Source organism: Eptesicus fuscus, chromosome 1 (genome assembly GCF_027574615.1).
Source record: "Eptesicus fuscus isolate TK198812 chromosome 1, DD_ASM_mEF_20220401, whole genome shotgun sequence".
NCBI classification, from domain to species: domain Eukaryota; kingdom Metazoa; phylum Chordata; class Mammalia; order Chiroptera; family Vespertilionidae; genus Eptesicus; species Eptesicus fuscus.
In genome coordinates this window covers 69,817,968-69,941,866 of record NC_072473.1, presented here as the reverse complement: position 1 = coordinate 69,941,866, position 123,899 = coordinate 69,817,968, and the positions used below count along the sequence as shown (strand labels likewise).

Sequence of the window (123,899 nt, the reverse complement as noted above, 5' to 3'; positions counted from 1 at the left end):
GATATAAACAAGAACTCATTGTTAGGTCAGAGGGATTTTGGCTAACTGGTTAGAGGGGAGTTCAGGAAGTGGTAGGAAAAAAAATTGAATAAACAGGATAGGACAAGATTGTAGGGCCCTTGAAATCAAAATAAGTGTTCACTCTAAGCACATGTGTTAGAAAATAGTGAATCTATTAAGTATGTGTGTGTGTGTGTGTGTGTGTGTGTGTGTGAGAGAGAGAGAGAGAGAGAGAGAGAGAGAGAGAGAGAGAGAGAGAGATTGAGAGAGGGAAGAAATAAATTTTATGAGGGTTGTTTTCTTTCTAAAAAACAAACAAAGAAAAACACCTTTCACTGGCTTCATCTTGGCAAAGAGCACAGTCAAACTCCTTAGCAGAGCATACCAAATCCTTCACAAGCAAACCCTACCTATGTCCTCAGATTAGTTTTTTTTTATTTTTTATTTTTTTTATTTTTTAAATTACTTTATTGATTAAGGTATCACATATTTGTCCTCAACCCCCTCCCCCCGTTCCCTTCCCAATCCCCCCCCCCACGCAAGCCCCCCTCCCCCTGTTGTCTGTGATCATTGGTTAGGCTCATATGCAAGCACACAAGTCCTTTGGTTGATCTATCTCCCTTCCCCACCCTCCCCTACTTTCCCTCTGAGGTCTGACAGTCTGATCAATGCTGTTCTTGTTCTTCAGTCTATGTTGTTAATCTTTTCCCCTAGATGAGTGAGCTCATGTGATACTAGGAATACACTTATAGGAACTGAAAATGAGACAAGCAATAAAGGTTATGCTGAGAGGCAAATGAATCAGTCTGTAGTGAGTTTCTTTCTGGGCCAACAGTTCTTTTGAGTCCCGGTTTCTATGTCCAACAGTTGTTAATGTGTTCATAACAGCAATGATATTTCAGTTCTGGATGGTGGACAAATGGTAGTATTGCAGGTCTGACCCTCTCTGGTTTGGTCCTGGGCAATCTGCAGTGACGCATATCTGCTGACTGCTAGTATGGCAAGGCATCGTCAGCGTCTTCCATCTCTGGACTGTTTCTCTTCTGACTTCATGGCTGGAGCACTCCTGTCAATTCCTCTCTATTGCAGGAATCCACATGTCTCGGAGTTGTTTTCTGAAAATATACAAACATATTCTCGACCAAAAGTTAATAAAGGAATATTTTCTATGAATTTGATTTGCGATCCTTTTTCATTTTTTTGCCCAAATGATTTTCCTTTGGCTTGTTTTGACACCAAGTATGTTTTACCTGGGTGACTTGCCGTTAGCATTACAAATGAAAGTTAATTTTCTAAAGTAAAAATTTTCTAGATGTAATTTATTTGCAGGATATTTTTCCTTACATGATATTCTTCTACTATCCCCCCTTTTTTGGTTTAAATATTGGGAGGCTTTTGGAAATTTTATGCTGTAATCTTGATAGCTTTTAAATATTACTTTTTTGCACTAAAATGTGACTGCTTTAGGTTCATTATATGTTATGCAATTTTACCATGAGATGAACTACCAATAAAAATTTTAGTTAACACTTTAGTAACAGCTTTTTTGTCCAGTACAATTGATTTTTCTAGAGTATTTGCTTATTTTGATTGGCCAATTTAAATAAGTCTGAAAACTTGACTACTATCTTACTGTCAAATTTAATATTCTAACAACCATCTTGTTTTACCCTGTAATTATTAGTGGAGAGGATTATTTGCCTTCTTGAGTAGGCCCTGAGCATTCCTGGTGCTAGGCTGGATTTAGATATCCTAGACCCCAGTTCCCTGGATCATGGGTGCAAGACATCTCCATCAAGTCTTGTTGCGGTGAGAGGGCATCTGCTGTCGGCCAAGTCTCTGTTGCCTGGGTCCCGATTTGAGCTGGGCATCTGAAGCTGAGCAGCCATGGGGGCAGGAGATCTCCTTCAGCAGGGGTGAGGGTTCAGGCCCCTGAAAACTTGGGGGGGTGAAGGTCTGTGCCCCACCTCTGTTGACCCCCAAGTTCTCTCCTGATGGCCCCTGTGCGACTGTGCCTGTCTTAGGTTGTCCCTTCCCTGAGGAATCTTACCCGTCTCTGGCTAACCAGTTAGTTTTATTTATTTTTATTTTTTTTAAAAATATATATAATAAAAAACCCAAAAGATTCCATCAAAAAACTAATAGACTTAATAAATGAATTCGGCAATGTAGCGGGATACAAAATTAACGCCAAGAAATCTATGGCTCTTCTATACACCAATAATGAACTTACAGAAAGAGAGACTAAAAAAGCAATCCCATTTACCATCGCACCAAAAAAATTAAGATACCTAGGAATAAACTTAACTAAGGAGGTAAAAGACCTATACGCAGAAAACTACAGGACACTGAAAAAAGAGATAGAGGAAGACGTAAACAGATGGAAGAACATACCATGTTCCTGGATTGGTAGAATCAACATCATTAAAATGTCCATACTACCCAAAGCAATCTACAGATTCAATGCACTCCCCATCAAAATACCAACAGCATATTTCACAGACCTAGAAAGAACTCTCCAAAAATTCATCTGGAATAAAAAAAGACCCCGACTAGCCTCAGCAATCCTCAGAAAGAAGAATAAAGTAGGTGGGATCTCAATACCAGATTTCAAGCTGTATTACAAAGCCACTGTTCTCAAAACAGCCTGGTACTGGCACAAGAACAGACATATTGATCAATGGAACAGAATAGAGAACCCAGATATCGACCCAAACCACTATGCTCAATTAATATTTGACAAAGGAGGCATGAACATACAATGGAGTCAAGACAGTCTCTTCAATAAATGGTGTTGGGAAAACTGGACAGATACATGCAAAAAAATGAAACTAGATCACCAACTTACACCATACACAAAAATAAACTCAAAATGGATACAGGACTTAAACATAAGACGGGAAACCATAAAAATACTAGAGGAATCCACAGGCAACAAAATCTCAGACATATGCCACAAGAACTTCTTCACTGACACTGCCCCTAGGGCAATGGAAGCTAAAGAGAAAATTAACAAATGGGACTACATCAAAATAAAAAGCTTTTTTACAGCAAAAGAAACCATCAACAAAACAACAAGAAAGCCCACTGCATGGGAAAACATATTTGCAAATGCTATCACTGATAAAGGTTTAATCTCCAACATCTACAGGCAGCTTATGCAACTCAATAAGAGGAAGATAAATGATCCAATAAAAAAATGGGCAACAGACCTAAACAGAATATTTTCAAAAGAAGACAGAAGAAAGGCCAAGAGACACATGAAAACATGTTCAAAGTCACTTATTATCCGAGAGATGCAAATCAGAACAACAATGAGGTACCATCTCACACCTGTCAGAATGGCTATCATCAACAAATCAACAAACAACAAGTGTTGGCGAGGATGCGGAGAAAAAGGAACCCTCGTGCACTGCTGGTGGGAATGCAGACTGGTGCAGCCACTGTGGAGAACAGTATGGAGCTTCCTCAAAAAACTGAAAATGGAACTCCCATTTGACCCAGTAATCCCACTCCTGGGAATATATCCAAAGAAACTAGAAACACCAATCAGAAAGGATATATGCACCACTATGTTCATAGCAGCACAATTTACAATAGCTAAGATTTGGAAACAGCCTAGGTGCCCATCAGCAGATGACTGGATCGGAAAACTGTGGTACATCTACACAATGGAATACTATGCTGCCATAAAAAAGAAGGAATTCTCATCATTTGCAGCAACCTGGATGGAATTGGAGAACATTATGCTAAGTGAAATAAGCCAGTCAATGAAAGAAAAATACCACATGATCTCACTCATTTAGGGATAGTAAAGAACATTATAAAGTGGTGAACAAAAAGATAGATACAGAGACAGTAAAGCATCAAACAGACTTTCAAAGTACAGGGGGAAAGTTTGGGAAAGGTGGGGGAGTTATGAAATCAAACGAAGGACTTGTATGCATGCATATAAGCATAAACAATGGACGCAAAACTCTGGGGGGGAGGGCATGTGTGGGTGTGGGGTGGGGGGGTAATAGTAAGATATGTACACATATAATACCTCAATAAAAATATTTTAAAAAAAATAAAAAAATAAAAAATAAAAAATATATATATATTTTTTTTAAACTCTTTTTTTTAATATATACTTTATTGATTTTTTACAGAGAGGAAGGGAGAGGAATAGAGAGCTAGAAACATCGATGAGAGAGAAACATCGACCAGCTGCCTCTTGCACACCCCCTATCAGGGATGTGCCCGCAGCCAATGTACATGCCCTTGACCGGAATCGAACCTGGGACCCTTCAGTCCGCAGACCGATGCTCTATCCATTGAGCCAAACCGGTTTCGGCTAAAATATATTTTATTGATTTTTCACAGAGAGGAAGGAAGAGGGATAGAGAGCTAGAAACATCGATGAGAGAGAGACATTGACCAGCTGCCTCCTGCACACCCCCCACCAGGGGATGTGCCCGCAACCAATGTACATGCCCTTGACCGGAATCGAACCTGGGACCTTCCAGTCCGCAGACCGACACTCCATCCACTGAGCCAAACTGGCTTCGGCCTCAGATTAGTTTTAAACATTTACCCCATGACTTGTCATTCTAGACACACTGAACTTCTTGCTCCTCCTTTCACACCTTAGTGCCTTTATACAGCCACATTTACTTTACCTTGTATTCTTTTCCCTCCTTTCCTGGTTTGTGGAAGTCATATCCCTCTGTGCTGCTCAGAAGTTGCCCTCAGCCCACCTCAGCCAGAGATGGTTTACTTCACCTTCCTTTTTATAACATCACATTGTGTATGTCTCAGTTATAGGATTTATACTTATTGTTTATCTATGACAATACTTGTTCCTTACTATACTAGTCTGTTCATCTCAGCTATACTCTGTTGCCTATTAGATTGTGAGTATTTAGTCTTCATTTCCCCAGCACCAAATACAGAGCCTAGCATACACTAGCATGAGGATGCTGCATAAGTCCTCACATCCCACTTAGAGCTGGAGAGAAAAGACAGAGGGCTGGCAGAGAGAGTTTAAAGAAGAAAGTGAAGGGGGGAGAATATGGAAATCATAGGGAGAACAAAGTAAGGGGATAAATGAGAGAAGAGGGACAGCATTCTGTGAAGCATCCTACCTTATAATAGAGAAACATGCAAATTGACCGCATCTCCGCTATGCCCATGATTGGGCCTGCGAGAGGCTGGGGGCGGGACTCCCATTGAGAAGACCAAGATGGCGGCGCCCAATCCTCTTGGTTCCGGGGGTCCCAGGGGCGATTGCCACAGGGGGGGCGTGGTCGGGCCCAGCCAGCTGTGCCCCAGGGGTCCCCGGGGGGCGATCGCCACCCTGGGGGCGCGTGGCCGGGCCCAGCCAGCCACTCCCAGGGGTTCCCGGGGAGATCGCCACCCTGGGGGGAGGGGGCGTGGCAGGACTCGCCCAGCCGCTCCCAGGGTCCCTGGAAACATTGCAGGCATGTGGTTGCTGAGACCCAGACCAGGCCTCTGGTCACAGATTCATAGCTTTGCGGAGACCTAGGGCAGGGATCTGCCTCATCTGCAGAGAGACAGAGGTTCTGCAGTGCCCCCAAGACGTGGGTGGGCCCAGCCAGGGATCAAGGGGCATGGAAGGACTCCTGGCAGAGGGGCAAGGACCCTCACCCCTGAGGCGGGGGTTGAGGAGTGGAGCCACCTCAGTGAAGGGGTGCTGCACTGCAGGGTACTGGACTGACTGACATGATTCAGAGAAGCTCCCAATGCTAATGGGCCTCGCTCAGGCAGCCTTCACACTTCAGAGGCAGTGACTACTGCTCCTGTCTTGACCCAAAAGCAAGCTCGCTACACCCTGCCCCATAGCAGAGCATGCCTAGGCAGTGAGTGGGAAGCCATCTGCTTCGGAGAAGGGGGCCAGTAAAGAATGGGGGAGAGGAAAGAATGTGGAGCATCCGCAATGAAGAGGTGCTTGAGAAAGAGGCTGGGAAGCCTGACTGGAAGGTTTGTTCTGTTTGCTGGGCCGCTGCCCCTTAGGAAGCGCAAAGAGCATGGCTCTGAGGGCTTCCTGTGTGCTGAGTCAAGTTCCACAGCCAACTGGAAGTGGCCCCAGTTTCCTGGTCTGTAAAATGGATGAAGCGTGTCCCAGTGCCTTCACTGAGCTTTGATGGCCAATTGAGATACTATATAAAGAAAATGAGGGAAGAAGTGAGAAAGAAAAGGAAGGACAAGAAACACAAAAGAAAGACTGAAAGGAACCTGTAAACCCATTGTCACTTAAATAGGGAATATAGTCAGTAGTGTTGTAATGATGGTATGATGCCAGGTGGGTACTAGAAATATCGGGGAACACTTTGTAAAGTATATGATTATCTAACCACTATTCTGTAACTAATATAAAACCTGAAACCAATACAAAATAATGTTGAATGTAAAGAAATGAAAATTGGAGTGAAATTTTTATAAATTTCAAAGTTTAAATAAAAGCTGTAAAGGAAGGAAGGGGAGAATAAAAGTGTTTTTCATTTTGCCACTTCATTAAAAAGACAGTTGTCTTTATATGGTGCTTTTATACTTTTCTAAGTCATTATCTCATTTTGATTTCCAAGCAACTTAAAGACAAGATAAGTATTCCCTCCACTATTCAAAGAAAGGAAATCTTGGTGTCTGGTCCTAATGATTCAATCGTCAAGCCCTTATTGTAAAGCAGGGTTAGTAAAATTTTCTGTGCAGGGTCATATCTATACTAATAAAAGCCTTGGGGGTGATCAGGCCAGCAGGAGAGGGTATTTGGGGGCAATCAGGCCTGCAGAGGAGCAGTTAGGGGGCAATCAGGCCAGCAAGGAAGCAGTTAGGGGGCAATCAGGCAGGTAGGTGAGCAGTTAGGAGCCAGCGGTCCCTGATTGTGAGAGGGATGTCCAACTGCAGGATTAGGCCCGATTCCTGTGGACATCCTGCAGTTGGACATCCCCCGAAGGTCCCATATTAGAGAGGGTGCAAGCTGGGCTGAGGGACACCCTCCCCAGTGCATGAATTTCGTGCATCGGGTCTCTAGTAATATATATAAAGAGCTTACCCAAAACAGGCAGGGTTAATTAAAAAAACACACAACCACAACATTTCTTCAGCACCTACTCTGTGTGGATAATACTGTTAGACACTTTAAGGATATAAAGTTAAATTAAACATCTGTCCATATGATTTGGTTGGGAAGATAAGACAAAGACAAAGAAAATAACAACACTGAAAAATATAAATTTCTTAAAGTTCAGTATCATTTTCAACTTAAAGATTTTTAATATGAAGCCCCTCAGAGTTAATAAGATAATGGTTTTTTTTAAAATATTTTTATTGATTTTAGAGAGGAAGGGAGATGGAGAAAGAGATAGAAACATTAATGATGAGAGAGAATCATTGATCAGCTGCCTCTTACACAGCCCCCACTGGGGATCAAGACCACAACACAGGCATGTGCCCAGACTGGGAATAGAGCCATGACCTCTTGGTTTGTAGGTCATCAGTTAACCACTGAGCAACACCAGCCAGGCAAGGAATTGTTTTAAGAAAAATTAGATTTAGAAACTGACTTGCCTAGCTGAGATCTCAGCAAAGCTTAATAGGCTAGACTAGAAACAACTTTCTTAGAAAAGGGACTAATGAAAATTGACCTGAAATTGTGAATTTCATTACTATTTAGAGTATTTCTCATTTCTATGTGTCCCAAGTTGTATATTATGAGCTTTTTTGAAGAAGGCAAGATCATGACTGAAAAAGGAGGAAAGGATTCATGGAGAATCTGAAAGGAGTGAATGGAAAAACAATGAATGTAAAATAGACACAGAAAAGAATTTCATAGAAGGAATAATGAGAATATGTAAGAGACAGTAGAAATAAAAGATATTCCTATTTCGGAAACTAATTTTTAAAACTGTACATATGAATTATTTATTTAAATGATGATGTTTGAATTATGTGTTTAAATGATATATATCTGGTGGAAGTAATGTAAAATGAGGTTTTAATAAGTAGGAGATGCTTTAAAATTTTATGATAGGCACTTAGACAAAGGTAATTGAAGGGATTCTAGAAAAGGTATTAGAAAATCAAAATGATAAAGCTCATTATGTAAATAAGAGATAAGCTGTATTCTTTTTTACTGGTTCCTAAGACAGAGTGTAGTTATGTCCCAAGACATTATGCAGCAGTTCAACTTAATTTTTCTGTTTAATGACAGTGTGATACTGGGATGGCTTAGACATTTAATTTTTAAAATTTAATTTGATTAATCAAACCTTGAGTCACAGACCAGCTCTGAACAGTGAGCTCAACAGGGATTGGCTGAGCACCAAATGAGCTCATCAATTGAGCATTGTGTCCTAGGGTGTTGGGGAGAGTATAAAAGGGGGGGCGCACAAGCCTGCCACATTAGCTCTTCAAGTAGTTTCTGAGCATGTAGGCAGCAGGACATATGATAGGTAAGTAGAGAAGAAAACAAGTACCAGGTACTGCAGTAACTAAGTGTCTGAGTTAATGTGAGTGGTCAGACTGGGTACTGATGTTAGAGAAAGGTATGTGTGTGGGGTGATGAGGGGGTGAGAGGAGATGTAGGAGTAGTGGGAGATGGGAGGTGGGGGAAGAGGGGGTGGGGTTGGGGGTGAGGAGAGGTGGGAAGTGGAGAGGAGGTGCAGTGGTGGGGGAATGGGGATTTGTATTGGGGGTGGAGGGAGGATGATCTCTGAGTTGAGGTTGAGTTTAGCCTTAAGTACTTAAGTAGGGGGCAGAAATTTTGAGTAAGGTTGGAGGGTGGAAAGGGAATAGGGAACGTCTCGTTTATTGGGGAGATAATCATAATGTGTCTATTTAACATTGGAAAAGCAGTAGTAAATAAGTTGATATAATGTTTGCTGGGGGAAGCATAGTTTAAATGCCAAAGAAAAAAAAGTAAAACTAATCTCCAAGTTTATAGGAAGTTAATAAGGAAGGTACAAAGATTCCTACTAAATATTTAATGTAAAACAAATAGCAACAACAGTTAAGGAAATATTCTCCTTGTTTCCCACACTTTCAGTACCAAACATGTTTTTTTTTTTTTTTTTTTTTGTAATTAGAGGGAGAAACTAAGAGATTGAACCAGAAAAAGTACTGAACTCTCTCCATGCCACTCTGGAAACAAAAGGGGTAACTTTTTAGGTGTTTGGGCTACTGGAGTTAAGGCAAAAATAAAACTCAACAAAAAACTCCAAATACAAGGCAAAAAAACCTCCAAATACAAGGCAAAAAATCATTGGAGAAATGATTGAGGTTCTTATATTTCAAGGACTCCAAAGAGCCCTTGTTCGTGGCTAAATGTCTGAGTAGAGCAGTCTTGGGTAGGGTTATTCCCAGCCAAGACAGCTGTTTGTACAATGGCAGCCATGTCTCATTACAGAGCGAGTCCTGTTTCTGATGGAAATAGAAGTTGGCAGGGCTTAGTTCTAAGCAAGGTACTTAGCCTCTCTGAACTTGTTCATCTGTAAATTGCTGCCAGTAGTAGTCTTGACATCACAATAATGGCTTTTATGATATATACATCATGTGACACGTGTTGAGTGCTTAGCAACTGTGGTTGGCACATAGCCAATGGTCAATGTTACAGTCTTCATTAATACTTTAAAAGAATAAATTTATCTTCTGACCTAGAGAATTACTTCTTATATTGCCTTAGATGTGATTAGATTCCTCTTTTATCTGGGTTTGGACTCAAACCCATACCTAAATTTGAACTAAACTGAACTGAGTTTGGTGGCATGGTGGGGCTGGGGGTGTAGCAGGGTGGGAGACAGAGGAGCAAGGTGTTGTGGCCACAAGAATATTAAATTCCACGTCAGCCTCTGGTTTAATTTGGCACTGACTGCTATTCAAACAAAGCAGCGTTGTGAGTGTCAGAGGAAGGGAGAGGAGAAAAATCAACACATTTTTGGAAATAAGATGTGGCTTTTGCTTTGACTATTTTGTTTTTTCTTCAGCCACAAAAATATTTCTTTGCTCTGGGGCTCACAACAAAAATCTCTTCCAGGACACTGTACAAACCTAAATTTCAGAGGAAACTTCCATTTAAGATGACAAGGAATTAGCAGGACTTCCCTTGATACTTGTTTAATAGGAGAACCTCTCAGAGAGTATTATCTAGCCTCAGAAGAAATCTTTATATACACTTAGAGTCCCCCTTACACCTTATTTCCTATAGCTATGGTACATGTGTCACTTGAAAAGTTGATATATGCTATGTTTCCTGGTGAGCTTGCCTCAGTGCTAATAGGATTGTAGATGTATCATTTACCCATTCTCTGCATGTATTTATGTGTTAGGCTTTTGTAATTTTAGGATAAAATTCTAGTGTAAAGCTTGGCAGTACAGTAATTCATTCTCCAATAGTTGCTCTCTTGGGCCTCAGACATCTGGCATGATACTAAAAGGACCTGGTCCTAGGTCAATATTCGAAGCACAGGGAAGCTCTGTGTGACCAAATCAATGGAACTTTCCTGTTTTCTGTTTTTGTGGTGTATGTTTAAAGCAAAGTTTCAAGTAAAAAGGTTTGGGCATTCATCTCTCTCACTTTTTGCCATAGCAATGGACTTTTTGCCATAGCAATACTACTAAGTGCCCATTTATGATGTTAAGCTTGTGTCAGTGATGATGTAATAGGTTGGCTAGGCAACTATGGTCCTCTAGAAATAACACCCACTCACTACCAGGCATCCTCAAACTGCGGCCTGCGGGCCACATGCGGGTGTTTTTGCCATTTTGTTTTTTTACTTCAAAATAAGATATGTGCAGTGTGCATAGGAATTTGTTCATAGTTTTTTTGTTTTTTTTTTTTAACTATAGTCTGGCTCTCCAACGGTCTGAGGGACGGTGAACTGGCCCCCTGTTTAAAAAGTTTGAGGACCCTGAGACTATCAGCCTCTGCCTTCAAAGAGTTTACACTTTAGTTGAGGAACCAGACCTTACTTCATGCTCCGTGTTGTAACAATATAGACCCACCTGTTCACGATACATAACATGGGGGCATGGAGCTACTTACACATATGATTTAAAATGAAAAATAACGCTAGCACAGTACATTTTGGTTTTGCTATTAGCTCTGTGACCTTAAATTTCAGCCTCTTTATGATCAGCTGGTTCTTAATCTGAAAACCCAGGGGTTGGAATATAGAGTGCCTTTTAGTTTTAACATTTAAAAGGGGATCACGTTTACCTGGCATTCTCTGTAGCACCTTCTCGTTTTAAAAGTTTTCCCTAATGGCTGAACTTACGCTTCAGCATTAATTACTTTTAAACACATTCCCCTCAACTTTCCAATTACCTAGAGAGTGAGAAGAGGACAATCTAAAATGTATTATCAATCTGTCATACCTAACTTCGAATTCTTTCAACAAGTGATTATTCCCACAATCCTTTCATTTTTATGCCCTCTCCCCACCACATAAAACAATGCTCAAAAATTGAAAAGCACAAAACAAGTGAGAAACAAAGCAGCCTAATCCATCCACTCAAGTAAATCGCACTTTTCCCTTCAGTTTTTGCCTCAAAACGTGTGACTGTATGTATCGCTTCGCAGCCCGCTTTCTCCCTGGAAATACATTTCTTGTGGGTATTTTGCCATGTAATGAAAATGTTCTTAGGTCACTTTCAACTTTTTATTCCTTTCCTTCTTCTAGGGCACTAAGGGCCGACGAGGCCGAATCTCGGCGCGGGCGCTGCTGATGACAGAAGCATGAAGTTACTAAGGACGGTGAAGAGGCGGGGCGGAGGGGGGGTGGGCACGGAGGAAGATTTTTAGTGAAAAAACGGAAGCCAGGTCCACTGAAAGATCTAAAACTTCCCAACACTAGAACCTTTGTATATAGTTTTCAGTAACCTTCGGCAGGGGGCGCTCGGAAATTGTCGCACTTTCCGGGCAACCTTCAGGACTTCACCCTCTAGAAAATTGAACAGTGTTTCCGGCTCTTCTCAGTTGTGGACGCTCGTAAGTGTTCGGCAGTTTCCGGGGAGACTCGGGGACGCCGCTTCTCGCTTTCTCTGCGCTGATCCGCAGTTCGGCGGGCAGGGTCCTGGGCTAGTCATGGCGTCCCCGTCTCGGAGGCTGCAGACTAAACCAGTCATTACTTGTTTCAAGAGCGTCCTCCTGATCTACACTTTCATATTCTGGGTGAGACACGGAGGCGCCCGGGGACGGGAGGGGACCCTGGGCTTGGGTTGGGGGTGTGACCCTGAGCGGAGGGAGCTCAGATCCGGGATTCCCAGGGGGGCACGCGGTAGACAGATTTGGGCAGAGGTTACTGTTGGGACTCAGGCGCTGGCGACGAGTTCCTGGGGCTTGAGCTCGTGCATCTCGCCCTCGCCTGGGTCGTGGTGCAGGATGGCGGCGGTCGGTAGGCTGAAGCCTGGAACCCAGACGTGCCTAGCATTCGAATTCGATGCGGGGTGGGGTGGGGGGCGGCGAGGAAGGGAGTCTACGCTTCAGGGTATGCAGAGGGTGTCCCCGGACCTTTAGAGAAGCAGGGCTGGGCCGGCCACTCTGAGGGCTTTTGCTTGCATAATAGTCTCTTTCTTTTCACTGCTTCATAAGAGGGGAGTATTTCACAGGTAAGTATGGTAATGGCCCCATTCCCGCCAGTCTGTCCTTGGATTTGCTTTTGTGTACCATCCCTTTGTACTCATCTCTGATGTTGGGGGAAGGGGAAGTTTCTGGAATTCATAAAAATACCCCGCCGCCCCTCCAGGAAGGTTTTATTAAGCAGGAGTAAGACAGTTAAGAAACTTTTGATCCCTAGGGCAAGTATGCCCTGGGTTTGTGTTTACACAAAAAAACAGATGAAGTTTAAGGATTTTATTAAGAGGCCTTCTCTAACTGCCCCCTTGGCTTCACCCTGGCTACCTGGGCTACCTAAATGATCCAGCTGTGAGTTTATAAAGGCCTGTCCTTTTGAGCAGATCCCCTTTTTACCCCCCTTTGGACCCCTCCCCCTCCTTGTCTACCACATCCCAGCCACAGCTCTCTGGCCCGGGACTGCTAAATAATTGTCAGACCTATTGTTTCTTAAATACCTAGTGGTTTGTGGTTTGAATATACTTGTATCACTTTTAAGTCTATTCAAATCAGTGTATAACTTTCTATTCTCTGATTTCCCACATAGATCACTGGTGTTATCCTTCTTGCTGTTGGCATTTGGGGCAAGGTGAGCCTGGAGAATTATTTCTCCCTTTTAAATGAGAAGGCCACCAATGTTCCCTTTGTGCTCATCGGCACTGGCACTGTCATCATTCTTTTGGGCACCTTTGGCTGTTTTGCTACCTGCAGAGCTTCTGCGTGGATGCTAAAACTGGTGAGTCCTTATTTTCCTTAGACGTGATTCTTGGTTTCTGAAAAGTCTTACACGTATGTTCGTAGGCTTTGCTTTTTGGAACTGGCAATGGCCTTTTAAGATTTCTCTTGTTCCTTATGAAAACTTACCAAGTAATAGTTCAGCTGTCAGTTACCACTTTTGTTGTGCTTTCCCTGTCCTTTTCAATAAAAAACACGCTGATTGAACAGACCATTTTTTCCCTTGATTCCCTTTGCAGCTGTGATGTATCTAATTTATGTTGACTTAGACTTTTTTTTTTATCCTGCAGTATGCAATGTTTCTGACTCTCATTTTTTTGGTTGAACTGGTCGCTGCCATTGTTGGATTTGTTTTCAGACATGAGGTAAGCCAGAGTTTGGGAGATAAAAATGGATTCATTTAAGTCACAGAGTTAAAGACAACTTTTACTAGTTTAAAAATCACTTACAGTTGTGTTTTAAAGCCTTATTTTTGCAACCCATAGCCAAAAATAATGGCCTTCTTGTAAAAATTCTAGTCTACTTTTAATATAAAAGAAAATTTAGAAAATGGTGAAGACTAACAATCACCAGAACAAAATTAAAGGTGCCCATAATTACATGTATTTCTAGTAATTTTTCTGTGTATAAGTACCTATTAAAATGGAGATGGTACAGTTTATAACTTTGATAGGAAACTATTTAAAACACAAAATTGATACCATCTCCATTTATGCCACACAGAAAAGACTGGATATACTTAATGCACATCATGAAAACCTTAATATTGAATTAGGAATCAGCATTCCACTCACTTAAGCCTGGGGTTACGAAATGATTCATTGAGTAGTGAAGGCTCATCAATGAGAGTGTTTTTTTACAATGTGGTAGTGTGGCCTCCCAAAGTAAAGTAACTTAAACATTCCATAGGCATCAAATTTATACTATTAAAACTGGGTAAAGATTGGGGTGGGGGAAATATAGCAGTACAGAGCTGCCACTTGAATAAATACATGTTCCCATAGCACTTTGAACTTGTAGTGGTTATCTTTTATTGTAATGTTTTGCTTAGTAGTCCCCTCAACTAAACTATATCCCTTGGAGGACAGGATTGGTCCATAGAAGTTAATTACCATGCATATTGCTGCTGTCAGATGTAGGAATTTCTTATTTGACTTTGTTTATTGGCCTTGTGTTTCTTTGCTATAGATTAAAAACAGCTTTAAGAAGAATTATGAGAAAGCTTTAAAGCAGTATAATGCTACGGGAGATTATAGAAGCAATGCAGTAGACAAGATTCAAAGTACGGTAAGTGATAATTAGAGGTGGCTTCTCAAGAGGGGAACACATTCCCTATCCCCTGAGAGAAGAGGATAGGGTCCTAGCTACAAGATGTTGTCCACTTGTCCTATGCTCTCATTATAATCTTAGATCAGTAGAGAATGAAGATATGTCCCTGAAAAGAAGAGTGTGACAGTACTAAGGGACATATCTCCATTTTCTCCTAATCATTCTCCTCACATGTGCAACACTTCAGTCCCCACTGGCATCATGGCCCAAGTCCTGTTAGCACCAACAATAGCAGGAAAGTAAGGCCAGTCCAAAAATGTTAGAAACAGTTGGTGTTTGAAACAAGTGTTCATCTTTTGAATTATAATGCCAATTAAGAACAGCCACACAAAAAAATCATTACATATAATAAATGTTGTTTTTTAAAAATTATCTTTATTGTTGAAAGTATTACCAATGTCCCCTATTTTCCCAATTGACCGTCCTCCATCCTGCACCTGCCTCCGTCCCAGTGTTGTTTAGAATACAAATTATAATCTAAGATGATAGGTTAAATGTTTGACTACAAAGTTGTAATGTGAAGTATCAATGTTTTTGTTGGGATTTTTCAGTTACATTGTTGTGGTGCCACAAACTTTAGAGATTGGAATGTTACTAATTATTACATAGAAAAAGGATTTCCCAAGAGCTGCTGTAAAGTTGAAGATTGTTCTCCTCAGAGGGATGCCGATAAAGTAAACAATGAAGTAAGGAGCCTTTTAAAATTTTTTTGAAGATATTAACTGAATACAGAGTTGCCTCACTTTTTAGTTTTTAATCACAATACACATAATCTGAAATAGGGCGGGTATTATTCTCATTGAATAAATGAGGAAATTGAAACACAGAAAATGTGTGACTTAAGTTCATACAACTAGCAAGAAACACTTTTTAAATGTATAATCCAAAAGGTGGAACTTCTGTTCCTCAAAGTTCTACCAAAAACACCGTGCTTGAAAGGAGACAGTGTTTGTTACATGAAAGATTAAACTTTAATAAAATGGCAAAAGGCAAGGGTATCCAAAGCTCATCTTTCTGCCAAGATGTATGATCAAAATATTATTGCTTGTGCTGACTTAATAGTTTTTTTTTTCTCTCCCATTAGGGTTGTTTTATAAAGGTGATGACCATTATAGAATCAGAAATGGGAGTTGTTGCTGGAATTTCCTTTGGAGTTGCTTGCTTCCAGGTAAATCCATGTATTTAGGAACTGTTTCATCACTCTTATAGGTGTCAGCCAGACGATTTCCACTTTGAAGGCTTCAACTTTTCGCTTCAGGGCCCTGGATAGTGTGGGCATTTTCAGAGAAGTTACATTTTCACAAAACTCTTAGTTGCTCATCACAGTATATGAAGCATATGTAGTAAATCATTTGTGATTGGGTTTTTATTTAGCTTATTTGGAAGGGAATATTTTGCCTTTTTCATTCCAATTTTTTGATGTCTTAGCTCTAACGTTTTTCCATAAACTTCTTTAAGTTTTTATTACTATTTACCTGTTCTTTTTACATGGCCAGTCATGCCTTGAAACTACAAAAAGCAAGGCTTAAAATTAACTTCTAGCAGTGTATATCTTTGGAAAGCAGTTAACTGTAGAAAGACCTGGTGCCCTCTTAGTTATGGCAACTTTCCAGCATCCCAGTTCATTAAACAAAATATGAGATAGACCGGAACCTTGCTTTGCTATGCAGTCAGTCAAGATTCTAAAACATTATTAGAATCTATTTTTTCCTGAGCTGCAACTCACTGATGAGTTGCATGTAAGTCCAAGACAATTAAAATTTAGATCATACAAACCCACATTCAATATGTGCCTATTATTTTGGGTGGGTACTATGCTATGGATTCAAGTTGTATTTCTGGAGCTTTACTATGTCTCACTGTAGCATGAAAAGTCTATATTGTGGCTCTAAACAACTTATTTAGGGGGTGTTTTTCCTATTAAACATTGTGGAGATAAGACTAAAAGCATTTTGATCTATGTAATTGATGAAGTCTAATCTTAATATATTTCTAAAGTAGTAGGCATAGCTATATCTGAATCTGCTTTGTCTAATAAAATATCCACTAGCTACATTTTAAAGGTTCTATTTCTTAAATAAAATTTAAATTTTGTTTCTTCAGTTACTCTACCCCTATTTGAAATGTTGAAAAGCCACAGGTGGTCAGTGGTGATCGTATTGGACAGGGGAGGTATTGGTATTACACAACATTGCCAGCACTGCAGCACTGCTCTAGACTCTCCAGGAAAATCTCTGTCCTCACAGATGGAAATTTTACTAGATGAGATTCTTATTCTAAGCCATACCCTTTTTGTTCTGATAACAGAGGAAGAGGAAGAAACATTTCCCCAAAGTTATGACATTTAGAATTTTCCTTGGGTGATTTTTGTCAGTTACAGTTGTGAAATTCCAGGTCACAGTAGTAGTAGAACTTCACTTATATTCTTTGAATGTGACCTAGATGCTGAGTAGTATCAAACATAACTATCTAGAAAAACTTCAGGAAGGAAATCATTAGTGAATTAGAAGTGAAGGAGACTCTACCTACACCCTGAGGTCTTTAAGCTCTTTGGTGTGTATGTTTAATTTTGCTTGTATTTTATTTCCAGCTGATTGGAATCTTTCTCTCCTACTGCCTCTCTCGCGCTATAACAAACAACCAGTATGAGATAGTGTAACCAACATTACATATGCTTACTCCTTTCCAACTTTAAGGTACGTTCATTTTGGTCCTCCGCTATATCAGTGTTGGTATTTGCTTCAGCCTGTGCATGTGATGGAAGGAGTAAGTTTGCCAAAAAGGTATTGTCCAGTAGTGCCTTCAAATCTTATTGGTACTATGTTAGCCCCACACAGACAGCTCAGGTCTCTAAATTCAGGGCATGACCAAAAAGGACAGAAGGGCTTCTTTTGGTTTACCTACACATGTCCAGCCTAAAGATCCTGAGCGATGGTCCCTTTTCTAACAAATTTGAACCTACAGTGAAGAGCAGGGATGGGGAACCTTGTTTCTGCCAAGGGCCATTTGTATGTTTATAACATCATTCGCTTAATATAATTCACTTAATATAAATTTATGTTGCTATGATAAAAGGTCCTAAATTTATTGAATTTCGAGTCCTGCTTGTGGTTGCCTTGGCAGGGCCAGACCAAGTGATTTTGCAGGCCTTATATGGCCCTCATCCCTGGTGAAGAGAAATTAGGTTCCCTGGGAAGTACACTCTGCTCTTGACCAATAGTGGCATTTCCCCTAGGCTTTGGCCTAGTTCTTATGATCACAGTCATCTGGTGGACTTATTATTAGAGACATAAACTCATCTGGACTAACCAGGAACTAGATTTGGGGGAAATGTGTATTTCAATAACTTCAGTATTTGAATGGTAAAATGTAAGGACTGTTGCTAGCTGACTTAATCCTTAGAGCACTCTTCACATTTTTTCTTTGAAAAAATATAATTTATTAAAGAACTATCAAAAATAGGTGTATATATGGTATAAAATAAGACCATATACTCCATAATGGCAGAGGTGGTGCTTTAGTGCTGTTACTCGGGCACTTTGAAAAGTGATTAGGGCATAGTGGGAACACATGAAGGTCTTCATTAGAAGAGTAGATTAGAATGTGTGCAAGTGAATACAGCTATTGGTATTTGGGATACAAGTAATTTTTTTTCTTTCATTTTAGGATATTTACATTACCCTCTGTGAGCTACTAGATTGCCTGGTTTGGAAAACTGCCCCATGTTACCCATTGACCGAAAAGCTACACCAATAGTCTGATTCAATCTAGACATTTGTTCAATATCGTATAAGTCCACCTTTTGTCCCATTCATAATGTAATATCATTGAAACTTTATCTGAAACACTGGAAGAGCTAGTAAATTGTAAATGAAACAATGTTTGCTTGTTCCTCTTGATTATTATTTTTCTCAATGTAGGGCCTTTGAAAGGCACTGTGGATTTTCTGTTTTGATGTACTGTTATAAAATGGGAATTTGACCCCTTTGAACTGGCCCCTTCCCAGCCAAGGTTATGTGATTTGATTGCATAATTTGTATCAAGAAGTTAAAATGTTTTGATTAGTCTCTCTCTGTTCTGATTGGCAGAGTGTTGCATTGTGTAGTTTAATTCTAGCCAGGAGTTGGATGGCACCCATCAGAGTTGCCAGATGGTGGTAACGGTCTCTGACCTAAGGTACCCAAGACTAAAGGGCACTACCATTTCTGTGGCACATCAGATAGCAGCACACTTATACTTTACATTTCTTTGCCTCCAAGTTAAGGTGTTATATTTCCTCCATCACTTGAATCTAATTAAATGTGTCAGGATTAGTGTGTTTTCCTGAGAAATTTAAAGCAACTCATCTTCATTAGCTTTTGCTGGCATTTCCTTACCAGATTGGTATGATTTAATTATCAATATCATGGACAACTTTAATAATCTTAGTTTTGATTTATGCCTTTCATAAATATGACTTTTACACAAGAACTATTGTTTTCCTCTAAAATCGTGTTTAAATTCACTTTTAGAAACTACTGAATGGTTATTTTCTACTGAGAGCGCTAAGCCCCATATTTCTATTTGCAGTACAGTTTTAGATATGAAATGTAGAACTGAGCTATTGACTATGAGTTTTTATTTTTATTTTTGTTTATTCATTTGTTGCTTTCAGTTTTATATCCCACATATGAGTGAGATCATATGGTTCTTGTTCTGTCTGACTTATTTTGCTTAGTATGATATTCTACTTGAAACCTATGTAATCTTATTAACCAATGTCACCCCAATAAATTTAATAAAAATAATAAAACTGCATGTAAAACATTAATGTCTCTGTTTACAGAAACTTATTCCCTGTGAAAAGATTACTTTCCTTGTCATGAAATAGCAAATTCTTAGCATTTTCCCAGAGATCATACTTTTTAAATTATATAGCTTGCATTAAGAGGTTGGATATTTCACTTAGCATAATAATCTCCAGATCCATCCATGCGATTCTAAAGGGTAAGAGCTCTTTTTTATAGCTGCATAGTATTCCACTGTATAAATGTACCACAGCTTTTTTATCTACTCATCTATTGATGAACACTTGGGCTATTTCCAAATCTTAGCTGTTGTAAATAATGCTGATATGACTATAGGAGTGCATATATTCTTTCTGATTAGTGTTTCGAGATTCTTACTATGCTAAGCCAAATAAACCAGTTAGAGAAAGACAAATATCACATGATCTAACTTATATGTGGAATCTAATGAACAAAATAAACTGACAAACAAAATAGGTCCAGGTATGGATGCAGGGGACAGAATGGCATATCTCAGTGGGGAGGAAGATGGAGGAGATGGGAAGAGATTAACCAAAGAACATATGTGCATAACCAATGGACACAGACAATAGTGTGGGGAATGCCTGGGGTGGGTCAGGGGCTGGATGAAGGGGGAGATAGTGTGGGGGGGAATGAGGGCATCTGTAATACTGTTAATAAAGAAAAAAGTTAAATATAGAGCATTAACCAGTACCTTCAGGGTAATAAAGAAATCATTAAAACAAGTGTAAATGGGAGAAGTCATTCTTTGGTTTTAGGTTTCTTTGTACATCTATTAGTAGAACCTAGCTAATTGCCACACATCCACACAGTCCTTGAATTTGATAGTTGTGGGGGAGTCAATCACAGTTATGAAGTGGACAAAAACTACTAGTTAAATAAGATTAATAATAACTTTCAAGTACATGTTTTAAAATGCTTTGAGTTACTACAGGAAGAGGATATTGTCCATTAAAACATTTGACAGGGTAAAAGTGATAAAACAGTTGAAAACTAGTTACTCTCCAAATGCAGTAAATTAGATTTTTTTGGCTATTGGAATTGTGGACACTGAGAAAGAAGATCCTTACTGATAAGAGCCTGTAGTCAGGGTCAAATTTAAAAGCAAAGCCTAGAAGCTGTTTCTAAATAGGCCTCTCACACAAATGCACAAACCGTAATTCAGGGAGAAGCTTACATTGAACTGCCTGCCTCCCACACTGACATATGAGCCAACCCTTATAAAAGAGTTTCCAGAATTGTATTTCAACTCCAATCAGAGTTACACAGCTATATTCCCATCAACATCTTGATCGACCAACCGGAGTGGCTCTATTATCAATCAGAACAGTGCCTTCTAGATCAAATTGCAAGGATTTGAAGTCTTCATTTGCATGGGGACAGAGCAATAAGGGACCAGGGACAGGGTCTTCTGTCTATATGTTGGCTCCCCTCTGACTCAGGGCACACTTTTTCCTGTCCACCAAAGACAAGACCGCATTTCCCCAACGCAAGTTGAAACACTGAATACATCACACTAGAGCAGAGAGGAGCAGACCTGCACGGAACAGAATGGAGCAGACCAGCACAAAGCTTAATGGAATAGAGCAGGCAGAGCAGAGCAGATCTGTCTACTGGAGAGGAGTCTCAGTTAAAGGCCACCTTATCCCAGGGCTGCCTTGTCCCAAGCCCGCCTCACAGTCATGTTGTTCCACAGCTGTGCTGCTTCATAAATGAGTGCAACACTATTGAGCTGTTCCAAAGCTGTGCTGTTATGACAGTTGTGCTGTATCACAATTGAGCTATTTGCATTGAATAAAGTTTCCTCCTTCACTGCAATCTAATTTGGGAATTCCTATTGGTATTGAATTGGTGCCAAGGACCATTGGTTGACAGAACTAATGAAGCTAAAGAAGAAAATATTTAAAGGATAATCAGCAACTTTTTAATAGGTATTTTTCACTAGGATAGCCTAGAAAAACCCTTTAAAATATTTTTATTGATGTCAGAGAGGAAGGGAGAGAGAGAGAGAGAGAGAGAGAGAGATAGAAACATCCATGATGAGAGAGAATCATGGATCGGCTGCCTCCTGCATGCCCCCTACTGGGGATCGAGCCCACAACCCGGGCATGTGCCCTTGACCAGAATTGAACCCAGGACCCTTCAGTCCACAGGCTGACACTCTGTCCACTGCCCCAAACCAGCCAGGACTGAAGTCTTCTTTAAGTCATTTTTTTAAAGTTAAAAATTTTTCTCAGGGTTCTGGTCAAGATGGCGGTGTAGATAAACACAGTACTTGCCTCCTCCCACAACCGTATCAAAAGTAAAACTAAACTACAGAACAACCATCATTCAGAACCACCTAAAATCATGCTGAATGGAAATCCTGCAACTAGGGAATTAAAGAAGAAAGCACATTGAGACTAGTAGGAGAGGTGGAAAATCGAGGTGGAGTTGCAGAACCGGCTGGTCCCACACCCACGTGTGATGGTTTAAAATTGGGGGGGGGGGTATATCTTGGCTGTGAAGGTCTCCCCTGAGGAGCAAGTGGTGCCAGCCCCACACCAGGCCCCACAGCCCAGGGTTCCAGTGCTAAGAAGAAAACTCCCCATATCTTTGGGCTGTAAAATCCAGCAGGGATTGTGGCTGAGTGACTTGGAGGCTACTGGAGATAGTTCCTCTTAAAAGGCCCATGTATGAACTTACTAGGACTCACTCCCTCTGAACTCCATGGCTGGGACAGCAGCTTTAAAGGAACTAGGGACATTTAGGGAGGAATTAACTTGTCTAGAATCAGGTGAGAGCTGGAGGAGCAGTTTTCTTCCAGACAGAAGTGCTAGCAGAGGCTATTGTTCCTATGCTGAGCCCACCCCCAAGAGCCGACAGGCAATCATCATAGTTGAATCTCCATCAACTGGGCTCACAGTTTTTGCCCTGAACTGGTAATTCCCTGAGATCCCGCCCCTCCCTGCTTACAGGCTCATTCAAGACATTTCCAGTGGCTTTTCCATACAACTGGCCTCTCTTGCCTCATGCTTTGGACTTTCCTCAAATTTCTCAAAGAAGTAGCAGCTGGCCTCAGCATGCCCTGTACCTCTCATTAAGTGTCCCCAGGCCTGGCACTAGCAGCTGCCTTCCCACTTTGGTTCACAGCTTGGCCTCTTCTGGGCAATTCCAAGCCCAACACAAGTAGCAGCCATCTTCAGATTGCTTTGTAGTTCATGCTGGTTGGCCCCAGGCAGGGCAGAGGGAGTGGCTGGCTTTGCACCTCTCAGGATGCCCCAAAGCCAATGGACTTGGTGGTCAGCTTTAACCCAACAGATCACAATCCTACCACTTCCACAAGTGACCAACTCAGAGGGTGTACTCAATACCAAAGCTCCACTGAAGCATTTCCTGCTCCATAGGATTGGCTCCTGCACTGCAGCTCTTCCCCGTAGTCACAGCCAATCCTCACAACTGATTGGCCTGGGTTCAATCCTTCCCAGTGACACCAACATCAATCAAGGCTCAACTATAATAGAAGAGTGCACACAGCCCACACAGGGGTGCACCTGGAGTGCCCAGGTCAGGTGACTGGGGAGGCTGAGCCACTGGGCCCTACAGGACACCTATTACACAAGGCCACTCTACCAAGTCAGGGAGACATAGCAGATCTACATAGTACATAGAAACAAATACAGGGAAGCAGCCAAAATGCAGAGACAAAGAAATATGTCACAATGAGAGAACAGAAGAAATCTCCAGAAAAAGAACTAAATGAAATAGAAGCAAGAAAACTACCAAATACAGAGTTCAAAAACAATGGTTGTAAGGATGCTTAAGGAACTTACTGAATACTTCAAGGAACTTGGTGAGAACATCAACAACATAAAAAAAGGACCGGTCAGAAAAGAAGGTCACACTAATTGAAATAAAGAATAATTCACAGGGAATCAACAGTAGAGTAGAGGATGCTGAGAATCAAATTAAGAATTTGGAATATAAGGTAGCAAAAAAACACCCAATCATAACAGCAAAAAGATGGGTTTGAGATTTTTTGCGATGATCACTTAATAGGTTTTATAATGTCTAATCACTGGGCTATACACCTGAAACTAATATAATATTGTATGTAAACTGTAATTTAAAAATTAAAAAATGATTTTAAAAAGTTTTCCCTCATTATTAAAAAGGAAAAGCCCAGAAAATATGAAAAGCAGAAAGAAAAAACCACCACACATCACCCTTAAGGTGGGTTGATGTATTTTTTTTTAAGGTGGGTTTATTTTACTGTCTAGTTACTGAAGTCCCTTATGGCCAATGTGTGCATGTGCATACTGGTCTATAAAATTCACCTCCACCTTTAACATGCCAAAGGTATCCTGTGGGTTGTCTCACTTCCAGGCACCAGGTTGCTTCCTGCAAGGCAGCTCTGAACTTCTCTTTGAAAAGAAGAGATCCATGGGTATATTTTCTGAAAGTGTGGAAAGCTTAGCAGCTTTGACCTATTCCTGTAGGAGGTTGGGTGTATGTTGCAGGTATCAAAGATTTATGGAAATAAATACCTAATACAAGGTATAAATGTCATTTTTGTTTTTCCCCAGTGTTCACACAGGATTCTTTGAGACATGTGTTTAACCTCCTGCCAGAATCCAAGTTGGTACTTTGCCAGTGATGCAGCTAACCCAACCGATTAAATTATGAGAAGTGAAATAATATATGCATTTTTTTATGAAAATGAGGAAACTTTGGTTTCTTTGGACTACTCTGTGTAGGCTTTTGTTTGTACTTATAGATAAAACTCCAACACAGTATAAATATCATCTCTGCTTTTCCTCAGCATACACAAGATACATTGAAGTTTGATTTTTAAGTTTGCTGCCCTTTGAGGTTGACATTTTGCCTGTGATGTGGCAAACACAAAATTTTTTAATTCAAAAAGGAAAACAAAAGGCTGATATTTCAGAAAAGAATACATAAAGTGAAACAGTTACAGGAAAATGAGACTTTAATTATTTTTAATCCTCACCGTAGGATATGCATATTGATGAGAGAGAGAGAGAGAGAGAGAGAGAGAGAGAGAGAGAGAGAGAGAGAGAGGTGAGAGAGAACATTGATTGCTTGCCTTCTGTACGGGGATGGGACGGACAATGCTCCAAGCAACCTAAGCCACACTGGCCAGGATGAGACTTTAATATTTAAGTCATTGGTCTACAACTTCACTCGGATTCCTTGTGAGAGAGAAGCCATTATAACTTCATTATGGCTTTTCTATTAGGTATCTCTATCCCATGGAACTTAGTAGAGTTAGGCACTTGTGAAAGCACAGCAAATGTTAATTAGATAAATGAATGACTGAGTGAATCTAATTATAATGGCTCTTTAATGTTCTGTGTGAAATAAATTGTTGATTTAAATATCTCATTCCATGTAAACCACCCTTATATAGTAGAAACCATCTGCCCAGTTAGAAACCACATAACCTTGAAAACCACTGCAAACTTCCTCCTGGACAAATCACTTTTTGCTGCTTCTCTTTTCTGAACTCGCTACATTTGATGTCACTGGAGATTCTTGTTTTGAACTTGTAATATCCTGTTTTTCCTCCCTTTTACAGCACATTCCGGTTTACTTTGCTGTTTTAATTTCCTCCTGCTTTTCCAGAGTGGATACCCCCAAAGGTTTGCATTTGGTTTTTTGCTCTTAAACTATGCTAACTTTGGAGGAATTAAATGCAGATCATCATCAGGCCTAACCCCTTGCTTTCTAGTTGGACAGTTTAGTTGAGTGTTGGTCATAGCGACTTTCTTTTATTCTTCCCTCTCCCCCATCACACCCAAAAGCTTATTTGAACACTTAAAAATTAAAACTCCTCTTATAACATTAGTCCATGGACATTAGGTATTCATTCGATCTTGATTGAACCGGCTCCTTCACTAAGAATATCACAGTTTATGGGAATTAGGGGAAATGGGTCCGTTGCTTTAAGGTTCATTATCATTGGCTCTGCCACATGCATACATCAGGCAAACATGAATTCTTTGGGTAAGATTGTCCTACTTGACCTGGTGGTGCTCTCATTATCCCATCTTCAACGTTTTTATTTTTTAAAAATGTAGTGACTTGTAAAGACTCTTTGCTCTTCCAACAAGTTTCTCCCCATGTTTTCTGGTTAAAAATAAGCCTACTAGCAACATTCTCAAAGCAAATCAAGCTGGCATGATGCTGGCCTGGATATAGACAATTCATAAATGGGTGTATACAGCACCTAAGGAGGTGATACAACTACTCAGAGTCATCTCTGAAAAGGTGGAGTAGCTACATTAATATGCACAGTTAGGGCAACACATGTGGGGTACACTATGAGAGATTTGAGAGATGAGGGCATACATACATTGTCATTCTGTTATGAACTTTAGCAAGGAAAATGGCATATAAGAGAAGGTAGACCCTTTGCACAGAGTCTCTTTGTTCTACTCAGGTTTTTGGCACCAGAGGGGAAGTAAGAGAACTAATGTTTATTGAGCACTTACCAATTGTCGACATTGTGTAAGGTGCTTCAATGAACTACCCTGTGCTGGGAGGTAGCACTGTTCTCATTTCTCAGAACACCCCTCCCCTCCCAAAAAAAGCTGAAGATCAGATCAAATAATTTTCCTGAGGTTTCACAGCTAGTAAGTGGAAAATCTGGGGTTTGAACTTAAATTTGTCTGACTCTAAAGCCCATGCTTCATTTATTGGATTTTGCTGCATCTTAATAGCAAAAAGGAGATTATGTGACACTAGTCCATAGCCAGAGAACAGAAGTAAGAAACAAAAGATTCTCCTCCAAATAGCTTTTAATCAGTCTCTATTGCATATGAAATCTTTAAAAAGAAAACCTTCATGAAAAAGAATATCCCATTTTCTCACAATATGCTTTTGTAGGGTGTTAACATACAAGTACATATTTAAAATAAACATATTGTTACTCCTTTCCCCCACAACATTTTTGAACCCAAGAAAGGATTACAAAGAGTTAATTATAATCTAAACATTACCCCTCTGCCCCATTTTCTTTTAAGCATCTTGTCATAAAGTCAAATGCTTCCTAAAGTTTATAAACTAATATTTCCTATGTTAATAAAAATACTCCACATCACTTAGCTGCTTTCAGAATGCATTCACTTGTGAATACTTTTAAATATTAAGTGGAAAAAGACACTCCCCAATATAAACCTCTGCTGTAGACTTACATGTATGCTGGAGGCAGAATCACTCTAACCCTGTAGGTACAAATCCAACCTTGTGCTTTAGTTAAATGGGGTTGTTTTCACATATTCACATTCACACATATAATCTACCCCAGCAGGATAGCAGAAATTTGCAAGGCGGCAGGGCCCCCATGATGCCCCAGGGCACCTAAGGAACTCAGAGCTGCACACCAAAGCAGCTCAGTGTAGCCTTGAATCCAGTCCAATCACAGCCTGGGTTAACCAGAGGAACAAGCAATATAGGCCTTTCTTTCATCAAGTCTTTCTTAGCCACACCCACACCCTTGGTCTCAGCTCCAACCTGGGGCTCTGAAGTTGGCAGAACAAAATACAACAGAAAACATGTCATGGTGATTATTTGAGAACTTGACTTAAAGATATACCTCAATGAATTTAGAAAATATCAAAAAGTTTAGGGAAAATTAAAAATCTGACAAATTAAAGATAATGAATTTTTAAATTTAAAAATAGATGTTGCTTATATACAAAATTAATACATGAATTATGATATTTAAACAAAATTAGAGTTCAAAGTGGTTTGTTTCCCTCTCCTGCCCACCCTCATTCCCACTTTCTAGAGGGAATTGCTGACAAAGCTTCCTTGTGATTTCTTCTACATTTTGTCACATCCTATCTAATAAAAGAGTAATATGCAAATTGACTATCACTCTAACACACAAGATGGCTGCCCCCATGTGGTCAAAGATGGCTGCCCCCATGTGAACACAAGATGGCTGCCACAAGATGGCCAGCAGGAGACAGCAGTTGGAAGGGACCAGGCCTGCAAGGGAGGACAGTTGGGGGCAATCAAGCCTGCAGGGGAGGGCAGTTAGGGGTGACCAGGCTGGCAGAGGAGGGAAGTTGGGGGAAACCGGGCCTGCAGGGAAGGGAAGTTAGGAGGGACCCAGGCCTGCAGGGGAGAGCACTTGGGGGGGACCCAGGCCTGTAGGGGAGAGCAGTTGGGGGGGACAAGGCCTGCAGGGGATGGCAGTTAGGGGTGACCAGGCCTGCAGGGGAGGGCAGTTAGGGGTGACCAGGCTGGCAGGGAGTGGTTAGGGGGTGATCAGGCTGGCAGGCAGAAGCGGTTAGGGGCAATCAGGAAGGCAGGCAGGCAAGCAGTGGGAGCCAGCAGTCCTGCATTGTGAGAGGGATGTCCGACTGCCCGTTTAGGCCCGATCCTACTGGGCAGTCGGACATCCCTCGAGGGGTCCCAGATTGGATAGGGTGCAGGCTGGGCTGAGGGACACAACCCCCTGTGCACGAATTTCATACACTGGGCCTCTAGTACAAGTATATCTGTATATTCTTTTTTTATACGTGGTTAAAATTACAGATTGTGGAGACAGACTAACTGGGTTTAGATCTAATCTCAATACTGTATGTGTGCTCTTCGCCAAGTTACCTAATCTCTCTGTGCCTCAGTTTTCTAATTTATGAAAGATGGATAAATAATATTACCTATTTCATAGGGTTGTTATGAGTATTGAATAAGTTTCTACATGCTAAACACTCAACACAGTGTATGGTATATTCTAAAGCTATATAAATGTTAGCTACAATTTTAAAAGTATATTTATTAAAATACATTTTATGTATGATAAAATTAATCCACTTCAAGTGTACAAATCAATGATTTAATCTATTGTAGAACATTTTTTAATATAGTCAATCCCTGTTCCTACCCCTAACTCTAGGCAACCGTTAATTTACTTTCTGTTTCCATAGTTTTGCCTTTTCTAGACATTTCATATAAATGGAATCATACAATGTCTGGTCTCTTGTATCTGGTGCTTTACACTTCACAAAATGTTTTTGAGATTCATCCATGATGTAGCATGGGTCTGTAGTTTATTCCTTTTTATTGCTAAATAGTATTCCATTGTATGGATATGCCATATTTGTCTATCAATTTTCCAGTTGGTGGAGATTTCCAATTTTTGGCTATTATGAATAATGGTGCTGTAAATATCTCCATGCAACTCTTTGTGTGGGCATATGTTTTCATTTCTCTTGAATAGATAGGTACCTAAGAGGGGAATTACTGGGTTGTATGGTAGTTTGATTTTTTATTTATATTTTCTTTAACTTCCCTCAGTACGGTTTTCTAATTATTAGTGTACGGGTCTTATGCTTCCTTTGTTAAAGTTATTTCTAAGTATTTTGTTGATGATATTGTAAATGAAATTGCATTCCTAATTTGGTTTTTGGATTGTTTGTTGCCTGTGTACAGAGATGCAATTAATATTCAATATTAACCTTGCATTCTGTGTCCTTGCTGTACTTCTAATTTTTGTGTGCACTCCTTAAAATTGTCATTTGCAAATAGATATAGTTGCAGTTGTACCTTTCCAGTCTGGATATCTTTTATTTATTTTATTTGCCTAATTTACCTGGCTAGAACATCCAGTAGAATGTTGAATAAAAGTGATGAGAAGAGATGTTCATGTCTTGTTCCTGATCTTAGGGGAAAGCTTTCAGTCTTTTACAATTAAGTATTATGTTAGCTATGGGTTTTTGTAACTGCCCTTTTTCAGGTCAAGGCAATTCCCTTTTATTCTTAGTTAGTTAAATGTTTTTATTATTCAATGGTGTTGCATATTGTCAAATGCTTTTTCTGAGGCTATAGAGGTGATCATGTGGTTTTTAAACTTTTTAAAAACTGAAATGATATCTTACATTGATTGATTTTCATATGTTGAACCAACCTTACATTACAAGATAAATCCCACTTGGTTATGGTGTATAAACCTTTCCAATTATTGCTGGATTTGGTTCCCTGGTATTTTGTTGAGACTTTTTGTGCTGATATTCATAAGCACAAAAAGTCTGTAGTATTGTTGTGATGTCTTTGTCTGATTTAGGTAATACTGGCTTCATAGACTTAGTTATGAGGTATTTCCTCCTATGATTTTTAAAAAAATATATATTTTTACTGATTTCAGAGAGAAAAGGAGAGGGAGAAAGAGATAGAAACATCAATGATGAGAGAGAATCATTGATTGGCTGCCTCTCCCACACCCCCCACTGGGGTTGAGCCTGCAACCCGGGCATGTGCCCTTGACCAGAATTGAACCTGGGACCCTTCAGTCCACAGGCAGACACTCTACCAATGAGCCAAACCAGCTAGGGCCTCCTATGAGTTTTTGAAGGATTGGTATTAATTCTTCCTCAAATATTTTATAGAATTAACCACTGAAGCCATATAAACCTGGGTTTTTCTTTGTGGAAAGTTTATGTAATGTTGTTTTTTAAAAATATTTTTATTTATTTCAGAGAAGAAGGGTGAGAGAGATAGAAACATCAATGAAGATAGAGAATCATTGATCGGCTGCCTCCTGCATGTCCCCCACTGGGGATTGAGCCCCCAACCTGAGCATGTGCCCTTGTCCAGAATTGAACCTGGGACATTTCAGTCTGCAGGTTGACACTCTATCCACTGAGCAAAACTGGCTAAGGCAGTTTATGTAATGTCTTGTGGCCCAGCATAAATTCTAAAAAATATTCCATGTGCATTTGAAAAAAAAAATTATACTTCTGTGAGGTATGGTGTTGTATAGATTTCCATTAGGCTGATTTGGTTGTTATTACTATTCATATCTTCTAATCCTTGTTGATCTTTTGCCTAGCTTTTCTACCTATTATTGAATGTGGGATATGTAAATTATCCAACTATTGTTGTTATATTACCTGTTTTTCCTTCAATTATATCAGCTTTAGTTTCTTTTATTTTGAGGGATCTTTTATTAGGCACATATATGTTAAAGATTGTTATCTTTTCCTGTTGAATTGACCCTTTTGTTATTATAAAATGTAATTTTATTTCAATAACAATTTTTTTAAAGGCTACTTTGTCTGCTATTACTATAGCTATTCCAGTCTTCTTTAGGTTAAGTTTATGTATCTTTTTGCACCATTTATGTTTAGCCTATTTGGGTCTTTGAATATAAGGTCTGTCTGTTATAGACGGTATATAGATGAATCATGTTTATTTTTATCCATTCTGTCAACCTCTGTCTTTTAATTGGAAAGTTTATTCCATTTACACTTAATTTCTGATAAGGACTAATTTGTCATTTTTCTATTTGTTTTCTGTATGGCATACCTTTTCATACCTCTGCTCTGCCATTGCTTCCTTCTTTTGTGATAAATAATATTTTGTAGTGTGCCATTTATATTACTTTGTTGTTTCTTTTACTATATATATTTCAAGTTAGTTTTTAGTAGTAGCCCTGGGGATTACAATTATCATTTTAAAACAATTTAGTTCAGATTAATACTAACTTAATTTTAATACTGTACAGAATCCTTGCTCTAATATAGATCCACTTTCTCTCCATATTTTTAGCTATTATTGTCATAGAAATTATTTCTTTATACATTTTTAGTCCACTTACACAGTTTTATAATTATTTCTTTATGCAATTGTATTTTAAGGTAGGAGATGACAAAAGTTAAAAGAAACTACATTTATACTATCTTTTACATTTACCTACATAGCTAGCTTTATTTGTGCTCTTTATTTCTTTGTGTAGATTTGAGTTGCTGTCTAGTCCTTTCATTTCAGACTGAGGAACTCTCACTTTCATTGATATTCTCTATTTGGTGAGGCATAATTATTATACTTTTTCTTTAATTCTTTAGACATTGTTTTAGTATTTCTTTTTTAAAAATTTGTCTTTATTGGTTTTAGAGAGAGGAAGGGAGATGGAGAGTGAGAGAAACATCCATAAGAGAAGAACATCAATTGGCTGCCTATTGAGGATGGACCCTGCAACCTGGGCATGTGTCCTGACTGGGGAATAGAACCAACAACCTCCTGGAGCATGGGACAACACTCAACCAATTGAGCCACACCATGTCAGGACCCTTTAGTATTTCTTATGTCAGGTCTGTTAGTAAAAAAATATTTTCAGTTTTTTGTTTTCTTCACCTGAAAGTGTCTTGATTTTTCCTTCATTTTTGAAGAATAGTTTTGTTAAATATAGAGTTCTTGGTTGATGATATTTTTTTCCCCAATACTTTAAATAAGGAATACCTCTGCATTCTGGCTTTTATGGTTTCTTATGAGAAGTCCACTGTTAATGTTATTTGGGATCCCTTGTACATGACGAATTGCTTTCCTCTTACTGCTTTCAAAAATCTCTTTTTGAAAGTGGTCAGAGCATCAGCCTGCACACCAAAGGGTAGTGGGTAGTGGGTCAAATTCCCAGTCAAGGGCATGTACCTGGGTTGCAGGTTCCATCCCCGACCCCAGTCAGGGCACTACAGGAAGCAACCAATTGATGTGTCTCTCTCAAATCAGTCTCTCTCTCTCTCTCTCTCTCTCTCTCTCTCTCTCTCTCTCTCTCCTTTTCCTCCCTTCCACTCTCTCTAAAATTCAATGGAAAAAATATCCTCGGGTGAGGATTAACAAAAAAAAAAATCTTTTTGTCTTTATCTTTCAATAATTTGACTATGACGTGTGTCTGCTGGGGTTTATATTACTTGAGGTTTGTTGAGCTTTTTAGATGTGTAAAGTTTTTCATAAAATTTGGTGAATTTTAGGCCATTATTTCTTCAAATATTCTTTCTGCCCCCTTCTTAACTCACCCTCTCCTTCTGGAACTCCCATCATGTGTATACATATTGGTATGTTTGATAGTGCCCCACAGGTCTGTGAGGGTCTGTCTCCATTCTTTTTACTTTGTTACTTACTGATTTATCTTAATTGACTTATTTTTGGATTTTCTGATTATTTCTCCTCTCAGTTCAAATCTGCTGTTGAATCTTTCGACTGAATTTTTTATTTCAATTATTGCACTTTTCAAATAAAGAATTTCTACTTGGATCTTTTAAAAACACCTCTTTTCATTGATATTCTATATTTGGTGAGGCATAATTGTACTTTTTCTTTAATTTTTTAGACATGGTTTTCCTTTTTTCCTTAGTTCTTTGAACATATTTATCAAAGCTCCTTATTTGTCTTGTAAGTCCAATGTCTGATATTCCTGAGGGGCAGTTTCTATTGACTGCCCCCCCCCCCATGTATATGAGCCATCTTTTTCTATTTCTCTATGAGTATTTTGTGGACAACTGGACATTTTAAATAATATAATATGGCAACTTTGTAATACATCCTTCCCTTCCCCAGAGTTTGTTGTTGTTGATATTTCAGTAGTTAGGTTTTCCCCCCTGTTCTATTATTTAGTGACTTTTCTGTTGATATTTCAGTAGTTAGGTTTTCCCCCTGTTCTATTATTTAGTGACTTTTTCAGTAGTTAGGTTTTCCCCCCTGTTCTATTATTTAGTGACTTTTCTACTCTCTAAGCTGAGTAGATTTATTTGGTCATACACTACAGGCAATACAACAGAATTAGATTATATACAATGACTTTCAGATATTTCTTTAAATGCCTTGAATCAACAACTCTATCCTTTGCCCAGGAGGGCAGCATAGGGGTGGGACTTTGTGCTGTTTAGGGCATGCCTTCAACACTTAGGCAGACAACTTACAACTCAGCCTTAGTCTTCACTTCTGGCTTGCATAGAGCCTTAAGGTCAACTACAGATGAGTGCCTGGTGTCCTCTCAGATCTTTCTTGGGCATGCACACACATGCAGCAGCCTACATCCTTAGATATATCAGAGCTCTTTAAAACTATGTATATCTAATTCCCTAGGTTTTTCTTTTAAGTTTTTGGCTATGTTCTTGATTGCTCAACTGGTAGAGGCACCTCAGGCAATTTTGATGTTAAACAATTGCCGCTGATTGCTTTCAAGGATTGCTCTGAAGATAGGGCTTTTTATGTGGAGCAAGCTCTGAGTCATGTCAAATATGAAAAACAGGACTTTCCAGGTAGCTATGGGACAGGCTAAATAGTGACAATATTCTGAAGATAATTAATTTTTTTTTCAATTATAGTTGACATGCAATATTATATTAATTTCAGGTGTACAATATAGTGATTAGACATTTATACTAGTATAACTTGCAAAGTGATCACCCTGATAAATCTAGTATCAATCTGACACCATACATACTTATTATAATATTATTGACTATATTTTCTATGCTATACTTTACATCCCCACAACATTTTTAACTGTCAATTTGTACTTGTTAATCCTTTCATCTTTTTCACAGGATTTTTTTTGTTTTGTTTTTTGTTTGTTGTTTTTTTTTTTTTTTTTTTTTGAGCAAACCCAGTCTCTTCCAAACCCTTTATATAGACCATAGTTTTCTGTTACTTTATGAGTTTGCTCCCTCTGGTGGCTGTGATGCTGTTGCTGTTGTTACTGTTTTCTTTACAACTACCTTGGTTGTGAGTCTACTTTTTTCCAAGGCTTCTGTAGTACCTAGGAGAGGGACCTGGAAGTAAACCAAATTAAAAATACCATAAAGTGTTATTAGAAAGATTAAACAGTTTTTCTTGATTAAATGCTCTCCAGATTGCTTCAGGCCTTTGGTTAACTTCCAGATAGCTGAAAAAAGCTTATTTTTATAATTTTTCCAGCATTTTTGTTGCTTTTATGAAAGAGCGGGTTTACAGAAATCCTCACTCTGCCATTCCAGAAGTCCTACCTGGTTAGCTATTATATTATTATGCAAACGGATTCTTAGCTTACTTTTTTCTCTCATTTAACAATAACTCTTGGAGATATTTTTATATAAAGTCATCAGATCTTCTGTACTGTTTCAGAGTAGGGATTTGATATAATTTATTTAACCAGGCCCTATGGCTGGACCACTTAGCTTTTTTTCAGCACAATCAATGCAATACATATCCTTTTGAATATATATTCAAGTATATATCTTTAGGTTAAATTCCCAACTGTGAAATAGTAAAAAAGTGTGTGCAGTTCTAATTTTGTTTGATATTGCCAAATTGCCCTCAAAATAGCTGCACTAATTGCATGCTTTCTACTACTACATCTAAATGCCTTTCTTCATATATACCTGACAATACTGAGAAGCTTCTTGATTTTTGGCAGTTCAGTAGTTCAGAAAATGGAGCCTCAAACCATTAATTCACTTATTTATTTTTTAACTTGGTTATAATACTATAAATATGATAAAGCAGCTTAGTATAAGGCCAACTATGCTACTTCACACACACACAATTTCAAAGGTCCATTGGAGCTAAGCAAGAGGAGAAAAGTAGTTGTAGATGTAGGAGCATCACAGAGCATGCCTTATTGCTAAAGTGGTTTTTCTGATGGTTGGCAAAAGCAGTTTGGGGATAAAGCCATCATTCAAAACCTGCTATTGGTATTGTTTCATGGATTTGGATGACTTCACGCTATTAAGAGTCATGGGGATTGTTAGGAAAAATGGAGTCCTAAACCCTGGAATTTGGCATGATGCCTCAGGATAGTGAGTGAAGCTCCTTCTCATAAATTTCTCTGTGGTCCTGGTAAGCACTGACTAGAATTTATAGTTGCTCACAAATATTTTTGCTAGCTACTAGTGACCTATTTCTATCACAATTGCAACTAGAAAGGATTGCACATGCTTTGGGCTCACAAATTGCTTGTAGAGGGCATGAGAAGACTATTATTATGTTCAGGCTGCTTTAAAAGTCATCAACAAAATAAGAAGATAGCACACTGCATGGGAGAACATATTTGCCAATGTTATATATGATAAGGGTTTAATCTCCAACATTTACAGGGAACTCATACAACTTAACAAAAGGGAAATAAACTATCCAATCAAAAAATGGGCAAAGGACCTAAATAGATACTTCTCAAAAGTGGACATACAGAAGGCCAAGAGGCATATGAAAAAATGCTCAAAGTCACTAAACACCTGAGAGATACAAATAAAAATGACAATGAGGTATCACCTCACACCTGTCAGAATGGCTACATCAACAAATCAACAAAGACAAGTGCTGGTGAGAATGTGGAGAAAGGGGAACCTTGTAGACTGCTGGTGGGAATGCAAACTGGTGCAGCCACTGTGGAGAACAGTATGGAGTTTCCTCAAAAAAAAAAAAAATTAAAAATGGGACTCCCGTTTGACCCAGTGATTCCACTTTTTGGAATATATTCCAAGAAACTAGAAATACCAACCAGAAAGGATATATTCACCCATATGTTCAGATCAGCGCAATTTGCAATAGCTAAGATTTGGAAACAGCCTCAGTGCCCATCAGCAGATGAGTGTATTAAAAAACTATGGTACATCTATACAACGGAGTACTATGCAGCTGTAAAAAAGAAAAAACTCTTACCATTTGCAACAGCATGGATGGACCTGGAGAACATAATGCTAAGTGAAATAAGCCAGTCAGAGAAAGATAAGTATCACAAGATCTCACTCATTTGTGGAATATAATGAGCAACATAAACTGATGAACAAAAATAGATCCAGAGACACAGAAGCACCCAACAGACTGTCAAACTTCAGAGGGAAGGCGGGGGAGGGTGGGCAGAGGAGGGTAGAGATCAAAGAACTGGTATGCATATAAGCATAACCAATGGACACAGACAATGGGGGTTGGTTAAGGCCTGGTCTGGGAGGCGGGGGCAGAGGGCAGGGTGGGAGAGGTCAATGGGGGATATAGGGGATATATGTAATACTTTCAACAATAAAGAATTAAAAGAAAAGAAGTCTTTTATGAGACTGGCATAGAGAAGTATGGATAAAAAAGAGGCCACATACTAAACCTGGCAAGCTCAGGGGAGGCCTGCATAGGAGATCAAATGTAGAACTACATGGGATGATCTGAACATTAAAATTCCTAATTAAAAGTGGCTAATGGTGGGTAGTCATATCCTAGGCTGTGGCTTCCTTGACAAAGCTCAATCTTTATCTTAGGTGAGCTTGTCTATTGAATTTTTGCACTTAAGATAACAAAGTGTCAGAGTAACCTCCTTTTCCAGACTCCTCAGGGCACACATACCACACTAGAGCCCAAGACTACAGAACCCCTCATTGTTATCTTATTCCCCAAATACCATATCTATGTGCTAATGTTAATTATTAACTATCTGGTACCTGCCAATGTAAAAGAAGTATGTCTCTCCATTTGACCTTTTTATCCAGTCTCAGAGATTTCCCTGCTTTGCTTTCTCCCACCACTTAATTTACCACCAATGTATTTCATATGACCCTCCTTACATCTCCTTTGATTCTAATGTATAAAACAGGGTGCAAAACTCCCATTCTCTGGAGCATTTTCTCAATTCATTGAGATTTTTTTTTCTTTATTGATTAAGGTATTACATATGTGACCTTATGCCCCCATTGCCCCCCCCATTCCCCAGCTCATGCCCTCACCCCCCTTTCCCCGTTGTCTGTGTCCATTGGTTATGCTTATATGCATGCATACAAGTCCTTTGGTTGATTTCTCCTCCTTACCTCCACCCTCCCCTACCTTCCTTCTGAGGTTTGATGGTCTGATTGATGCTTCTCTGTCTCTGGATCTGTTTTTGTTCATCAGTTTATGTTGTTCATTATATTCCATAAATGAGTGAGATCATGTGATGTTTATGTTTCTCCAACTGACTTATTTCGCTTAGCATAATGCTCTCCAGGTCCATCCATGCTGTTGCAAATGGTAGGAGTTCCTTCCTTTTTATAGCAGCATAGTATTCCACTGTGTAGATGTAGCACAGTTTTTTAATCCACTCATCTGCTACTGGGCACTTAGGCTGTTTCCAAATCCTAGCTATTGTAATTGTGCTGCTATGAACATACAGGTGCTATATCCTTTCTGGTTGGTATTTCTAGTTTCTTGGGATATATTCCTAGAAGTTGGATCACTGGGTCAAATGGGAGTTTCATTTTTAGTTTCTTGAGGAAACTCCATACTGTTTTCCACAGTGGCTGCATCAGACTGTGTTCCCACCAGCAGTGAAGGAGGGTTCCTTTTTCTCCGCATCCTCGCCAGCACTTGTCATTTGTTGATTTGTTGATGATAGCCATTCTGACAGGTGTGAGGTGGTACCTCATTGTCGTTTTAATTTGCATCTCTCGGATAGTTAGTGACTTTGAGCATGTTTTCATATGTCTCTTGGCCTTCTCTATGTCCTCTTTCTAAAAGTATCTATTTGGGTCCGTTGATGGTTTCTTTTGCTGTGCAGAAGCTTTTTATTTTGATGTAGTCCCATTGTTTATTTTCTCTTTAGTTTCCATTGCCCTGGGAGCTGTATTGGTGAAGATATTGCTTCGGCATATGTCTGAGATTTTGCTGCCTGGGGATTTCTCTAAGATTTTTATTGTTTCCTGTCTTACATTTAAGTCTTTTATCCATTTTGAGTTTATTTTTGTGTATGGTGTAAGTTGGTGGTCTAGCTTCATTTTTTGCATGTATCTGTCCAATTTTCCCACCACCATGTATTGAAGAGACTGTCTTGATTCTATTGTAAGCTCTTGCCTCCTTTGTAAAATATTAATTGAGCATGGTGGTTTGGGTCTATTTCTGGGTTCTTTCCTGGCAATTGTCATCAGTTTGGCTCAAAAAAACTCATAAAATTTTTCTACAGAGGAGAGGTGGTTATTTCTAACATCAACAGAAAGAAATAGTTAATGTTTAAAGTGAGGTTAAAAAAGATGAGGAGAGCCGGAGCTGGTTTGGCTCAGTGGATAGAGCGTCGGTCTGCGGACTGGAAGGTCCCGGGTTCGATTCTGGTCGGGGGCATGTACATTGGTTGCGGGCACATCCCCCGGTGGGGGGTGTGCAGGAGGCAGCTGGTCGATGTCTCTCTCTCTCTCTCTCTCATCGATGTTTCTAGCTCTCTATCCCTCTCCCTTCCTCTCTGTGAAAAATCAATAAAATATATTAAAAAAAAAAAAAAAAAGATGAGGAGCCCTGGAGAGGTGGCTAAGTTGGTTGGCGCATCATCGCATGCACCAAAAAAGATGTCGGGTTGGATTCCGGATCAGGGCACATAACTAGGTTATGGGTTCATCCCGGGTGGGGACACATATGGGAGGCAACCGATGGACATTTCTCTCTCACATGGATGGTTCTCTCTTGTTCTCTCTCCTTTCCTCTCTCTAAAAAAATTAATGAAAACATATCTACAGATGAACATTTAAAAGACAATGAGGAAAAAATCTGAGGTCTGCAATTGAAAACCTAATATACCTGAATGCCAGGTAAAGTTCAGAGAGAGAGAGAGAGAGATTTATTATGACTAGTATAAAGAAAACATCTCCCTTGTTTAGGCTGATGTCTTCAATTATGTTAGTTGTCTTTGGGGCACTATCGTGGTTTCCAGAAGCCATGACAAATTTGCTTAATACACAGTTTGTTCTTTTATATCCTCCATGCATGGCCATTCCTAGGCTATGGATATTGTGCTACTTGAGGGACTGAGTGAAGAGCATGCAGAAATGAGAGGTGGAGGGGAAGATGAGCAGGTCTTACTAAGCTGCCACCACCAACTCTGTGGTGACATTGGGAAATTTGCTTAATGTCTCAGTTTTCAAATCTCTTAATTGAGGCAATGAATTAGCAAGGAACACGGAAAGCATTATAAAAGCATTATAGTGGGTATTACAGTGATCACATACTATTCAGATGAACTGAACTTGATCAAGTAAGCCTCTGATAAAGGGCTATACTTTAAATCTTTTTTTCTTCTCACAGTAATTTTGTACTTTTGGGCCTTAGTGAGTAAAGTAAAAATCATATAATCACATAGAAAAAAAAGCTTGTACTTTCCCTTTTAAATGTAGACTCTTAGTATAACATAATGGTTAAGTGCATGGGTTTTGGAGCCAGACCACGTGCCTTCATATCCTGGCTCTGTCACTTACAGGGTATGTGACCTTGGGCAATGTCTCAGTTTTTTCATTTGTAAGATAATATTATTAGTTCCTATGTCACCCATAGGATTAATAAGATTAAATTAGTTAATAAAAAAAAGCACTTCGTACTGGGCAAATAAAAAGCACTCAGTTAATGTTAGCTAGTTTGTTAGTATTAATAATTAAAGATGCTCTCATGCCCTGGCTCAGTTGGTTGAGTGTCCTCCCATGTACCGAAAGGTCACTGGTTAGATTCCCGATCAGGGCACATGCCCAGGTTGTGGGTTTGATCTCTGGTTGCGATGTATGCAGGAGGCAACCGATAAATGTTTCTCTCTCATATTGATGTTTATTTCTCTCTCTACTTCTCCTTTCTTTTCTCTCTCAAATCAATAAAAATTTATATATTTAAAAATTTTTCTCTTTTGTCTAAGCTAAGGTGACCAGATTTTAACATTGGTAAAGCGGGACACCATTGACTGGTGTGTGTGTGGGGGGGTTCTTGATTAAAAATTTGGTCTATATGGAGCAACAAAAATTTTCATAGAATGCAAAAATAGTATTGTAATATATATTTTTTAAATTTCAACATAAGTACAATTTACAAATATAATAAACTAGCAGCCCATTTGCATGAAGATTCGTGCAATAGACCTTCATTCACCTGGCTGCCTGCACCAGTTTTCTGCCGGCACCAGGGACCCAGGCCTTGGCTGTGGCCACCGCCTTCTGCCTTCTTTCAGGGTCGGGGCTTGGCCCCGGGCGGCGGCCTTGGCTCTGTTGCACCCCAGCCTCCCTGCTATGGATTGTAGGAGCCAACCCCCCGTGGTTGCCTGCGATCCGTGCAGGCTCCCCGCTGGTGCCCAAGGCCCGGAAAACCTCTGACCCAGGCTTTCACGGCCTTGGGCTGGGCCGCACCCAGCGTCCCTGCTAGGGATCGTAGGAGCCGACCCCCTGGTCGTTGCCTGCGATCCGTGCAGGCTCCCTGCTGGTGCCCAAGGCCGGGAAAGCCTCTGCCCCACCCCAACGTCCCTGCAACGGTTTCCTGGTGGGCGTGGTTAGTGGGCGTGGCTTGTGGGTGTAGCAAAGGTATGGTCAATTTGCATATTACTCTATTACTAGGTAGGATAAAAAATTATGTATAGTATTATTTTATTCTTTGGCATATTTCTCATTTGAGTGAATTTTTTTTAGTAAATTGCTGTCGTTGTTTAAAAGGTCATGAATTTGCCGTAACATAAGTCATAAGTGTCACTTTCAAGGCTGGTGCTAGACTTTTTGCCGCCACTGTAAAATATAAATAATACGAGTACTGTTTGCTAAATTCAAGAAAATTTATGTATTTATGAAATAAATAAATAAATTACTTACCTAAATTATATGAATAGCTGATTTGTATGACATCACTTGTTTAACTAGCTTACTAGCACAAAGTATGATGTGTATCATCTGAGAGACAGTTACAAAATGTTTTCATAGTTGCCAATCCCCATAAATGCCATTGTTCATTAAGTCCAAACAATGGTGGTTGAATTCTAACAACTGATCAACAATGCGAACTTTGATAAGCAGTTCTCGATAATCAGTTCTCAACAATTATTTGTTATTATTAAAGTTTAACATTATAAAATTAACAAAAATAATATAAAACTCATATCCTGGCTAAATAGCCACATGGCCGCCGAAAACCGTATATTCCCTTCCCGTCCCGCCGTTCCCTAGCTTGTGCATTCTTTCCAAAAATCGGGACTTTTTTAAAACGCCGCGAGACACGGGACAAATTGTTAAAAATCGGGACTGTCCCGCCAAAAGCGGGACATTTGGTCACCTTAGTCTAAGCACCTAACAGTAGCCAGTAAGGCAGGTAGAAGCAGAGAGCTGGTATGTATAAAAGCCAGGAAACCAGAGGCTTTCCTGCAATCCCACCAGTGAGATCATAGTTCTGATGATGCTGTTGATGACATACAAGTCAGTCATTATTTTGACCATAATATCAGGATATTTTGTTTAAAAATATGTCAATGTTATTTAAAATGTATTCCTTGAGCTATGTGCATGAGAATTACCAGGAGAGGAAAGAATTGATAAAATGCAGGTTTCAGAGCTTCATCCCAAACCTGCAGTACCAGATTTTCTGGGCCTAGGATCTAAGACTGTACATTTATTTAAAACAGGTATCCAAAGAGCTTCTGATGTAGAAGCTTGAGAAACACTGGACCTGGTTATATTTAGATATGGTTTGGTCAGAACACAGTAAGCAGCTAGTAACACTGGCAATAATGTCAAATGGTTCTAGTATATGAATCCATATTCTGCTTGGCTCAAGAGCTGCTCTTTCTTCACTAGCTTCTGCTCTCAGGGTAATGAATAATCTTTTCTTGTAATTTTTGAACTCAGTTGGCAAGGTATCCTGGGCATACACTGTAAACACATTTTAAATTTCTAGCTCTATAAGGCTTTTGTCAAATAAATATTTGATGTTGGCTGTAGCTATTGATTTTACCAGCAGGGAGCACATCAGTCTATTGATGTTAGGTTCTGTATAACAAAGAAGTCTGAGATGGTCTTTCCTCTATTTTAGTATGGAAATCTTTTCCTGGAGGCTGGATAATAAGGGACAGGGCACTTCTGTGTGGGGTAGGAATGTTATTCTCAAGGTGGGATTGCTGATTTTTCAAAGATGACACAAAATAAAACTTTTAAATCTAAAACTTTTATATCTAGAAAAAGTATGGTCTCAAAGCATGCCACTCTATAAAATGAAATAGAGGCCTTGTTTCAAGGGTAACATGCTTTCCAGTTGAACACTTCAGAATAGGATGTGAAATGTAGAGAAAAAGATAAAAAAAAATTATGAGATGTTGAATTATTCTATTTTTGAAAACAATGTACTTTGACATGTGGAATTAGGCACCTGGAGAGAAATGCTGGAATGTTTGATGAAAGATAAATTTCAGTTTTCTTTAGTTTGAGGTGTTCTGCTCAGCTCTTACGGACCATTTAATTATCATCTAAAAGGAAATGGAAAGGTGGAGGTTTGGGTGGCTTTGCAGAAAAGCCAAAACACAGATCAGCTTTTCCTCCCCATCTCCCAACCCCTCAAAGTCAAAATAGCCTTAGGCCATGATAGCAATACCCTCAAATGACAACCTTTCTGTATAACTTTTCATAAACTCAAAGGGAAGGATTAGTTCATTAATACAATGTAGACACTAGAAAAATAAGCTTTAGAAAAAAATATTGGACTGAATATCAAGAAAAGTAGAATTTCTATGAAGAAATCTCTCAGTATTTGAAGTGGGCTTCATTCTTAAAATACCTAAATGTAATATTGGGTCAAAACACTGGGGAATGCTGGTTAATACTTATTGAATACTCACAATGAATGTGCTGTAGGGAATCAGTTTGTGCTGGTTGCCCTGAAGACTATTAATATGTTTCAAACTAATAATTTATTTATTTATTTTTCCTCTGGTGGCCTAAATAGTCATTGTAATTTCTCTGAATACAAAGGCTCCTGGGATTGGTCTATAAATTTGTTACATACTTTTGTATCTCCAAAGCCATGCTCTTTGGCATGATGGATTTGACCTATTGGTGATGCAAAAAAATGAAGACTTAGAAAAATAAGTGTGGATTATTGGCTGCTTGAAAGAAAAGGGAAATTCCAGCCTTAGCCAGTTTGGCTCAGTGGATAGAGCGTCAGCCTGTGGACTGAAAGGTCCCAGGTTTGATTCTAGTCAAGGGCATATGCCCAGGTTGCGGGCTCGATCCCCAGTAGTGGGGTGTGCAGGAGGCAGCCGATCAATGATTCTCTCTCATTATTGATGTTTCTATCTCTCATTCTCCCTTCCTTTCTTAAATAAATAAAAATATATTTAAAAAAAGAAAAGGGAAATTCCCTGGTGACATTAAAATAGAACTTGTTTTTTCTGGCCTTAGATTTTCACAACTGCTCTCCGTATGATGTGTTGTAAAATTTATACTGCTCTACTAGACACACTTTGATTCCCCATAATGTAGAAGATGAACTTTCTCTAGTCAATTAAATTCTATCAAACTAAACCTCTTGATGAATAATATTCATTTTATATAAACTATGAGGATTTTTGAAAAGACAAATCTGTCCCATGCTTTTCTTCAAAATGGTGTTCTCTTTTTTATTTCAAAATAAGAATTAAAAAAAAAAAAGAATTCCATATAGTTATTTGAAAGTTTTTTTATTCTTTTTTTCCTAACTAGTTATAAATCTCCTAGTATAACACCCCTCCCACCACCTTCACTGTTAAAAATTAAAAACAAACAAAAGCCTTGTAAATGATAGTAGTAAATGGAATTATTTGCTTTGTGATATACTGTCTTTGGGTATAGCCTGTATTCTATAGCAACTGAACACCACTGTATCAATCTAGGTGTGTGGGGTTAGCCCTCAGCAAAATTGTGAAGTAAGCAAAATTGGTTTTGGTTCTCTTCCTATCTTCAGCCTTTCAACCTGTAGAGTCTTGACTTCATAGAGTCCTGTGCATGCTTTTCTTTAACATATTCTTTGTTTCCTCATTAGTGTTATTGTTCCCTTTACTTATGGTCACATTCTTCAGAGAAAAAGTTAATCTTAGAGACTGGTTTGTGATCATATGAGAAGGAGTCTTAATTTGTTTTATCACTTTCCAATTAATATGTTTGCATTTAACAGAGATTTTGAGAGACAGCAACTTAATGCAAAAAGGATATTTTTAATAACAGAGATTCTAGAACCTGTAACAATTACTAGGTGTGGCCAATATGGGCAACTGCCTCCCTCAGCATGACTTCTCATTTTCTTCCTCAGTAACAGAATCTTGATTTTATTTGGTGTGATAAGGTACCTAGAATAGACTATTATGATTCTCCTTTGAAGCTACATTTGGCCATGTGACTAAGTTTAGGCTCATCAAATGTAAGCAAAAGTCTCCCTAAAAGATAAGAGAGTGGCCTTTTGTCCTGCCTAGCTTTTTTTTTTATGAGAATCTGTAATTTGAACACGATGAATAGAGCTGGGGTTAGCTCAGATCATGAGATGACCTTGAAGATGGAAACCACATTCTGAGGATGGTGACTACATACTGAGGATGGTGGAGCAGAAAGATAGATGTGTGGGTCAGTGGACTGGACTATCTGCACTACCTACTTCTACCTTGTGTTAGTCATGTTATTTGGGGAATTTCTGTTATATGCAGCTGAACTTAATCCTAAAGAGATAGAAAACACATATATTTGGGAAATCAAGGCTTTGTGGTATCTCTCAGCTAAATTGGTAGACTAATTCTGAGAAAGTCATCATTGTTGGCTTTTGAAAGAGAAGTTTTCAATCTCTGAGAGCATATGGAGAATTTTTGCTCTCTTGAATCTTTCTGAAAAAAATCTGTCACACTTTCTTAATTGTTTAGAGGGTATAGATCTTATCATGCCATCTATACTAATAAAGGGGTAATATGCTAATTAGAGCAGACGACTACCAGACATCCTTCGGGACAAAAGCCGCAGTGGCTGTGAGGGCCGAGGGCAGGCAGCCATGGTGGTGGCTGAGAGGCCTAGGGCTCAGACAGCCATGGACTCAGGCAGCCATGAGCCATGTTGGCTGTGAGGCCCAGGGCTCAGGCAGCCATGAGCCCCAGCAGCTGCGAGGCCTGGGGCTCAGGCCTCACAGCCATGGTGGCCAGCAGCAGCGGGGTGATGGGGGTCGTGCTTTCCTCTCACCATCCTGGTCACCTCCTGCAGAGGGAGGCCAATGGCAGCAGCAGCAGCGAGGGAGTGATGGGGGCATCACCTTCCCCTGATTGGCCGGTTGCCTCCCACAGAGGGAGGCCAGACTGCAGCTTAGGCCTGCTCCCCACAGGGAGCGAGCCTAAGCCATCAGTAGGACATCCCCTAAAGGCTCCCGGACTTTGAGAGGGGGCAGGCTTGGCTGAGGGACCCCCCTGTGCATGAATTTTTGTGCACAGGGCCTCTAGTCCTATATAATAAAAGTGTAATATGCAAATCGACCGAACAACTAAACAGCGCGATGACCATCGAGATGACCATCCAGATTACCATTTGGGACCACACTATGACACCCTCTGGCACCAGGCCAACCAAGACAGGTGTGATGCGATTGATCAGGGGCCCGACCATTGCCCCATGATCGCCCCACAGAGGGAGGCCCAGGCCACCGGCCAGCATGGTGATCAATGGGGGGCTCCACGATTGCCTGAAAGAAGGAGACTCAGGCCACCGACTAGTGGGGTGTGGCAGGTGGGCGGGGCCTCCCTCTGCGAGGGAAGCCCGGGTCCTGGGTGCTGGAGGGAAGCCAGTTCTGGCAGTGGGGGGAAGGAAGGCCTACTCTTGCACGAATTTCATGCATTGGGCCTCGAGTATATTATAAACTAGAGGTCCGGTGCATGAAATTCGTGCACTGGGGAGGGTGTCCCTCAGCCCAGCTTGCACCCTCTCTAATATGGGACCCCTCAGGGGATGTCCAACTGCAGGTTTAGGCCCGATCCCTGTAGAATCGGGCCTAATCCTGCAGTTGGACATTCCTCTCACAATCAGGGACCGCTGGCTCCTAACTGCTCACCTACCTGCCTGATTGCCCCCTAACTGCTTCCTTGCTGGCCTGATTGCCCCCTAACTGCTCCTCTGCGGGCCTGATTGCCCCCAAATATCCTCCCCTCTGGCCTGAACACCCCCAAGGCTTTTATTAGTATAGATATGACCCTGCACAGAAAATTTTACTAACCCTGCTTTACAATAAGGGCTTGACGATTGAATCATTAGGACCAGACACCAAGATTTCCTTTCTTTGAATAGTGCAGGGAATACTTATCTTGTCTTTAAGTTGCCTGGAAATCAAAATGAGATAATGACTTAGAAAAGTATAAAAGCACCATATAAAGACAACTGTCTTTTTAATGAAGTGGCAAAATGAAAAACACTTTTTATTCTCCCCTTCCTTCCTTTACAGCTTTTATTTAAACTTTGAAATTTATAAAAATTTCACTCCAATTTTCATTTCTTTACATTCAACATTATTTTGTATTGGTTTCAGGTTTTATATTAGTTACAGAATAGTGGTTAGATAATCATATACTTTACAAAGTGTTCCCCGATATTTCTAGTACCCACCTGGCATCATACCATCATTACAACACTATTGACTATATTCCCTATTTAAGTGACAATGGGTTTACAGGTTCCTTCTCTTTTGTGTTTCTTGTCCTTCCTTTTCTTTCTCACTTCTTCCCTCATTTTCTTTATATAGTATCTCAATTGGCCATCAAAGCTCAGTGAAGGCACTGGGACACGCTTCATCCATTTTACAGACCAGGAAACTGAGGCCAATTCCAGTTGGCTGTGGAACTTGACTCGGCACACAGGAAGCCCTCAGAGCCATGCTCTTTGCGCTTCCTAAGGGGCAGCGGCCCAGCAAACAGAACAAACCTTCCAGTCAGGCTTCCCAGCCTCTTTCTCAAGCACCTCTTCATTGCGGATGCTCCACATTCTTTCCTCTCCCCCCATTCTTTACTGCCCCGCCTTCTCCGAAGCAGGTGGAAGGCGTCCCACTCACTGCCTAGGCATGCTCTGCTATGGGGCAGGGTGTAGCGAGCTTGCTTTTGGGTCAAGGCAGGAGCAGTAGTCACTGCCTCTGAAGTGTGAAGGCTGCCTGAGCGAGGCCCATTAGCACTGGGAGCTTCTCTGAATCATGTCAGTCAGTCGAGTGCCCTGCAGTGCAGCACCCCTTCACTGAGGTGGCTCCACCCCTCAACCCCTGCCTCAGGGGTGAGGGTCCTTGCCCCTCTGCCAGGAGTCCTTCCATGCCCCTTGATCCCTGGCTGGCCCACCCACGTCTTGGGGGCACTGCAGAACCTCTGTCTCTCTGCAGATGAGGCAGATCCCTGCCCTAGGTCTCCGCAAAGCTATGAATCTGTGGCCAGAGGCCTGGTCTGGGTCTCAGCAACCACATGCCTGCAATGTTTCCAGGGACCCTGGGCGCGGCTGGGCGAGTCCTGCCACGCCCCCCCCCCCCAGGGTGGCGATCTCCTCGGGGACCCCCGGGAGCAGCTGGGCAGGCCCGACCATGCACCCCCCAGGGTGGCGATCTCCCCGGGGACCCCTGGGAGTGGCTGGGCAGGCCTGGCCACGCCCCCCCCCCAGGGTGGTGATCTCCCCGGGGACCCCTGGGGAGCGGCTGGCTGGGCCTGGCCACGCCCCCCCCAGGGTGGTGATCGCCCCCCCGGGGACCCCCGGGGGGTGGCTGGCTGGGCCCGGCCACGCGCCCTCAGGGTGGCAATCGCCCCCCGGGGACCCCCGGGGCGCAGCTGGCTGGGCCCGGCCACGCCCCCCCCTGTGGCAATCGCCCCCGCGACCCCCGGAACCAAGAGGATTGGGCGCCACCATCTTGGTCTTCTCAACGGCTGGATAGGCCACCCGGAGTCCCGCCCCCAGCCTCTTGCAGGCCCAATCATGGGCATAGCGGAGATGCGGTCAATTTGCATGTTTCTCTATTATAAGGTAGGATGACCAGACAATAATGGGGGTAACCTGTTTTCTATCTGCCACAGTATCTAGCAGAGCCAAATGCTATGTTCTCCACAGTTTGTTGATCATTAGTGTAACAATTACCCTAGATTGATATGCCCTGATAGAAAGACACCCTCAAAGAGATAAGTAGTTTGGAGGAACAGGGAAGGTAAAAGGTCTACCACAAACCATTCTGATTTGAACATGATATTAGGTAGCATAACCAAAACATCAAAAGCTATTATTGGCAACATGGGGGATTTATATCACCTTGGTACACCAGATAACTACACATAGGTAGAGCAATACTGCTGTGAAGAAGCAACCCTCACCCCAATAAATGGATTTCTGTGGACACAGTGAATTTGTGAGTGGCATACCCCATGCAAAATATACAAGCTCAAATCCCTGTGTTCTATTTGTAGCTAGTCACACTACTACTTTTTTACTCTCTGCTTCAGCAAATCAACCAGAGCTAAATCCCCAACCTTTGGCAAGTGTCTTGTTCTTGGTTCACTGATGATTGATAATGATATAAGCCTGAATGTGTTTTAGTAGCCAACATCTCTGTAAGTAAGGCTAGCAGAAATACTGTCAGTGGAAAATTCAGAATGGCAAATGATAGCATCAGCAGGGAAGGATAAATATAAACAATATATTCATATCACTGTTAGAGATCATCTAAACACTATGGAGTTGCTGGACTTTGTTTTGGTTGAGGGATTTATTGTGGCTTGGTCTGTTTCTCTTGCTTCAACTGCCTCTCTCTTTCTGAGGCCTTGTAGTAAAGACAATAGGCTTGAGTGTTCAATAAAGGAACCCAATATCAAAGCAATCCTATATAATAAAAGCTTAATATGCTAAGTGTCCGGTTGACCAGTTGGCTGTTCAACCAATCAAAGCATGTTATGCTAATGATATGCTAAGACCGCTCAACTGCTCACTATGACGTGCACTGACCACCAGCAGGCAGATGCTCCAACCGGTAGGTTAGCTTGCTGCTGGGTCTGGCTGATTGGGACTGAGCGAGATGGGCTGGACATGCCCTAGAGTCCTCCCATGTTCCCTCCGCGGCTGGCCAACCTCCCGCGTCCCTCCATAGCCCCAATCATGCACAGGGGGGGTCCCTCGGTCTGGCCTGTGCCCTCTCGCAATCCAGGACCCCTTGGGGGATGTTGGAGAGCTGGTTTCAGCTCGATTCCCCAGGCCAGCCGAGGGACCCCACTGGTGCACAAATTAGTGCACCAGGCCTCTAGTAAGTATATAAATGACTAATTCACTCATTACGCTACAAATGCCAGAGTTGACTATTGATCTAAATACATTATCAATGTAGTCCTTGGGTAAGTAGCTTTCATGAGAATTAATTAAAGATACTGGAGGAGACTAAGGAGCAGGACTTTGGAATAAGCCACAACAATATTTTTTGTGTGTATATTCATACTTGGTTTTTAATGTGAAGCCACTTTGCTTTCTTGTTTAGGAACAGAATGTTGTCAGCAAAATTATGGCCCAGAATAAAACTTTTTTTTTAAAAGGAAGGCCAAATGAAATCATTTTAAGTGTATAAATAAAATAGATCCACGCATTTCCTGACAGCCTGAATGAGAAGGTCCATATTTATCTCAGTAAGCTTTCAGTGTTAGACTTTAGGAGCCAAAGTGACAGTTTTGAACTCAGGCAGACAGTAAGCCTTATATATAAAAGACTCCAAATAGATTTCCTTTGCCCCTAGTCCTGCCAAAGAGCCATTTTAGGTGTTCAGGAAAGGCACTGAGCACACTAATGCATGGTGCCCTTATGCTGAGTGGGAACAATGGATAGTGTTGCCTTACCTGGCTTTTCTTGATTGAAGTTTAGATCCCCAAAGAATCTGAAAGGTAATATATTTCTTGTGATTTCATGGCAGCTGTGTTTTTGCCTTTTTTCATCTTTTTTATACATGGAGTCAGTAAAATTGAGAAGAAAACATAAAAAATCTGCCTTTGTATAATGGAAATAGATAACTGAGCTGTGGGCAATCATCTCTGCTTTTGATCATTCTGGGATAAGAGGAATTCTTTATAATTGTAGAAATAAACTGTGTCAAAAGATAAGGCATACCAAAATAGATTTGAGTAAGATAAGAATGTTCATCACAAATTTCAACAGAACTCAAGGCTAACTTAAAATATATATATATATATATATATATTGATCTCAGAGAAAAAGGGAGAGAGATAGATAGAAACATCAATGATAAGAGAAAATCATTGATTGGATGCCTTCTGCATGCCCCCTACTGGGGGGGGGATAGAGCCTGCAACACGGGCATGTGCCCTTGGCCAGAATTGAACCTGGGACCCTTTAGTCCACAAGTTGACGTTCTCTCCACTGAGCCAAACTGGCTAGGGCTAGGCTAACTTTTTAATATTCTGAAATGCCATGTAGCTGTACTCTTTTACAAGAACTCTTTCCCTCTATCTTCTTCCCTCTCTTCTTTCTCATTGCTTTTAATAAAACAAAAATTAAAGGCCACTTCTTTGCTTTAGATACTGTACTAGGCTCTGGACAGAGCAAAATTGGAGAGTATGTAGGCTCTCTTTTAGAATTTGCAAGCAAACCCATATGTAAATGTTACATGCAGTGAGTAATATATTAATGCATACAGGCATAAAATGAAGTAGAGAGAATTTAGGTTTCATATTTAGGTAAAAGGAAAATGGGATTTTTAATCTCTTCAAATTAGTGAGAGAAAACTCTATAAAGGAGATGGAATGACTGCACAAATAGAGCAAGAAGATAATGTCCCCCAGATAAGCAAATGGGGTGGGTAGGGTAATAGAAGAAGAAAAGGGATATGAGATGGTGGTTAAAGGTGGTTTGAGGAAGAACTATTTGAATGCAAGTTAGGCCTAAACCTTAATGTAGTAAGTAGCTATTACAGACTTTTAGGAAAGGAAATGGCATTTATAAAATCTGTAAGTGAAAAACAAACTGTATATAAAAATATTCAATCTACCTTCAGTCTATAGCCTGGGAACTTAAACAGGGAGGCGGTTATAACAGCTGTGCTAAGAAATAAGCATAACTGTGGCCTGGACCATACGCATAATTGAAGGGTAGTTTAGGAGAACAAGCTGGAAGTGTTTGGCATGAGACAATTGGAGGAGGACAGAGATAATTAGAATTACTGTGAGGTCTCTGGTTTGGGAAGTCAAATTTACTTTGGTGTCCCTCCTTGTAATGGGAATGTAGAGAAGGGTGGTAGAAGTAAGAGAGGCAACTCTAGCTTCAGTGAGGTTGGCCTAAGAGAAGTGCAAAGTGTGATGTAAGGAGTCTGCACAGGATTTAAAAGAGAGTACAAAATCTAGGACAGCAGAACAACATCATGCTTCCTCCAACTTGGCCTCAGCTTATATGAAGTGACATACTAATGTGTTTGGGCTTGTTTGTTTGCTGTTCTGATTTGTTCAAACTACCCCCCTCCCCCTGCCCAAGCTTGAAATGATTTGAATGCTTCTTTAAGCATGTCCTTGTATTTTCTTTTGAACTCTTGGTCTGCCTCATTAAGGGGATCATACTTTCCCAATGTGAAATTATGTGGTGGTTGAAGAATCTATTTGAACAAGAAATACTTCCTGAGTTAAAATAATATTACTAGGAATTCTTAGCCCTAAAATGTGATATGGAAACTTTTATAACTCATGTATGTGTGTGTGTGTGTGTGTGTGTGTGTGTGTGTGTGTGTGGACATATATATATATAGCATGTCATATACAACTGTAATTAGTTGTGTATAAGTTTTTTTACTTGGGCTTATAAAATTTGAGTGTCTTGTTTTTCTTTGGAAATATAGAGTATACCATCTACTTAATGTATCCCTCATAGAGCATAGTATATGTAATACAATGTAGACTGCATAAAATTGAGCATTACAGGAATTTAAAATTATTGGTTGATCTTAAAAATCAATGTTAAAAATGAATAATTTATTTAAAAAACAATGATAGGGAAATCATAAATTTCATACAACCTCAAATTAATTTCATATGTTTTACATTTTTCTATTCCGACTAAAAATTAATGCTTGTTATGATCATTGAAGTACTCCAAAATTATCAGATGTGTTCTAAATCATTAATAAAAAGAAAATCTTTTCAGTAATGTTGTATCATTGGTTATGCTTTATTGTGTTCTCATTCGGTGAAAATTAGCAATCCAACTATAGCATGTATGCTAATTATCAATTAATGGCTAGCTAATTTTAACTCATCCTTGGCCAAATCTTGTTCTATTTGATTCCTCAGCTAAATGGGGGGAAATGATTCCTGGCCTACAGGCATCTTGATGAAGATTTTACTCTTTGAAAATGCTTTTCTGATGGAAAGTGCCAGACAGATACTTTGATGACACAGTAACTTTGAAGTTGAGCAATAAAGGGGCTACATTCAAATGAAACCGGAAGGAGTGACAGATTGGTTGAACAGATTGACTGGAACATCGAGGTTAGCATTACCCTCTAACCACTTCTTTTCATCTCCCCTTTACTCCTTTCCCCTTTCCAAAGCAAAGTATCAGGGAATCAGGAATTAGGCCGTATCCTTCCTTTTAAGAAAGTGGCATACTGCTAGTTCCTTGTCGTTTTGGAGGGGGAAAATCCCATTTGACTCCTCACCTCAGTAATTTCCTATGATGCCTGTTTCTCTGAATGATATTTGTGGGTCTACCTTTTCCAGTCAATTGCCTTGGAAAGTTAGGTAACTAAATTCAAATCTAAAGACAGGTCAGACTTAAAGGTTATGAAGTGTTGAATTTGTCCAAAGTTGAGTTTCTGTTCACAAGAGAGGCTAGGACCCCTTTTTTGCTAGGTTAGCATTCTCCTTTGCTGCGTCTGAGCACTCGGAATATTTTAGTGTTGCCTGTCCAGTGGCTTAATAAATGCTTAAGTGAATCCACAGTATGTCTCTCACATAATTAAACATTGGGGCTATGTACAAAAGGACACGTTTTTATGCATTAGTTATAGGGACATTTTATCATCAGCCTCTCATTTCCACTTTCTCAATACAGCACAGTAAAATATGGTATTTAAGAATTCTTATGATTTGCCCTTTCTTATTCCCCAAACCTGATGAAATGCAAGTTTCCATTGTTGTCATCCATGTTAAACAGATCTGCTCCATCTCAGTTGCAGGAAATATTCTTAGCAAGCACTTACCCAGTGTGTTCAGTAGCAATCAGGCCATTGACAATGATGTAGAAGTTTATTAGAACATGAGAGAGGAATTACCAACAAGTAATTCTGGAGTACTGGCTACCAAGAGCCAAATGCCTCATAGGCAGAAATTCATTGAATAGCATGCATTTATTATATATTGGCTGTTTGAAGTTGAAGAAATGAGTTCAAACTTGCTATTAGACCCTCCCCAGCATGCGAGCCACCCACCAGTTGCAAGGCATGATGACGCGACAGATAACCCGCCCTCCTTGGTAGCAGTAGGGATATGGGTAGTAACCTAGTAAAGGTTCACAGACGCGGCGGCAGTAGCGGTTGCCTCGACGGCAGTAAATACAACAATAACCTCTCTCATCCAGCATGGGGTCAAATTCTATTCCATTTTCAGTCTGAAAGAAGAAGAAGCCAGTGTTGGAGGAGAAGGTTTACTAGGAAGAGGACTATAAGACTATATGAGTTGGGGACTGGTGAGAAATTTAGTTGTTAGCCTTATCATGGAGATATCTCAGTAGGGATCAAGACTGATTTTAAATGAGCCTCCTAGGGATTCCAAGTGTCTTAAATACTTTTTGTTAAAACAATGATTATTTTCCTTTCAATGACTTTGATCTGAAGGATACTAATTTAGCATATGAAATTTGAGGTTTTTGTTTTTCCACTAACTAGAAAACAGAAACATAACTCACATAGTCATTTATTGGAAGTTCTTCTTCACTTGCTTGTCTGGCATGACGGGTCTTCTCCACCTTCACTTGAGGGACCACCCATTGCTCATTTTGTTCAATGCCCTTTTTTTCGGTGGTAGGAAAGTGAAGATCTTCACCGTCCTCCTCAAAGTCTTGTAACTCTGAAACTAAAGTAATAAATACAAAGTTGGGATACAACTGCTTTGCAAAAGTTTCTGAAAGAAGTGATTGGGAGATTAGCATTTGGGGGTAGAGATTTTCCCTGTGTCTTCTCACCATCATCATTTAGACATGCATGAACCACTTTCCAAACTCTTTCAGCTGATATTTTAAAGAGATTTTTCCAAACAAATTTGACTATTTCCACGTAAACAGACCTCTTCTTTGCTCATTTGGCATCAAACACTTACTGCTTTGCCTCCTTAGCATACTAAATTAGAGACTGAGGACAGGGGATCTCTGTCTTCCAAAATGATTTTATCCATGGTAGGTACTCAAATATGTTTATTTTGCCTAATTTGATTTGCTACTCTCTGTCCCTCTGTCACCCTCACTCTTCCCTTCTCTTTTCTGTTTTAACTATTTTTAAACTTTCTATTTAGAAATAATCTTAGATTCACAGAAGAGTTGCAAAGACAGTACAGAGTTCCTGTATACCTTTCACCCAGTCCCCTAATGTTAGCATCTTATATAACCATAATACAATGATCAAAACTAAGAAATTAACATTGGTACGATACTATTAGCTAAACTACAAACTTTATTCAGAGTTCATTATTTCCACCAATGTCCTTTAGACAAAAAATGCTGAAGCAGAAGTTCTAGCATCCAATCCAGGGTACCACATTGCATTTAGTCGCCTTTTCATTTTTAAAGGCACAAGAGTACCAATATATGCCTGCATTGGTTGGAGTGGCCCCTCCTGAGTAATATAGTAATCTATACTGTACACAGTGAGGGAGGCCAAGTTATACATTAGCTTGGCAGAAAAAGATATCCAGAGACCTTTGTCTTCTTTATGGGCCGACTGGAATTTCAGAGCTGAACTCTTCTACTCTGGACCTCTAGCCTTCAATTACTTTTATAGTGATTCCTGAAACAGCCATAAAGAAATTTGTATTGCAGTGACTGTCCTATCATCTGGGAAGAAGGCCACTATTTGACATAGAGAATCCTTCTTGAGACAACAGAGTATTGTTTTGGCTCTTCTCTCCTGTGGTCTTGGGTTGAACACACAGTGATTTGAGCAATAGTCTAGTATCCTGAGTGCAATGGATATAGATGTGCTAAGAAAGACAGATTAGCTTTTTGCTATCATTGGTCACATTAAGGTGGTGTTACCTTTGCAGGTATATTTAAAAGCCTGTCAGCATTAATTTATCTGATTTATAACTTGGCTGTGAAAAATTCCCTCCTCACTGGCAGTCAGCATATACAGTTTTATCTAAGAAGATATAAGCAGATCATTTGTTTTTCTAGAAATGTAGTCTCTGAATGCTGGGAACATTAACCTGTTACTGACTTGGAAAGAGGAGGAGGAGAAGAAGAAAGCCATACCTGCTATTAGAGTGGGATTGATCCAATACATGGTCACATTATCACAAATCTCCAGAATTTTGGAATTTTTAAGAAAGTCTCGGTTTTCAATTGGCTTTTCTGCTGGGACCCAAATAACTGACTGTTCAAAGAAAGTTGTGGTAATTTCTTCATTCTGAAAGAAAAAAGTAGTTCAGAGTGGGGATAGGCAGAGAAATTAATAAAATGAGTGAGACATTATAGGATAATGAAAAAAAATAACCTACACATCTGTATTTTGAGTCTGAATAACAATTTCCATCCCAGGGTTCCCAGTGCTCCGTGCTTTGCATACAGTAGTTGGTGCCCTTGGGAGAGTTAATAACCAATCCCTCCTAGCAGTAAGGTTGAGCCTTCTCTGCTACCTTTTCACTTAAAGTCAGGAAGGTTCTCCATCAATATCTAGACCCCCCCCCCACTAGGCCATGTATGCTTTAATTTGGACTTATGGAATCTTAAGTAATTTACATTTGTTTTCTCTCTTTTAAATAGAAGTTGTGAGTGCCTGCCTTGTTTTAGGTTTGCAACTAGGGTTGCAAACAGGATTTTATCATCTGAAAGTGAAAAAACTGCTATAATTTAAACTGGTGAGATCAGTGAAATAGCAACCAAACATAATAGTTTGGTTTTACAAGATTTGTCTGTTAATAGTAGCTAGGTGGAGTGCAAAAGATGTCCCTTTTTGTTTTAAAGTCAACTCCAGCTCTTACCTTGACTGACCTTACCACAATATTTAACCCCTTTTATTCTAGATACTTAGGGTTTGTCTCATAGAGTGTTTTTTCCTTTAGGTAGGCTTTCTTGTATTGTCAAGAATGTCACATTCTCCTCAGTTTCTAGTATTGGAAGTAGTTGTCTTGTATACTATGGGCAAAAAGGGGCCATACACTAAACTGACAAGCTAGGGGAGGTCTGTATGGTGAGGCAAAAAGGGGCCATACACTAAACTGACAAGCTAGGGGAGGCCTTACAAACTCAGAGACCTAAAGTAACCACATAGGATGGTCTGAAATTAAAACATCCTAACTAAAAGTGATACCAGTACTCATGTCTTACATTGGTATCTTCATTGACAAAGGTCAATCTGTACCTTTACTGAGCCTATTTTCTTTTCGAATCTAAGATAACATGATAATATACCTTTGGAATGTCAGGGTAATTTCTTTTTTTCCAGATCCCTCAGGGCACAATCTCCAAACAAAGAAGAGACAAACAACAACAACAACAACAACAACAACACCCCACAAAACCCTTCATTGTTATTTGTTAACTACCCTATACCCACCAATGTAAAAGAAGAATGTGTCTATTCCTTTTACTTTTTATCCAATCCTACAGGGTTCCCCACATTGCTTGCTCCTGCCTCTCTAATCTTTCACCAATGGATTTCATGTAACCCCCCCTTATGCCTCCTTCTTTGATTGTAATATATAAAATATGGTGCAAAACTACCATTTGCTGGAGCATTTTTTCAATCCGTTGAGATTTTGCTTCCCAGCAATTGTTGTCAGTTTGATTCAAGTGAACTTATAAAAATTCTTACAGTTTTGGACATCTCTTATGTCGACAATATCTAGTTCTTACTCCTTGTCTTTTGGGCTTCAATATCCATCCCCACATCTCTCCCCCCCCTTCTCCCCCCCCCACCTCATAAGGCTTTCCCTTTTCTCTTTTGTTTCCTTCTAGCTTTATGATTTCAGTGTTTTAATTTATTCTGTGAAATATAGCTTTGTACAATTCTTTTCTAGTCATTTAAAACTATCAAGTCTTAGTTCTTTTGTCCTTGAGTCTGTATAAGACCTTGGGAGGCATTGAAAGGGACTGTATAAAATGAGGTCTGAATTCTGACTAGTTTTTTTTTTTAAGCAAAATCAGGGCTATTTTAATACCTGCTGTGCATGTTTAACATGCACAAACCATGGATACAAAGGTAGAGAAGTACAGAATAAGAGGGTTTTTTTTTGTCATTCAGGACAACAAATTTGTCTCATAAAGAAATCTGTAGGCTGAATATAAAAAAAAAGGTTTTCTTGAAGATAAAGTAATCTCACTATCATGAGAAAAATACTTGTGCTATTCAAAAGATTCAGCAAAATTAACTGAAGAATAAATTGGGGTCAAAATGAGACATTATGAATCATTGCCTTTACTATTTATTTTTTTCAGAAAAATAAATCTTATTGTGTCAGTTTGGACTCTAATTTCTGGCTGGCCCTACTCAAAAGCTTACATTATTTTCTGTAAAAAGCAGCATATGATATTGGGTGTAGTAGCTTTTTAACCTATTCATTCTCCTTTCATCTTACCCTTGCCTCCCATATTAATTCTAATATCCTGGAAGTTTTTTTCTCCCTCAGATGCATCTAACATATGCTTATTTTTTAAAATCGCCAAAGTTTTTACTACCATAGACCTTAGGAAATATTTTTCTTAGTACCAAAGGTCTATAACTTCTCTGGCCATAAGGAGACCAGTAGCATGTCCATGGGAGCTAATGACAGCTCTGATACTTGGGTAAGAGAAAGGAAAAAGTGCTCCTTACCCCATCTCACCCCTCCCCCCAAAATAAGAAAAGGAAATTATAAATTGGTAGATGAGAATTAAGATGTAGAGAGTGGGTTGGAGAAAAGTGAAAAAGAACAGGGGAGAGAGAAGAAAAAGAAAGAGGTATTTACAGTATATAGAGAGGCCACTGTATCATTGCCATAATATCACTAGATTTACTAGTTAAACTCTAAAACAAAACCAACCAAAGCAAACAAACATTAGTTTCTTCCTGGCTACAGGGGGGGAGGGGGCGGGGTTGTGCTGTCGCACTATGGCCTTAGCTACCATTCCACTTTTTCCTCCACTGATAGCAACATACTGTAATTACAGACAGAATATGAGGGAAAAATTAAGAGCCTTGGGGGCTTTATTGATGGCTATATTTTAGGCAATAATCCTTCATCTCCCACTGGGCTTTCAGGGGCCATTCAATAATTGCACCAGTATCCTGGACTAGTGGTATATTTTCAGAGAAATTGTATTACACTGTAGTTCTCACCTTCTTTGCTTTTGCCTTTCCTAGTGAGATTAAATGTTATTTATTCCATTAGCATCCCAGCATAAAATGGTATGGTGAATGAATTGAAATCATTAAAACAGGTGAATGTTACAGTGTGACAAAAGTGCCAAGGATCCTCAGTGGCCTTGGAACTTTTCTTTTTAAGACTTTATCTTAGGCAAGATTTATTTTGTGCTACTGCTCACCCCTTGTACTAGAAATCTTTGGTTTGGGAGCAAAGGTACATAATGTTAATGGCTACACTGGTATAGCACCTAAAAGCATGAACTTGATTTTTTGAAAGGCCAGAGTCAAGATCCCAATCTGTTCCTCACTATCTCTGTGACCTTGGACAAGTCACTTTTGGGCTCTGAGTCCTAGTTTCTTTATCTGAAAATGGGGACAATTATAGTACCTACCTATAGGGTCCAAGTGAGAATCAAATCAGAGTAAAGCTTTTAGTGCAATGACTGGCACATAGTTAGCACCCAATAAATGATGGCTTTTACTGCCACTGTTATTCTTACATACCTCATCTATTTCCTCCTCTGGTTCAGAAAATTCAGGAATCACTTTGATCTGAGTTTTGATGAAGCATTTTTGAAGACCTACAAAGTAGATGCCAGTGTATCCCTATTAAATAGAAAAAAAATACCTCCTGAAATAGCCATAATTAATGAGTTCCATTGTCTGTCAGGGCCCTAGGCTGGAAAATTTTGAATTCCAAGGGAAAGCTTTGTCTTATAAATTAAATGAAGGCCAGAGGCTATTTTTAACTCAACTAGAATGTTCTAATATTTTAAGTGGGAAGCCTTTGGGGGGAAATATCCAACTTACATTTTTAAAGTCATGTACTTCCAATGTTTCATCAGTGCCATTTCCACTTCTGAATATTTCAGTTCTGGTCACAGGATCAATTTCCATGTAAATCTTCTTCTTCTCTCCATTGCTGTAGAAAGTGTGCTCCATGTCATATGTCTGGGAGAACAGAGGAAAACAAGCTCTAAGATACTCAGTGTGTTCCTTCATATGACATTTTAATTGGGTAACATCTGGGGTGCCTTTGCTTTCCAGAGTCTTTGTAGTGAGGTGCCATCTGAGCAGCTTGCTGTTGGGAATTTTCTGAGACTGGAGATTAAAGTGAGGTGCTTTTTGGCACTGAGGATGATATGAGGATCTCTTTGGAGCCAATATTTTGTATTTGAGCCAAGTTGCTAAACTAATTAATAAGAATTCCAACAAATAAAATATGATATTTTGCAGAAACAGCTTGTAAAGTACTTCTCCCTTGTGTTGAGCAGAAGGATCAAGTAAAACCTGTGGTGCTCCTTTAAGCTACTACGAATACTTGCCTAAGTGCTTAGTGGTTACTCCTCACTCCCCATGAAATTCATTAGGGCTCAGACAAAATTTGAACCCATTTAGAATGTTTAGGTATTGTTCTTTATCTCCTTATCTCTCCAGGGCTTTAATATTTATTCCACAATCTTTTTAGAATCTGAAAACCATTCTCCTTGGCCAATTTTAGATAATAATCTTACCCTGGCCCCAGTTGTTTCCTTTTGCCCTTTAAACTCCAGGAAACATTTATTGCCTCCTCCTAATCTTCTCTTTTATAGGCTAACTGACCCCCCTCAGTTTATTCCTGAATTCTGTTTGCCAGACCTGATTTAATTGGTTTCAGGTTCTCCAGATTCTCTTATATATAGAATTCAAGTGCCTTGCACTAAGTAATATGGAGTCTCCCAAGGAGAGTGCCATGGGAAGGCTGCTTATCAGGTCATTCTTGAGTGGTTAAAATAAAACCCTGGACTCTCTCCTGCCCTCTAAAAGAGGCAATTCTCTTTCTAAGAACCAAGAAGACCAGTCCTACAGAGTGTCCCAGTTTAGGAGTAAGCCCATCACTTATAACTGATGACACTTTTTACAGCCAAAAGCAAATAACAAGCCTAAAGGAATTTGCTCTCTGTCACAAACCAGGCCAGACTTGGTGCCACGTGGAAGTCTATCTTATCCTTGTCGTTAGGAGGCCTTCAGCTATCAAGTTTCTTTATGCTTTTTTCCTTACAAAAAAAAAAAAAAAGTTTGGTAAACTGAAAGCCTGAAAAAGCAAGACATCTCCAGAGCAAATGTTGCTTTCTAATGACATGATTCCCAGTGGCAGCTGTTTAGAGCTTGTACTGGTTTAGGTTGTTTTTTCATGTCCACTGGTGTCTGTAACTGAATGTTAGTTTAACCTGGTCAAATTTTCCCTAACTCAAGTAGAAAAACAAGTTGAAAGGGTTTGTAGAAACAATGTTACTTCAAGCATGAAATGTCTATGTATTTGCTGAATAGGAGAACAAGAGACAATGTCCTTTACCTTTTAGTAACCCTACAGTGCCTTGGACACGGCCCGCACTTAAGTATTTGTTGAATAAGTTTTTCCCCACCAATGGCTATTTCTCATCTTCTTAAAGAGAGATTTTGAGCATTGGCAAGATTTTTTTTGAGTGACCGTATGTTAAAAGAGAAAGGAAAACAGTATTTGGAACTTCCCAGCAGCTGCAGAGTTAACTCAGGAAGTCTAGCCTGGTTTGTGACAAGTAGCAAATTCCTTTAGGCTTGTTATTTGCTTCTAGTTATAAATATGTCCTCAGTTCCAGCTCTGCAGCCAACTTGAGAAATTTCTACCTATGGCAACAAATTGACCTCTCAGTTGGCCTGACCTAAGAGGAGAAGAGAGGCATCTACTTCAGTTCCAGTCTTGTCAGATCTCCAGGCAAGGGAAAATTTTCTTTAGAAATACTACCCATTGTTGAGACAAATGTCGACACTACTAGTCATTGGGGGTGTGGTGGGGTGTTTGTTTCATCAGTAGCACCACTGATGGATTATTGCATGGAAAAATGAGGTTAGAAACTAGGGGATGTTGGAAGGCTGCCTACCTGGGCAAAAGAAAATACAGGCTGTATTTTCAATCACTTGTAGAAGACTATGGAACCATACTGGTGACATTTAGAATTTCAGTGTACTTTTGTGGAATGAGTTTTCCTGCATTGTTGGCAATGCACTTCACTTGGACACCTTGCTAGATAAAAATTATTGGAAACTGCCAAGATCAGCATATCTTGATTATTTTCAACATTCCTTCACAGAGTTTGTTTTGTTTTGTTTTTGGTGGAGGAGGAGGGGTCCACTCTGATTATATTCATTAACCAGCTTGTTGGCTTTTTTGTTAGCAATGGTAGGTTGCTAAATAGAGTGGGGTCAGAATGACTTCATTTATGTGTGAATCTTGGGTTGGGTGGGGAAATATATTCACCCAGATGGAATTCCACTATCAAAGGTGTCCTTTTGGAACAGACTATCTTTTGTCTAAGAAGATGATGCCAGTGTCTCATTTTGGACTGGTTGAGGATGAGTTTGAGCAACTCCAGACATACTGTCTCGCCTGGGTCCCTGTGGAGCACATTGCCCTGGTAATGGCTATGCAAGCTTCACTGGCCCATATGAAGACTGAGCTCATGCCTTTGGCCTTAGAAGTAATTTTCTCTCTACAAAGCTCGCTGGCTCAGGGGCTGAGGGTCTTTCTGGAGATAAAGAAATAAATGGTTTTGTCTTTTCCCAGGCACAAACTAAAACAGAGACAGGAGGCTAGCCTGAGAGAGGTCTGAGTGGGGTCCCAGTAGCTCATCTCAGAGTGCTCCCAACTCAGCTTTATTCCAGGAAGTATAGAGTATAATAAGAAGTACACTTCTGTCAAATTGGCAGATTGGGAAGGTTGATCTAGGAAGGTGTTTCTAGCTTTCCTTTTCTGTTCTTTTTATATCCTGTTTACCTTGTACCCTCCTAGTCCTTTTCCCTTTTCCCATTTCCTTCTAAAACTTTGTCTTCTGTCTAGACATCTAAGAATCTATTGGTGCTTCAGCTACCTTATGTAAAAAAAAAAATATCAATCTTACAAATGATTTCACACTAAGATGTTAGCTATGGGTATTTGTCAAAATAATTTAGTGTAATACTTAACTCAAAGGAATGAATTACTAATGGTGGATTTTAAGCACAATGGTACCAGGAAACTAGGAATAGGAGATATTTTGGGAGGGAGGAAGCAAAGGCATCTTTCCAGTACCACTAGAATGGGTTCCTACCCCACCCACACATAAGGCTGGTTTTAACTACAAGGCCCAGCACAGTAGAGTGGGACAGGTAACTCAATGGAGTGAAATATGACTCAGAAGTGAAATGAGATAAGTACATGGTTAGGCCTAGGCAGTGAGAGATGTAAGAAGACCACTCTGACAAAACATGGAGAGAACACAAACTCATTTCTCTTCCCTGCCCAGGAATTCATTCCTCAGTTCAGTTAAATCCTCTACTCAGGCAGCAAATGAACCCCAACATCCCCCTTTCACAGTTTGTCCTGTTTTCTTGCCTCAATTTGTGACAATATCTGAGATCATAAAAGAAAGCTTTTTATAAAGAGTAAAAGGACACAGACACTGGGGGGGGGGAGGGACGGCTGGGAGGGCATGAGTGGGGGAGGGGGGGACAATGGGGCAAAAAGGACACATATGTAATACCTTAATCAATAAAGAAAAAAAAAGAGTAAAGCTGCCTCAGACCTCAATGTGATGGATCTGTTTGAGAGGCAAGGAGATTTAGCCTATCCTGAAAGGGATTTGAGGGCATTTGGCTTAGGTTTGTTTTTTTAAGCCTGTGATTAATCTAGCTGCTCTTCTCTCCACCTTCATCCTTTACTGTCTGTTTATGAGATACACTCTCCAAAGGTGAAATACATGCTCAGAATAGCTGGCTAGTAGGTGTTAAACTGGAAGGAAGAGGAGGGAATATATTGTACCATATCATTACCAACCTAGCCTGTGGGAATTAAAGGGCCTCTGGGTATTTCTTTACCAACACAGAGCAGACAGATTGTTTCTTATGCAAAGTTGGACTTCTGCATCTTCAATCACCAGTTCTCAACCCTGAAAAAAATTGGCATAAGCAGCACAGACATTCCTCTTGTTCAACAAGAAAAATACCATTTCTTTCATCTACAGACTGGCTGGGAAGTTTTCCCCTGCTCCCTACCTCCCCCACATATCCATTATTCTTAAATGAAGCTGAAAAACAGTGGAAAGAATACAGACCAGATTCTAGTTCTAGCCTCAACTCTGCCACTTACAAGCTGTGTGACTTAGGGAAAGTCATCAAATGTTTCTGGAGGCTCAGTTCAATGTTGAATAGCTGACAAAATCAGTTCTGCTCAGAATCGGGCTGATACCTGTCAGGTTGACCAGTGGGCTGTCACTACCTTTGGAGCTCTTGAGTTGCTTTCTCCGTGGAGCCCAATTCCACTCTCAGCCACTACAGGACAGTCCCAGGCTTTCCTTCCTGGTGCCACGTAAGTTGCTTAGTAAATGCTGCCTTAAGAGAATGGAGGGACTGAATAAAAATGTGCCCATAGTAGCCAGAGTCCTGATCTACATAATCGGAGCGATGCTGAGTAGCCTAGAGCAAAAACTGGCCTAGTGAGAATTTCTATTCAAAAGTGGGCTTTCTCCCACATTGGTTTAGGAGGAAAATAAAATGAAGAGCAGTCTTCTCTTTTAAAATGCTGACATGGCATCATCTGGTGAAGCTCAATATCTCTGTTAAAGAGATTCCAGCTACAACTCCAACTTTTTCCTTGAGGGTGTGAATGCTTCTCCAGATTCACATTTCACCCACCAAACTGCTTTGTCGGAAAGCCCAGGGTACTCAGGGAGGAAAGTTGTATCTCCTGTGTGTCTCAAAGAGGAGTGAAGAAAGTTGGTCTCTGGCCAATGCTAGCACTAGAGACTTAGGCATAAGAAAGCTGCACCCAGACTTGGCCAAAGAGTGCTTTTTCTGAGCAAAAGATTTTCAGCCTAGAATGATAATGGGCTTGCAATCCTGAGTTAGACTATTTTAATGGTTTAATGGTTGTGTGCAGTTGAGGTGATGGGGAGAGCAGAAGGATGCCCACCTATCCCTATCACTTCTTATCTCATTCTGGTAGTATGTAGATTTGAGGAGACCTCCCCAGGAATTTTTTTTTGTCATTGTGTGGGCCTTAGAACTTATGGTTTCCAAACAGCTCTAAAGTTACCAGGAAGTTCCTAGATATGGCAGGAAGAACAGCTTTCAATTAATTTAATTTATTATTCTTCTGCCTCATTCTACAAAACATTGGAAAGGATAGGCTACAAGGTCTGTGCTACATCTAAAAACTTTCAGTTTAAGGGCTGGGATTTTTCTGACCTGTTTTCTCCAGGTTGGGTTAATTAACTAGCATGTTGGCTCCTGATTGTTTTAATTTAAGTGTGCAATAAAGGGTACGTTAAGCAAGAATGACTGCTTCAAAGTCCCTGTGCAGTCACTGCCTGGAAGTGAAGCCTCATTGTAATGCTCTCTCAAAATCTCTGAGACTGAATAGGTCCCCTCTGCTTGGTTAAAAAAGCTGAAAACAAGAGATCAATGGATTGGCTTTCATTCAACTCAAGTGGCTCCTATATGTGGCTGTGGTTTAGGGGGCCTGTCAGCCTATAGCGGAGTGCAACAGCACACCCAGAGTTATTCCTCTTTGTTTCACTTTATTTTTATCCATTTCTTTCTCCGACATGCGCAGACACACACACACACACACACACACACACACACACACACACACACAGGCACTTGTGCTTGTGCCTGAAGTGTGTGAGGAGAGGGAGGGAGTCAAATATGTCTTAGTCCCCATTTGGGTTCAAGAATTTGGATCTTTTGTACACACCAAGGTGGGATAATGGAAGGAAGGGGAGGACTTACTGGCATGGAAATGTCAACACCAGATGTGGAATGTTAAATAAACACTGTTTATAAACAGATGTTTAAAAACAAAGTAAAAAGAAGGTGTGGTGGAGGTTAAAAGGGCAAACACTAAGAGCTTGGAGAAAGCCCCAGGACAGCAAATAAGTCACTGCCATCCATAATCACAATAGCATCAACAGTTCCCTCCACCAATGGCCCCCAAAGGTTCCACAGATTTTTAAAGGAAAGTCCAGAAAAGCCTGGGTTTTACTCTGCTAGCTGTTGTTTCCTGCTAGGTCATGCTTTTAAGGGAGAGGGGCTCTTTAATTTCCGCAAAATGCCTGGGTCCTTTTCCTCTGCATATCTTTTCCCAAGACTAATCTGACTGTTCTTCTCTTCTTAAGATTCATAAGTCAACTTTGAGGCAGGCTTATTGGCAGTATTAGCCAATAATTAGACCATACGTATTAGATCATAGATGGCTGTGTGGGTTCTTGGGGAATTGAAGGGAGTTGTAGACTGAGTGAACCATCTGCATCTCCAGCTAGTTCCTTATGTAGCAATGGATCCAGCCTAATCTTGTGAAGGCCAGGACTTAAATATTAAATAAAACAAATTTCAACTCCCCATTAGGACTGAGAACAAATAACCTTCGTTCAAGGTGGATTGCCCAAGGAGACATCTATTGTCTTTTACAAGATTACTTTGTAATGACTTTGTTCATTTCTGAGAATCCCTTTGTTGAAAATTATATCTCAAGATGAATTACTTCATGAGAGATTTAATTATTGATAAACTTCATTTGGTAGCATATCTCACCTCTTTTGTATATGCATTGACTAAGTTTTACTTTTAGTTTGAGAAATCACAGGATTGGTTCTTATAATCCATAAATAAAAAAGAACTGAAGTGAGAAGCAAAGGTGGTATAATACAGAAACAGAGGGGGCCATGGGCACTGTTAGTGAGTTTGGCAACTTGCAAGATAAGGTCCCTACCTAGTCATTTATAGTTGCACTTAGGCAAATAGCATTGTAAGTTTAGAAAAACACAAACTCAGAATAGTATTGTCAGTACCAACGGCTACAATAAAACAAGAAAGCCCATCTGGCGCCAAGTTTAGGTAGGCATGTATGAGTGATCAAAAGGGCTAGCTATATAGCATACCCAAATAAGTACATATGGACATGGAGAGCAAAAGTATTTATTGTTCTCTAACTCATCTGTAATTATCAGGAGGACCTGGAATTCAATAGCGGGATAACGTATCACCTTGTGAATTAGCTAAGTGGTAGCAGAATTGGATTGGAATGCATTTTGGCACTCGTATTCATTTGCTATTTCCTTCCTGATCTCTATTGCTTTGCCCAGTTTGCCAGTCTGCATACAGGTGGCTTCTCTAGAAAGACATGTGAACAGTAAGTAGTTCAGAAGCAGGTAGCAGTGATTATCATCTATCTATCTATCTATCTATCTATCTATCTATCTATCTATCTATCTATCTATCTATCTATCTATCTATCTATCTATCTATCTATCATCTATCTATCTATCATCTATTTATCATCTATCTAGAAATAGCTAACTATAGGTATTTACTGATGCCTGAAATCCTTTCTGGAACAAAGTATAAATAAAAAGGCAAACCAAGTAGGCTGTTTCCCTCTTTATTCTCCCTTTTACTTAAAATAAGGTAGCTTCTAGGACTAAATGAAAGTGGGTATGGCAGCAGAGGTGAAGAATCCAAGGAGGCTTTCTTTTGGACACTTGTTCAATTGATTTTCTATTTTCTTCCCCACTGACTTTCCTTCTGCATCAATCCATATCCTCTCTTCTCTGCTCCTATTGCTCCTTTGGCTCCTAATGGTCCATGCCAACTTATTTTCTTCTTGTCTCTAATCCTCCCTCCTGCACTCATTTCTTTTTCTCCCTACATCTGTTGTCAAATAGAAATGAGCATCTCATGACAGCAAACTAATAACAACAGCAACAACAATAGCAACCCACATGAAGAAATAAAAATATGGCAAAGCCAGAAAAACATCTTGAGACCTTGTAGCTTGTACATTTATTACTTCTCTTTCAAATGAAAATTGTTGGCATGAAGGGACTTTGATTTTTTTAAGTCACATCTACATTTTCCCATTGCTTGGGTGCCCCGGGAGTAACAATAACACTAAGGTACACTAATATCAACTACAAAGTCCAGCCAAGCTTCACTACATGACCCTAAAATCTGAAACTTTCTGAGATACCTGTGATTTATGACTTGTGCCACTTATTTCTAACTTGCGGCATTAGTATCTCAGTGGGCTGCAACAATTGTGGCTGGTGAGGCACTGAAAACTTTATTTTTTTAGGTCATAAATAAATGTAAACTCAGGTATAAAAATAGCTTCTCCTGAAAAGGAGTTTGCTGCTTGTCCTCACAGCAGATGCATTAAGTCAGAAACATAACCCCTGAAAATCCTTTGCTGCCATTTCTGGTGGTTTCTTCTTATGTGGTAGTATAATTACTTTACCATCAGTTTCTGCCCAGATAATGGAAAGAAATATGGAAAATAATTTATTCTTACAGTAAAAATTTTGCTCCTAGGAAGAGTTTTAACTCCTTAAAAGCCAGGAATTACAAAAGAATGGGTTAATTCTACAGCCTATCATTACTAATCAAAATAAAAACAAAACAAAACACCCTTTTCCTTTACCAAGATAATTAGGCAAATAAAAAAGAACAAAATCTTGATTCAGTTTTTCATACCACCAGAAAATAAACACAAAAGGGACTTAATGACTTTCACTTTCAGACCAATATACATGTCAATGACTAATTAAACCCAATCAAATTAAAAACAGAAGCATTGGAGCATAATGTGCATTTACTTACTTTTTTGGGTGTCTCCGGCCAGAAGTGCTTGCCCCCCCAAAACAAAACAATTAGAGTTAAGGCCAGGATACCAAACACCAATCCAAAAATCTTAAGTGATTTACATATCTTCTTGGATTTAAAAGCTTCTGCCTACACAAAGAACAGAGAAAATAAAACAATACACAATAATCCTTAAAATAGCAAGCCATATTTCAAAGTCACCTTTGATTACACTTTCTAATGTTCTCATTGCAATATGATAAATCTGTACAGCCATACTTCTGCTCAAAAGGGAAAAATATGAACCAACTTACATTTAGAATGTGACAGTCCTCACAGTTCTCTGGAGGATTCTTAGCCATGGTCTCTCAGCACAGAGTACTCTTTCCGGGCTTTGAGAGAACTGAGACCACTGCTGAGGTGGAGTTGCAAGTGCGTCGGCTAACAGATGCCAGAGGAGAAGCTGAATTTATATGGCTCAAATATGTCATACCAGAGCCTGAGGGAGCCCAGGGGGATCCTGTGCTATGATTTGTTACATAGATATACCCATATATGTATATAACTTCTGTGCACAGAATTCAATCCAGAATGGCAAAGACAGAAGGTTATAATGAAAACTATTGTCCTGAGGGTTGGTTTGGAAGGGGACCAAGCCTACGACACATTGAAATGATTTTTCACTATGAACTTAAAATATAAATGGCAATACATGCTGTAAACTCCAGAAATAAGCAAACAAAACAAGAAGAGAAATGAAGTCCTGATTTCAATTCCATTTGATTTAACAAATATTTATTGCAGGGATATCAAATATCAGGCACTGTGCTTGACATTGGAGCGTCAGAAATGAATAAGGTATTGCCTCCTCCACTATGTTAAAGTTCTTTGAGGATTGAGATCAATTTGTATTCAACGAATTATAATTAAAAACAGTATTAAAACTTTTAAATATATGTTTTCTCTTTCTCCTATCTCTCAGATTATTTTCCTTTCCTAGGTTATCTTCCTTAATCTATTCCTTAATGTTGATATTTCTTATGGTTCTATCCTTGATGACCTTCACACCCTATATACACTTCTTAGATGATCTTATTCACTTCTACAGCTTAAAATACAACTTATGGCCCTAACCGGTTTGGCTCGGTGGATAGAGCGTCGGCCTGTGGACTGAAAGGTCCCAGGTTCGATTCCGGTCAAGGGCATGTACCTTGGTTGTGGGCACATCCCTAGTAGGAGGTGTGCAGGGGTGGGGGGTCCCTCAGCCCAGCCTGCACCCTCTCCAATCCAGGACATTCCTCTTGCAATCTGGGACTGCTGGCTCCTAATCACTTGCCTGCCTACTGGCTTGATCGCTGCCTAACCACACCCCTGACAGCCTAATGGCCCCCGACTGCCCTCTCCTGCCATCATGATGGCCCCCAACTGCCCTCCCCGGCTGGCCTCGTGGCCCCCAACTCTCCTCCCCTGCTGGCTTGATCACCCCTAACAGCCTCTACCTCGGCCACCACCACTGTGGCTTTGTCTAGAAGGAAGTCGGATGGTAGGAAGATGTCCTGTCTCCTGGTCTAATTAGTATATTACCCTTTTATTAGTACAGATTTTTATTTTTTTAAATCTTTATTGTTCAGATTATTACAGATGTTCCTCTTTTTCCCCCCCATAGCTCCCCTCCACCCAGTTCCCACCCCACTCCAGACCTATCCCCACCTGCTGACCTCATCCATAGGTGTAAGCTCTTTGTCCAATCTCTTCTTGCACCCCACACATCCCCTTCCCCCTGAGAATTGTCAATCTGCTCCCTTTCCATACCCCAGAGGCTATTACATTCACCAGTTTGTTTTGTTCATCAGGTTTTTTATTCATTTGATTTTTAGATTCACTTGTTGAGAGATATATATTTGTTGTCACTTGTTGTTCATAATTTTTTTATTTTTACCTTTTTCTTCTTCCTCTTCTTAGAGAATACCCTTCAGCATCCTATCTAATAAAGAGGGAATATGCTAATTGACCCTCACACCATCACATAGATGACAGCTCCCACAGCCAATAAGGAGGAAATATGCTAATTGACTGGCCCACCCTCAAAGATGGTGGCACCCACAGCCAATAAGGAGGGAATATGCTAATTGACTGCCCCACCCTCAAAGATGGCGGTGTCCACAGCCAATAAGGAGGGAATATGCTAATTGACTGTCACGCCTTCAAAGATGGTGGCACTCACAGCCACAAGATGGTGGCACCCAGTCCTCTCAGCCTCGACGTGGCAGCAGGTGCATGGCAAGGCTGGGCCCGCCCCACTCGCCTGCCTCCGGAGTCCCCCAGTCCCCTCAGCCCCTCAGCTGCCTAGGGCTGGCCCGAGGCACTGGTAAGCCTCAGATGGTGGCTGCCCAGCCACCCAGGGCTGGCCTGAGGCACAGGCAAGCCTAGGATGGTGGCTGCCCAGCCAACGCCTGAGGCACAGGCAAGCCTCAGATGTTGGCTGCCCAGCTGCCCAGGGCTGGCCCAAGGTGCAGACAAGCCTTGAGTGGTGGCTGCCCAGTTGCCCAGGGCCGCCCGAGGCTCAGGTAACCAAAGCCGGCAGTGGCAGCAGCAGATGTGTGATGGGGCATTGCCTTCCCGTGATCACTGGGTCACCTCCTGCCCCTGAGGGCTCCCTGATTGTGACAGGGGGCAGGCCTGGCTGAGGGACCTTCCCCTCCAGTTCATGAATTTTCAGGCACCAGGCCTCTAGTTTTATATAATGCTGGTTTGGTGGTGATGGACTCCTTTAACTTTCTCTTGTCTGTGAAGCTCTTTATCTGACCTTCAACTCTAAATAATAGCTTTGCTGCGTAGAGTAATCTTGGTTGTAGGTTCTTGCTATTCATCATTTTGTATATTTCTTGCCACTCCCTTCTAGCCTTCATACTTTCTTTTGAGAAATCAGCTGACATTCTTATGGGTACTCCCTTGTAGGTAACTAAGATTTTCTCTTGCTACTTTTAAGATTCTCTCTTTGTCTTTTGCCCTTGGCATTTTAATTATGATGTGTCTTGGTGTGGTCCTCTTTGGATTCCTCTTGTTTGGGGTTCTCTGTGCTTCCTGGACTTGTAAGTCTATTTCTTTCACCAGGTAGGGGAAGTTTTCTGTCATTATTTCTTCAAATAGGTTTTCAATATCTTGCTCTCTCTTTTCTTCTGGCCCCCTATAATTTGGATATTGGTATGCTTGAAGTTGTCCCAGAGGCTCCTTACACTATTTTCATATTTTTGGATTATTTTTCCTTTTTGCTTTTCTGATTGGGTGTTTTTTGCTTCTTTGTATTTGAAATATTTGACTTGATTCTTGGGATCCTCTAGTCTGCTGTTGGATCTCTGTATATTATTCTTTATTTCAGTCAGTGTATGCTTAATTTTTGATTGGTCCTTTTCCATATCCTTGAAGGTCTTACTAAATTTCTCTGAGGTTTCTACAAGATTCTTGAGTAACCTTATAATCGTGGTTTTGAACTCTATATCAAGTATTTTGCTTTCATCCATTTCTTTCATTTGGGACTTGTTTCTTTGTCTCCACATTTTGGCTGCTTCCCTGTGTTTGTTTCTATGTACTAGTTAACTGCTAAGTCTCCTTGAGTAGACAGAGTGGCCTTGTGTGGTAGGTGTCCTATAGGGCCCAGTGGCTCAGCCTCCCCAGTCACCTGAGGTGGACGCTCTTAGTGCACCCTTTTGTGGGCTGTTTGCACAGCCTTGTTGTAGTTAACCCTTGATTGTTGTTGGTATCACTGTGAGGAATTGACCTCCAGGCCAATTGGCTGTGAGGACCAGCTGTGTCTACACTGGAAGATTTGTTGTGCAGGAGACACCCTTATGGGACAGGGCTTGCTTCAGTGGGGCTTTGGTGCTCACAGAGTCTGCCCCTTGAGTGTGTCTTTTATGGATGTGAAGAGTTGTAATCTGGTATGGTCTCACACTGACCACTGGGTACACTGGCTCTTGGATCTCCAAGGAGGTGCAAGGTCAGCCACTGTCTGGGGCCACCCAGCAGGAGCTACAGAGACATCTGCAGATTACTCCTCTTTGTATGGGGTTTGGAAGTGTCCAGACGAGGCCCAGCTGTGAAGCAAGGCTGGCTGCTGTTGCCAGGCCTTGGGCCTTCTTTTGGAAGCTCCTTGGCTCTCTGACTCAGCTGCAGTTTGACAGGTTTTAGGTGGAGAAAGGACAGGCCATTCATATGCAAAAGCCGATATGCACAGCTTGGGTGGGGCAGGGTCTCTGAGAATCACCAGGGTGGAGCAAACAGCAATGGCTGCCAGTCAGCCCTGCATCAGAGAGCTCCCCGGGTCTCCACATCCTGCGCCCCTGTGGAGGAACAAATATCGCTGTGAGCACCTCTGAGAGAAAGCCGCCCTCACGTTCCTGTCCCGATGCCAGACAGTCCAGTTTCTCTGGGTCTCCCAGAGTCTCGCCTGGATCTGGAGTTCAGAGCAAGTGGAAGCTTGTATCTCCCTCCCAATTAAAAGAGCAGCACATCCAGGTGCCAGCACTTTCTGCACCTCCACACCTCTTACCAGTCTCAATGCGCTTTCTTCACCTCTCTAGTTGTGGAACTTCCAGCCAGCCAGCTTTCCCTCAGTTCTGGGTGGTAGTTGTTCTGCCTTTTAGTTGTAATTTTGATGTGGTTGTGAGAGGCAGCAAGTATAGGTGTTTACTTATGCCACCATCTTGGTTCTCCCATAGTTACTTTTATTATTGCAATAGAAGCCTCACTGATTTCTTTGCCTTTGATCCACTGCCTTTAAACTGATCTTACTGAGACTAAAATCTAAGTATAATCTCTACCTTGCTTAAAATTCTTTTGTGTCTATTCATTGTCTATAAAATTGGTACATCATAGTCACTTCATGGTCTGGACCCTGTCTATCTCTCCAGCCTTGACTTTGGACAATTTCCTCCATAGAGATGGAGTCAACTGGAACTCACAGCTGGGCAGAGCAATGGAGCATATACATACAACTTCATCTACATCCTATATCATGAAGGAAAATAATTTTCTAATTATTGCAGACATCATGTAGGAAATTAATTATGCAACTTATGAGATATAAGTTATGGATGCATTTGTTGTAAAATTCTTTGTCTAAGCTTTTAAAAAAAGGAAAGTTTTGAGAGAAGTCTCATGTAAAACCTATATTTACTGTGTTAGGTGGTGCCTCCTCAACAATGTTACTCATGTCATGTCCCCAATGCTTTTGTTATACTTTATTGGTACTGAGCACTCTCTGCTTTTTAACACTAGGACATTTAAACATGATATACTCTTTTTGGATTTTCCTTCCTCCCCTTGTCTACCTGGAAAATTGCCATTTAGCTTTCAAAACACTGCCTAGAGGTTACCAGTTCCTGAAACCCTTCCCTGGTCTCTACTGCTTCATTGAGTTCATCACACTTTCCCTTACTCTATTTTTGTATCTTGTTCAGACTTCAAATGTTGCACTTATTATACTTCATATAATTAGTTTTATGTGGTTTCCTCTTGAACAGATTTTGAGATCTTTTAAAGCATGTCTTATTTGTTAAGAAGATTGAGTTAAAATAGAGGTCAAAGCAATGTGCTATGTAAGCATAAAAAGAGGAGTGATTAATTCTGATTCGGGAGAGCAGGGAAAGTGGCACAAAGCACATGAAATTTAAGTAGATTGTTCATTTATTAGTACTGTTATTCAGTGCCTTTCTATGTTGCAGGCACTGTTATTGGGGCTGGATGCATATTTAGTAGTGGACAAGACTAACACAATCCCTGACATCATAGAGCTCAGTCTAGTTGGTGAGTCAGAAGTTAAACTAAAGGAAGAAAATCCTGTAAATAAATTAAAAATATACATTATAAAACACACTAAAAAGGGAAAGCTCAAGGTGCTATGAAAGCACCTAATTTGGATTAGAAAGGTTAGGGAAGTCCATGCTGAGTCCCTTAAGCTTAGACCAGAATAATGAGTAGAAGTTAGCCAGTGAAGAGTTGGGAAAAGATTATTCCAGGCAGAGAGAAAAGCACATGCAGATACCTCAAAGCAGAAAGAGGTTGTGTTTGAAGAGTAAAAGATATGGTTGTCATACAATGAATGAATATGAGAGTTGCTTGAGATAAGGCTGAAGACATGGGAAGGAACCATGTCACACACAATTGTATCTATTAGGACTATTTTTGGCTCATGTAACAGAAAGCAAATTAGGAGGTTTAACAAAAGGAGTTTATTTTTCTGATATAATGGAGCCTCAATCTCAGTAGTTGAGGACTCATGCAAGTTCCACCTTTTTGTTCTGTGGTCCTATGAGCATGACTTCCCTTTTTGTGCTTCTAAGATGGTTGTTTTACCTCCAGGCAAGAAAACAGGAGATAATGCAAAGGGCAAGACATGTGACTGCTGAGTCTGTCTGTTTCCATCAGTTTTCCTGGATCCTTATCCTATACATCTCTGCTTATTTTCTTGGCCAGAACTGGGTTGGATGACCACCGTTAGCTAAAATGGAGTCTGGGGAGGTTTTATTTTCAACTCAGCCTATTACTATCCCTAACAAAATCCTGGTTTTGTTATAGAAGGGGGAAACATTGAGTAGGCAACTTACAGTTTCTGCCACAAGGGCCATGGGAAAGGACTTGAAGTTTATTCTAAGAACAACGGAAATTTAGCAAAGGGTTTTAAGCACGGAGGATACACAGCTCCTTCTATGTTTATTAGCATTCTTCTGGCTGTTGTGAGAATACATTGTAAGGGGGCAAGAATTGTAAAAGGTTGACAAGTTAGGAGGTGATGGTGGCTTGGACTAAGGAAGTGGTAGTGGAGATGGATTTGGGATATATATATATATATATATATATATATATATATGATTGATTTCACAGAGGAATGGAGAGGGAAAAAGAGATAGAGACGTCAATGATGAGAATCATTGATTGGTTGCCTCCTGCATGCCCCCCACTGGGGATTGAGCCTGCAATCGGGGCATATGCCCTTGACCGGAATGAAGCTCGGGGCCCTTCAGTCCACAGGACAATGCTCTATCTATTAAGCCAAACTTCCCAGGGTTGAGATATATTTTAGAGATAGCATGTACTTGGTGATAGATTAAATATACAGGGTGAAAGAAAGGGATAAAAAATGATTCATAGCCCTGGCTGGTGTATCTCAGTGGTTAGAGTTCAGGCACACACACCAAAGGGTTTCAGGTTCGATTCCCAATCAAGGGCACATAACTGGGTTGCAGGTTTGATCCCAACCCCAGTCGAGGCGAGGCACGAACAGGAGGCAACCAATCAATGGGTCTCTCTCTCTCTCTCTCTCTCTCTCTCTCTCTCTCTCTCTCTCTCTCTCTCTCTCTCTCTCTCCCTCTCTTCCTGTCTCCCTTCCACTCTCTTTTTAAAAAAATCAATGGAAATAATATCCTCAGGTGAGGATTAACAACAACAACAACAAAAATTGATTCATGTGTTTCTGTTTTATGAATGAGGATGGAAAATGGTGCCATTTTGGGGGATTAGTAAACACAGAGGAGGACCAGTTTGGAGTGATGTTTTGTACATGTTGAATTTGAGGTATGCGTGAAGCATATAAGAGGAAATGACTAGTTGGCAATTGGGCATATGTGTCTAGAGCTAAGAAAGGCATGTAGTGACAATATACATTTGGGAGCCTTTTGCCTATAAACAGTATTCAAAGCTATGGTTGTTGAGAATAGAAAGAGAAAGAGGCTCAAGACTGAGTTCCGGGGAATCTTCACAGTTATTTATTTTTAAAAATACTTTTAGAATGGCTTTCATATTTTTGTAAAAAAGAAAGAGATACATACTCATTATGAAAAGCAAGCAATATACAAAAGTGCAAAAAAGAGGGAAAAATTCCTTCATATCTGCACCAACCAAGAATAACCATTATTGTACCTCAGTTTTCTTATGTGAGTAAAGAAGCATATAAATATACTTCTTTATAAGATTATTGTGATAACTTAATGGGATAATCCATTTAAAGTGCTTACTCTGCTACCTGGCAGAAAGTAAACCCTTCATAAACATTACTAGCTAAGATTTATAAACATTATTCTAAACATCATTTATATTATACAGGATTAGTAAATGGATAGATAGAAAAAATTTAATAACAATAATATACATACTTTAATTAAACCAAAGAAAAATCAGAGTGAAAGTAAAGAAATTTATAAACTCCAGATAAATGTTTTTACCCCTCAAGAGATGTAGTCCCAGAAAGACTATTTTAAAGTTAAGATCAAAGATTTGTAAAAGAGATTGTAGGCATTATATTTTTATCTCTATGTTTCAATTTTTGCTAGTGTTACCTGATTCCCTAGGTAGTTAGTTAAGAATATGAGTCCTAGAGATAGCCTACTTGGACTCAAATTAGTTCTGGTACTTACTAGTTATCTGGTGGGTAAATTATTTAATTTCTATGTGCCTCAGTTTTCTCATTTCTAGAATGAGGATTATAAAGAGCCTACTTCATTGGGTTGCTGTGAGGAATAAAAAAATTAATACATATAAAATACTTGGTACAGTGCTTGGTATATAATAAATTATTATTATAAACATGAAGAAATGAGCCCCTTTGCACTTCCCCTCCCATCTCTTGATTTTTGTTAGCTATATTGTTATTTTTACCTTCTCATATTTTATGACACCGACATTTTATCCACCTAGAATTCTCTAAGTTGTTTGGTTTTGGTTTGGTGTTTAAATGAATTCAGTGCTTACCACTAGTCTTTTTATCACACTTTCTTCCCATTACAAAAGTACATCCTTGCTGGCTTGCTTCTTTATTTCTGAGTTCTTTATTTTTCTATATCTCTTGGTTGTCTAGATTTTATCATTTACTTGTGATTTTTTAAATGAGGCACTTATAAATGTTACATTTCTTGCACTTTTGCATGCTTGAGAATATCTGTCTGTTTTAGGGAAAAATGTAGAATATAAAATTCTTGGTCACCCTTTGGTTCCCTCAGGAGTTTGTCAGTATTACTCCATGGGCTTTTGTCATTGTGGGTTACACTGATCCTTTAACAATGGCCTCTCATTTCCTCCTTTGGTTGGCCATATTTTATTGTAGAAATTCCAGCATTAGAAGTCAGATGATGGAGGAAGAGGAGCTGGCAAATAAGACTGAAATGGAATGGCCAGGAAAATGGGAAGAAAACACTGAGGTGTCACAAAAGCCAAGAGAAGAATGTGTTTGACAAAGAAGGCAGTAGTGAACTCTATCAAAACTTCTGCAAGGTTGAAAGGTTGTGAAAAATAGGATTTGCATGGGGGAAATTTGGAAGAGCATTCTTGGCTACAAGAATAAAATGAGCAAAGTTATATAGGTATTTAAGTATGTGTTTGGGGAGTGGGAGTACTGAGTAGTCCATTGTAGATGAAATATTGATTGCATGGGAGACATTGTTATGACAAATCAAGTTATTCAGATTTTTCCCCCTTCAGGATGCCTTGTTTTTCCCCCCTCTGCCTCTTCACCTAACTCTTCATCTGGATTGAAGAAAAATATTTCTAAGTTATCTTTATTTTATTCCCTCCTTTAGTGTCTTCCATATTTTTCTTTTTTTTATAAATCTTATAAAATAACTTTTATAGTCACAAAGTTAGCAAATCAAAGAGCTTCAATTTTTCTATTTTTTCTTTGGAATAAAAGGAATTGACTTTTTAGTTATGTTTTGTCCACAAATCAATTAATGAATTCAATAAATATTGAATATCAAAGTAACTACTGTAGTGCATAAAACAGTGTAGTGAGAAAGACATGTAAGGCAAGGATCACAGCCCAGTGTGTGATAAGTGCTATCTCAAGCACCCTGTTCCCAAGCAGTTCAGGATGATTGGGACCACAGAGGAGGGTACCTAAACAAGCTTTGCAAGGTTAGAGGGAGGGGAAGATGATTCAGGGCAGGCTTCTGGGAGAAAGTGATGAAGAATTCAAGACTTGTAAGATGAATTGTCAGGCAAATGTGTCGGCAGAGACAATGTTCCAGGCAGAGGAAAATCTCGTACAAAAGCTTCAAAATGTGAAAGAGAATGGAACGATCGAGCAACTGAAAGAATTTTAGTGGGGGAGGCATATTTAAATTTTTTCCTTTATGAAAGAAGTATATCCTCACTGGCAAATAATTCATCAAAAATAAGAAGTAAGAAAATCAAAGTTTCTTCCCACTCTTACAAATTCTCAGTATTAACCACTATAACAATCTTATGAGTATTATTTCATATTCTTTACTATTCAAGTGAAAAGACATACTCATTTATACATGTATATAGTATTAATCATTTAAAATATATGATATTACAAAATTATTCATATGATTTTCTGGTGCTTGATCTTGCCACTAAGAAATATATCAACACATCTTCATTGTCAATACAAGAAGCCATTCTTTATAGCTAAATGACATTACATATACAATAGAATGTACTGCATTTCTTTCAACTGGCTACCTATTGATGAATATAGGTTACCTCTAGTTTTTTTTTTTATGAAGCATTATAAAGAATGCTGCAATAAGCCTACTAGTACATTATAAATATTTTGGCCCACTTCTGTAAGCATTTCTATAGGATAGATTCTCAGTAGGGTTAGTTAGCTTCCCAGGACTGTCATGAATAATGGCAAACTTGGTGGCTGAAAATAAAAGAAATTTATTCTCTCACAGGTCTTTCCCTTTTCCTAGTTTTTCATGGCTCTGGGCAATACTTGGCATTCCTTGGTTTGTAGCGGCATCTCTGCCTTTGTCTTGACATGCCATTATTCCTTTTGTGTGGATTTGTGTATCTCTAAATATCCCCCTTCTTGTAAGGATGGCAGTCATTAAATTTAGGCTGAAAAAATTACTTCTCATTTTAATTATAGTCCTGTTAGTATGTCTTCTGCTAATTGCTTGTTAATATCCCTTGCCTAATTCTATTATTTTTTTAAAGAAAAAACTTTAGATTAGAGATTGAGAGGTGTGGAGGATCTACCTAATACATAGTCACAAAACCAAACAGACAGCCAAAATGAGGAGACAAAGAAACAATCCCCAAATGAAAGAACTAGAGAATTCTCCAGAAGAGCTAAATAAAGCAGAGATAAGAAATTTATCTGAAACAGAGTTCAGAGTAATGATGGTAAAGATGCTCAACAGCATGAAAAAAGATAATGGTAATTATGAAAAAAGAAGAGTATGAGATAAAGAATGACAACACAAATAAAGAACACATTGGAAGGAATACACAGCAGATTAAGGGAAGCTGAGGATCAAATCAGTGAATTAGAAGACAGAGTTGAAAATATCACTCAATCAGAAAACCAAAAACAAAAACAAAACAAAACAAAAACACAACAAAACAATTAAAAAGCAGGAGGACAGCTTAAGGGAGCTGTGGGACAATGTGAAACATAACAATATTAGAATAGCAGGTGTGCCAGAAGAGGCAGAAAGGGAGAAAGGAACAGAGAATGTGTTTGAAGAAATAATGGCAGAAAACTTCCCTAACCTGGTAAAGGAAAAAGTCATACAAGTTCAGGAGGCACAGAGAACCCCAAACAAGAAGAACTCAAATAGGCCCACACCCAGACACATCATAGTTAAAATGTCAAAAAGTAAAGACAAAGAGAGAATATTAAAGCCAGCAAGAGAAAAGAAAACTGTTACCTACAAAGGAGTTCCCATAAGGCTGACACCTGATTTTTCATCAGAAACTCTACAGGCCAGAAGGGGATGGCATGAAGTATTCAAGGTAATGGAAAGCAAGGATCTGAGATCAAGATTACTATATCCAGCAAGGCTATCATTCACAATAGATGGTCAAATAAAGAGCTTCCCAGAAAAAAAATAAGCTAAAGGAGTACATCACCACCAAGACAGCATTACAAGAAATGCTAAAGGGAATATGCTGCTGCTTTTCTGAATAAGATGTGGATGGAGAGGAGCATCACTGGTATTCTGTTGAAGCCTGAAAGAGAAGTTATGCTCAAGACTATGATGTCTGACAAAAAAGAAAAGAATTACTGCTAAGAGAACTTTGCTGAAGGACTTTCTAAAACAGAGGCACTCAGATCTGGCTGCTCATTGGAATCACCAGGAGAAACCAAAATATTGATGCCTATGTTTATCCCCAGGGGCTGTTGTACATGAAGAGTCAATTGGAGGAAACTAAAAGTTTGAAATATAGTGGTTTTTATTGGCTGAGTTATGGCCCTCTCCCATTGGCTGAGCTGTTAATTGGACAAGACTTCTCTTCCTCCCACTGAGGTTCAAGAATCAGAAGAATGGGAGGAAATCAAGATGGCGGCATAGGTTAAGCACCTAACCTGCAGCCTGGCACAACAATTTCAAGAATACAACTAAAGGTCAAAACGGACATCATCCAGAACCACAGGAAAACTGGATGACTGAAATGCCCACAACTAGAAGGAAAGAGAAAACCACAGGGAAAATCAGAGAAGCCGTAGGAGCCTGAGGTATGGAGACATGGGCGGAGACATGGGTGCACGCGCGAGTGAGGAGGACAGAGCCGCAGAAGACAGGGTGGCTGACGGCCTGGCCGGCATTCTCTAGCAGGAAGGAGATAAAAGATCCAGATTGCGCTGAACCCCAGCTCCAACTGCACAGAATCCCAGTCCTGGGCGAGACCCTGGGAAGCCAGGCGCATGCCGGGGGAATCTGGGCTGTGGGGCGGAGGCACAGAGGAGCCGCGGAAGGCAGAGCTTCAGAGGTGCACACGCGAATGCGCACAGAGGATGGACTGTTGTCTATGCCGCTGAATTGCCCTGGCGGGGAGGAGACAGGGGCTCCGGACCGTGCTGAACCCCAGTTCCAGCTGCACCAGGCCCCAGCACCGGGCAAGACCGTGGGAAGCCAGGCTCATGCTGGGGGAACCTGGGCTGTGAGGCGGAGACGCAGGGGAATGGTGAAGGGCAGAGCACCGGAGGCACGCACGGGAATGCGCGCAGAGGATGATCTGTTGACTGTGCCACTGGATAGCCCTGGCGGGGAGGAGACAAAGGAGCCAGACTGCTCTGAGCCCCAGTTCCGACTACACTGAAACCCAGTTCCGGGTGAGAATCTGGGAATCCAGATTCATTGGGGGAGAGACTAGACTGTTTGGCGGGGGGTGAAACTCCAGGGCGCTTTTCTCTCAGAGGTGTTTGCAGGGAGTACAGAGGGACACTGAGACCGAGGAACCTCATAGGGTGGGGCTGATGGGAAGCCAAGGCTATAGGCTCCACCTTAAAACTCCGCCCCATCCAAGCTGAGCACAGAGGCTTTTACAATTTTGCAAGACTAGTTGAATAAGGCTGTCTCCCGGCTTAGACACAGCTGATCCTCACAGCCAATTGGACTGGAGGGCAAATCCTCCCAGTGTACCAACAACAACCAAGGCTTAACAACACCAAGATTTTGCACTCAGCCCACAAAGGGGGGTACCAAGAGCGACCACCTAGGGAGATTGGAGAAGCTGAGCTACCGGCCCCTATAGGTCACTGACCACACAAAGCCACTCCATCAACATAGGGAGGCAGCCAAAAGATGGAGACACCGAAGGAGGTCATGAATAGAAGGGATGAAGGAAAGTAAACTAATGGACGACACAGTGTTCAGAAACACATTTATAAGGTTACTTAAGAATCTTCTGGAGGACCGAGATGGCGGCATAGGGCAGAAGCCTGATTGTTGCCTACCACAACAATTTTGAGACTGCACCTGGAGGGCAGAGCAGACACCATCCGGAACAATGGCTGGAGGAGTTGCTGGGAGGGGTTTGATCGATGGGAGTTAGGATCGGGAAGACGGGGCCCCACTGGGTCCCGGATCTGGGTGCGCTCGCCCGGCAACTGGTCGCCGCTGCAGGCCCGAGTGCCACCACAGTGACCTTAGACTAGCCCGCCGCCATGCGAGTTCCGCGGCGGCCACCCCGGAGCTCTGAGAGGATGGCCAAAGGAATTGCTGAGAGGGAATTGACCGACAGGAATTGGAATTGAGAAGACAAGGCCCCTCTGGGTCCTGGGCCCGGGTGAGGCTGCGCGTCCCTGGGTCCGGGCGAGGCCACGCGCCCCTGGGCCCGGGTGAGGCTGGGTCCCGGGTCCGGGTGAGGCCACGCCCCTGGGTCTAGGAGAAGCCATGCGCCCCCGGGTCTGGGTGATGTCGCACGCCCCTGGGCCCGGGAGAGGCCACGCACCCCTTGGTCTGGGTGAGGCCACTCGCCCCTGGGTCCGGGTGAGGCTGGGTCCTGGGTCCCAGTGAGGCTGCGCCCCTGGGTCCGGGAGAGGCCACGTGCCCCTGAGTCCGGGTGAGGCCATGCACCTCTGGGTCTGGGTGAAGCTGGATCCCGGGTCCAGGTGAGGCCATGCACCCCTGGATCCGGGTGAGGCTGGGTCCTGGGTCCCAGTGAGGCCACGCCCCTGGGTCCAGGAGAGGCCACGCGCCCCTGGGTCCAGGTGAGGCCATGCGCCCTTGGGTCCGGGTGTAGCTGAATCCCGGATCCGGGTGAGGCCGTGCGCCCCTGGATCCTGGTGAGGCTGGGTCCCGGGTCTGGGTGAGGCTGCAAGCCCCTAGGTCTGGGTAAAGCTGGATCCCGGGTCCGGGTGAGGCTGTACGCCCCTGGATCCGGGTGAGGCTGGGTCCTGGGTCCGGGTGAGGCCGCACCCCTGGGTCCGGGTGTAGCTGGATCCCGGGTCCGGGTGAGGCTGTTCAGCCCTGGATCCAGGTGAGGCTGGGTCCTGGGTCCAGGTGAGGCCACGCCCCTGGGCCCGGGAGAGGCCATGCGCCCCTGAGTCCAGGTGAGGCCACCTGCCCCTGGGTCTGGGTGTAGCTGGATCCTGGGTCCGGGTGAGGCTGTGTGCTCCTGGATCCTGGAGAGGCTGGGTCCCAGGTCCGGGCGAGGCCGCGAACCCCTAGGTCTGGGTGAAGCTGGATCCCGGGTCCGGGTAACTCTGTGCGCCCCTGGATCCGGGTGAGGCTGGGTCCCGGGACCGGGTGAGGCCACGTGCCCCTGAGTCTGGGTGAAGCTGCACCCCTGGGTCCGGATGAGACCAAACCAGAGGGAGTCAGACCTGCATTACCACCATTGGTCCACCACCCAGAGCTGAAAAGTCAGTGCCAACATGTACACATAAGGAACTGGTGGACACTGAAAATGGGTCTCAAAAGAACTGTTGGTCCAGAAAGAAACTTACTACAGACTGATTCATTTGCCTGTCAGCATAACTATTATTGCTCGTCTCACATTCGGTTCTTATAAGTATATTTCTAGTAACACATGATCTCACTCATCCAGGGGAAATGATGAACAACATAGACTGATGAACAAGAACACAACCAGAAACAAAGAAGCATTGATCGGACTGTCGGGCCTCAGAGGGAGGGTAGGGGAAGGTGGGAGTAGGGGGGAGAGATCAACCAAAGGACTTGTGTGCATGCATACAAGCCTAACCAATGGTTAAGGACAACAGGGGGGTGGGATGGGCTATGGGAATGGGGGGATGAGGACAAATATGTGACACCTTAATCAATAAAGAAAAAAAAATATCCTCAGGTGAGGATTTAAAAAAAAAAGAAATGTTAAAGGGATTGCTGTAATGAGAAGAAGAAACAGAGAGAAAACTAGCCATACAGAATTAAAATGACAATAAATAAGTACCTCTCAATAATAACCATAAATGCAAATGGAATAAATGTTCCAATCAAAAGGGGAAGGGTAGTTGAATGGATACAAAAACATGACCCAACTATATGCTGTCTACAAGAGACCCACCTCAAAACAAGACACACACAGGATGGAAATTTTTTTTTTCCATGCAAAGGGAAAAGGAAAAAAAGCTGGAGTAGCAATACTCATATACAACAAAATAGAATTTAAAATGAAGGCCATCATAAGTGACAACAAAGGTCACTGCATAATACTAAAGAAATCCATCCAATAAGAGGATATAACCCTGGTAAACATATATGCACCCAATAAAAGGAGCATCTAAATATATATACTTCTAGAGGACTTTAACAAATAGATTGACAACATTGAAGTCATAGTAGGGGACTATAACACCCTGCTGACTTCACTGGATAGATCTTCCAGCCAAAAACTTAACAAGGAAACAGAGACTCTAAAGGACACACTGGATCAGATGGATTTAATTGACATTTATAAAAAATTTCACCCCAGAGCAGCAGAATATACATTCTTCTCAAGTGCACATGGATCATTCACAAAGATAGACCACATGTTAGGACACAAAACAAGTCTCTACAAGTTAAAGAAGATTGAAATCATATCAAGCATCTTCTCAGATCACAGTGGAATGAAATTAGAAATCAACTACAGTAAAAACACCCCAAAACATTCAAACACCTGGAGGCTAAATAGCATGTTATTAAACAATGAATGGGTTACAAATGAGATCAAGAAAGAAATAAAAAACTTTCTGGAAACAAATGAACACACAACAGCCCCAAATCTCTGGGACATAGCAAAAACAGTCCTGAGGGAAGTTCACAAGTTCACAGTACTACAGGCATATCTAAAAAAAAGAAAGAAAGAAAGAAAGAAAGAAAGAAAGAAAGAAAGAAAGAAAGAAAGAAAGAAAGAAAGAAAGAAAGAAAGAAAGAAAAGAAAGAAAGAAAGGAAAAAGAGGCCTAGCTGGTTTGGCTCAGTGGATAGAGCGTCAACCTTCGAAGGGTCCTGGGTTTGATTCCAGTCAGGGGCACATGCCAGGGTTACAGGCTAAATCCCCAGTAGGGGGCATGCAAGAGGCAGTCGATCAATAATTCTGTCTCATCATTGATGTTTCTATCTCTCTCTACCTCTCCCTTCCTCTCTGAAATCAATAAAAATACATTAAAAAATACACAAGAAAAATCAACAATAAACTATTTAACTCTACAACTTAAAGAACAAGAAAGAGATCAACAAGAAAAGCCCTGAGTAAGTAGAAGGAAGGAAATAATAAAGATTAGAGTAGAAATAAATAACATAGAGACTAAAAAAAAAACACAAACAAAAAACAAAAAAATCAATGAAACCAAGAGCTGGTTCTTTGAAAGGATAAATAAAATTGATAAAGCATTAGCCAAACTCATCAAGAAACAAAGTGAGAGGACCCAAATAAATAAAATCAGAAACAAAAGTGGAGAAGTAACCATTGACACCACAGAAATATGAAGTATTGTAAGAAAACACTATGAACAACTATATGTCAACAAGTTGGGCAATGTGGATGAAATAGAGACAAATTCCTAGAAAAATACAATCTCCCAAAACTAAATCAGGAAGAATCAAAGAACCTGAATAAGCCAATAATAACTGATGAAATAGAAGCAGTGATGAAAAAACTTCCTCCAAACAAAAGCCCAGGTCAGGAAGGCTTCACAGTGGAGTTTTACCAAACATTCAAAGAAGAACTAACACCTATACTCCTCAAACTATTTCAGAAAATCCAAGAGTAAGGAACACTTCCAACCTTATTTTATGAGGTCAGCATTACTCTAATTGCAAAACCAGATAAAGACACTACAAAGAAAGAGAATTACAGATCATTATCCCTGAAGAGCGTGGATGCTAAAATCCTCAACAAAATATTAGCAAATTGCATCCAGCAATATATTAAAAAGATCATACACCATGACCAAGTGGGGTTTGTTCCAGGGATGCAAGGCTGGTACAATATTCACAAATCAATAAACGTGATGCATCACATAAACAAATTGAAAGACAAAAATCACATGATCATGTCAATAGACACAGAAAACACATTTGACAAAATCCAACAATCATTTTTGATAAAAACTCTCAGCAAGGTGGGAATAGAGGGAGCATATCTCAACATGATAAAGACCATATATGACAAACCTACAGCCAACATCATACTCAATGGGCAAAAACTAAAACCATTTCCCCTAAGAACAGGAACAAGACAGGGATGCCCCTTTTCACCACTCCTGTTCAATATAGTACTGAAAGTGCTGTCATATCGATCAGACAAGAAGAAGAAATAAAAGGTTTCCAAATTGGAAAAGATGAAGTAACACTGTCATTATTTGCAGATGACATGATATTGTACATAGAAAACACCAAAGACTCCATTAAAAAACTGCTAGACTTAATAAATGAATTCGGCAATGTAGCAGGATACAAAATTAACACCCAGAAATGTATGGCCTTTTTATACACCAACTAGAGGCCCAGTGCACAAAATTCATGCATGAGTAGGGTCCCTAGACCTGGCCAGTGATCAGGGCCAATCAGGCTCCCCACCTCCCAGCCTCCCACCTCCTCTTTCCCTCACTCCCTCAGAGCCCCACCACTGCTTTTCACCTGCCATGTTCCGTGCTGCCCCCCGGTGGTCAGCACATGTCATAGTGAGTGATGGAATTCCCAGTCTCCCAGTCGAACTCCTGAGGGGACACTTTGCCTATTAGCCTTTTATTATATATAGATATAGATATAGATATAGATATAGATATAGATATAGATATAGATATAGATATAGATATATCGATATAGATAATGAACTCACAGAAAGAGAAACTAAAAAAAGAAAAAATCTCACAATTGCACCAAAAAAATGAAGACACCTAGGAATAAACCTAACTAAGGAGGTAAAAGACCCGTACTCAGAAAACTACAGGACATTAAAAAAGAGATAGAGGAAGACATAAACAAATGGAAGACTATACTGTGTTTGTGTATTGATAAAATCAACATCATTAAAATGTCCATACTACCCAAAGTAATCTATAGATTCAATGCAATACCCATTAAGATACCAACGGAATATTTCACAGACCTAGAACAAACTCTCCAAAAATTCATCTGGAATAAAAAAGACCCAGAATAGCAACAACAATCTTGAGAAAGAAGAACAAAGTTGGAGGGATCACAATACCAGATATCCAGCTATATTACAAAGCCACTGTTCTCAAAACTGCCTAGTATTGGCACAAGAACAGACATATAGACCAATGGAACAGAACAGAGGACCCAGAAATCTATCCAAGCCATTGACTCTGTAGATTGCCTTGGGTCATATGTACATTTTAAAGATGTTAATCCTACTATCCATGAACATGGTATATTCTTCCAGTTGTTTACATCTTCTTCTATTTCTTTTTTCAACATCTTGTAGTTTTGCAAGTACAAGTCTTTTACCTCTTTGGTTAAGTTTATTCCCAAGTATCTTAATTTCTTTGTGGCTATGTTAAATAGGATTGTTTATTTAGTTTCTCTTTCTGAAAATTCATTATTTCTGTATAATAATGCCATCAATTTCTGGGTGTTAATTTTGTATCCTGTTACACTGTGGAATACTTTTATTAAATCTAGCAGTTTTTTGGCGGAATCTCTAAGGTTTTCTATGTACAATATCATGTCATCTGAAAATAATGAGAGTTTTACTTCATCTTTCCAATTTGGATAACTTTTATTTCTTCTTCTTTTCTGATTGCTTTGGCTAGGACTTCCAGTATTATGTTGAAAGCTGACATCCTTGTCTTGTTCCTGTTCTTAGGGGAAATGGTTTTAGTTTTTGCCCATTAAGTATGATGTTTGCTGTAGGTTTGTCATATATGGTATTTATTAAGTTGAGGTATGATCCCTCCATTCCCACTTTGCTGAGAGGTTTTTTAAAATAAAAAATGGGTGTTGGACAGTATCAAATGCTTTTTCTGCATCTATTGATATGATCATGTGATTTTTGTCTTTTAATTTGTTTATGTGATGTATAACACTTATTGATTTGCAGATAGTGTACCAGCCTTGCATCCCTGGAACAAACCCCACTTGGTCATGGTGTATGATCTTTTAAATATATGGCTGGATCTGATTTGCTAATATTTGTTGAGGATTTTAGCATCTATGTTCATTAGGGTTATTGGCCAGTAATTCTTTTTCTTTGTGGTGTCTTTACCTGGTTTTGGAATTAGGATAATGCTGGCCTCATAAAATAAGGTTGGAAGTGTTCTTTCCTCTTGGATTTTTTGGAATAGTTTGTGAGAATAGGTGTTAGTTCTTTGAATGTTTGGTAAACTTCCCTGTGAAGGTATCTGGATCAGAGCTTTTGTTTGTTGGGAGTTTTTTACTACTGCTTCAGTTTCTTCAATTGCTAATGGCCTATTCAGGTTTTTTTATTTATCCTGATTCACTTATTATTATTATTATTATTATTATTATTATTATTATTTATTGTTTAAAGTATTACATATAGTAGTACATATATATCATTTTTTCCCACTGACCTTCCCCCAGCCTCCCCTACCCCCTGTCACATGCCCTCATCCCACCCCCCACAGTGTCTTGTGTCCATTGGTTGTGCTTATATGCATGCATACAAGTCCTTTTGTTGATCTCTTCCCCCCCGCCTCCCCAATACTCCCTAGCCTTCCCGCTGTAATTTGACAGTCTGTTCCGTGCTTTACCTCCTCTGTATCTACTGGCATATTTTTGTTCCTCAGGTTATAATGTTCTTTATTTCCAATAAATGAGTGAGATCATGTGGTATTTTTCTTTCCTTGCCTGGCTTATTTCACTTAACATAATGCTCTCCAGGTCCATCCATGCTGCTGCAAATGGTAAGAATTCCTTCTTTTTTTATAGCAACGTAGTATTCCATTGTGTAGATGTACCATAGTTTTCTAATCCACTCATCTGCTGATGGGCATTTAGGCTGTTTCCAAATCTTAGCTATGGTGAATTGTGCTGCTATGAACATAGGGGTGCATATATCCATTCTGGTTAGTGTTTCTAGTTTCTTGGGATATATTCCTAGAAGTTGGATCACTGGGTCAAATGAGAGTTCCATTTTTAGTTTTTTGAGGACACTTCATACTGTTCTCCACATTGGCTGCACCAGTCTGCATTCCCACCAGCAGTGCACAAGGGTTCCTTTTTCTCCGCATCCTCACCAGCACTTGTCTTTTGTTGATTTGTTGATGATTGCCATTCTGACAGGTGTGAGATGGTACCGCATTGTCCTTTTGATTTGCATCTCTCAGATAATTAGTGACTTTGAGCATGTTTTAATTTGTCTCTTGGCCTTCCTTCTGTCTTCTTCACAAAAGATTCTATTTAGGTCCGTTGCCCATTTTTTTTTATTGGATCATTTATCTTCCTTTTATTAAATTGTATAAGTTCCATGTAGATGTTGGAGATTAAACCTTTATCAGTGATAACATTTGCAAATATGTTCTCCCCTACAGTGGGCTTTCTTGTTGCTTTGCTGATGGTTTCCTTTGCTGTACAAAAGCTTTTTATTTTGATGTAGTCCCATTTGTTTATTTTCTCTTTCGTTTCCATTGCCCTAGGAGCAGTATCAGTGAAAAAATTGCTTCGGCATATGTCTGAGATTTTGCTGCCTGTGGATTCCTCTAGTATTTTTATGGTTTCATGTCTTATGTTGAAGTCCTTTATCCATTTTGAGTTTATTTTTGTGTATGGTGTAAGTTGGTGGACTAGTTTCTTTTTTTTTGCATGTATCTGTCCTATTTTCCCAACACCATTTATTCAAGAGACTTTCTTGACTCCATTGTATTTTCATGCCTCTTTTGTCAAATATTAATTGAGCATAGTGGTTTGGGTCAATATCTGGGTTCTCTATTATATTCCATTGGTCTATATGTCTCTTCGTGTGGCAGTACCAGGCTGTTTTGAGAACAGTGGACTTGTAATACAGCTTGAAATCTGGTATTGAGATCCCCTCTGCTTTGTTCTTCTTTCTCATAATTGCTGAGGCTATTCGGGTTTTTTTTTTTTTTTTATTCCAGATGTATTTTTGAAGAGTTCTTTCTAGGTCTGTGAAATATGCTGTTGGGATTTTAATGGGGGAGTGCATTGAATCTTTAGATTGCTTTGGGTAGTATGGACATTTTAATGAGGTTGATTCTACCAATCCATGATCACGGTATGTTCTTCCATCTGTTTATGTCTTCCTCTGTCTCTTTCTTCAGTGTCCAGTAGTTTTCTGTGTAGAGGTCTTTCACCTCCTTAGTGAAGTTTATTCCTAGGTATCTTAATTTTTTTTTGGTGTGATGGTAAATGGGATTGCTTTTTTAGTGTCTCTTCCTGTAAATTCACTATTGGTGTATAGAAATTCCATAGATTTCTTGGTGTTAATTTTGGATCCTGCTATATTGCCGAATTCATTTATTAAGTCTAATAGTTTTTTGATGGTGTCTTTAGGGTTTTTTATGTACAATATCATGTCATCTGCAAATAAGGACAGCTTTACTTTTTCTTTTCCAATTTGGATGCTTTTTATTTCTTCTTCTTGTCTAATTACAATGGCTAATACTTCCAGTACTATGTCAAACAGGAGTGGTGAGAGTGGGCATCCCTGTCTTGTTCCTGTTCTTAGGGAAAATGGTTTTGATTTTGCCCATTGGGTATGATGTTGGCTGTGGATTTATCATATATGGTTTTTATTATGTTGAGGTATGATCCTTCTATTCCCACCTTGCTGAGAGTTTTTATGAAGAAAATGTGTTGGATTTTGTCCAATGTTTTTTCTGCATCAATTGATAGGACTATGTTATTTTTATTACTCAATTTATTTATGTGATGTATCAAGTTTATTGATTTGCAGATATTGTACCATCCTTGCATTCCTGGGATAAATCCTACTTGGTCATGGTGTATGATCTTTCTGATGTAATGTTGAATCCGACTTGCTAGAATTTTGTTGAGGATTTTGGCATCTATGTTAATGAGGGATATTTGCCTGTAATTGTATTTCATTGTGTTGTCTTCATCTGGTTTTGGTATTAGGGTGATGCTGGCTTCATGGAATTAGCTTGGAAGTGTTCCTTCCTCTTGAATTTTTTTGTAATAGTCTGAAGAGGATAGGTTTTAGTTCTTCTTTGAATGTTTGGTAAAACTCCTCTGTGAAGCTGTCTGGCCCCAGGCTTTTGTTTGCTGGAAGCTTTTTGATGACTGCTTCAATTTCTTCCATAGTTATTGGCCTGTTGAGATGTTTAGATTCTTCCTGATTTAGTTTTGGAAGGTTGTATTTTTCTAGGAATATGTCCATTTCCTCCAGGTTGTCCAGTTTGTTGGAATAGAGTTGTTCATAGTATTTTTTTTAAAAACAATCCTTTGTATTTCGGTGGGGTCTGTTGTTATTTCTCCTCTTTCATTTCTGATTTTGTTTATTTGGGTCCTCTCTCTTTGCTTCTTGGTGAGTCTGGCTAGAGGTTCATCAATCTTGTTTGTCCTTTCGAAGAACTAGCTTTTGGTTTTGTTGATCCTTTGTATTGCTTTTTTTTTTTTTTTGGTCTCAATGTCGTTTATCTCAACTCTGATATTTATTATTTCCTTCATGCTGCTTACACTGGGCTTTTCTTGTTGCTCTCTTTCTAACTCTTTGAGTTGTAGGGTTAGGTAATTTATTACTATTGTTTCTTGTTTTTTTGCAGTAGGCTTGTAGAGCTATGAACTTCCCTCTCAAGACTGCTTTCGCTGTGTCCCATAGATTTTGGATTGTTGTGTTTTCATTTTCATTTGTTGCCATGATGTTTTTTATTTCTTCTTTGATCTCTCTGGTAACCCAGTCATTGTTTAATAGCTTGCTGTTTAGTCTCCATGTGTTTGATTTTTTTGGATTGTTTCTATTGTAGTTGATTTCCAGTTTTATGCCACTGTGATCTGAGAAGATGCTTGATATGATTTCTATCTTCTTGAATTTAAAGAGACTTTGCCCGTGTCCCAATATATGGTCTATCTTTAAAAATGACCCATGTGCACTTGAGAAGAATGTATATTCTGTGGCTTTGGGGTGAAATGTTCTGAAGATGTCAATTAATTGCATCTGGTCTAATGAGTCATTTAGGATTGATGTTTCTTTGCTGATTTTTTGTTTAGAGGATTAGTCCAATGGTGATAGTGGGGTATTAAAGTCTCCTACTATGACTGTATTGCTGTTAATCTCTCCTTTGATATCCTCCAGGAGTTTATTTATTTATTTATTTGGGTGTTCCTGTATTGGGTGCATATATGTTTATCAGAGTTATTTCTTCTTGTTTGATTGGTCCCTTTAGTATTATGAAATGACCTTCCTTATCTCTTTTTATATCCTTCATTTTGTGATCTAATTTGTCATATATAAGTATTGCTACCCCAGCTTTTTTTTTTTTCATTTCCATTCACCTGAAAAAACTTTTTCCATCCCTTCACCCTCAGTCTATGTGTGTCCTTATTTCTGAGGTGGGCTTCTTGTAGACAGCAGATATATGGGTCATGTTTTCTTATCCAATCCATTACTCTGTGTCTTTTGATTGGGGCATTTAATCCATTTACATTTAACGTTATATTGATAGATTCTTGTTTGTTGCTATTTTTATTCTTTACCCCTGTTTTCCTTCTTCGCTTCCTATTTCTTTTTTTTTACAGCAGACCCTTCAGCATTTCTTGAATTGGTGGTTTGTTGTAATAAAATCCCTTAGTACTTTTTTTGTCTGTGAAGCTCTTGATTTCACCTTCAATTTTGATTGATCACCTTGCTGGGTACAGTATTCTTGGATTCTGACCCTTCCTTTCCATGACTTTGTATATTTTATTCCATTCCCTTCTGGACTGATGTGTTTCTGTTGAGAAACCAGTCACTAGTCTGATGAGGGATCCTTTGTAGGTAACTTTCTGTCTCTCTCTGGCCACTTTTAAGATTCTTACTTTGTTGTTGCTGTTTGCCAATTTAGTTATAATGTGCCTTGGAGTCGATCTTTTGGAGTTCATTTTGCTTGGGACTCTGTGAGCTTCTTGAATTTGTGTTAGGTTTTTCTTCCCTATATCAGGGAAGTTTTCTGTCATTATTTATTCAAACAGGTTTTCTATTCCTTGCTCAGTTTCCTCTCCTTCTGGCACCCATATTATGTGGATGTTGTTTTGTTTCATGTTGTCCCAAAGTTTCCTTAGGCTCTCCTCCTGCTTTTAAGTTTTTTTCTAGAAGCTGCTCTACTTGGTTATTTTTTCCTACCTTGTCTTCTAGCTCACTGATGCGGTCCTCTGCTTCTTCTAGTCTACTCTTGATGCTTTCTATTGAGTTCTTTATTGCAATATTGTAATTTTTCATTTCTTCTTGATTCTTCTTCATTTCCTCTTGGTTCTTACACATATTGTCGAATTTGTCCTCCATTCTTTTCATCCACCTTATGACCATTTCTCTGAATTCTTTCTCTGACAGGTTGTTTCCCTCCATTTCTTTTACTTCCTTTTCTGGTGATGCCTGCTTTTCTTTCATATGTGGGCTGTTTCTTTGTCTCCCCATGATCTCTCTTCTCTGGGTGTCTGGTTATGTATTTCTCTCTCTCCTTTTTGTGGTGTAGTGTAGAGCTCCTCTGAATCCATGTGCTTGCACCACTTGGGGAACGGTGTTCTTGGGTTCGCAGCTGTTCAGTGGTGCCATGGTTGTGGATTCCCCGGGCTTTTCAGGCTCCCTATAACATCCACTTTTCCTTCAAGATGGCATGGTCTCTGTGTCCGAGCCTGATGCTCCAGGAGGGAACCCAGCAACAGTGGGGAGCCCCGTCTGACAGTCCCCCACAATCTCCTGGAGTATAGCTGTCCCTCAACTCACCAACAAACTCTCCCCGTGTGACCATACACTCTCTCTTTGTTTTCTCACTGACACACTATCTTGCAGTCTGCCTTCCCATCGGCAGCCATCTTCCTTCTCCCCTGATTCACTTTTGATAGATTGTTTTTATCTAGGAATTTGTCCATTTCATCTACAGTGCCCAGCTTATAGTATTTTGCTACAATTCTTTTTATTTCGGTGATGTCAGTTGTTACTTCTCTGCTTTCCTTTCTGATTTTTTAAAATATATTTTATTGATTTCTTACAGAGAGGAAGGGAGAGGGACAGAGAGCTAGAAACATCGATGAGAGAGAAACATCGACCAGCTGCCTCCTGCACACCCCCTACTGGGGATGTGCCCACAACCAATGTACATGCCCTTTACCGGAATCGAACCTGGGACCCTTCAGTCCACAGGCTGACGCTCTATCCACTGAGCCAAACCGGTTTCGGCTCCTTTCTGATTTTAATTATTTGGGTCATCTCTCTTTGTTTCTTGATGAGTCTAGCTAAAGGTTTATTGATTTTTATTTATCTTTTCAAATAACAAGCTCTTGTTTTCATTGATCTTTTGTGTTTTGTGTTTTTTTTTGTCTCCCTCTCATTTATTTCTGCTCTAATCTTTATTATTTCCTTCCTTCTACTCACTCTGTTTTTTCTTGTTATTCTCTTCTCAATTCTTTAAGTTATAGGGTTTATTATTAATATTTCTTTTTTTGTGGTAGGCCTCTGAGGACTGCTTTTGCTGTGTCCCAAAGATTTTTGGTTGTTGTGCCTTCATTTTTTTCCAGGATGTTTTTTATTTGTTTCTTGATCTCATTGGTAACCCATTCATTGTTTAATAGCATGCTATTTAACCTCCATGTGTTTGAATGTTTTTTAGTGTTTTTATGGTAGTTGATTTCTAATTTCATTCCATTAGGATCTGAGAAGATGCTTGATATAATTTAAATCTTCTTGAATTTGTAAAGACTTGTTTTGTGTCCTAACATGTGGTCTATCTTTGAGAATGACCCATGTGCACTTGAGAAGAATGTATATTCTGCCGTTTTGTGGTGAAATGTTCTATAAATGTCAATTAAATCCATCTGATCCAGTATGTCTTTTAGAATCAGTCTTTCCTTGTTAATTTTTGTCTGTAAGATACATTCAGTGCCATCAATTCGGTGTTATAGTTGTGTACTATGTCTCTACTGTTGTCAATCTTTCCCTTAAAGTCCTCCAGCTCCTATCCACTCTGCCCTCCCTCTGACAGAGCACAAGGTGAGTGGCTGCACACAAAATTTTGTGCATTGGCCCTTTAAGAGGGTGCCTGCATTTCCAACCATCTCTCACCAGCAACCCTGCTGCTTTTCACAGCCAGATATTATGTGGGCCCTTTTCTCAGTTCTGGTGGTCTGTTTTGGGGAGCTCAGCTTGGAGTTTAGACCCCAGAGTTCTCAGTGGGAACCCCCCACAGTTGAGATATCCTTCTAGCACTTCAGCTGCTGTCTGTGGGAGCCCAGCCAGCCCTTTCACACCTCTGCACTTCTTAGCAGTCTCTGTCCAGTCTCCACTTTCTGTCCTTGGTTATCAGGGTTCTCTCCAGTTAATCTTCAGTTGATTATTCAGGATGGTTTTTCTGTATTTTAGTTGTAATTCCAGTTTTGTCCTGGGAGCAAACTTCACTGCCATTTTGGAATCCAATTCCATTCTTTCAATCTTTTTATTGAGATACTAGAGGCCCAGTGCATGAAAATTCATTCACTGGAGGGAGGGTCCCTCAGCCTGGCCTGCCCCCTCTCACAGTCTGGGAGCCCTCAGGAGTGGGAGGTGACCTGGTGGTCAGGGGAAGGTAATGCCCCCATCACACATATGCTGCTGCCATTGCCTGCAGTGCAAGCCTCAGCCAACCCTGGTTACCTGAGCCTCAGGCAGCCCTGGGCAGCTGGGGGACTGAGTGGACTGGGGGACTTCAGAGGCAGGCATGTGTCCCTGGGGGGCTGAGGGGATTGGGCACCACCATCTTATGGCTGTGGATGCCACCATCTTTGAAAGCGGGCCAGTCAATTAGCATATTCCCTCCTTATTGGCTGTGGGAGCCACTATTATGCGATGGTGTGATGGTCAATTAGCATATTCCCTCTTTATTAGATAAGATAATTAACATATCATTATAATACTGTATACCATTTAAAATTTACAATTCAGTGGTCTTTAGTATAGTCAAGAGCTGTACAGTTATCATCACTAATTCCAGAACATCTTTATCACCCCCAAAAGAAACCATGTATCCATTACCAATCACTTCCCATTTCTCCCTTCTCCCTGCCCCTGACAACCACTGATCTACTTTTTGTCTCTATGAATTTGTGTATTCTGGATGTTTTATATGAATGGGATTATATATTAAGTGATCTTTGTGTTTGACATCTTTCATTTAGCATAATATTTTCAAGTTTCATCCATATTACAGCATGTATAACCATTTTATTCTTCTTTATTGCCTATCAATATTCCATTGCATTAACGTACTATATCTTGTTTAATCATTCACCAGTAGATGGACATTTAGTTTGTTTCCACTTTTTGTTATGAATAATGTTGCTATGAACATTCATGTTCATGTTTTTGTGTGAATATATGCTTTAAAATTCCCCTGGGTTAAAGTTGGGAGTGGAAATTCTGGGTCATTTGGTAATTTTATGTTTAACTTTTTGAGGAACCACCAAACAGTTTTCCACATAGGCTGCACCATTTACATTCTCACCAGCAATGTATGAGGGTTCAAATTTCTCTACATCCTTGCCAAGAATTGTTATTTTAAAAAATTACATCAATCCTAGTAAGTGTGAAGTGGTATTTCATTGTGGTATTGATTTTCATTTCCCTAATCACTATCAATGTTTTGCATTTTCTTCATGTGCTTATTATCCATTTCTATATCCTTTTCAATGTCTATTTGTATTCTCCACCCATTATTAAATTGAGTTATTTGTCTTTTAATTAATTAGTTTTAAATAATTTTTATATGTATTCTGGATACAAATCCTTTGTTAGGCATATGATTCACAAATATTTTCTCCTATTCTATGTGTAGCCTTATTATTTCTTGATTATTTCCATCGATATTTTAATATCAATTTTAAGTTTGATTAATTCCAACATATATATATATATATGTGTGTGTGTGTGTGTGTGTGTATATATACACATATATATTTGCTTGTGCTTTTTAAAATATATTTTTATTTATTTCAGAGAAGAAGGGAAAGGGATAGAGAGATAGAAACATCAATGATGGGAAAGAATCATTGATTGTCTGCCTCCTGCATGCCCCACACTGGGGATTGAGCCCACAACCGAGGCATGTGCCCTGACCAGGAATCAAACTGTGATCTCCTGGTTCATATGTTGATGTTCAACCACTGAGCAGTACTGGCTTGGCATGTTACTTGTGCTTTTTGTGTCCTATCTAAAATTCAATTTCCAAATCCATAGTCATGAATATTCATTCCTATTTTTTATTCTAAGAGTTTTATAGTTTTAGCTATTACATTTAAGCCTTTGATCTATCTTGAATTAGTTTTGTATATGGTGTTACTTAGGGATCCAATTCATTCTTTTGCATGCATGTAAATATCCAGTATTCATAGCACTATTTATTAAAAAGACTGTCTTTTCCTATTGAATGGACTTGGCACCCTTATAAAAAAATCAATTGACCATAAAGTTTTGGGGTTTATTTCTGCACTCTCAGTTTTATTTCACTGGTCAATATGTCTATCCTTTATACCGGCATCAGATTGTTTTGATTACTGTAGCTTTGAAGTAATTTTTTAATTCAGAAAGTGTGAGTCCTCCAATCTGTTCTTATTTTTCAAGATTGTTTTGACTATTTGGGTTCTTTGCATTTCCATATACCATTTAGGATCAGCCTTTCAATATCTGCCACAGAGGCAGTTGGAACTTTGATGGGGATTTCTTTGAATCTGTAGATCTATTTGAGGATTATTGTATTCTTCCAATTCATGAACCTACAATAATGTCTTTTATGTATTTACTAGAGGCCCAGTGCGAGAGGTGACCAGGCTGATCAGGGGAAGGTGCCAGCCCTATCATCCTCCTGTTGCTGCCACTGCCGGCTACCGCAGCCACCAAGGTGTTTTCATCAACATGGACTCTAGTCCCTTCACCACTAAAAAATGACAACTTTCTTTAGGCATTTTCAAGATGTGTCTTTCATAGGATATGACATTTCTTTCTTCCTTTTTTTTTTTTTATCCTCACTTGAGGATATGTTTCCATTGATTTTTAGAGAGCTTAGAAGAGAGAGGGAAAGACAGAGAGAAACATCATTGTGAGAGGGACACTTCAATTGGTTGCCTCCTGCATGAGCCCTGACCTGGGCCCCAGCCAGGGAGAAGCCTGCAACCTAGGTACATGCCCTTGATCAGAATTGAACCCGGACCCTGTGGTCTGCAAGCCGAGGCTCTATCCACTGAGCCAAACCAACTAGGGCAGGATATGACATTTCTTAGCCCCTCCAGCCATGGACCTTAGTTTTTTCCTCCAGGAGTGTGGTGGAAAAACCCTAGATCACCTTCTTGGATTCTTATTACCCAACTTACCAAGAACACTGTGGGTGGTAGCGTACAGGGAGCTTAGCCAATGAATAGTCAGAAAAGGTGTTTCCTGCAGCTCACACACAGAGGCCTCCCTTCATTGTGTCCGCTGGGGTGGGGGTATGCTCCGATCCCTGTGGCAGCCACCGGGAGCATGCCCCCAGCCCTGGGTTGTGTCCACTGGGGTGGGGGTGTGCTCCAAGCTGTGAGGCGGCTGCTGAGAGCATGCCCCCAGCCCTGCATTGTGTCTGCTGGGCTGTGGTCATGCCTGCCTAAATGCCCTCCCTCCCTCCGCAGCTGGAGTGCGGGACCCTATGGGCGCCTCCATCTTTGTTATGGAGTGATGGTTAATTTGCATATTACCCTTTTATTAGATTAGATGTCTTCTCTAAAGTCTTTTGATTATGCTTTCTAGTTTCCAATGTACCATATTACATTTCCTTGGTTAAATTTATCCCTAAGATTTTATTCTTTTTGATGCTATTACAAACGGAATTGTTTACTGAATTTTATTTTTGGATCATTCATTGCTAGTATATAGAAATGCAAGTGGTTTTGTATATTTTTATTGATTGATTTTATTATTTTTATGAGCCTTCATTCACCAAACATTATTAAGGGCTTTCTATGTGCCTGGCACAGTGTTAGGATCAAGGGTATCCTAGTGTGAGCTGGCAGGGAAGAGAAACTCATGCATGGACAACTTTAAGGTGATGTGAAAAGAATGTATACGGGGTTACTGAAATGCAGAGGAGAGAGGGAGTCCCTTTTGCCAGAAGGTACCAGGGAAGGATTCTTAGAAGAATTGACATTTCAGTGACATAATTCATGAAAGTTCACTAAGAGTTTGTAGATAGAAAAGGGACTAGATATGAAGGAAGAATGTCAAGACAAAGAGATATACTGAGAGTGAATAGAATTAACTTCTTTTACGTGCCTACTGGGTGCCAGCCACTGCATGTCAGTCCTATAGGGTCCATATCTTTGTCTTCATTCTGTTCATGAGAAAACTCAGTCTCAGAAAGGTTATGTGAGTTGCCCAAAGCCTCATAACTTGAGTTACCGCTTTGAGGAATCAGGACTCACACCCAGGCTTGACTACTCCACAGATGGTACTGTCAATAGCATTAGGTTGGGAAAAGAGCTTGTCTTCTTGAGGGTAGTGACAGGTCAATATGTCTGGAATGCATCTTGCTTTGGAAGAAGCAAGCAAAAACAAGGTTGAAAATGGAGAATGGGGCTAGTTTGTGAAGGGCATTTTCAGCATACATAAAATGTGCTCATGCTCTATAGCTCAGATTATCTTTTAGAAAGAGAACTCTGGCCACCTAGTTTGGGTCAGAGGAAGTTGCATAAGACTAAAGGTAGGGTCGCAGATTTATCCTTATTTATTTTATTTAAAAATATTTTTATTGATTTCAGAGAGAGGAAGGGAGATGGAAGAGAAATAGAAACATCAATGATGAGAGAGAGTCATTGATCAGCTGCTTCCTACATGTACCCCACTGGGGATTGAGCCTGCAACCTGGGCATGTATCCTGACCTACAATCAAACCGTGACCTCCTGGTTCATGGTTCGACACTCAACCATTGAACAACTCTGGCCAGGCCTTATTGATTTGAGAGAGAGAGAGAGAGGAGGGAAACATTAATTTATTGTTCTACTTATTTATGCATTTATTGGTTGATTCTTTTATATGCCTTGGCCAGGGATTGAACCCATACCTTGTCACACTGGGATGACACTCTAACCAATTGAGCTACCCAGCCAGAGTAGTTTTTGTATATTGATCTTATATCCTGCACCATTGCTGATCTTGTTAATTAGCTTCCATAATTTGTAATGGATTCTTTAAGTTTTTCCACTATAAGATTATGTCATCTGCAAATATAGTTTTAAGTCTTCTTTTCCAATTCTGATTCCTATTAATTTTTTCTTTGCCTAATTTTCCTGGCTAGCTCCTCCAGTAGATCTATTGGGCTTGCAAATTTAGTTTTGTACATGCTGAGTTAGAGGTGGTTGGACAGCATGAAAGTGGAGAAGTCAAGTAGATAACTGACTATTCAAGTCAGTGGAGAAGTCAAGTAGATAACTGACTATTCAAGTCAGGAGAGAAATCTGGTCCAGAGATTGAGGTTTAGTAGTTGTTAACACAGAGATATGTTAATTGAAGCTGCTTAAAAAGATGACCTTTCCCAAGAAGAATGCTTAGAATTAAAAGAGGGCCTGGAACAGAGATTAATATCCCATAAGGAACAGGGATAGGAAAAAGAGATCATAAAGGAACTGAGTAGTCACTGCCAGAAAATTAAGAGTTAAATCATGAGAGCATGGGTCATTGAAGTCAAGGGAAGAAAGTTTCAAAAAAGTGGAAGTGGTCATTAGTTTGGGGGATATGAAAAGTTTCAGATGCTGCTGGAAAAATTAGTAAAATAATGTCTTAGGTTAGAGCATGTCAAAATTTTCAAGGAACAAAATCAATTAAGTTGATGGTGAGTATGCTAAAGATAGAGGGAATAATCAGCATCTTGTGTTTATTTCAGTCAGTGAATACTATCTTTGGATTTGGATTATACCTGAATTTTCTCTGTGCATTGCTTACATCTATATGATGTGGTGGAAAACTCACTGTACTCACTGTAGGGAACTCTTTGTTTGAAAACCTTTGTTCTACCTGGCCATATATGAGCAGGTCCTGGGTAAAAGAGGCTTGATCTATTCTCTCTGCCCCAGAATTTCTCAAAGGATGCTTTGAGTTGCATTAGAATCACCAGTAACACTTTAAAAAATACATATAGGTGGGTGTAATTATAGACCTACTGAATCAGAACCCTAGGAGTGGTACCCTGGAATCTGCATTTTAACAACTTCTCTCAGTTAATTGCATACCTAAATTTGAGAAGCTTGCTTCTGAAAGAGCCACCTTCTAATAATTAGTTAAGCTAACTCATTTACTATAGTGTAACAGAGAATAAACCTATCTAAGAGAGATGTTGGTTGTAGAAACATGAGTTTATTTGGCTATCTTTGTGTATATGGCTATGCACACTCATAGAATATTTGCTAAGTGTCAAACATTCTGTTATGATACCAATGATGTCATCAGTGTTCGGCCGAAACAATGGTGCCTATCCTCTGTAGGTTACTGCATGGTGCTAAGGTCTTTCAATGGTCGGATACCATCTTTTTATATTTTTCATCCCTTAAAGTTAAGACCTTGATTTCAGCCCATTCTATATCTCCTTTGATCAGTAACCACATCAAATTACCAAAACAAATACAGATTAGGGGTGGAAATTGACCATCTAATTCAAATCTTCAGGTTCTCATAAAATGATTGGTCTGTATTAAACAATAGCTAAATCCATTCTTAGATTGCTAACAGCATCTCATACTTTTTAGCTTCACGCACCTTTCAATTTGTCTTGGCCAACCAGTTAGTCGCTTTTTTTACTTACCTATTTACTTCATGTGCTCATTCACAGAGTTTTCTTTTATTTATCATAGCATCAAGAAAAGTTGGGACTAAAATGACCTTAGAGATTTTCTGCTCAAACCCTTATTTTTACAGATAAGAAAACTAAAGGCCAGAGTCATGAAACAATTTATCCAAAGTAACACAGCTAGTTAGTGACCCAGCTAGAACCAGCCTCTGGGACTCCTGATTTCTTTTGCAGGGTTCTGTCCACAACAACAAGGACAGATATCCCCAGAGATGACAAACTCATATTTTTTCATATGTTCTTCAACTAGGACCAGGTCTGGGGTGCAAAAGGAAGAACTGAAGGAAAATAGTGATCTTCTTTTTAAGCTTAGTCTGTTAAAGAGATTTAACTTTCAACCACTATATTACTTTTCATTTTTTCCTCCTTCTCTGCCAGAAACAATAAAATGACTGCTGTGGCAATGAGACCAAGGGAAGGTATTATACTTAAATCTGAATTTAAATGATTTACAATTGAGTGAGAAGACTGTCTGGTGTACTGCGTTTACCAGGCTATTTCTGAATGCCACAGATCAGCCAGGTGTCCCTCATCAAATCACGATGAAATTCTGTCCCTTGGTTTCTTTATTTTACAGAGAGGACTCTACTCTGGGTGCTTAGGCATAGACCAATGAGAAAGAAGTGGTTTAAGAAAAAATAAAGGAAAAATAATGTGTTGGGGGTGGGAGTGGAAGGGGGGAGGTCAATGGAGGAAAAAGGAGACATAGGTAATACTATATGTAATACTTTAAGCAACAAAAAAGAAAAATAAGTTATTTATATTCAAGGGGTATTAGCTCTGGGAAACTTAATGACACCCTTTTACAAAGGATAAGATTGAGTTATAGAAAGGTGACTGGACTCCTCATTGCCTCATACTGTAACTTGATTAATATTCACATTTGAATACTTTAAAAAATCTCCAAGATGAATAGAATATCATAGTTTAAAGTGGGGGAAAAATCTGGAGTAAGAGAAGTTGTTTTTCTTCCTACTAATCTTTTTTTTTAAATAAGCCTTTAGGATATTACCAAAAGAGTCATTAGAAAGTGAGCATGAAAGGGAGAGACAGGAAATGAAAGAAATCATTCAAAAAGAATTTAATGAAAGCAACGACTGTAGAGAAGAAAAAGAAAACCTCAGAGAGATGTGGTAAAATCAAGCAATTTGGGTGAAAAGAACATGTGGTGCTGTGCAGTGGTAGGTGCCAAGGAGGATAGGTGGAAAATAGCATGTGCCTGGCCAAAGGGCTTTAAAATTAAAAAAAAAAAAAACTGAGAATAGTAAGAGATAAATGAGCAGTCTCCAAGGCTCTGGAAAATCAATCACAAACACCATCTAGAAGCAGCTGACTTAATTCATTCTATTCCTATTACAATAAATCTTACTGGCATATAAAATTTGTGTGCCTGGAAATACTAGCATGAAAAAATTAATTTTGGGCTCCTGCTTGAATTTTTACGTGAATAAAGAAAACTAGGAAACTACCAAAAAACACAGGGAACCCAAATATTTCCATCTTCAAAGAATATTTCAAGGCACAAAATCAGCCTAGTGTGTGGATAGTAATCAAGTATATAAAATAATTTGTAAATTTTAGTTATCCAGAAGGGGTTATATGAGGAGGCTGCCCTTGATATATGAAGATGCAGAACTTCCACTAGAACAGGTATTTGGATTGTTGCTTTTTAAAAAAAATCACACTGTACTTTCTAACCCTGCCTCCCTCAAGTTCAATGCTAAGAAACTAGCTAGAGAACAATAAATTGAATGGCCCACCCAGGGGTTAGCCCCATGACTAGTGTCTCATTAGCATCTTGGCTCAGTCAAATGATTTTAATGAAAGGTCCCCTGAAGTGGCTGGATTTCCAAGCCTAAAATTAGAGCTGCTGAAATAGAGCAAAAGCATTCACAACATGAGTTTACTACAGACCAGCTCCCACTGATAGTAAACAAAACACTTCAGAGTAGTCAGACTTTTTTGTGCATTTTGCTGGGCACTTAGTGGGCTCACCAAGTACTCACCAAATACTCTAGGGACTTGTATCCCTTAATTCTGGAAAACTTTCTTGCACTATTTATTTGGTAATTTCATCACCCACATTTACTCTCTTTCCAAAGTACAATTAAGTGGATAATAGACCCCTTCTGGATCAGTCCTCAAATTTTATTATCTTTTTCTCCCATTTATTATATTTTTACCTTTTGATTTTGCTTTTAAAAATATAGACTTTGTTTTTTAGAAAAGTTTTAAGTCCACAGCAAAAGTGAGTGGAAAGTACAGAGAGTTCCCATTCCCCCTTTTCTCACATACACACAGCCTCCCCCAGTCTCAAAATCCCACACTTATTAAAATTGATGTACCTACATGGACACATGATAATTACCCAAAGTTTATATTAGGGCATATGCTTGGTGTTGTACATATTATAGGTTTGGACAAATATATGTACAGTGATATGTGTCCACCATTATCATAGCATACAGAATAGTTTCACTGCCCTAAAAAAGTCTCTGCTGCACCTATTCATTACTTTCTCCCTACGAAACCCTAGCAACCACTGATATTTTACTTTCTTCATAGTTTTGCCTTTTCCAGAATGTCATATAGTTGGAATCATATAATTCATAGCATTTTTAGATTGGTTTCTTTCACCTAATAATATACATTTAAGATTCCTTTATGTCTTTGCATGACTTAATGGCTCATTTTTATTTAGTGCTGAGTAACATTCCATTGTCTGGATGGACCACAGTTTACTTATCCATTCAGCTACTGAAGGACATCTTAATTGCTTCCAATTTTTTGACAATTATGGATAAAGTTGCCATAAAAATAAGTGTATATGTTTTTGTGTGGACATAAATTTTGAACACCTTTGGGTAAATACCAAGGAGTATGATTGCCAGATTGTTTGGTAAGAGTATGTTTAGTTTTGTAAGATACTACCAAACTGTTTTTCAAAGTGGCTGTAACCATTTTGCATTCCCACCAGCAATGAATAAGAAGTCCTTTTGCTCCACATCTTCACCAGCATTTGGTTTATCAGTATTATGAATTTTGGCCATTCTAATAAGTGTGCAGTGCTATCATATTATTGTTTAAATTTGCATTTCCCTGAAGATACATGATATGAAACATCTTTCCATATGTTCAGTTATCATCTATGTATCTTATTTGATAAGGTGTCAAGGACTTTGGCCCATTTTTAAATTGAGTTGCTTGTTTTCTTCTCCCCCTCTTTTTATTAAATTTATTGTGGTGACACTGGTTAAGAAAATTATTTCTTGTACCAATATTTTTTTCTTATATATATCCTTGGGCAAGGAAAACAAAGGAAAAAAATAACAAATGGGTTGCTTGTTTTCTTATTCTTGAATTTTAACAGTTCTTTGTGTTAATATTGGATAACAGTTATTTATTGGATATGTGTTTTGCAAATATTTTCTCCTGGTCTATGATTTGTCTACTAATTCTCTTGACAATGTCTTTTACAGAGCACAAGTTTTTCATTTTAATGAAGTCAAGATCATCAGTTATTTATTTTATTGATTGTGCCTTTGGAATTTTATCTAAAAAGGTATTATCATAACTTAAGGTTATTTAGGTTTCATCTTATGTTCTCTTCTAGGCCTTTTACAATATTGCATTTTACATTTATATCTATGATACATTTTGAGTTAATTTGTGTAAAAGATTTAAGGTTCTTTTTTTTTTTTTTTTTTTTTTTGCATGTGGATGTCCAGTTGTTCCAACACCATTTGTTGAAGAGACTACCTTTGCTCCATTATTGCCTTTGGTTCCTTGTCAAAGATCAGTTGACTATATTTATGTGTGTCTATTTATGGGCTCTCTATTCTGTTCCAGCAATCTGTCTACTCTCTTGCCTATACCACACTGTCTTGATTACAGCAGGTTTATAGTAAGTCTTAAAGTTGATAGTGTCAGTCCTTCAACTTTGTTCTTATCCTTTAGTATTGCGTTGACCATTCTGTTTTGTTTTTTCCTCTTCATATAACTTTAGAATCACTTTGTCAATATCCACAAAATAAAGTCCTGGGGTTTTAATTTGGATTGCGTTCAGTCTATAGATCATGTTGGGAAGATCTTGTGCATATTTTGTTAGATTTATACCTAACTTTTTCATTTTAATGTAAATGGTGTTGTGCTTTTTACTTCAAATTCCACTTGTTCATTGATGGTATACAGGAAAGTGATTGAATTTTGTGTATTTGCCTTCTATCCTGTATAAGTATTCTCTCTTTTATCGCATCCAGCACAGCTAGAGAGTGGTCCACGAATCCTGAGTAGGGGCAGCTGAGGATTGAGAAAATGAAAGAAAGAGACAGACACAAAGACAGAAGGGAAAAGCTGGGGTCGGGTGGGATGTTGTTCTCTCTGATGGAGAGACAGTGACCCAGAGCCCATGCAGTGCATTTATTGTATACAGTATGATACCAGGAAGTTTTACTAAAGTTTAAGATAAAGGAAATTATGTGAAATCATGGTTAAAGATCAAGCTGTAATTCTTCATTCTTGTGGCTTCTTTGTAATTGTCACTCCTGGCTGGGCCCGGATAATTGCGTCTGTTCCTGGCGCCTGGCTGAACTTAGATAATGAAACCCACCCCCTGGCGCCTGAGCTAAAGGTCGGTTGACAACACACCTGCCTCTGGCAAGGTATGTTTCCAGGGCATGGTTCTGCCAGACGCCACTGGATTCAGACAACAATCAGCTCAGGGGCCTTTCCCAGGCGCTCTCTACAATCCTGCATCCTTGTTATCATTGCTTATTATTTCCAAGAGGTGTTTTTTTTTTGTCAACTGTTTTTTATTTTTCATATAACCATGCAATGACAGTTTGATTTCTTTCTTCCCAAACAGTATACCTTTTATTTTATTTTCTTGTCTTATTGCACTAATTAGAAATTCCAGTACAATGTTGAAAAGGATTGGTGAGGGGGTATACCCATATCTTGTACCTGATCTTACTCTAAAATATTATAGTTTATCACCTTTAAATATTATGTTAACTACAGTTTTTTAAATCTTTTTATTGTGTTATTCACTATTTCTAATTTGCTGGGTGTGTTTTTTTAAAAATTATGAATGGCTGTTGAATTTTGTCAAATGCTTTATTCGATCTATTAATATGATTTTTTTCTTTTTTAGTCTGTTAATGTATGAATAACATTAACTGATTTTTAAATATTGAACAAGACTTACATACCTTAGTTTCACTGGGACATTCTGTAAAGTCATTTTTATGCATTGTTGGATTTTTTTTATTGTTTAAAGTATTATATATGTCTCCTTTTCCCCGAGTGATCCCCCTCCCCAGCCACTCCCACCCTCCAGGACAAGAACCCACTGCCCCAGTGTCTGTGTCCATTGGTTATGCTAATATGCATGCATACAAGTCCTTTGGTTGATTTCTAACTCCCCGCTCCCCTGCCTTTTCTCTGAGGTTGGACGATCTGTTCAGTGTTACCTTGTCTCTGGATCTATTTTTGTTGTTCATTATATCCCACATATGAGTGAGAACATGTGATATTTATCTTTCTCCAACTGGCTTATTTCGCTTAGCTTAATGCTCTCCAGTTCCATCCATGCTGTTGCAAATGATAAAAGTTCCTACTTTTTATTTTATTATTTTTATTTATTTATTTATTTATTTATTTATTTTAATATTTTTTATTGAGGTATTATATGTGTACATATCTTACCATTCCCCCCCCACCCCACACCCACACATGCCCTCCCCCCCCCCGAGTTTTGCGTCCATTGTTTATGCTTATATGCATGCATACAAGTCCTTCATTTGATTTCATAACTCCCCCACCTCTCCCTAACTTTCCCCCTGTAATTTGAAAGTCTGTTTGATGCTTTACTGTCTCTGTATCTATCTTTTTGTTCATCAATTTATAATGATCTTTACTATTCCTAAATGAGTGAGATCATGTGGTATTTTTCTTTCATTGACTGGCTTATTTCACTTAGCATAATGTTCTCCAATTCCATCCAGGTTGCTGCAAATGATGAGAATTCCTTCTTTTTTATGGCAGCATAGTATTCCATTGTGTAGATGTACCACAGTTTTCCGATCCAGTCATCTGCTGATGGGCACCTAGGTTGTTTCCAAATCTTAGCTATTGTAAATTGTGCTGCTATGAACATAGTGGTGCATATATCCGTTCTGATTGGTGTTTCTAGTTTCTTCGGATATATTCCCAGGAGTGGGATTACTGGGTCAAATGGGAGTTCCATTTTCAGTTTTTTGAGGAAACTCCATACTGTTCTCCACAGTGGCTGCACCAGTCTGCATTCCCACCAGCAGTGCACGAGGGTTCCTTTTTCTCCGCATCCTCGCCAACACTTGTCGTTTGTTGATTTCTTGATGATAGCCATTCTGACAGGTGTGAGATGGTACCTCATTGTTGTTTTGATTTGCATCTCTCGGATAATAAGTGACTTTGAACATGTTTTCATGTGTCTCTTGGCCTTCCTTCTGTCTTCTTTTGAAAATATTCTGTTTAGGTCTGTTGCCCATTTTTTTATTGGATCATTTATCATCCTTTTATTAAGTTGCATAAGCTGCCTGTAGATGTTGGAGATTAAACCTTTATCAGTGATAGCATTTGCAAATATGTTTTCCCATGCAGTGGGCTTTCTTGTTGTTTTGTTGATGGTTTCTTTTGCTGTAAAAAAGCTTTTTATTTTGATGTAGTCTCATTTGTTAATTTTCTCTTTAGCTTCCATTGCCCTAGGGGCAGTGTCAGTGAAGAAGTTCTTTTGGCATATGTCTGAGATTTTGTTGCCTGTGGATTCCTCTAGTATTTTTATGGTTTCCCGTCTTATGTTTAAGTCCTGTATCCATTTTGAGTTTATTTTTGCGTATGGTGTAAGTTGGTGATCTAGCTTCATTTTTTTGCATGTATCTGTCCAGTTTTCCCAACACCATTTATTGAAGAGACTGTCTTGACTCCATTGTATGTTCATGCCTCCTTTGTCAAATATTAATTGAGCATAGTGGTTTGGGTCGATATCTGGGGTCTCTATTCTGTTCCATTGATCAATATGTCTCTTCGTGTGCCAGTACCAGGCTGTTTTGAGAACAGTGGCTTTGTAATACAGCTTGAAATCTGGTATTGAGATCCCACCTACTTTATTCTTCTTTCTCAGGATTGCTGTGGCTATTCGGGGTCTTTTTTTATTCCAGATGAATTTTTGGAGAGTTCTTTCTAGGTCTGTGAAATATGCTGTTGGTATTTTGATGGGAAGTGCATTGAATCTGTAGATTGCTTTGGGTAGTATGGACATTTTAATGATGTTGATTCTACCAATCCATGAACATGGTATGTTCTTCCATCTGTTTACGTCTTCCTCTATCTCTTTTTTCAGTGTCCTGTAGTTTTCTGCGTATAGGTCTTTTACCTCCTTAGTTAAGTTTATTCCTAGGTATCTTAATTTTTTTGGTGCGATGGTAAATGGGATTGCTTTTTTAGTCTCTCTTTCTGTAAGTTCATTATTGGTGTATAGAAAAGCCATAGATTTCTTGGTGTTAATTTTGTATCCCGCTACATTGCCGAATTCATTTATTAAGTCTATTAGTTTTTTGATGGAATCTTTTGGGTTTTTTATGTACAATATCATGTCATCTGCAAATAAGGACAGCTTCACTTCTTCTTTTCCAATTTGGATGCCTCTTATTTCTTCTTCTTGCCTAATTGCGATAGCTAATACTTCCAGTACTATGTCAAACAGGAGTGGTGAGAGTGGGCATCCCTGTCTTGTTCCTGTTCTTAGGGGAAATGGTTTTAGTTTTTGCCCATTGAGTATGATGTTTGCTGTGGGTTTATCATATATAGCTTTTATTATGTTGAGATATGATCCTTCTATTCCCACCTTGTTGAGAGTTTTTATCAAGAAAGGGTGTTGGATTTTGTCAAATGCTTTTTCTGCATCTATTGATATGACTATGGGATTTTTATCTCTCAGTTTGTTTATGTGATGTATCACGTTTATTGATTTGCGGATATTGTACCATCCTTGCATTCCTGGGATAAATCCTACTTGGTCATGGTGTATGATCTTTCTGATGTACTGCTGGAGCCGATTTGCTAGAATTTTGTTGAGGATTTTGGCATCTATGTTCATGAGGGATATTGGCCTGTAATTCTCTTTCATTGAGTTGTCTTTATCTGGTTTTGGTATTAGGGTGATGCTGGCTTCATAGAAGGAGCCTGGGAGTGTTCCTTCCTCTTGAATTTTTTGGAATAGTCTGAGGAGGATAGGTTTTAGTTCTTCCTTGAAAGTTTGGTAAAACTCTCCTGTGAAGCCATCTGGCCCCGGGCTTTTGTTTGCCGGAAGCTTTTTGATGACTGCTTCAATTTCTTCCATAGTTACTGGCATGTTGAGCTGCTTAGATTCTTCCTGATTGAGTTTTGGAAGGTTGTATTTTTCTAGGAATATGTCGATTTCCTCTAGGTTGTCCAGTTTGTTGGAATAGAGTTGTTCGTAGTATTTTGTAACAATCCTTTGTATTTCGTCGGGGTCTGTTGTTATTTCACCTCTTTCATTTCTGATTTTGTTTATTTGGGTCCTCTCTCTTTGCTTCTTGGTGAGCCTGGCTAGAGGTTCATCAATCTTGTTTATCCTTTCAAAGAACCAGCTCTTGGTTTTGTTGATCTTTTGTATTGTTTCTTTGGTCTCTATGTTGTTTATCTCCGCTCTGATCTTTATTATTTCTTTCCTTCTGCTTACACTGGGCTTATCTTGTTGCTCTCTCTCTAACTCTTTGAGTTGTTGGGTTAGGTAATTTATTACCATTGTTTCTTGTTTTTTGCAGTAGGCTTGTAGAGCTATGAACTTCCCTCTCAGGACTGCTTTCGCTGTGTCCCATAGATTTTGGATTGTTGTGTTTTCATTGTCATTTGTTGCCATGATGTTTTTTATTTCTTCCTTGATGTCTTTGGTAACCCAGTCATGGTTTAATAGCATGCTGTTTAGTCTCCAAGTGTTTGATTTCTTTGGGTTGTTTTTATTGTAGTTGATTTCCAGTTTTATGCCACTGTGATCTGAGAAGATACTTGATATGATTTCTATCTTCTTGAATTTGGAGAGACTTTGCCTATGTCCTAACATATGGTCTATCTTTGAAAATGACCCATGTTCACTTGAGAAGAATGTATATTCTGTGGCTTTGGGGTTAAATGTTCTGAAGATGTCGATGAATTCCATCTGTTCTAGTGAGTCATTTAGGATTGATGTTTCTTTGCTGATTTTTTGTTTAGAGGATTAGTCCAATGGTGATAGTGGGGTATTGAAGTCTCCTACTATGATTGTATTGCTGTCAATCTCTCCTTTGATATCTTCCAGGAGTTTTTTAATGTATCTTGGTGCTCCTGTATTGGGTGCATATATGTTTACCAGAGTTATTTCTTCTTGTTGGATTTCTCCCTTTAGTATTATGAAGTGGCCTTCATTATCTCTTGTTATGTCCTTCATTTTGAGATCTAATTTGTCTGATATAAGTATTGCTACCCCAGCTTTTTTTTCATTTCCATTAGCCTGGAAAACCGTTCTCCATCCCTTTACTCTCAGTCTGTGTGCATCCTTTTTTTTGAGGTGGGTTTCCTGTAGACAGCAGATATCTGGGTTTTGTTTTCTTATCCAGTCTGTTACCCTGTGTCTTTTGATTGGGGCATTCAATCCATTTACATTTAAAGTTATTACTGATAGGTACTTATTTGACGCCATTTTTATTCTATACCCCTGTGTTCCTTCTTTGCTTCCTATTTCTTTCTCTCTCTTTTTTTTTTACAGCAGACCCTTTAGCATTTATTTCATTGCTGGTTTGGTGGTGATAAACTCCCTTAGTCCTTTTTTGTCTGTGAAGCTCCTGATTTCACCTTCAATTTTGATTGATAGCTTTGCTGGGTACCGTATTCTTGGATTTAGACCCTTCCTTTGCATGACTTGGTATATTTCATTCCATTCCCTTCTGGCCTGATGAGTTTCTGTTGAGAAATCAGTTGCTAGTCTGATGGGGGTTCCTTTGTATGTAACTGTCTGTCTCTCTCTGGCCGCTTTTATGATTCTTACTTTGTCGTTGATGTTTGCCAACTTAATTATAATGTGCCTTGGTGTCGGTCTTTTGGGGTTCATTTTGCTTGGAACTCTGTGAGCTTCTTGGATTTGTGTGGGTTTTTTCTTCCCTATATCAGGGAAGTTTTCTGTTATTATTTCTTCAAACAGGTTTTCTATTCTTTGCTCAGTTTCCTTTCCTTCTGGCACCCCTATTATCCTGATGTTGTTTTGTTTTGTGTTGTCCCGAAGTTCCCTTAGGCTCTCCTCAATCTTTCTAATTTTTGTTTCTAGAAGCTGTTGTAATTGGGTATTTTTTTCCATCTTGTCTTCTAGCTCACTTACGCGGTCCTCTGCTTCGTCTAGTCTACTCTTGATGCTTTCTATTGAGTTCTTTACAGCAGCGATGTCATTTTTCATTTCTTCTTGGTTCTTCTTCATTTCTTCTTGGTTCTTACTCATATTGTCGAATTTGTCTTCCATCCTTTTCAGCCACTTTATGACCATTTCTCTGAATTCTTTCTCTGATAGGTTGTTTGCCTCTAAATCGTTTACTTCCTTTTCTGGTGATGCCTGCTTCTCTTTCCTGTGGGGGCTATTTCTTTGTCTCCTCATGGTCTTTCTTCTCCGGATGTCTGGTTATATAGATTTCTCTCTCTGGCGTTGATTTAAAGGTATAAAATACAACACAACCAAGGCACAACAGACCAGGCACTGAACAGAATTGTATTCACGATATTAATAATCTCCAATAAAGGTAACCACCAGAGAAAGACAAATTAGGGAATAGGAGTGGAAGAGGGAGAGTAAAAAGAAAGAACAACAACAACAAAAAAACAAAGAGTGTGAATCTGAACTTGGGAAAAGAGCAGAAAGAAAGAAAAGAAAAAGAAAAAAAAGAAAAGAAAAAGAGAAGAAAAAAAAAGTAAGAGACACAAGAACGATACTAGGAGAGAAAAGGGGAACAAACTATATATATGGGGAGTAAACTCCACTAGAACAACCACTATTCCCAGCAAATTCCAGCAACACGAGCCTGGAGATTAATACAAACTGCAACACCAGCTAATATCAAGTGAGGCAAGGGAAAACAAAAGTAAAAAACAAACAAAAACAAAGCAAACAAAAAACCAACCAAAGCAACAAAAAGAATAATCAAAACAATCTCATAAAAAAGCATAAAAATTCAATCTAATCAACATTCAAGCAAACAACAACAAAAGGCCAGAGAGAAAAATAATTTTTTTAAGGTAGCGTAGAGAGAGGTTTGTACGGATTTGGAGCAGGGGGTTGGGAATTAGATATATAAGTAGGGTGAAGTTTTAGCAGAGAGTAAACTGAAAAAGTAGGGAAAATCTAAAGCCAGAAAGGGTTAAGATAAACTGGGGACCAAAAGGGGAAAGGTTAGGAGGAGAGTGATGGCATAATGTTAGCTTTGAGATAGGGTAAAACGATTGTAAGGGAAAGATGCAAATCGAATGTAGGACACTAATCCAAAAATAAAAGAAAGAGAAAATCAAATAACATTAAAAAAAAAGTAAAATAATAGTAATAATAGTGCTGATTGAAAATAAAAATGTAATAATTAAAAAGGTGAAAATCGAGTGAGGAAAAAGAAAAAAAATTTAGTTTCTTAAGTAAAAGATGCAAAAAATGAAAATAAAAAATATGAGAATAAAAAATTTAAAAAATTGAAAAAAGAATTGAAAATTAAAAAATAGGAAGACTAAAATGTGCAGTAGCGGCTGTCATTCACTTCCTCTATTATTCTGTTAGGTACGCCTTTTTCCCAGTCTTGGCGGTATTTCAGTTCAGCTTCATTCCAGGGCTCCTCAGTGTTGGAAGCCAGTCCTGCTTTTTAAGCCAGCCGTGTCTTAATTTCTCGTATTTATTTATTTTTTTTTAAATATATTTTTTATTGATTTTTTTACAGAGAGGAAGGGAGAGGGATAGAGAGCTAGAAACATTGATGAGAGAGAAACATCGACCAGCTGCCTCCTGCACACCCTCTAGTGGGGATGTGCCCGCAACCAATGTATATGCCCTTGACCGGAATCGAACCTGGGACCCTTCAGTCCGCAGGCCGACGCTCTATCCACTGAGCCAAACCAGCCTTGGCTTAATTTCTCGTATTTATTTTTGATTACACCAGAGACAATTAGTGTTTCAGCCCCTGGGTGGCAGTGTTTCTGAATTGACTTCCGGGCCTCTCTAGCTCTTTTTTTTTTTTTCCCTCTATGGCACTCACTACCGGTTTGTGGAGGTGTGTGCCTCAGAGCTTGTGGAGGTGTGTGCCTCAGAGCTGCCTCTCTGATGGTCACACGCAGCTCTGGTCCCCAGGTTCCGAAAAAACAACTTCCCCCTGCAGTCTTTCAGGGCCCCTCCACCTGGGTTTTTCTATGTATTGGGCTTAGCAATCAGAGTCGGAAAGAGCCCAAGTGTGTGGACTGTGGGTCTGTGCACCAGACTGAGGATACTGCACTCATTTGAAAATTCTTAGTCTGACCCTCCTCGTCAGATTAAAATGAGTTGCTTTCAAGAGGTCACTTCTGTTAGCAGCTCAGAAGACCCCCCTCCTCATTCACGGATCACGGCAGTTGCCAACTGCCGCCGATTTTTCTAGGCACAGACCTCCAGGCTCCTGCAGGTCCTGCGGCTGCCGCGCTTCCCTCACCCAGCGCTTCCCTCACCCACCGCAGGGATTAGAAACCGCACCTTATTTCAGGCGAAATCTGACCTTTCTGTGGTGCAGTGAAGAGTTTCTTTGAATCCGAATGTTTGTGCTGTTAGGGGACTGGTGGTCTGGTGATCGCAGCAGTTCAGTGTTTGCAGTTGTCGCAGAAAGTCAGGTTTGCAATAAAATCCTCCTTTCCTTGCAAGATGGCGAGGCGCCCGGTGAGCCCGCAGCTCCGGGAGGGGACCCAGCCCCTGTGGGTGCTGCGAGGTCAGAGGAACACTGCCCAGCACTCCCCCGCCTTCTCCTGGAGTTTAGCTGTCCCTTGGCTTGCCCACATACACTCCCTCTGCAAGCCTCTGCTGCTCCTACACTCCGCCCCAGGAACAGACTCCAAACCCGACTCTATTCCGCCGCCATTTTTTTCTCCCTGCCTTCCTACTTTTTAATAGCAGCATAGTATTCAATTGTGTACTATAGATTTATCATGTCTTTTAATCCACTCATCTACTGATGGGCACTTAGACTGTCTCCAATTCTTAGCTATTGTAAATTGTGTTGCTATGGACATAGGGGTACATATATCCTTTCTGATTGGTGTTTTTGGTTTCTAGGAATATATCAATATTCCTAGAAGTGGGATTACTGGGTCAAATGAGAGCTCCATTTTAAACTTTTTGAGGAAACTCCATACTGTTTTCTACAGTGGCTGCACCAGTCTGCATTTCCACCAGGAGTGCATGAAGGTTCCTTTTTCTCCACATCCTTTCCAGCACTTGTCGTTTGTTGATTTGTTGATGATAGCCATTCTGACAGGTGTGAGATGGTACCTAATTGTTGTTTTGATTTGCATCGTTCAGATGATTAGTGACTTTCAGAATGTTTTCATATGTCTCTCGGACTTCTATAAGTCCTCTTTAAAAAAGTGTCTATTTAGGTCCTTTGCCCATTTTTTGATTGGATTGTTTATCTTCCTTTTGTTAAGTTGTATGAGTTCCCTGTAAATTTTGGACATTAAATCCTTATCTGAGATAACATTGACAAATATGTTCTCCCATGCAGTGGGCTTTCTTGTTTTGTTGATGGTTTCTTTTGCTGTGCAGAAGATTTTTATTTTGATGTAGTCCCATTCATTTATTTTATCCTTGGTTTCCATTGCCCTAGGAGCTGTATCGGTAAAGATACTGCTACAACATATGTCTGCTATCGTGCTGCCTATGGAGTCTTCTAAGATTTTTATGGTTTCCCGTCTTACATTTAAGTCCTTTAATCATTTTGAGTTTATTTTTGTGTATAGTGTAATTTGGTCATCTAGTTTCATTTTTGTGCATATATCTGACCAATTTTCCCAGAACCATTTACTGAACAGACTGTCTTGACTCAATTGTATGCTCTTGCATCCTTTGTCAAACATTAATTGAGCACAATGGCTTGGGTCTATTTCTGGGTTCTTTGTTCTGTTCCATTGGTCTATATGTCTGTTCTTGTGCAAGTACCAGGCTGTTTTGAGAACAGTGGCCTTGTAATACAGCTTGAAATCTGGTATTGAGATCCCACCAACTTTGTTTTTCTTTCTCAGGATTGCTGTGGCTATTCGGGGTCTTTTTAATTTCAGATGAATTTTTGGAGAGGATGATCTAGGTCTGTGAAATATGTATGCTGTTGGTATTTTAATAAGGATTGTATTGAATCTACAGATTGCTTTGTGTAGTATGGACATTTTTTTTAAATTTCTTTATTGATTAAGATATCACATATTTGTCCTCATCCCCTCATTCCCAGCCCACACCCCTCCCCATGCATGCCCTACCCCCCTGTTGTCCTTAACCACTGGTTAGGCTCATATGCATGCACACAAGTCCTTTGGTTGATCTCTCCCCTTTACCCCCACTCTCCCCTACCCTCCCTCTGAGGCCCGGCAGTTTGATCCATGCCTCCTTGTTTCTGGGTCTGTTCTTGTTCATCAATCTATGTTGTTCATTATTTCCCTTAGATGAGTGAGATCATGTGCTATTAGAAATACACTTATAAGAACCGAAAATGAGACAAGCAATAATGGTGATGCTGGCAAGCAAATGAATCAGTCTGTAGTAAGTTTCTTTCTGGGCCAACAGTTCTTTTGAGACCCAATTTCAATGTCAAACAGTTCCTTATGTGTACATGTCAGCAATGACATTTCAGTTCTGGATGGTGGGCAAATGGTGGTAATGCAGGTCTGACACTTTCTGGTTTGGTCCTGGGCAACCTTCAGTGATGCACAGCTGTTAACTGCTAGTATGGCAAGGCGACTTCGGTGTCTTCCATCTCTGGACTGCTTCTCTTCTGTCTTGATGGCTGGAGTAGTCCTGTCGATTCCTCTCAGTTGCTGGAATCCACATGGTCTCGGGGTTGTTTTCTGAAAATATACAATCATATTCTCGACCAAAAGTTAATAAAGGAATATTTTCTATAAATTTGACTTGGGATCCTAATGATTTTCCCCTGGATTGTTTTGACACCTTGTGTGTTTTTCATGGGTGTCTTGCTTTTAGCCTTACAATTAATTTTCTAAAGTATTACTTTTCTAGATGTAATTTAGTTACAGGATATTTTTCCTTACATGATATTCTTCTACTATCCCCCCTTTCTTGATTTAAATATTAAGAGGCTTTTGAAAATTTTATAATGTAGTCTTGATGGCTTTTAAATTTTAATTTTTTGCACTATAATATTACTGTTTTAGGTTCATTACATGGTGCGCAATTTTATCATGAGATGAACTACCAATAAAAAATTTAGTTAACACTTTAGGAACACCTATTTGTCCAGTACAATTAATTTTTCTAACATATTCGTTTGTTTCAACTAGCCAATTTAAATTTGCCTGAAAACTTGACTACTATTTTACTGTCAAATTTATTACTCTAACAACAATCTTATTTTACCCTGTAAATATTAGTGGAAAGGATTATTTGTCTTCTTGAGTAGGTCCTGATCATTCCTGGTGGTAGGCTGGATTTAGATATCATAAACCCACTTCCCCACACCATGGGTACAAGACAACTCAAACAATTCTTGTTGGAGTGAGAGGGCAACTGCTGTCGGCCAAGTCTCTGTCGGTCACCTGAGTCCTCATCTGGGCTGGGCATGGGAAGCACGAAGCAGCCATGGGGGCAGGAGACCTCCCTCAGAAGGGGCTAGGGTTCAGGCCCCTGCAATGTTGGGGGGGTGAGGTTCTGTGCCCCACCTCTGTTGACCCCCAAGTTCTCTCCTGATAGCCCCACTGCGACTGTGCCTGTCTTAGATTGTTCTTTCCCTGAGGAATCTTACCCGTCTCTGGCTAAGCAGCCATCCTCTGGGGCCAAGCAGGGTGACGTGAGATTCAGTTTTGTCTCCTTGGTAGCCTATGCCCCCGTGGCCTCCATGCTCAGCACCTGCCTTGGGATCCCCTCGCCTACTGGCGGGGCCGCAGCACTGATCACATATCTTTTGGAACCCGGGTTTCTTCTCCAGGGAGGGCTCAGTTTGCCCCAGTGAGCGAGAGACAAATCCATGGCACCAGTCATCACGAGACTTCAGCCTCGACATGAACAGAGAGCTCATGCAATAGCTGTGAGCAATTGAATTGTGAGAAGAGGGTCCCTCTTGGCCTAAAGGGTAAGAGGGACCAATATAGAATGCTCAGGTGCCTTCCCAGAAGGCCCTCTATACAATGAAAGGGATTAAATCCTTACATGTCCTTTTTAAATTGCTGCCAGACATTCAAAGAATCAGTTTGTAAGTTTGCTTGGGATAATTGTATATTATGCTTTTGTAATTCTAAAATATCAAGAGATGTGTTACGTTTGTCTCCAAACACCAAACAGATGATTTTTAAAAATTTGTTTGTTTATTTATTTATTTATTTATATTTTAATTTTTTATTATTTTCTTTATCCCCAAGGGTGTGAGGAACTATTATAAGTACTGGGGGTGATCGAAATCTGGGAAAAAATTTTAATGACAGTGTAGAATAATATCATGTAAGGATATTCTTTGTTCTAGTCCATGGCAATTCCCTTTCAAACTGGCTGTCCATTTCTTTTTATATAGACCAGGTCTTAGTTACATTTTCTGCACCTCTACTGGGGGCAAGTAGTGATAGTAGTGACACCCTTTCTTTGGTGTCCTCACAAGCCAGAAACCTCTCTTTAATTGTACACCCAAAGGGGCATTGTTTTGATTTTGTGTCATACAAAAGGGACGCTGGGTGGAGACCCCTGTGTATTTATACTTTCTTGCCCCACCCATGGGCCTCCCGGATGACCAAGGTGTCTGGCATTATTGGTAACTACATTAGTCAGGGGATCAGCCCACGTAAGGGGTCTTACCCATGAAGGGTCAGGAGCATAAGTCCAAAATACTTACCCTCTTGTCCCAGGTAAAATTACCGTACATCTTATGATTGCTAGCATGGCTAGAAAGGTGTTCTCAGGCATTCTTGGGTTTCTGGTTACCTCACAATTTCTTCCCTGAGGTTTGACGTTCTGATCAATATTTCTATGTTTCTGGATCTATTTTTTTTCCCCATCAGTTTATGTTGTTCATTATATTCCACAAATGAGTGAGATCATGTGATATTTATCTTTCTCTGCCTGGCTTATTTCACTAAGCATAATGTTCTCCATCTCCATCCATATTGTTGAGCTCCTTCTTTTTTACTGCAGCATACTATTCCATTGTGTAGATGTACCACAGTTTTTTAATCCACTCATCTGCTGATGGGCACTTAGGCTGTTTCCAAATCTTAGCTATGGTGAATTGTGCTGCTATGAACATAGGAGTGCATATATCCTTTCTGATTGATGTGTCCAGTTTCTTGAGTTATATTCCTAGAAGTGGGATCACTGGGTCAAATGGGAGTTCTATTTTTAGTTTTTTAAGGAAACTCCATACTGTTCTCCACAGTGGCTGCACCAGTCTGCATTCCCACCTGCAGTGCACGAGGGTTCCTTTTTCTCCACATCCTCTCCAGCACTTGTCATTTGTTGACTTGTTGATAATGGCTATTCTGACAGGTGTGAGTAGTATGGACATTTAAAAAAAATATTGTTTAAAGTATTACATGTGGTAGTACATATATCTCCTTTTTTTCCCCATTGACCTTCCCCCAGCCTCCCCTACACCCTGTCGCATGCCCTCATCTCACCCTCCTGCAGTGTCTTGTGTCCATTGGTGTGCTTATATGCATGTATACAAGTCCTTTGGTTGATCTCTTTCCCCCCTTACCCAACACTCCCCTGCCTTCCCGCTGTAATTTGACAGTCTGTTCTGTGCTTTACTGTCTCTGTATCTATCTTTTGGTTCATCAGGTTATAATGTTCTTTATTTTCCATAAATGAGTGAGATCATGTAGTATTTTTCTTTCATTGCCTGGCTTATTTCACTTAACATAATGCTCTCCAGGCTCATCCATGCTGCTGCAAATGGTAAGAACTCCTTCTTTTTTACCGCAGTGTAGTATTCCATTGTGTAGATGTACCACAGTTTTTTAATCCACTCATAGGCTGATGGGCACTTAGGCTGTTTCCAAATCTTAGCTATGGTGAATTGTGCTGCTATGAACATAGGAGTGCATATATCCTTTCTGATTGGTGTTTGTAGTTTCTTAGTATATATTCCTAGAAGTGGGATCACTGGGTCAAATGGGAGTTCCATTCTTCGTTTTTTGAGGAAGCTCCAAACTGTTCTCCACAGTGGCTGCACCAGTCTGAATTCCCTCCAGCAGTGCATGAGGGTTCCTTTTTCTCCGCATCCTCGCCAGCACTTGTCATTTGTTGATTTGTTGATGATAGCCATTCTGACATGTGTGAGATGGTAGGGCATTGTCATTTTGATTTGCATCTCCCGTATGACTAGTGACTTTGAGCATATTTTCATATGCCTCTTGGTCTTCCTTCTGTCTTCTTTCAAAAAGTATCTATTTAGGTCTGATGCCCATTTTTTGATTGGGTTGTTTATCTTCCTTTTGTGAAGTTGTATGAGTTCCCCGTAAATGGTGGAGATTAAACCCTTATCGGTGATGACATGGGCAAATATGTTCTCCCATGCAGTGGACTTTCTTGTTGTTTTGTTGATGGTTTCTTTTCCTGTGAAAAAGCTTTTTATTTGGATGTAGTCCCATTTGTTTATTTTCTCTTTCGTTTCCATTGCCCTAGGAGCGGTATTGTTGAAGAAATTGCTCTGGCATATGTCTGAGGTTTTGTTGCCTGTGGATTCCTCTAGTATTTTTATGGTTTCCTGTCTTATGTTTAAGTCCTTTATCCATTTTGAGTTTATTTTTTGTATGGTATAAGTTGGTGGTCTAGTTTCATTTTTTGCATGTATCTGTCCAATTTTCCCAACACCATTTATTGAAGAGACTGACTTGACTCCATTGTATGTTCATGCCTCCTTTGTCAAATATTAATTGAGCATAGTGGTTTGGGTCTATTTCTGGGTTCCCTATTCTATTCTATTGGTCTATATGTCTGTTCTTGTGCCAATACCAGACTGTTTTAAGAACAGTAGCTTTATAATATAGCTTGAAATCTAGTATTGAGATTCCCCCCAACTTTGTTCTTTCTCAGGATTGCTGAGGCTATTTGGGGTCTTTTTTCATTACAGATGAATTTTTGGAGAGTTCTTTCTAGGTCTGTGAAATATGCTGTTGGTATTTTGATAGGGAGTGCATTGAATCTATAGATTGCTTTGGGTAGTATGGACATTTTAATGATGTTGATTCTACCAATCCATGAACATGGTATGTTCTTCCATTTGTTTATGTCTTCCTCTATCTCTTTTTTCAGTGTCCTGTTTTCTGGGTATAGGTCTTTTACCTCCTTAGTTAAGTTTATTCCTAGGTATCTTAATTTTTTTGGTGTGTTGGTAAATGGGATTGTTTTTTTAGTCTCTCATTCTGTAAGTTCACTATTGGTATATAGAAATTCCATAGATTTCTTGGCATTAATTTTATATCCTGCTACCTTGCTGAATTCATTTATAAAGTCTAATAGTTTTTTGATGGAGTCTTTAGGGTTTTTTATGTACAATATCATGTCATCTGAGAATAAGGACAGTTTTACTTCTTCTTTTACAATTTGGATGCCTTTTATTTCTTCTTGTCTGACCACAAAGGCTAATACTTCCAGTACTATGTAGAACAGGAGTGGTGAGAGTGGGCATTCCTGTCTTGTTCCTGTTCTTAGGGGAAATGATTTTAGTTTTTGCCCATTGAGTATGATGTTTGCTGTGGGTTTGTCATATATGGCTTTTATTATGTTGAGGTATGATCCTTCTATTCCCACCTTGCTGAGAATTTTTATCAAGAAATGGTGTTGGATTTTGTCAAATGCTTTTTCTGCATCAATTGATATGACTATGTGATTTTTATCTCTCAATTTGTTTATGTGATGTATCATGTTTATTGATTTGCGGACATTGTACCATCGTTGCATTCCTGGGATAAATCCTACTTTGGTCATGGTGTATGATCTTTCTGATGTACTGCTGGATCCGATTTGCTAGAATTTTGGCATCTATATTCATGAGGGATATTGGCCTGTAATTCTCTTTCATTGTGTTGTCTTTATCTGGTTTTGGTATTAGGGTGATGCTGGCTTCATGGAAGGAGCTGGAAAGTGTTCCTTCCTCTTGAATTTTTGGGATAGTCTGAGTAGGATAGGTTTTAGTTCTTCCTTGAATGTTTGGTAAAACTCCCCTGTGAAGCCGTCTGGCCCCGGGCTTTTGTTTGCTGGAAGCTTTTTGATGATTGCTTCAATATCTTCCATAGTTATTGGCCTATTGAGATATTTAGATTCTTCCTGATTTAGTTTTGGAAGGTTGTATTTTTCTAGGAAAATGTCCATTTCCTCCAGGTTGTCCAGTTTGTTGGAATAGAGTTGTTCATTGTATTTTTTTTAACAATCCTTTGTATTTGGGTGGGGTCTGTTATTTCTCCTCTTTCATTTCTGATTTTGTTGATTTGGGTCGTCTCTCTTTGCTTCTTGGTGAGCCTGGCTAGAGGTTCATCAATCTTGTTTATCCTTTCAAAGAATCAGCTCTTGGTTTTGTTGATCTTTTTTTTGTTTGTTTTTTTGTTTTGTTTTTTTGGTCCCTATGTTGTTCATCTCTGCTCTGATCCTTTTCATTTCTTTCCTTCTCCTTACACGGGGCTTTTCTCGGTGCTCTCTTTCTAACTCTTTGAGTTGTAGGGTTAGGTAATTTATTACCATTGTTTCTTGTTTTTTGCAGTAGGCTTGTAGAGCTATGAACTTCCCTCTCAAGACTGCTTTCGCTGTGTCCCATAGATTTTGGATTGTTGTGTATTCATTTTCATTTGTTGCCATGATGTTTTTTATTTCTTCTTTGATCTCTCTGGTAACCCAGTCATTGTTTAATAGCATGCTGTTTAGCCTCCATGTGTTTGATTTTTTTTATTGGTTTTATTGTAGTTGATTTCCAGTTTTATGCCACTGTGATCTGAGAAGATGCTTGATATGATTTCTATCTTCTTGAATTTAAAGAGACTTTGCCTGTGATCCAATATATGGTCTATCTTTGACAACGATCCATGTGCACTTGAGAAGAATGTATATTCTGTGGCTTTGGGGTGAAATGTTCTGAAGATGTCAATTAATTCTATCTTTTCTAGTGAGTCATTTAGGATTGATGTTTCTTTGCTGATTTTTTGTTTAGAGGATTTGTCCAATGGTGATAGTGGTGTATTAAAGTCCCCTACTATGATTGTATTGCTGTTAATCACTCCCTTAATATCCTCCAGGAGTTTTTTTTTTATGTATTTGGGTGCTCCTGTATTGGGTGCATATATGTTTACGAGTTATTTCTTCTTCTTTGATTGGTCCCTTTAGTATTATGAAGTGGCCTTCCTTATCTTTTTTTTATATTCTTCACTTTGAGATCTAATTTGTCAGATATAAGTATTGCTACCCTAGCTTTTTTTTCATTTCCATTCACCTGAAAAACCTTTTCCCATCCCTTCACCCTCAGTCTATGTGTCTTTTTTCTGAGGTGAGTTTCTTGTAGACAGCAGATATATGGGTCATGTTTTCTTATCCAATCTGTTACCCTGTGTCTTTTGATTGTGGCATTTAATCCATTTACATTTAAAGTTATATTGATAGGCACTTGTTTGTCGCCATTTTTATTCTTTACCTCTGTGTTCTTTCTTCGTTTCCTATTTCTTTTTTTTACAGCAGACCCTTTAGAATTTCCTTTGTTTTTGTTAATAAATCCTTATTGTTCAGATTATTACAATTGTTCCTCTTTTTTTCCCCATATCTCCCCTCTACCCGGTTC

At 39.8% G+C, this 123,899-nt stretch overlaps 2 protein-coding genes across 5 annotated transcripts; one reads left to right on the top strand and one right to left on the bottom strand.

Annotated features, from left to right (window-relative positions):
- Positions 1 to 11,787: 11,787 nt before the first annotated feature.
- Positions 11,788 to 97,895, top strand: TSPAN6 (tetraspanin 6). 4 transcript variants are annotated; one of them, XM_054720100.1, is made up of 8 exons: positions 11,788 to 12,169; positions 13,158 to 13,346; positions 13,636 to 13,710; positions 14,534 to 14,632; positions 15,226 to 15,360; positions 15,759 to 15,842; positions 17,265 to 17,370; positions 97,783 to 97,895. In XM_054720100.1, exons 1-7 carry the CDS (start codon positions 12,083 to 12,085, stop codon positions 17,331 to 17,333), a joined length of 738 nt encoding a protein of 245 aa, XP_054576075.1. In that variant the 5' UTR covers positions 11,788 to 12,082; the 3' UTR covers positions 17,334 to 17,370; positions 97,783 to 97,895. The 4 variants fall into 4 exon arrangements, with proteins under 4 accessions (XP_054576075.1, XP_054576136.1, XP_008154761.2 ...); XM_054720161.1 differs by lacking the exon at positions 97,783 to 97,895 and adding an exon at positions 77,258 to 77,465; XM_008156539.3 differs by lacking the exon at positions 97,783 to 97,895 and adding an exon at positions 18,341 to 18,553.
- On the bottom strand, positions 53,373 to 68,522 carry TNMD (tenomodulin). The gene is made up of 7 exons (XM_008156538.3): positions 68,475 to 68,522; positions 68,179 to 68,310; positions 59,338 to 59,478; positions 59,032 to 59,133; positions 55,437 to 55,590; positions 53,880 to 54,046; positions 53,373 to 53,582 (listed from the first exon to the last, which is right to left on the bottom strand). The coding sequence occupies exons 1-7, from the start codon at positions 68,520 to 68,522 to the stop codon at positions 53,373 to 53,375; spliced, it is 954 nt and encodes a 317-aa protein (XP_008154760.2).
- Positions 97,896 to 123,899: the final 26,004 nt, after the last annotated feature.

Excerpts from the sequence above, each read along its gene's own strand:
- TSPAN6 (XM_054720100.1), top strand. The coding sequence starts at position 12,083 with ATGGCGTCCCCGTCTCGGAGGCTGCAGACTAAACCAGTCATTACTTGT. Across the intron at positions 14,633-15,225 it reads TAGACAAGATTCAAAGTACG|TTACATTGTTGTGGTGCCAC; the intron begins GTAAGTGATAAT and ends GGGATTTTTCAG. Across the intron at positions 15,361-15,758 it reads CCGATAAAGTAAACAATGAA|GGTTGTTTTATAAAGGTGAT; the intron begins GTAAGGAGCCTT and ends CTCTCCCATTAG.
- TNMD (XM_008156538.3), bottom strand. The coding sequence starts at position 68,522 with ATGGCTAAGAATCCTCCAGAGAACTGTGAGGACTGTCACATTCTAAAT. Across the intron at positions 68,311-68,474 it reads AGGACTGTCACATTCTAAAT|GCAGAAGCTTTTAAATCCAA; the intron begins GTAAGTTGGTTC and ends TTCTTTGTGTAG. Across the intron at positions 55,591-59,031 it reads CAGAGGAGGAAATAGATGAG|AATGAAGAAATTACCACAAC; the intron begins GTATGTAAGAAT and ends TTTTTCTTTCAG.